The sequence below is a fragment of the Ischnura elegans genome, chromosome 5, assembly GCF_921293095.1.
Source record: "Ischnura elegans chromosome 5, ioIscEleg1.1, whole genome shotgun sequence".
NCBI classification, from domain to species: Eukaryota; Metazoa; Arthropoda; class Insecta; order Odonata; family Coenagrionidae; genus Ischnura; species Ischnura elegans.
Window position 1 is genome coordinate 83,943,127 of NC_060250.1, and position 144,179 is coordinate 84,087,305.

The 144,179-nt window shown below is 37.8% G+C and overlaps 4 protein-coding genes across 6 annotated transcripts in view; 1 reads left to right on the forward strand and 3 right to left on the reverse strand.

Moving 5' to 3' along the window:
• Positions 1-2,084: 2,084 nt before the first annotated feature.
• On the reverse strand, positions 2,085-75,493 carry LOC124159140. 2 transcript variants are annotated; one of them, XR_006864907.1, is made up of 5 exons: positions 75,282-75,492; positions 14,508-14,695; positions 12,987-13,281; positions 8,861-8,940; positions 2,085-2,911 (listed from the first exon to the last, which is right to left on the reverse strand). XR_006864907.1 is itself a non-coding variant. In XM_046534722.1 (4 exons), the coding sequence occupies exons 1-4, from the start codon at positions 75,301-75,303 to the stop codon at positions 2,907-2,909; spliced, it is 510 nt and encodes a 169-aa protein (XP_046390678.1). In that variant the 5' UTR covers positions 75,304-75,493; the 3' UTR covers positions 2,085-2,906. The 2 variants fall into 2 exon arrangements, 1 of the variants encoding a protein (XP_046390678.1); XM_046534722.1 differs by lacking the exon at positions 8,861-8,940 and having other exon boundaries at positions 75,282-75,493.
• A 15,676-nt stretch (positions 75,494-91,169) lies between these two features.
• Positions 91,170-106,314, reverse strand: LOC124159142 (integrin-linked protein kinase). The gene is made up of 9 exons (XM_046534723.1): positions 105,956-106,314; positions 101,616-101,781; positions 100,585-100,777; positions 99,564-99,644; positions 98,943-99,138; positions 97,933-98,212; positions 96,740-96,839; positions 95,787-95,917; positions 91,170-94,298 (listed from the first exon to the last, which is right to left on the reverse strand). The coding sequence occupies exons 1-9, from the start codon at positions 106,042-106,044 to the stop codon at positions 94,152-94,154; spliced, it is 1,383 nt and encodes a 460-aa protein (XP_046390679.1). The 5' UTR covers positions 106,045-106,314; the 3' UTR covers positions 91,170-94,151.
• A 444-nt stretch (positions 106,315-106,758) lies between these two features.
• Positions 106,759-122,206, forward strand: LOC124159143 (glutamyl-tRNA(Gln) amidotransferase subunit B, mitochondrial). 2 transcript variants are annotated; one of them, XM_046534724.1, is made up of 13 exons: positions 106,759-106,869; positions 107,152-107,364; positions 107,440-107,587; positions 107,700-107,813; positions 110,668-110,840; positions 111,098-111,246; positions 111,638-111,876; positions 115,823-116,053; positions 116,534-116,670; positions 117,215-117,338; positions 117,497-117,586; positions 118,473-118,606; positions 121,752-122,206. In XM_046534724.1, the coding sequence occupies exons 2-12, from the start codon at positions 107,237-107,239 to the stop codon at positions 118,602-118,604; spliced, it is 1,665 nt and encodes a 554-aa protein (XP_046390680.1). In that variant the 5' UTR covers positions 106,759-106,869; positions 107,152-107,236; the 3' UTR covers positions 118,605-118,606; positions 121,752-122,206. The 2 variants fall into 2 exon arrangements, with proteins under 2 accessions (XP_046390680.1, XP_046390681.1); XM_046534725.1 differs by having other exon boundaries at positions 121,772-122,206.
• A 1,652-nt stretch (positions 122,207-123,858) lies between these two features.
• Positions 123,859-144,179, reverse strand: part of LOC124159737 (cyclin-dependent kinase 11B) — a 38,689-nt gene continuing 18,368 nt past the window's right edge. The window contains exons 5-15 of the mRNA XM_046535647.1: positions 143,514-143,665; positions 141,628-141,760; positions 137,624-137,784; positions 137,331-137,566; positions 136,044-136,188; positions 135,334-135,478; positions 133,940-134,169; positions 132,909-133,025; positions 131,620-131,768; positions 128,296-128,485; positions 123,859-124,425 (exon numbers count right to left, since the gene is read on the reverse strand). Of these exons, the coding sequence (XP_046391603.1) occupies positions 124,309-124,425; positions 128,296-128,485; positions 131,620-131,768; positions 132,909-133,025; positions 133,940-134,169; positions 135,334-135,478; positions 136,044-136,188; positions 137,331-137,566; positions 137,624-137,784; positions 141,628-141,760; positions 143,514-143,665 (1,775 nt within the window). The 3' untranslated portion in view covers positions 123,859-124,308. The remainder of the gene's footprint in view (positions 124,426-128,295; positions 128,486-131,619; positions 131,769-132,908; positions 133,026-133,939; positions 134,170-135,333; positions 135,479-136,043; positions 136,189-137,330; positions 137,567-137,623; positions 137,785-141,627; positions 141,761-143,513; positions 143,666-144,179) is intronic.

Sequence of the window (144,179 nt, forward strand, 5' to 3'; positions counted from 1 at the left end):
TAGAATAGTGTAAGGATTAATAACATATCCCTCAGAAAGCCGTAAAACTCACCATTTTGAACCATTTATCTTAAAATTCCACAATGCTTATCCCGGCGGGTATTCCATACCCCCACACATCCCAGTATTTGTTGCACCCCCCAGCCTTAATTCCTAGCTGCGCCCCTGCCACCAATTGGTGCTGCGGATAGTGATGTACCGCAGCAATCAGGCTAGTGCAATCCAAAGCAGTAGTTTACAACACAGCCACCATCCGGGGGTAGATATAGTAGGGGGTCACAAGGGATGATCCTCCCAAATTTTATCAAAAATTTTTCATTTGTATTAGTTTAATAGTTTTTGTATCCTTGAATGTCTAAAATGGTTCAATTGAATCTGTTGCGCAGAATAAAAATGCAAGGCTCCAAAATGCGTAAAAATGGGTATTTTGAAAAATTTTACACAAGAGAAAATTCCTCTTGGGGGGTATTCCATACTCCGCGGATTCAAGTCTTGACCCCTCCCCCTCAAATTTTAAATTTAACTACTCTGTTAATTTTGCTAAATTAACATATATTATCATTTTACTAAATTTTACTATCATTGATATCTAAATATATTATCATTAGCACTTTTATTTGATGCTGAATCTGCTCCTGCCACCATCACCTTGGGATTGCCAACTGTACCTAGTGAGTCAGTAGGGCGGACTGTAATTTGTCCTTTTACCAGTACTCTGCAGCTCTTCTCTTGCCATAATGTGAATTTCAAACATTGGCCCCAGCGTTACTTTGTAGGGTCATCCATCAATTATGTGAGGCAAATTTGGTGATTTGTTAACTAGCCCCTTCTCTCCCCTTGGTGATATGTCATGAGGTTTTTCACAACTCCATCCCTCCTGATTTCACATAAGATTTTTCCATGCCCAGATTGTAAGTGAAAATAGATTTATCTCTGCCGGATTGTGTTGGATTTATTGAAAAACAATTTATTTAAAAAAATTTATTTGAGATTAACTGGGTAGACCACCTCACAAACCAATTCTTTTTTTTATTCTTTGCTGTTACTCATTACTTCTTTCTGTGTTGAATTGATATTTTTTTAAAGTAATATTGAAAAGATCATGATCAGACCTATCAAGAGTATCTTCCACACTTTGAGGACATCGATATTTTGACAGTAGAAAGAGGAGATCATGTCAAGCTCTTAGAATTTCTGTCTTCCTTCCTGTTAACCATTGAATTGGGTACCACATGTCATTCTCCTTAGGCAAGTAATCCTCTAAGTGAGCACTTTCCTTCACATCGGAGTTGGACTTACCCTCCGAGTCAGAAGTGTTAATCATACCTTCCCAGAGCTACCTTTTCAAACATTAGATTACAACTCTAACTGTAAAAGAAACAAAATTATTTGGTATCATATGAGACCGTTTATTTCACTTTTCATAGTACAACGAGAATGATAAATTTGACAGGCATAAAACAATAAAAAACATGTTATATTTTCACTTCACAAAATACTGTTGCTTTGACGGAAATATTTTTGTACATGCAAGATGTCTTAAGTATAATTTCTTGTGTGAGGAACCATTAGGCAGTGGCAGGTGTGCAAAATTTTAAAGCAATTTCTGTCGCACTGCAATTCACTTTACTACTTTTAAGAATATAGAAATACTATTCATTATTCTCAGAAATTTTCTAATTCCACATCACTGTCTTGTTACCTATGTTGTACAAGTACATAGATAGATGTACATCTTCCAAATAATTTTTATCAAAAGCTTCCTAGAGATCTGCTCAAATATAATACCTATATAGATACGTCAATAATCATATTTAGCAAAATAAGAACTACTGACTACAAAATTGAATAAATGCAAAAATATGCTTATTAAAATTCTTTCCAATTGACGCAAAAATCTAGCCAGAGGACAGCAAGTAGGCACAGTTGATTTCCATGAGTCAAAAATCAACATCAATATACGTAATATTTAAGTATATTTAGCACACATAGTGTAGATGTATTTTAAGAGAGAATATCGGACAGCATTTATACAGTGCTGTCTAGATTGAATGAATTTTTGTTCTTCTTTTTTCACTTTTAAATCAAATTTTTAAACATCAATGCAAAATTTTTCCATGCTGAGGTGTAGACTTTCTGCCGAAAAGGCACAATAAGTATCCTGAAAATATTGGTGAAGGCTTTTGAGCTGCAATTGAGTGTGCTCACATGTGAGTTTTGTTTGCTTTTGCCATAGGCAGTCTACAATGCAACTGTGGTTCTGATTGGACTTTATTATCGGAGTCATTCCAGCATTCTTAGAAGGAGTGTAGGAATAATTTAGATTTACTTACTTTTGTCTTAAGAATAGAGGGTGTGGATGGGGTATATCAATGTTTATCATTTTTTTTTTTCTATTTCGATGATTTTTTTATTCATATGTAAAGCAGTTAACCAGTTGTGATAAAATAGTTTTTAATGGCTATTCATGTCATTGCAACAAAATATATTTCCTAGTTAATGAGCACAGTAGATATTTAATTTATCCAATATCATCAGTAAGGGTGAGAAGTGGCAAAAACGCCTTCTTTTACAAAGAAATTATTTTAAATAATTTCCAAACAGATGTATCCATCTTTCTAGCATCAGAAGAAAACAGATTGGCAAATCCAAAAAAATATGCCATTTTCACACTCTGGTATTAAATTCTGGTTAAAACCTGCCCAGACCAATGAATAGGATTTCATTGAGGACAGCATGACAAATGTAGGTACATGATGCATTGATTTGGTGGTGAACATGAAGCTGATATAGAACTTATGATAGAGTTAGAGAGCAGACTACTGGTCTATGGATAGGGGAATGGCCAGATGAATTCTTGCATTGATGGACTTCTTTTGCACAGCCAGTTTTGCATTCTGATGGGTTTAGACTGTAAAATAAAGAAAAGAAATTTATTAATTTTTGAAGCAGGCCAGTGGTTTTTTATATAAATCCTGGTATCCAATGGAGATTACAGCCTTTTTCAGTCCAAAAATTTGGTGATTAGTCACATTTAACATGCACTTTACAATAATTTAGTACACTTAACATGCAGTGATAATAAAATAAAATTAAGTCAATCGGGTCTCACTTTTCCAACCAACATTTTTGCTATATTTTGCTGGTGATTCGTCCAAAATTATGCTATTATTTATCTCTACAGCTAGAAATATATATTTGAATTGGTTTGGCTGGAATGAAACATGCAGCATTTTGTACAGTAATAAGTTCATTGGTCTTCTTAATGAAAGAGGTTACGTTGGTTGTGTCCATTGGCTACTGTTGGGATCCAGGTGCCGGCCGAGACAGTCGACTGAGGCGGCTGACTAACGCAGAGCCTGTGCATCATCGCCTGCCATTCGTATAAAAGGCCGTGGCCCGGCATTACGGGGAGCAGTCTACAACTCAACGTCTTCCCTCGATGTAACTCAGCGACAATAAATTGTTAAACCTGGAGTTGGTGTTTTTTTTTAATTAAGAGAATGCTACAGCTACACATAGCTCATATTGGTGACCATGAAGATGAAGGTACAACTGAGACAAAGACTTAGCAGCCATTTTCGCAACCACTTCTTTCAGAGTTTACACAATTCAGGCTCAACTAGCTCTTTTATATCTGTTAAACTGCTCAGGGCATTTCAGCTTCAGACACAGCAATCTTATTTTTCCTGTTACATATAAAAAGCCCTGGGTTTAGCTGTGTAGTGTGTTTGACTAGTTTTCCATCTCTTTCTTTGGAGCAAATTGTTCTTACCAGAAAAGTAGTAATCCTATGCAAAACTATGGACATAATTTTTTCCAAGTGCATTGGTTAAAAGAAAGGGTGTTTGGCTCAGACTAAGGTTGGGTGGTTGACGATATACATTATCTGTGTAGTGCTCATGTTTGGAAGACAGGATTAAGAATGCATGGGGACCATGGGGACATGGGAACCATGAATGATCTAAGTGCCAGAGCCCCTGATGAAGGCCCCAAAAACCATGCAAACCACAAATCTTTAGTGGGTATTACTTTTCATTCCAATAGAAGACTGAAAAAACAAGGCTCCTCATTGGGTACCTGGTTGTAATTCTCAATTTCTGTCTCTTATGTCTCTTTGGTTGAAACCTTGCGGTCTACTGAAACTAAGAGGCAACCCAAACCTCATCTCCAGTTCATCTACATGCTTCTAGTTTGTACTTAACGTCAAATAATTTCTGGATCCACTTCTCTATTCCCTATTTATATTTCGACATTTTAGAGGATACTTGATATGATTAGTCTGTTGCTCTTTACTCTGTCTACCTTTACCAAACAAATTGATGCCTGTCATTCGAAAGAGAATCAATCTTTTGCTACTCTAATTTTTAAGACGTGATTACCTAGTATTTCAACCAATCAATTACAAATTTTACCTTGCATCTCATTGTGCTTGTCACGATTGCCTACATAAATAATATTTTGCCTTGGAGGTGCCTAATGGATTGTGCATTTCTGAAATGACTAAAAGGTGATGGTAAACATCAACTAGCAATGAAAATAAATGTGCGCCCTCTAATCTACCATATGTGTGATTATGATGCATGAGCCCAGTGGTACCTAATTAAAAATTGTATCAATTCATACTTTTGTGACTATGAAGTTATCAAAATTTGTGGCCTTATTTTCCAATAAAAACAGACAATAATACTTTCACTATGAATATAGGCAATACTACAGTATTTAAAGAACCACTTACAACATCAAATTATCCTCAGGAGATGGTTGACAACTTTAGCAGCCTGGTTTAACCTTTCTTCTTTCAGATAAAAAACTTCATAATACATTTCCAAATATTTCTAGACAGTATATCTTTCCCTGTGACTTCAATTCCCTTTCATTCCATTCTGACTCTTTACACTTCATCATTCCTCTTCCTCTCTATTCACCAAATCCATTTTCTTCCACACCCTCATCTCAAATACCTAATTTTTTTCTTTTATTCCTTCTTAAGAGTCTCATTTCCACAGTATGGAGCTCAACATTCTGGATGAGAGTCTTCACCATCCTTTACTTCGAACTTACATTACAATCCCTTGGTCAGCTCTTTCCTATTCATGAATATGTACCTCCTTTGCCAATGCCATTCTCTCCCTGATGCCTTTACTGCTCTGTCCATTATCCTTTAATATGATGCCCAAACAGTTGACCTGCTCAAGTTCGTGACCACATACTTTTGTCTTGAGTCTTATTATATCCCTTGCTTGTGATCCTTTACAAAACCGCGGACCTTTGATCTCTGTGTGATTGATATCAATGCCATATTCCTCGTACTGTTTCCCTAATGCATCAACCAGGGCCTGCAATGCTTTTGCTAACTGGCTAATCATCATCTAACCATAGGTCAACTGATTTAAATATCAATTACCTCCCACACTTTAACTCATGCCTTTAATTCATTCAATGCCTCCCTCATCATTTCCTCTGCATGCATGTTAACCCTCTTAGTTTGGTGGGCTGATGCATTTATATGCATACCATCGTTAAAATTGCCTTAACTGATTACAATTCAAATTAATCATAATTTTAAAGTTTAAAAATTCCAATGAGTTAACAACAAAACTTTTCATAATGTTTTTTTTCTTAAGTTTTCCGTTTTACTAATTTAACCCTCAGCATTTCTCTCTAGTATCCCACAAAGAAGGTTAGCACTAAGAGGTTTAAATGAAATAGTGAAAGTGGACAAATCTGTTGATAGTGTAATTTAAATTAAAGATAATTTCCATCAGTATGCCATAATTGAAGCATTTATTTCTTATCATTGAGGTAAATTTGTATTTGCTCAAATTTCTGTGCAGATGCCAATGAATTAAAAAAAATTATTTTTCATTGTTGAGGTGAATTTGGATTGGCTTCACATCAATGTGTACTCTTCATATTGGTCAAATATCCATGTAAGAGATGCAAAAGCCCCACATGGCAAATTATTTGGTGCCAATATGCTTCCAGAGAACGGGTGACAAAGCAACCATATCATACTGTCCATTTGATTGATTGTCATGTTTGTTCCGGTATCCGAGGAATATTTTCACCAACAGCCTGCAGACAGAAACACATGTCTAATAGGAAGAATGCCACACTACTCATGGTTTTATGAAAATTTTAAGTTTTTCCACTGTAGAAAATGCTGCTTGTTCACTGTTAAGAGTATTTTTCACGTAATTAAAATTTAATTGGAAAGTGGATGTATGTTTTAGAGACAAATCATATAATTTATGCCAGTACGTATTATTTTATCTAGCATTGATTCCATCTTCAAAACTCTCCATTGAATTGCCACATTTGCAATTGGCCATTGGGGTATACGATCAATAATATAGGGACAAATTTCCCAACATTTGGTCGAGCCAGAGGAATTTTAGATAAATTAGAAGAAAATAATGTAGAGGGGAGGCTTAGTGTAGGGGCAAATGTCTGACTCAACTGAATGACTCCAGTGAAGGTTCCAGGAAGGATCTTACAAGAGTACTCGGTTTGTTTGGAGTTCAATGTTAATATGGCTGCCCACATTTCCAAAATCGAGTATATTCCCATCTTAGGCCCATGTGATCATCCGATATATGTATACAATACTTCACTCAACTATACACGAAGGAGGTGCACTGCAGAATCTGCAAATTAGAGTAGTTGCTGAATGAGTTTGGCCTTTCTTTCTCTAAGCGACCAAGAGGGAATATAAATATGTATGGATATTCACATACTGGATTACTGGATGTTCACAAGGACCAGAGATGTGAACTGACTTGGTTTCCGAAACATTGGTAGCAAAGTGAACACATGTTTACATCGCTAATCCTAATATTGACCTAGTGGGAAATCCAAGTAGCCTCCAAAGATGCATCATACTGGGAAAACAATAGAAAACATTTCAGGAAGAGTTCACTTGAGACAGTTTCTTAAAATATCTTTGATAATTTGAACCTCTCCACTTCCCATCCTTGAAGAAATCTTCTAGAATGATACTATAGCAATCATTACTTAAACTGCCCCTTTCATTTCTAACCATGGCGAAACAGCAGAAGTAAGTTGTCAATTCCATTTTTATTCACTAATAACATGCTTAGGTGCATCCAATAAATATCCTGGAAATGAGCTAAAATTTGAAGGTTTGATACTGATTCTTTTACTCTTTAAAACTTATGCTTTGTTCCTATTACGGAGGCAGTTGAGTGTTGGAGGATGACAGATAGGTACTCCAACTACTGTTCAAAATGGTATTTGTCTGGCTAACCAAGCTACCTTTTTAGAAATATGGATGTAATGAACAGAATTTTTTTAAATAAAATGTTTGGGCCAATGCATGGAAGCTTTAGAGGTGTAGATGCACAGGAATAGATGCTTTTTCAAAGCTGGTAGGCACACAACCAGAAATCTGCTTAGGGGGTGCTTGGGTGGTATGTGGGTTGCCTATACTGGTAATATGTATTATGATCAACTTCCACGCATTAGAAAAACATAAATTTCATTAAATAAGCTATGAATTTCTTTACATTACGCTGAAATTTGTAGTAACTGTTGTTTCTTCCGAAACAGCAATGTCTATCATGACTTGGTCCTCACGGGAATTTGTTTCCAAAATTCTGCCTCATCAAAAAAAAATAAAATAACTTTTGGGCTCTGATGGCTGAGCCAATTTTTATCAAATTTCATATCTGAGACACTGATCTCAGTCCACATCTTTTAATAGTTGAGAGAAGTCAGAGGATATGTGCCCCTGAGCCAGAGGTGGTTTCAGCATCAAATTTTGGGGGGAGGGTCATGACCCAGATTTGTGGAGTATCCTATAACCGTCCTTTGCACACAAGTATATTAGAGAGAGGAGTTCTCCCGTGCAAAATTTTTTGTAGGGAGTGCTATGCCGTATGATAAATACAACTCTTTCTACGTTAAACTTTCTCACGTTTAGTACTGGTAGCCATGCATTTGCATATACACTCTCTTTACTCCGTTTTCAAGGATACAAAAACTATTAAACTAAATAAAATTATACATTTTTGATAAGCTTTGAATGGAGTCATGATCCCTATGACCCTGCCCTGGGCTAGATTCTCCCAAGCTAGAGTCTCCCAAGGGGATGCATGGCAGGCAGTCTCTAGAAGGGAATACATTTTGGGAGAGGCTGAAGCCCCCCATAGGACCTCCCTGGCTATGTGCCTGATAACTGATGCATCCTCAAAGATTTTTACCTCCAAGCCTTCATCAGAATGTCCTGGTTTGCAGAATTCTGACCGCATTTAGCACTTACGGCCATTTTCTCTATAAAACGTAACTCTGGTCTTGACACTAACCAACATTCGATGAGTGTTATGAAATCATCGCATGAGGGTCTGTGGTTGACACTCGCCTTCTGAATGCTAAATTTTCAGTCTCTTAAAGTAATTCTCTTGCATTTGTGGGAGGAATTCCTGATTTCATTGCCCAACACTTAGTGGATACATCACTACTCTAAAAAAAGTGGTATTTCAGGAAATACCAGGATTTAAGGCAACGTAAGTTGCCTAAACTAGATACTGTTTCACCATGGCTAAGAAAGAAAGCATGACACACATCTATACAATAAATAACAATCACTTGAAATATATATCTCTCCAAAGTTGCTTATGATATGAGTAAAATGAAAGAAGTTAAGATAATTAGTAATGATGGTGATGAAGCTGAAAAAGTGAGATATCAACTATACCAATAATTTCCTATTAACCTCCATATTGTTTTCACACTTGTTGGTAAATAAATATTGAAAAGGAATGCATTATTGCCATTTAAAGGTGGATATGAGTATTAAATTAAATATAGAAATAAAAATGAAGTGCAAAATCCAGACCCGTTAAATACAAGATGGGCTGCCTGAGCTGACACCCGTAGGTGTAACACTTCACCCTCGATGTCCTTCAGGCTATTCCACTAAAACCAGCGACAAGGAGAAAGGAGCAGCAAAAATTAATAGTGCTTATTAAGGCAAAAATAATACATACAATAAAGAAATGAAAAACTTAATTAAGTAAGCTGATCAAATAAAATTGTATCTAGTTGGATATCATATGAAAAGAAAATACAAAAATCACTTTCACAAGTACTCACACACTAGATAATTCATTCAATACCTCATTCATTGGGAACCAGGGGTTACTCTTATATGTTTGAGTGTAGAGTACCTATGATACTAAGTTCATTTTCATTATGGTATGGTGAAAACTTATTACCAAGTAAAGAATATATGTATGAAGGTACTTGATAGTTTACAATTTATTTAATTCATCAAAAAATAAATGTGTGATGGAGAATGCGTGACAGGTATGTGATGTTTGAGGATTTTCCCAGCCAGCATAGGTTGACAGCTATCCAAAAAATACCAGATACTATCTTGTGATACCACAATACACCCCCGTAAGATGGAGTTACTATCCCAGAAGGAAGGATTCGGTGAGGATCTAACTGAAGTGGTAAGATGAATATTCAGTTAAATACAGATCTCGATAGATATATGGAGAAGATGGAATTGTTAAGGATATGGTACCCAAATTGCCAAAAAAAGCGCTAACAAAAAAAAACAGGTTAAACTGTGTGATACTGGTTAATTATGTGACTTCTTCTCTACTTATTAGAATGATTTTATTTGTAATACATTGGCATCGCAACTGCTCAACTTTTATGCCTCATGCATTAACTCCGATATTTAAATTTTAAGTAATATACAATATTAGCACCTATAAGTCTCAATTGTTGAATGTTTTGCTTTAAAAATGTCAGCTCAATCCGAAGCAAGCATCAGACATGAAGGAAAATACTAGCCTCATTTAAATCATTCGTCTCTCACTGAAAGAAATGTTAGATAATCCATCAGACATTTTTCTGTAAGAGGCACTACATTATCGATGTTTATAAACTGCATTATGATAGAAATATTACGAATCTGCTATGATCTGAAATTTTAAGCATGAAATAGATATTACCTACTCCCTTTGCCAATCTCAGTAAATTCTTATGATAGGTTCTCAAAATTCTGTCTCCCTTATGCTGGCTGGGTTTTTACTGAAAACTTCGTACATATTGAAGTAACTTTTGGTTCCAATAATCTATTAATCTTATTGCAAAATAAAAAGAATGGCATCACTAATTTTAAGGTGGTTCCTTTTGGTGATGTGGGCGTGGCTCCATATCATCTTGGATAATGCTATGATACTTTATATTTAAGAAAATACCCTGAAACCTCAATACTGCCTAAATATTGCACATTTAAAAGGAAACAAAACACAATTTCATGATAAAAGCATTTTCAATTGAAAGCATAGGATGAGGATTGCATGCAGGTTTTTGATGGAAAAAGAGACCTTTTCCATTCTTCCTATAATTGCAATCTTTCTGATAATTTTTAATGTTCAAAATTATAAAGCTCAAAAAATTCCATGTCATGAAAGTATTGATTTTATGTATCAAAATTGTGAGAAAGAATATTTTAAAGTGGTGAAGTACACTCCTTTGCCTTTTACGCTACCCTTTATGTAGGTAATAGTTAAAAAATTGCTGTGGGAATTATCCACTAAATTTTTGTCATTTTCAGGCAATTCTTAAATTCTTTGCTGCCCAAAGATATTTTAATCCAAAAAATATACTAAATATGTTATTAAGAGCTGGTCTTTTACAAAACAAATAATTCATTGGCAAAATTTCTCATTCAAAACACATAATTAACACAAAGTATCTCTTGAAGAATACGCTGTTTTTTTCCAGCTGTATGCCTGATAAAACTAATGCAGTTGAAGCTTGGCACATTGGTAAGAATTAATTAAATTTACAGAAGTAGGAATGCATACAATGATATATGCATATAATGATACATTAAGAGTTAGGCCTGTATTCTTAGTCGACCCTGTAGGGCCAAGCAACCCTGGATACATCATCAGCCCCTACATAAACCGATCTCGCCCTCCATATGGCCGATTTTGGAACAAAATGACCCCTACTTAATGTAGGGTACCCGAACCAGCCCTACACCCTACAAAAACATGGCAGCCAAATTTCGCCTGCTGATCACTTCCATTAAAGAATCTACGTTACAATGGATATTAAGGGAGATAAGCTCACACGAACTATTTTTAAATGTTCAGTAACAGAGCAGAAAGGTATGCCACCACATTATACCCATCAAGTGGAATAAATAATAAAATTCGCTGAACTATAATAAGAACAATATAGTGGTAAACATCACTTTGTTTCTGCCGATATATATTAATATTTTTCACCTTTGAAACTTGGTACGCTTTTGAGAAACCAAAATCGTTTACGTACCACCATAGAAAACATATTTTCGTGCTGCTCTTTACCATATAATGAACTTAACTATGGAAGGTAAAATAGAATGACGAACCTTGATGATGAAACGTAAGTTCTCACGTAAATGATCATTTTGCCCCATACTTATCACTATCTTGTACATATCGCTTTTTAAATAATTTAAAGACAATATGATTCTCCTTTTGGCTCGATATGAGAGTATTTGTAGCGATAATTAATGTACCGACATGACCTGGCGGACAACACCGATTATTTATTTACCTTGAGCCGTTGCCATAACAATACACCCGAAAATTATCGGACGGGTTTCCTTAGTTTCATAGTTAGATCTTATTACGCAACCAAAGTGGAAAAGTGGCGCTGTGCCATCATCTACGTCATTTCTGAGAACTTGACGACGGAATTACCCTCCACCACTTATGCAGGGTCGAGTGTTGACTGAGAAACGCAATGTGGGGCCTCTTGTTATGTAGGAATGTATATGTAGGGTTTACTAAGAATACGGGCCTCAGCAACCCAATCAGCCTTTATAAATCTACAGTGCTTCTAGTCAATACGTAAAATACGCAAAACACCTAATATTTTAAGCTTATTCGAGGTCCAAATACTTTTTTCCTTTTATAAAATTTACCTCAGCAATCTGATGTGGATTTTAGCTACATCTGTAGATACTTTGCTTCTATATCTCATTGTGAGGAGGTGCGTAGGAATCAATGTCAATGCTAAGATCATATTGCATACTTTTATTTTGAAAAATTTCTTCAAATTTTTTGGAGTATTACCTTACATCATTTCAGATGATGCAGGTTATCTACTTGAGTGATCTACCAGCTATGCTTCCATACATATTCAAAAAGGCTCAGTAGTTTGAAGTGCCATTAGACTACCTAATTTCAAGAGCTCATTTGCTTGTCATTCCACCCGAATTAATTTGAGAACCAAATTGATGTTAAGTACAACTTACAAGGAGACGTCGCCAAAGTGATGTTCAGGATCTGGATACGGATGTTATTTTCTGAAACTATATAGGTAAGGTAGAAAAAGTGTCACGGCTTTCTTCCACATAGGCCCGGGTTCGATAGATATTCGCTTGTAAAGACTTTGCGCAACATGACATCCCTTGAGTAATCGCCGAGGTAAGGCACAATTTGGAGTTTCGTTTTAACTCCATAAATTGATATTAAATTTTAAAAAAATCACGAAGTAACTCAATAAAACGAATGGGGATAAAATGTAACAGTGATTTCAAAAATAGAAGAGAGAAAAACACGGCCGTAGTTAAGAGGTAGCGATTACTCAAGGGATGTCATGCTGCGCGAAATCTTTACAAGCGAATATCTATCGAACCCGGGCCTATGTGGAAGAAAGCCGAGACACTTTTTCTACCTTATCTATATAGTTTCAGAAAATAACATCCGCATGCAGATCCCGAACATCACTTTGGCGATGTCTCCTGTTTTATGCATGATATTATGTGTGAAAGACTTTGAGTGGAGTCTTTCCATAATAAATTGCCCATAACTTATGCATTTGGAAATTTTTTGGGTCTTAACTGTTACCATTACATCAATGCTAAATATGGGAACTCAGGGATAACAGTCTTAAAACTATAGTTTATATTTCATTTCCAAATTTTTATGTTGTTCCCAACTCACATTTTAAGGCTCCAGTCGCTTTCTCTAAAGCTTCCTCTTTGGTCTTGGTTATCTTCTTCCCAGATTCAACTAGGGCCTCTTTCGCCTCGTTCCTCTTATCATCCAAAAACTTGTCGGCCTCCTGTAGTTTGCTGTCCACTGCCTTTGAGACAGCATCCACTGTGCCCTCCACCTTATCCTGACCAGCTGCTATGGTACTGTCCACTTTCTTGCCAGCAGCAGCAGCTTGCTCATCAAGTTCTTTCTCTGCTGCCTTCAAACTCTCCTCCAGTTCCCTCTCTGCTGTTGATTTCACCTGTGTTTGTAAGAGTTGTGGATTAGCATCATACAGGATAAACTAATTCAAGGGAAATTTCTAAAATTGTCATATGAATCACCCAATTCATAACATCCAAAATGGATTTGAATGAATGCTCCATTTTTTTCAGGCCACTTTTCCCAGAATAGGCAGCTCTATACCAATTGCAATATTTTGGAAATCTTTTGATAGTTGTTTTACTACAAATTTAATAGTCTCAAGTATTCAAGGGAGAGCGTTTTGATATACAGTCAGAAAACTGCAGTGTTTTCTTTCAACATTAGCCAATTCCATTGCATCATATTTCATGCAATTTGAAATCTAGATTTGATCTAATCATAATTACCTAAATGCTTAACCGTACTAGGTATTATTTCATGCAGATATTTATCTAATAATCTTGATGCTATTAAGTAGCTATTATGCTTAAGTGGGAAAAAAGCATTGTAATTTATCGATATTCCTCCTGAAGATGCTACTGATTGGTGAAAGTAACTCATTAACATTTTCTGAAAGAAAAATTAACTCTAAATATTATTCATTTAAATCATTCTTCACATAGGGCAGTAACGCCAGTTTATAGTGAAAATTTTAGCAGAAACAAGAAATGAGAAAAAAATACGATATCAATATAAAATACTACTAAGAAGACACCTGAAGAGAGAGGAAAACCTTTAATCAGCTGACAGATTGTAGCTTGTACGGTGAAATTTTCACATGATAAGTAAAAGGAATTGATGGAGGGAGAAGGTGAATTTAGAATGCAGCCTTAAGTCAATTTAATAATATCTAAAACCTAGTAATGCCCTTTGATCTTAAGTATAAGCCCATAAATCATTGCAGTTGGCCTCTTTATGGTCTTTGGCGTAACCATGGTGAGTTTGATGGTTAAGAATGCACTTTAACATTTTCAGAGGGTGTATGAAACTATTCAAGATCGGCTACAAAATAAAATAAATTATTCAATAAAAACAGTACCTACTAAGCGAATAATGAGAGGCACTTGCTTATCGATTCCTTGGTTAAAATCTGGTGGGTGGCAGAGATTTTACAAAGATGCAAAATATTTACCTCCAACCCACGCTCAAGTGCTTTATGGAGGGCATTTCAAATAGAGTACTCCATTCATTGGATAGGAAGCTGAGCCATTGTCCACTTGGTACGCAATTTTTTTTTACAAATTAATCAGTTCATTACAATAATTGAATTTCTAGGTGTCTTACGTCATTGGCAGCACCAGTGAGGGCTCCAATAACCTCTTTTCCGGCTTCCTCGAGAGTTTCACCAGTCTTCTTCGCTTGGCTCTCCAAAAGCTCTCCAGTTTTTTTGGACTTGTCGTCAACCAGCGTTTCCACTTCCTTCTTCTTCTTGTCAAGCAGAGATTCTGCCTTTGAGCCAAGGCCCTTCAGTGCTGCAAACAATCAGGAAAAATGAAGTGGTTATAATCGGCAATTATCTTCATCCAAATTACTTAAATAAGAAATTGCTAGACATCACAAGGATCATGAAATGGTCCACCATTTTCTATCTACTTTGAATCTCAAGAATCTGTGTTATGTGTTGCTTTCTGTTGTGTATTTAGGTTACTTAAGGGTAATGAGAGTCTTCCTCAGAATGTTTGGAAAATTCTGTTTTCTAGTAGAGAAGTGTCAAATTAGTGAGCCAATTTTGAATATGTTTTTAATTGTTTCAAAGAGCTTGAATTATTTATATCCTTTTAAATGTTGTTAATTGACACGATTATGACGCCAGGATTGGCCAAGAAGTGGTTATCTGCAGTCAATAATCGCACTCAATAGTTGTTTCACATTTTTTACTGGAAAATTTATTTTTTTAAATAATTTTTATTAAGACTCCTGAAGCACACCCTGCTTTAAAAACATTTATCTAATATGTATTAGAGACTTTGAAGTGAATTCACCTTTTATAAATACCATTTTTCTATAACTCATCAATCATCCTTTTTTCCTAGAAGAAATATTTGCACTATGTTCCCCTGTTTTCCTGAAAAAATACGTTGATGTTTGGTATGGTGAAGGGCATTTCAAAATATATTTTAATTGCTTCATATGTGAGTGCGAGAGTGCTCAAAAAAGTTTATTAGTTCAAGAAATTTTTTCTACTTAATTGAACATTGATTAGTTGTTAGATTAGCATAACAGTTTTAAATTGGAACGGAATTAAGTGAAAATGTAGCAGAATTTTCATGAGAATTCTAGGTTTTCATGATGCGCGCGCAAAATTTTGTTCACCCTCCACGTCCATATTATTTTGATTGTTAATCTGATATCATTAATTCGCTTATATCGCTTTTAAAAATTAACTTAAGTAACAATTTTACACGTATGGCCATAAAAATATTTATGCTATAGCATATATGTTTAAAATTATTTTTAGTCCTGAAACAGTACTTAAACCGTCATAATTACGAGAAAAATCGCGAATTCATGAGTGAAAAACGCAAAATTTGTTGCTAGATTGGTCTTCAAAAATGTACCTCAGTCCCCGTAGCCTTGTGGCGGGACAAAAATGTTTGCACACAGCTTCTCAAAGTTTCTCTGTTCGCTCTGAACTTATTTTTCTCATTTCATGATCCCACAAAATTTTACCTGACTATTCTTCTTCATACGCCAATTTCTGGCAGATTCTGTGCCATTAAAGCCTTGAGACAAGGTTATTTTTTCGATCATATTAACATTAAATGCGTCGCTACGGAAAAATATTGGTCACATGATCTTAACTATGATTTTATGCTTTCCCGGCGAATAATGTGGGTAAACTTTTCTCGGGATTCCCTCCGGGTTAATCATTTTATTTATTTATTATTTTATAAATCAATATTCACCCCTGATGATGAGTGCCGAGACGGTACTTGAAACGTTGGCCGTTATAAAAACATTAACCCGGTGGAAATCCCGAGAAAAGTTTACCCACATGATCTTAACTATTTGACGAGGAGCAAAGAGGGTGCAAAAAAGCTTCTCGAACTTCCCGCTGGAAGATGTATTTTTAATAACTTTGATGCGACACAATTATTTTAATCGAGTCAACGATGGCCATTTTATCAATAAATCAAGTTTTACAAAATAGCTCTGAAACGATTAAAAAAACGATTCATTGACTCTCTAATTTGGCACTTCTCAACTCGAAAAAAATAGTTTCGCCGGCCTTTTTGAAACGACTTAGAACATGCCTTCCTTACTCTGTCAGGGCTCGTGTGTGAATCCTCAAAGAGTTGGGAGAACTCGTCCTATTGATGAAAATCAAGGCGCTATTCAAAACGTCCGCGTTATTGCGAACTTGTGCGACAAACATTTTTGCATTTTATTCAAGGCGAAAATCTTAAGGAAATAATTTGCCAGCAGTGGGGTGTTTGCCGTGGACCTATATAATACACTCCACAGGAGACGCACTACGCATACGCTAAACTAAACAAAAATGTTATGAATGAGCTCCTCAGGTAAAAATAAACAGTGGTAACGTTAGTGTAAGCGCTCTGTTTATATTTCCTCCGAGGGCGTAGCATCCAGTTCCACTCCACGGTCACGAATCGTGGGGTTCCCCGCAGCTCATTAGCCCTACTCCCCACTGAGGGTTACGTGAGTCACTCGGCAAACAAAGAGTGACTATCGCCGTTCTCGCACTTTTATTTACTTTGAACCGTCTCGCACGAGTGCACCGTCCTTGTTCCAGAGATGTCGCAATCGTTTGGCAAGGTCGACGACCCCCATTCCAAACAATTGAAGAGTGGCCGCGGCCCACTTTCACCCTCTGAGCTGTGCTGCGATCCGGAGGCTGTTCTTTCAACACTCTTTCTCTGGATGCCTCAGGTACTACTGTAATGTATTAATCTGTTTTTTTTTGTTTTATAAAAATTACGTTACCACTATTTTCGAATAATTTGATTGGCGGCTAGCTTCCTCTTTCTTTTACCACACAGTTCCTGTCTGTTGTCTCATCGCAGTCCTACTTATGCGACCCCATTGCTGGCCTATAAGTTGATAATGGAATAGTTTTTTGTTCCGTTTTGTATAGTATTAAATTACCACCGACAGGGGTCGGGTGACAGTAGGAGTCAGGACATGGTTATAAATCGGAGGAACCCTAGGTTTTCGGAGATCTTAGTGCTCGTCATACGACTATGAACTCCTTTGTCGACGTCCTAAAACCACCAAAACAAAACAAATTTTTTGTGACCTGTTTGAGTTTGATTATTTGCCTTTTGCATGAAAATTAATTTACTAGGTTTAATGGAGAAGTTTTTTTTAATAAATACTAGTGCTTGGCGGAGGAATAGGATACTGATACTAGTAGGGGATCGGGTTGGAGTTCTGTCTTCAGTGCTGGCTTCTCAACCTGTGGGTCCAGTTTCTAATACGTCGGTGGCGGAGGTTTTTCAGAGACCTCCGTATTTCTTATTGCGTGGTTTGTGTACGGAACTTCAAGTAGAGCAATTCGTCCGTCGAATAGGATGTTAAGCCGTGATCACATAGTCGTTAAGAGCTGGCCAACGTCGACGCCGGCTTCCTCTCCACCCTGCATTCCCTACCCTTCTCTCGTTTAGTGACGAACAAATGTCGTTAAAAATCGATTTTTCGATCGATCTTTTTTAATCGAAATGAAAAACTCGACTTTTCAACAAAAAACGAAACTTGAGCCAAATTCTCGATTAATAGAAAAAATCGAAGGTCATTTTTGAAAAAAATACAATATGAAGAAAAACATGTTTTTTTATTCATTCGAAAAACGCTCCAAATACGCGTTTGAGTATTAGAAAAAAATCCCAAAAAAACTGCAAAGAGATTACAGGCTTGAATTATTACTGGTGAAAATGTACAAATGCACGCACATTAAAGTTTGAGGATCACCACTTGGAGCCCTTCGGCTTCGCTAAGATTTTTAAGAAAGATTAACCGACTGAGATGATCGAGGGCATGCCTTTCCAATTTTACCGGGCTTAGAAAAAGTCTTTCACATGGAAAGGACGAAGTAATCATAGGATGGTAGTGACGCTGCTGAAATCAAACGATATGGTCAATATCGATATTGAAAAATCGAGTTTGAATGGAAACTCAGAAATCATGGCTCGATCTCGATTTCCTCGATCTTAGCCAATGAAAACTCCATAATCGAAATCGATTTTTCCATCACTTCACATTGTATGCTGAACTATCAAAGTGGATGTGGTCGTGAAAAAGTCCGCTGCAATGGTGACGCTGCAGAGATAAAACAAAATGGTCTAGATCGAAGTTGAAAAATCGATTTTGGGTGGAAACCAGTGGTGTCATGGTGCCGAAATGCGCCGGAACGGCGCGGCGTTCCGACACTGGTTGACATAAGACATAATAATACGAACAATCAATCATGAACCAACAATAAATCAAACCAAGTTCGCCCTGAGAAAATGGCTTGGTGGTGTTACTGGCGAACACACCTGAATGAGATTAAGTTAAATACTTCTTCATGGCAAACTTCATCATTTGTTGTATTTATAAGACACAATGCTCAAATTACACTTTTATAAATTTTGCTGCCTAAAAATTTCTAATTCGTAACCAAAATTTTAAAAATGTACCTAATAAAACGTAAATAATAACTGGCAATAAAAACACACTTCTAAAAAAAGTTAAGGAAAGTGCGTTCCGGGGCTACTTTGCCATGACGTCACTGGTGGAAACTCGATTTTACAGCTTCGATCTTGACCACCCTATCCATCACTACCTTCATGGCACAAATGACTTCGGATGTCGGTCGCCTCTTCCAAATATCATAGCATACTTATATTATTAACAAGTAGTAAATTAAAAGGAAAATTCCATGAATTAGTTCCCCTGCCGCGCCGTCAAGACCCGTATCTTTTCCGCTTCCTCCTGCCTTAAACCCACGCCATGTGTGTGCGTGTGTGGCTTAAATCCACGCTCCCACAGATTCCTCCCGAGTGTTGTCCTTGGGCCTCCGTAACAAATTCCATCTCCGAGCGGAGAAGGCGCGAGTTATGACCTCAAAGAAGGGGATAGGAGCGGATGAGTTTTATGGCTTATGAGGCACCCTCAAGGTTCCAAACCTTTTGACGCAGTTTCTCCATTTGGAGTTTTTTAAAGAGTTCCCCCGAAACAGCAGAATAATGGTGGAGCACAACCTTTATGTTTATTGAAATAAATAAAAGATTGTAACAATTTTCCACAAAAATTTTTACTGCGTACAACGCGTTTCGGCTCACAGAGCCATCATCTGGTACAAGATTATGCTGGCTATTGTACTGGGTCTTGTAGCAGATGATGGCTCTGAGAGCTGAAACGCTTTTTACGCAGTAAAAGAAATGTGGAAAAGAACTACAATCTTTTATTTATTTAAATGTGTCTAACTTCCACCAATTGAAGCCTGAATCTGTTGAACTTACCCTTTATTATCTCTCACATGAATGATTTTCCCCCGTTTCTCTATAAGTCAGAGCTAGTACTGTTCCTTATTGCTGAGTACTCCACCATTTGGAGCTCAATAGCGGAAGGGTTTCAGTGCACCATTGACTATTACATGACGCTGTCGCGAATTCTTTGCACATTAGGTCAACGGAACGTAACCTACAAAGTGTATGAAGCGTTTATAGATTCTAGGCACGACTACCAAGAATAGCCACGGTGACAACTTTATGGAGTCACCCGCTATGCACAAAGGCGAAAATTCCACGGAGGGAAAAAAAACATTCCGTGATTCGAATCCCGGATCCCTCGGCTTCCGACCGAGTGCTTTAGCCAATGTAGCCACCGAAGAGTCAATCATATGGGCAGAAATTGGTGGAATTAACCGCACAAGAAGGTCCTGAACTGCTGAGGGTATTATGGGACTAGCAGTCCAAGTCCTGCGACGCTGCGACATAGCCAGAGGGCGAAGCCCGAACTTGGAGCACTTGAGATATTCGCTCTTGACTGATTCTAGCCACTGATGACTAGACACGGTGACAACTTAACGGAGTCATCCGGAATGCGCAATTGTGCGAAATTTCACAGATTAATTTTCCACTTGACGCATCGGTAGCTTGCTAGGTAACTTGTTAAAGCACTCGGCCGGAAATAAAGGGATCCGATTTCGAATCCTGGTCAAGGTTAATGATATTTTATTGGTGGAAATACATAAAAAGCTTTAATATTTCTAGAAAAACTAAAAATTATGTCCTACTTCAAGTTCTTGGTGCTACTGAAATGGTGTTACTCATCTGTCTTGCATCAATTCTATGGAATGGAAATAATAAGTAATTACTTATGACGGACATTTTCGTCGGTGTCATCGGACGTTTATGCGAAAACCTTCGCCAAGAACTACAAGAAAGGATCGTGTGTTATAATAAATTGAGCATTTTCTGGTGTAATGTGCCTTTTAAATGGAATTGAACGCGGAAAACTAAATGAAAGCACTGCACTTTCCACAGATTTAATTACGCTTTATTTGTTTGTAATTTCGGCTTAAATGCCCTTCTGTATTTGATCCTCTTTGTTGAGGTAAATATTTTTACGAATTGCTAGTCACGCGAATTTTATGGGTGTGTCTTTCATTGGTACTAAGGAATCAAAACACGATAGCACGATAAAAAAATAGCGCAGCTAACAAAAGCCCCTTTTCATGGTTTACTGATGTTTCTTCATATTCCTCTCTCCTAATTTTTTTTGATGACGGATAAATAGTTTTCTATTCGTTTTTCTTGAAAAATAACAACAAAATTTCAGTAAGGAGGTTGAAAATATACTTCATTTAAAATTTCTGTTACTCTCAGCTGCGCTGTTGATTGATAGTCGTAAACTGAGCCCAAAAGTAAATGTCAAATGCTATTTAAATACATTGCTGTGACCTAAAAAAGAAGAAACGAAGCAGGTGATTTCCTCTGTAATGTCTGGGATAATTCCAAGGAATGCAAAAAAGGATTTTAAGAAGAAGATAGAAAATAGATAACATAAGAAATCAAATAAAACTATGTATTAGCTTCTCAGTTCCATAGGGTTCATGGGAAGGAAGAAATAATAACTGGAAGTCTATTAGGCTTCGGTGGGTAATTAATTACAAAAATTAATTCCTTGATATCTCAGGAAAATATACATCTGTGCTGTTTATAACACATGACCTGAATGGAGACTCCTTCAGAGTACGATACTATTTCGTTAGAGGACGATAAAAAGGAGCTATAGTAAACAGCTTTTTATGCAATCTCCCGCCTCGTGCGAACGTAACTGACGAGCGGCATAACATCGCGCTAACGATATTTATTTTCGTTTAACATTATAGCCTTCTCTTCCACGATGATGAGGGTTCATGGTTGTAAATTTTTTCCTGATAAAAACAAACTACAACTTTCTAACTGGAGGATCCATAAAATTTAGGCATCTGAAGCTTATTTTTGGAGTCCTGACGATGACTCAGCGGCGTATATAGCCTCTCAAGCTTGACAAAAATCAGTTACCAATAGAATAAAATGTGAAATTTGAGGACTGCAAGCGGAAATCGTATGCTCCATCCCTGAAAGTTGTGAATACATGCGATACTCGTGTCGCCAAACCGCTTTGTTTTTTATCCCCGTGGATGTGTGTTGGTAGAAAATGCAAAACTAATTTATATAATAATAACATATTCATTACCCCTTTATCAATTTAAATGCTAATTAATTTTCCTTAACAGCTTTGGTTTAATTACATGATTCACCCTTAAAAAGTAGGAAATAAAAATAAAATAAAAGGATTTTTGGAAACTCGCTTTTTCCAAAAGGAGTATAATGTGCACTAAAGAGTAAAAAATATACTTTTCATTAGATATTAAGAACCAGAGAAAGTGAAGTTGTTTGTCGTTTAAATTGATGAATTTCTAAAATTTAATTCAATTTCCATTTCGTAAAATTTCTACACGCTCACATTGGTCTGACATGAATGCTAATCCTGTATTCCCGTCGAGATATCTAGGGAATTTAAAGAGAGATCGATTGTTTAGATGATGTTGTGAACGGTCAATGCGGAATGATGCTTTGAATGGCGCGCATCACGATAGCTACTGTTTCTTTCGTCGAAAAAAAATTAAGACGAAGGCGGGCGGGCATTCTGTCACGCATGGGGTTAGCGTCCTTGGCCCTCGAACGCGGAATGAGGAGGAACTTATAAAAGGGAAGAGGGGAAATACCTCTCCTCCTTCGCGTGCAGACTGTTCATTCTTTCATATTTCCTTTTAGTAGTTTTAGAACCTAACTCCTCTCGTGTTTACTCCCGTCGTCTTGGTCACGATCGTCTTTTGAGATGGGTGATGACGGAGCAACGAAAATAAACTATCGCGGGGATTCCGCGCTCAAGAACCACTGCCCCACATAAAATAGAATGTCTCAGAGACGTCTCAGCATAGTCTGGAATATCTCGAACATTGCGAATGTCTCTGTGAGGTGATAGTGAGGTGTTCAGAAAATAATTATTTGTATAGTTAAACCGTCGTCAACACCTTCCATACCTATTTTTGATTAATAATATACTTTTTTATATATTGCAATACATGATTTATTGTAGTTATATATTAATTTCAAAGGCAAAATTATTGTATTCTGGCCATGGACGAAGACCTCTCAGATACTTTCCTGAGATGTCTCACATTCATTTCGATTGTCTCTTGAGACACCTCTTGCCTCATGTGACATCTCAGAAACAATTTTTTTGGACATCGTGACATTTTATGTCTCAGTGATGCATCCGAGAGGTATTTCCGCTTAGTGGGATAATATCTGAGGTGTCAATTATTGCCCATTTTACAATAAGCAAAATCAAATGAACTCAGTTAGGTCATGATTAGCCGTTTTTCGTTAACTGTCTCAACGCGGCGTTTTATTAAGTATTTTCATAGACTAATTCATAATATTAACTTTAGCAATGGCTTCCCAAAACTAATCGATTAGCTTCAGCCACAGTGATTATTGTCAAATTTTCAATCGAACAGTGATACTCACATTTATAAATAGTGTTTTAGTTGGTTGGAAATTTATAATGACTGCTTATGGGGAATGAATTTATACTACAGTATAATACAATCGGTTATTCACTATCATTTATTGCACCAGTTTATCATTTCAAAGAAATTATTTCCGGATTAAGTTGTTGGAAAGTATGAGTGTGTACGAATCCAAAATTTCGTGTTTTTAATTTAAACTAATTTATAAATAAAAATCGACGCGAAGTTAGAGTAAAACAAAGACATACATAATCAAGATCGCTTTATTAATTGCCAACTTAAGAATAAATATGCTATCCATTCATTCAGCTAATGCATTGAGATTCTTGAGTAAAGAAAGGCGTAGCTTTGTACTCTAGCGTTGAATTATCGCGACTCGTTTTAGACACGCAGCTGTCTTTTTTTCCATCATTATCGTCCTTGCTTTCATGACCCAACTTCGTGCATGAGGTCACGCAAACAGGGAATGCGTCTTACCTATGACTTTCCGATATGTTACCCTGTTCGAGTTCCTCACGCCACTTACGTTCTTTCTAGGAAATCAGACGCGCCCCTATTCCTCTTACTTAACCGGGCGAAGCATTCGTGTCAATTCGATCTCAGAACGATGTATTCCATGGATGTGAGAATTGATTATTTTGCAGAAGGAATTCTCACTGACCGACTTCTGGAAACAATTGAAATCCTAGTAGTGAAGTCAGCGACATAGTTTTCAATACCCTGCGTCTGCTTAGGAAAAAGCTACAATTTTACAGTACATTTCTAGCGATACCAGCAGAATATATATTCAATAAAAATATTGCATAAGTAATATTATAAGGATTTTCTTCAATTATGGACAATTTTTAGAAAAAAATTCCTTTTGTATTCAAGTTTCGAAATTTGTGCCTACTGAATATTTCGTATTCTTTCACTCTGAAAAAATAACTCCGGGGATGATCCCAGAATTTCATTTCTATTTTTCGCGGAAAAAAATATTTATGTCATGAATATTGTTTTTTTCCTTCCTGATGCGATTGAGAAGTTCGTGAAATGAATCGGAAGATTGGTAAGTAATGTAATTGGCATTCTACATTCACCGATTACGTAAGGTTTGACCTTTCAAATCCCTAGTTTGCTCGCATCACGCAATCGGATAACAATGCGAAGCACGGAGAGGATATTGCTTTCATTGATCGCGTGGATTCCCGCTGTCACAAACTGACTTACCGAATTTCCGAATTACCCCATAGTCTTAGTAGGCAGTCAAATTACCGTACCAACGTATATGTTTTTCGTAATCGGAAGCGGAAGGAATCGGAAGTCTGGATTCTCCAGAAACGGGAAAATGATGAATTAGTTAACCCATTTCAACCCACCGTAAACACATTGATAATTCCTATGTTCCATATATTATATATGTATAGTATATTCCATAATTCTTATTCCATTCTAAGCATATGAGGCTCTTGAAAAAACCTGCACTCTTTTTTGCTGTCCAACTGTCACAAATATGTTGTGCTTGAAGCTTGTAATAACTTAATCCACCTATTATTTTACTTTTTAAGCCGGTAGAAACAAGCCCACTATCGGAGAGAGACGGGTGCGAAACGCAAATTCAATATGAGCCACTACTGTCTATAAATCACATGCAAGTTTCATGAATTTAAACAGGAAACGGCATTGTATAGACTATGTTTACATTTCTTCATGAAAAAATATACTTTCCCTGACGGTTTATCCTTTCTCTCAATGTGACTCGCAGAAATAAAACAACATTAGATTTTACCTCGTTACCACTCATTGTCTGAGTAGCTATATTGCTACGGTTCATTCTGAAGAAACAAGTTGATGTTTCACCAAATTATTTCACTGGATTACTAAATAAGACCTTTGGAGTTACGCACCTAACTATCTTCACAATCGAAAGCAGAAAGTCTTCTGGGATGAAAAGTGTTTACCAGTGGACATGTGAGTTTAGAAAAAGATACTTGACATATATTATACAAGATAATTGACAAGTGGGAAAAGAAATGAAGGAATTTTACGGGAAGTAAAAGACAAGAGAACCTCCCTCGAAATAAAGACAGAAAGGAATATTTGATTTTTGACTCATAATATTGGATCAGAAAAGATTCTTGGGTTCTCTATCGGGTAATTGGATGCATGTCTCCTGAAATTTCGGAGAACGACTTGTTTTTCATCTTCAGGTCCGATGCTACAGAACCGATTGATTTAAGATTTCGTTTTCTCCGGGTACAATAAGGAACCATAATGCATGCGATAGTTCAGCTCTAGGATAGCTTGACTCGGACTTGGTATAATATAGGCTCTGCTTTTATACTTAATAACTTATTATAGTTATCGATACATGCTATCTGCATGCATTTCTTGGCGTATTATAACTCATGCATGAATCACTTATCACGCTAACTTTTCGTTTTGTATTACTAACTAATAGTATTATTTGAATGGTAGCATTTTCGTGTCCTCATCACTCTTCTAGTTTCTGGTCTGACCGTATCTCGTTGACCCGTGTGCTTGGCCTGTTTCCGGCAAGCGAGAGCGGGTCTTATTAAGGCAAGGATGAGTGCGGCATGCCTGGTTTGGAATCACCCCGTGCCACGTACCCGGGTGGTCGCTTGCACATTACCTCGAATATGTTGATAGAAATAATGGCATATGCGGGCGTTTCCCCAAATTCCCAACGCCACTACGTTGGGTTGGAGTCCCCCGCCAGAGAAGCGTCGAGGGACGCAAGGCGTTCCCAAGTTTTAATGAGGTGCCTCGGAAGGGGGAGATGGAATATGTGGGCAACGCGCGCCCACCACTTCTCCTTACGCACGAGCAGCGGCGTGCGATTCGGATGCTTTGGGAGAGACGTCATCGCTCCTCCGCCGTGGCATAAGCGTGCTGACCCAAGGCATTCCGTCACGGAGGAGGATCAAGTGACACTGGCGTGCTTAACTCACTCACGAGGGACAATCCCCGCGTTCATTCAAGCGAGCGCCATAGCTCACGAGGAGGGTTGTGGGAGAGAGAGAGAGTGATTTTTGGTCGGTGTGCACGCGGGTGTGATACTGAATACGAGTCCAAGCCGTAACGCCACCGCAAAATGAAAATAAGGTATACATCTTCCAAATTATGCAGCAAGGGGTGATCAATCACCAGCATGCAAGAGGATTCCCACGTGTACACCACACGGTCACAAAAATGTTACGCATAGTAACAAATTATTCTCACTCCTAAAATAAATACCTTAAATTGAATTCTAGTTTCGTTCTTCGCAATTCTTGGCACTAAATTTTTAATAACAGTGTTACAATTGTTCTCTGTATTATACAGGGTGTTTCCGGAGGAATCTGCAATTCTTCGGTATAAAGTAGGGGATACAATTTTAAGCTTTTTTGTCCAGAAGCATGGGGTTTCAACTTCTTAGTTACTGAGTCATGGCGATGCAAATTTTATTGCACTTTGATGTTGCCATGGAAACGGTTTGCCTTGGGTATCGAGTCTTTTCGACATATTATTTAATACTCTGGATTTTTTAAGACATTTATTAATTAAGGTCGGACGTGAAGCTTGAATATTTATGTCGAATATTCCTGAAGTGACAGGTGCTATAGCCTCCCATCACATTGTTAACGTTCTGCGTTACTAGACCGTTTAAGTATTTCTATGTAACCGACGGATGTGTGAATCTCACTGCTAAGAGTGAAAATTCATTACATGCACGCTAAACCTCTAACCTATGGACCAATTTTATTCAAATAATCCTGGGAAAATTCCGGTTATTCTAGTCCTTGCCACCCTCGGCGCATTTTTTACGAACGAACCATGAAAATTAAATATTAAGCGAGATGAAATTACGACTGGACTAAGAGACAGGTCGTAACATTTTTTTAGGATTTCACGGTCACATCCCGGGTGTATCATAGAGTTAATAGAGGAAGGAAACGACCAGCGCGTGATGCTGAGAAGATAAGCACTTTTGGGTTTGGAGTCACACATGGCGCTCCAATTTGAACCCAGTCGGTCCAACGATTTCATCAGCGGCAGAGTGTTTCCGCTCCGCGGAGGAAAATAGCTGAAACCCCTCGGAAACACTCATCTACGCTGACGTCATCGCCAGACAGATGAATGCCTAAACCCTGAGACACAGCGCGCGCTGAATTAGCGGGCTCGCCTCCCAAAGCGTTTCGGGCGCGCTGGCTCGGAATGCATCTGTCAGGTGCGGATGCGTCCTTAGTTTGCCTACGACGGGAGGAGAAACAAAAGATATTCGTTTAGGTCATCGGCCGCTTGGTGTCTGTCGATCTTGCCATTTTTCCAGGAACGGTATTGCTCGCGACGGCATATCTCGGTGACGCACGGATACGAACCACGGTCGTAGTTTGCCCACCTAAAAGAAGAGTGACGTAATCTCTCTCCTAAAATTATCCCTGTCGCCTTCGGTAACATAACGTGTATCCCGTGGCAGATCTATGGGGGGGGGGGGTTCTAAACCCCCACTCCCATTGGTGAAGCACACTGGATAAAATCGAAATTTTTGGAGGTTGCCACTTTGTACATGAGTATTTAGTTATATTTTATATATGTTATGAGCAAAATTTTAAAAAACAACATTTTTCTAGAAGATTTTATCATTTTGTAATACTATGTTTTATAATAATATTTGTAATTATGTTATACATTTCTAACACCTCCGGCATTTCTTGCCGGTGGCACTAATAGGGTTAAGATATTTTATTCTTAAGAAACTGCGTGCCAACTCGCGGCATATATATGTGGTCATTCTGGAAAACATTTTAGCTTGATTTGTTTATATTATATTGGAAAAGTTTATTAATTTATTATTTTTAAATGGAAAAGCTAAGGATACTTTAAGCATTTATGATTGGTAAAAATTGCCTTATAACTTTGCCAAAATGTAGTTTGTCGCCGTTTGCTACCAATATTTTCTGTCCATTTACCGTATCAAATTAAATAATTTCTCTGAGAAAATTCGATAATATTAAGACTGCCATTCAATTAGAGCCCCCGTCAATTAATGGAAAATAAATATGTAGTAATAACCATTCACGTCAATATAAAAAAGCATGACCACTCGCTTCTAAGAATACTAATTAATTTATTACCGCATTTATCAATGCATGTACTAATGTATCACAGTTAGTAAATGTATTAGCATTATGCATAAAAACAAGCATAGCAACAAAGGTGGACGATGCGAAGGAATGGGGTAGTTTCCTTCATCAAAGAAAACGAAAGGCATTGATTGCGATTCGTTACCCACCATCAGTGTATTCATAATACACAAATTATTTGGTTTTTGAAATACCGGTTTAGACGAATGGCAAGGGTCAAATTTTATCCTCATTTGAAAAAGGCCAGATTGGCGCCCATGCGATTCCACTCCACGTGACGTCACAGGGACCTAGTTTCTACACGAGAGGATAGGAGTTATACATCGTCTGAGGTTACCAATGCATGCATGAGGCACAGAGCTCAGGGAAACATGTCTTAATAATCACCTATTAAAACTGGCTAAGGTCGGAAAGTTTTCTTCGTTTGATAAGGTATTAATAAACCTTTTTTAAGCCAAGCGCTACCATTCAGCAAGGTACTCAGCTACCCGCTGGCAGCCTGCGACGTATCAGCGCTAAGCCTCGCCTCAAGGTCACCTCACCGGGCGGGAGAGGGAACCAGAAATATGACGTACGGAGATATTTCCCGGCATTCATACTTGAGCGTCGCGTTTTCGCGCGCTTGAAAATTTTCACTTTTCATTTAATCGCGAAAAATAGATATTGTCATTTAAAAATCTAAAAGCGCGAAATACGTGCTCCAGGAGTAATAATCTTTCGATTAAGGCAATAAAAAAATAATAGGAAACCACCCTATTATAGAGATTTACCTGAAAGTTTTCAGCCGATGGTCATGCGCAATGCGTCCACAAATATTTGTCATTTTTATTCATTTTTCACCTAATGCACCAGTGGCGTGATGGATTGTTCAAGATAGCGAGTGATATTAGAATGTCGATTATTTTGGAGGTCGTTGACCTGCTTCTTAGCCTCGAAGGAACGTTGATTTTTCAAAGGATAAGATCGGGATACTTAAGCACGAGCCTACTTCAGATAACACATAAAAGAATCTCCCTTTCATGAGCTGTGGGTGACATGATTTAGGCAATGTGGCAGATTTTATGGGACTACTCATGGCCATTTATTTCGACCTAAATTTTTGAGCCGCCTTCATATACAATGGCAGCCATTGTTCAGCATGAGCACCCTCATTGCCAACAAAATTCGATGATTATCGATTAAAGTATGCGATGAAGGATTGTGTGGAATCATTTGGGAACGGCATCACGTTCAACTAATTTTTGTTGTGTACTACCAAAGAAACTAAGTTTTGACATACGAAGTAGATATCTGGTCATCGATAAAAACACTTTGACTTGCATCTGAGCCTGTACAATTGTGTTTTAATGTTATGGAAAATATACTTCATTTTTATTTATAGAACAATATTTTCAAGCAAATCCGGTGAAAAAATTCCGATTAGCTCTAAAATTTACTCGAAAAAGTAAAAAAGCATATTAAAGAATGAGCTTTGGCGATTCGTCGAGATGTTTACGTTACTAGTCGCGCGAGTATATAAATACCCAGGTTTTTTATTATACTCGACCGGTTTGGACGCTTTCTCCATTCTTTAAGGATGATTAATTCCTTTGATAATATTGATTGTTTGAGGCGTAACTTGGTGAAAGCGATTCATAATTACATCAAAAAAGAACTTTGTCATGCCCTCCCTAAGGGAGCCTCCTCCCCCTAACTTCTTTCATACCATATGACCAAGTTTTTCCCCCCTCCCTCTTCTCTGTTGACCAATCCGTTCAACCTAATACCCTTCCTCCCTACCCCTCCTAGCCTGGTATAAAAGGATGTGATGGACCTCTGTAGAGTTCACCTGATGATGACGTCTAACGTTGAAACCATGGTCGTGAATAAATATTAATGTGAAAGCACAAAGTTCTCCTTTGATAATGTTTCAGGAAAGTTCGGAAATCTTTCAAGGACAAAATACTTTAAAACTGTGGGACTATGCGACACTTAATTTCCCTACCTTATAAGCAAGTTACTTGATTATATCCCAGCATAGAACACGTTTTATAGTTTTAACGATTCGGAAATCATATACTGAAATGTATTGGTTAAAAAATAATTATTATATCATTAACTGGGTATTGATATTGCCCTCCGCATTTTTGATACTGCCCTCCCTTCGACCACATATGACTAAATATTATTTATTTCTCTCTCATTTTAAACCACCACTGAATTAACTTTCTCTGGTTCTTCATATCGGCGTTTACGGCAAGAAATAAAAATTAAATAAAAAATATATTTACTAACACGCTTTTTCCGATCCGAAGATGGGAAGTGGCTTAAAAATCAACTACTATATTCCATCGATGAAATAGAAAACAGACGAGGCAAGGTAAGAAAAAGCGTGTAAAAACGGGCAACAGTACATGACTCTACCCGATACGGAAGAAAGCCACCCGGTAAAAGGTCGAACCCGCCACCTTTCGAGCGAGTCTGTCAAGATATGCAACCTAACTTAGTAGGGGCCGGTGAGATTCAAACCTGATATCCGGTGCAACTGGACCATCCGCCTCATCGGCGCCGTATTTCGAGATGCCCCCAAGGTCAGGTATGCAAAATTTCTCTCTGGGTAAAATTGACTTGCATCATCCAATGGGAGAGGACGCGCTGGGCGATTGTGGGGGAGGGGGAGAGAGAGAAGGGCGTGCGGGGTAAAGAATGCGGCCCGCGGCCATGTTCCCGAGACACAAAGCCACCACCACGAAGAGGCACTTGGCTCGAAACGGGTTTTCGCGGCGTCTGCTGAAGTGTTCCTCGCCGCCGGGTCAAAGCTGCTATGACTGTCTGCCAAGGGGAAAGAAGAAGGCCGCTTACCTCACCTTCACGCGGCCTCTAGGCACAATTACCAGCGGCTGAAAGTGGTCCAAAATATATACCGAAGAAACGGCATCGGAGTGAAATTATTGCTAAAAAAATTTCAGCGCATGCGTTTCTGCGGTCGCTAATGATCAATCCACGTTAGAAACAAAAAATACGTAGGTATTATTAGCGAACACTGTGCAAAATGTCTGCATATCGGGTAATATGAGCAATCATTCTTGGACTGTTCAAAGCTGAGTTTCAATACCCCAGGGTGTTTAGGGGCATCAGTACTATGCATTCATTTGTCCTGTAAATTTGGGATCGTCATAATTTGAAAAACTTATTTCCGCGAATACTCTGCAAACAAGTAGCAAACGAGGTCAAAAAAATTAAAATAATTGTACGATTGCGAGCACAATTCAAGATCACCTTCACGTTCCATTACCTCGGGATACGAAAGGATAAATAGCTTTTGGCAATTAATACACTGTGAACAAAGGATTGCAATAAAAGAATTTTGTGACAATTCAGTGAAAAAAGTGATCGTAGGAAAAGTATTTCATTATCATTGTAAAATGTTGTTCCAATATTTTCATCTTGGACTGCTAAATAAAGAATTCAATGTAACTTTCCTATTCTTTTTCATTTCACTTTCATTTTGGAGACAGGATCGCTTTTTTTCGAGGTAAGCGAATCGGGGCATTCTAATCGGGAATATTGGGTATGGGATCGGTGTCGTGTTGACCGAACTCTCCCTGGAGAAGGCTGGCACCCTGCAGAAAGAGTAACACAGCCATCTCAGGTTGATGTCATCGATCGGTTATTGGAAGAGAGTCAACTGATGACTGCAGGAATTCCTAACGCTAGTACAAAATGCTGGTTATCGCATGCTACTGGATAGGTCGTAAAGGTAATGGAATAACTCAATTGCGATATTTTCTTTTGCCGGAGTAGGGAAGAAGTAGTGAAATTTTTTACTTTGCACCGGTGTTCAAGATTAACCACGTATTCTCAGTTCAGAAAACACGTAGTTGTCAATATCAGCTGCTGTAGTGGCTAACTCATTGGTAATCCCATTCCTTTTTTCTATCATTCGGCACGTCCCTTTATCCGTCACTGAAACCGGTACCGTCTTCAAGCCATTCATAACGCACGATTGTAATGCCACACGCTAGGCTTTTTTGAATGACAGTTTTAAAAACGGAGAGCGACGGAATAAGTGATGGAAAGAGGGACGGTGGGAATGATCGTGTGATTCTGAAAACGATAGGTCGAGCGATCATCCTAAAAAATATCGCTGGTGCTATCACTCTTGAGGGACGGAAAAAAGTGAAAATGTGTAATGTATTTTCCAGGCGGAGTAAAATATGCTCACCAATATTTATTTTTTCTTTTTTATTCCATTGAAATAGTTTTGTTTCTGAGGAACCCTGGATTATATCAATGTATTCTTCTGGACAGCCTCTGCGACAGCTTTGCAAGGGCTAACCCAGCTAGCACATTATAAGTCATTGAGATAAGGTGAAAGGAAGAAATAAGGAAGTCGCTTCTCAAGTAAGCTTGTTATGGCTTTCTTACGGCCAGGGCGACAAACATCCAGAGTAATGGCAAAATGGATGCCAAACTTTCAGCACTTCCGTAGATGCTGTTATTATCCCATCGTTACAGAGTGTTAATTAAGGCCTTTATGCATTAAAACAATGTTTTTATTATTGGCGCTTCTATATTATGAGGAGAAATAACATCATACCGCCATAATTTGAAAATCATTCACATTTATGAACTGATAGCTTAACGAAGGTCGTAAGAAAAACACAATTTCACAAGAATACCAACGTAGAATAATATAGAAATGCCGGAAGGAACATCTAATATACGTATTGTAGGCATCGGGTTATCAAACCATAATTTAAAATTCACAAATGTTAAAATGTATGGACCTTGAATAAATTCAGTTTTTCATGCACATGCCAAACAAGTTTTTTTACATAATTGGATATTTAATTAGTAACTACGCTTCTTGTTCTCAACAACTGCCGTGGTGCAGTGGTTAGCGTGTAGAACTTCAGCTCCGAGGGTCGTACGTCCGGATCCACCCTGATGTTATTTTTTTTTCTTTCCGCCGCATGGATAGAGTACTTGTGCTATGCTTTATATCTTTAATAGCCGGTTGCTTGCAGTTATTAATTTTTTTCTATTTACGGGAAGATCTGTTATCAGTTGTTCAGCCCTTATAAAAACTCGCTTAATTTCCCCAATAGCCTTTAAATTCATGTCAAGATGAGCCGCGTTGCATGTGTAGTACGCTGTTCAGCCGCCTTTGGCGCTCCAACAGAAGTGACTTACATTGCCTGAGGATATTTGACGGCATTCCTTACCTAAACGCCCCTAACGACTTACCCTTGCCTTATATAAATCCCTTAGCTTACGATAAGCTGCTTATCAATTTTTTCCGTAAGAAAACCATAAGAAACGGTTAACTCACTTACTTTGTGCTATCTGGGAAGATGATGAACTATGAATAAATCCACTTTGCGATTGTAACGACACGCTTGGCTTTAAATTGAATGACAGTTTTTAATACGTAAGGTGACGGAATTAGCGATGGAGAAGGGGACGGTGGGAATGACCTCGTGATTGAGAAAATTATGGGCCGACCGATCACTATTTCGGCCCCTGAAAACTTATCGCTGGAGCCATCACTGTATTATGGTGCTATGGTATTTGGGGGAGACGACAGACAGCTAAGGCCATTTGCGTCATGAGGAAAGGGTAGGTAAGGAAGGGTGGAGAAAAACCCGGCGTCGGCATTAGCCTGCTCTTACAGAACGGCGAAAAGGGGACCAGGGCTTAACGTCCCATCCGACGGACGGAGTGCTGCATTTGCAGTGCCCTTCACAAAGCACCCAAGTAGGGATCGGGTAGCCACTGAAAAATATTTGCCTCCGCCGGGATTTGATATTTTATATATTATGTTCGGTATGGTATATGGTATTTGGAGGAGGCGACCGACAGCTGAGGTCATTTGCGCCATGAGGGAAGGGTTTAGAAGGAAGGGTGGAGAGAAACCCGGCGTCGGCATTAGCCTACTCTTAACGAAAGGCGCCAAGGGGACCACGGCTTACCGTCCCATCCGATGGACGGAGTGTTGCGCTTGAAATGTCCTCCACACAACACTCAAGCAGGGATCGGGCAGTCTCCGAAAATTCTCTGCCACCGTCGAGATTTGAACTCGAGCCCGCCGGGTGGGAAGCCAACACTCTAGCCACCACAACAACCCGATCCCCTGCCGGGATTTGAACCCGCACCATCGGGATGGGAAGCCAGCACTCTAAGAGCCATGCCAACCCAATCCCCATCACTCTAAGAGGGTCGGAAAAAACGATCGCGTATGTTTCGGCCTGCCGTATTTTGTTGAGAGGCTTCTGTTTGGTTAAGGGAGAACGTCGCCCCCATCGGGGAGTTATGCTTTGATCACCCACTCTACACGGAGGGCGTCGCGTTGGGACTTAACCAGCTCGAGGAATCCACACCTCCCCCATTTCTCAGACGGTAGGAAATTGTTCTCTCTTACTCACTTTTTTTTTTAATCCTCTTAGAAAAATACACGTTTTACGGCGAGGGCGCCGAGTGATTAAGGACAGGAATCCCGCTCGCATACGTGCCGCCTATTCCAACTTGAGGATCTCTGAGAAAAATCCTGCTTAAGACGAGGAGGGTTGATTTTTTCCAACAGGTTAATTTGCAAGGTCACCTTTCTAGGCAAATATGTACATCTTAAATATTCGTCGCGTACGGTAAATGCTTGAGTGTGGGAGAGAGAAAGTAGTGAGATTCTCAAGGGGTAATGCGGTCATTTTATGTATAAGTTGCATGTTGTGAACTAATATATGTAAGTACAAGGTAAAAAACAAGAGTAGCTTTGGTAATTGAACCACTACAGCGACGAAGGTACACGTAACTGCTCAAAATATTTTTTACTCACAACAACGGAAATCAACAGGTTAACAGATTGTAACTAAGAATTATTTCGTGCCCGTTGAGTATGAATACAATGCTATGATCTATTTACATCATTGAATAATTATTTTTTTGTATTTTTAGATTCCTTATTTATCGTAGTAAAAGTAAAAAAATCCTGTAACCGGTGAATTTCTACGGAGATGTTTCGTTTTAGGAGATTGCCATTAAGGACGACAGGGTGGAAATGCTTATTCTAAGAGATCGCGTGTCCTCGAAAATTCATAAAGATACAAGCTTCACATTCTAAGGTTAAGTGAATATGTATCGATTAGGAGTCGATATTTAAACGCACACGTGAAAAACCTGCCGCGCGAAATGCCTACATGTATTAATAAATGACGTGCTTTTAAATTCCTTATAGAAGCTGTAATCATCAAAACGGTGGACACGCCAATGACTGCCCCTGAAAATAATGCAAACGCATTCTATGTATTCAAATAGCTAAGCAAAAACTGCAAATAGTTCGTGCCAGTCTTAGCATTTTTGTTGCTCTCTTAAACGGAAGTGGTCTTGAGACCATAGTGAAAATATATTTCCTCGCCATTCAGATAGGATTATAATGCAGTTTTCCAATTCTAATACAGTACCATGTATTCTCATATGAAAAATGATACTAGAGGTTTTTAAAGGCGTGAATACCACAAAAGCACTAGTCAATTCAGAAAAGATTTTAGAAAAAACATCGTCAAAGATTATACAGCAACCGATTTGATTATTTCCCCATGAATACGTATGATAATTATGATTAAAATCTATACAATATCTCTTAATAGAGAAAATATCGATGCGGCAGACGAAGTAGTCAAAGATACCCAAAATAAAAGGAATTCCAGTTAAGTGGACTTCAGCCTTTTTGAAAATTAATGGCATCAATTTATATCTTTAATAGAAGTGTTCTTAGTATAATTGTGCATGGATACGGACGTGGCATGAATTTTGAGTTACCGGAACAGCTGGTGATGTAATAGATAAGTCCACACCATCATAACTCCTTCACGATAAAATGCCCAAGTTTGTTTAGATTCCGTAACTTTAGACGATACAAATCCCTCTACTCTGGTTTCCCGCTACTCAATTCAGACGACGAGAATGAAGCCGTATTAAAGAGCACTCACTACGAGACTCTACTAGGGCTGGAGTTGTTTCGTAGGCTTTCGTTCCCCTGAACCCTGGTTTTAGGGGAGGTATGTGTATCTCGTTTCTCAATGTACTGACATTTCCGTCCACAATATATTTCGGAACAGCTCTGCCAACGAAATCTGGGGTAAAAAAATACTCAGGGATCGAAGATTACGTCCAATCATCAAGAGACTGGAAAAGTACAAAGCGTGCTCTCTTAAATCTGGTTCTAAAAAACTTTCCGACTTTTCAGGAAATAAGGGAATGTAAAATTTTGTCAGGCTCTGTTCGTTTTCACTGTCACTTTGCATTGCTGAAGTATTGGAATTTTCCAAAATATTCTCGAATGCGTATTTAAAATTCTCCCCGTATCCTGCAGATGGGGATTTTTCTCGTCCTAAGAGGAACGGGTTCCACTATTCGCCCTGTCTGGCTCTCAGCCATTGTAGCAGTTTACTTGCGCTGCTTCCCGCGCCCACGGGACTCACCCCACATTACTAAGGCATTGATGTATGCTTAACTTATGTATGATTACACAAGTTGCGGATTTCAGCTTTATACACGTTTCTCAATAATCAAGCGAAAATTTACCTTAATACTATCTCAACTCCGAAGTACAATTTACTTTTCCCAGTATTTTATAAGGGACGTCAGAAATTTTTCAATCAAAAATAAATCATGCAGTATTGACAAATTATTTTTAAGGCTATTAATAAATTATTTTAAAAAGAGTGCCAACTAAATATAGAATAATAGCTTAATATGAATATGAACAATAATGAATAATATCCGAGATAGAGGTCCCCTATCAGGAAATAAGTAAAAAATTAATTCTCCGAATAAAACCAATTGGCACCATCGGGGCCTATAATCCTCCTTATAGCACCTACCAGTTTTGTGTAATGCCTATGCCCCCTGAAGTTCCCGAGCAACCAATGAATTCCTTGATTCCTTCAAGTCATCCTGGATAAACCTATTTTCATTAGATCCTCATCTGTTATAGCTGTAGGAGAATAAGGGAATGAAAAATAGTTGTGTAGATAGTGCCACGAAAGAGAGAATAAAACAAATAGCGGCGCGCCGCCTCGATTACCCGCATTACGTGGGTCCCCAGTCCTAGATGGCGCCGGCGCCCCGCCCTTTGCGGGCTCTGGCGCCCTCATGACGGCTAACTAATAGTATGCGGGAGGGAGGGAGCAGAAAAGGAATCGACGCGGTTCCCGCCCGAGGTAGTGGCAATTCTTCTTCGTCGTGACTCATTTGCTCTGCATTATTTTCCATTTCAGCAAATTTGAGTTTTCCGTGGCGTTTATTTCTTATCAGGAAAACCTTTGTTTGATACTAACCTTGCAAAGATTCACGTACGTCAAATATTAATATTTAAAAAATATATCCTTTCTCGATGGGCGTATTTGTGATGCAATAAGGGGTTATCACAAAGGAATGGTATCGTATTGAACAATGCTTGAATGGAAACAGAATTACTTATAGTCTATGATTTTTAGTTTTCGAAGTTGTCATTTGAAAGTTTTTTTACATAATCAATAAAGTTCAATATGCGTGCCCTTATTCGTTCGGCAAGAGAGAAACCTGACGTCGACATTCGCCTACTTCTAGCTGAGGAGATCACGGCTTCATGCCCCATCCATAATGTTGCGTGGTGAGATGCATGATTGGTAAGAGGGAAAACCACCTGCACACATTTTTACGAGTTCTTTTTAAGTATTGCTTGTTTTAATAACCATGAAGTGTACTTGTTACGTAACATAAGCTGCTTTGTGAGCATTTTTTATCCCGTGACAAGAACCCAATAAGGTCCCTGGAGGTTATTTTGTACACGTAAATAAGCGCTCATGCGGTGAAGAAGAGGAATACAGTACGCAGACGAAAAAGGGGTTGCTGAAGTTCGCGAGAGGGAAAGAAAAGACCAGTTGAGTCATCATCATCCTTTCGAGTCGTGAATGAGACACTCTTAAAGTACTGCCGCCGCCACGTGGTTTCGCGTCGTCGCGAGCGTGCTGCCCCGCCGGAAGTGACGGCAGACGCATTGTCAAGTTCAGCGCTTCCGGTAGTATGTTACCTCCCTATATGGATACACACCTACAGTCATGAGGATTGTCCTCTTTCCGCCGTTGCATTGCTGACTCCGTGGAAGACATCCCACCTTTCTCTTGTGAAGTGAGGAAGTAGAGGGTTCCCATTCAATTGTGCATCTCAAGCACGATTGTTTTCATCTTCCTGTCGTATACCAATTCATATTGTCCCGTCCCGTTACCTGGAAATATATCTACCGAATATCGGTGCGACAATGTATTTTTTCGCCAGGAGAATATCGGCGCGACAATCGCCAGAAAAGCATTTTAGGGAATTCATTTGGATCTTGGATTCATTTGAAGTTGGTCAACTTGTGAACGTATTACCCGATCATTACGGTTTTTCCTCGCTCGCCTAGGGTAAACTACATTATAGTGAAACTTGACTATCGGATAAAAATTATGCCCGCAAAAAACGTAAGCTGTGTAAACGGAAGCTTAAAAATATTTTTGTTCGATTTCAAGATATTCCACTGCCTCGCGCTGTTCAGGGGTAGCCTTAGATAATAGTATCTATTAGTTAATCGGAAATATTGGCCGGTTCTGTATGTGTATTGACCGGTTGAGTGGGTATAAAATGCAAAATTTAGCTGGCTAAAGAACTGACTTCTACTCTTTGGTCCTGGACTGTTTTGATTTGTGAATTCGTTCCTAACAAGAATATACTTCCCAACTTAGATGTACAGAGATAAATTTGGGGAAAATAACCGCATCCAGATGGCAGCATATGAAGATAAACCCGTGGGTAATGGACACGGTCTTAGAATATGGTAATGGATATCCATCGCTGATAATGGATGAATGCCGATTGTGAGTTAACTTCCCACGTTCCTCCATCCGCCGTAACAATTCTTCTCTAAAAATCTCATCCATTTGAATTTGCACTTTGCACTGTGGTATTAATAGGACCCATACGATGCCTATGATCTTAGCTGTCGATCAAATACACTAGTACTGCGATATCGTCAAAATTGTTGCGATGAAATCCAATCGGATAACCCCAAAAAGAAAGTTTGATTTCATTCCATGAAAGCTAATGACTGTGATATTGAAGCGGTGAGTCACAGTTCGACACTGCGCATTCGTGACCTTTGATACGCGACTGAAGCTACTTGCTGATGATGATAAATCCAAATTTAGCTCGCGATTATGCGCACGTCTTTCAAAACCATGGCCATATTTGGAATGATTTGTCCAGCGATGTAATTTGTTTCATTTGATAGATAGTTAAACAAATATTTATTTTTCAGGAAAAAATCCATAAGAACAGAAATAATACATTACAGTTGGCAGGCACAATAATTACAAAATTGATATTAACAAAAAAGAAAAAATTTTCAGTTGTTGAAATGTCTATGAATAATGCTTTCCCATTTCATAATAATTTCACATGTGAAAGCACAAAGTTCTTCTTTTTTAATTTAATTAAAAAAAGGCAAATGGAGTCATACACAAATGCGGATTTGACACAACAAAAAAACTCTTGTTTTCTTAATGTAATAAATGGCACAGCAAAAAAGGAACTATAATAACAAGAACACAAATTTGAAAAGAATAAGAGTAAATTATGCTATTCAAGAGAAAGTAAATAATAATCATATTTTTTTTTAATTTTTGACAGATATGCAATTTTAAGCTTGTAGACCAATGTATTTTTTAATATCTCCCATACAATTACCCAGTTCAGAGAAAATTTTTATGCGGAATTTAGAAAAGATGTTTCATATCTCGTTATACGAATGGGAAATATTTGTTCTGTAATATCCGAAATAGTTTTTTTCTTGGGAACAAACCCTCTTTTCGTCTGGTCACCAACGGAATTTTTCCGGTGTCATCTGGATCGTTTCTTGACCATAAATAAAATTATTCTTCACATCTACCGATGAGTTGGGAAAGTAGTGTAATGCATCGGTGCCATTCGTCTCCTAATGCAAAGTCGATTTTCGAGTGGTCATTCAGAAAGGGATGTTTGATACAAAAAATATATCGCAACAAGTCGTTATCGCCGAAATATAACATGTTTGATTGATAGCCCCCAGTCACTCCATTGGAGTTCTTCAAATCATTCCCCTTCTCTCGTCCTTCCATTTCCATGGGCATATGATGACCAGAATTTTCTTGGAATAAGTGTCCTCAATGGAAATAAAGGATAATAGAGTAAAAGGAGGCTCTACGCAAATTTCAATGTATATTTATGAACTTACGTCGATATAGTTATGGAAAATTTTCTAAGAATAAATTTCCTCTTTGAAAGCAATGGATATTTAAGTAAGAGGAGGCTTTAAGTGAATTTCCGTATACATTCATGAATATATGAAGATGCAGTTTTGGAAATAGGTGTTGTATTTTTTCACCGTTTAAATTTGTAAGAAATTCCTTCTTTCTTAATGTAGTTAATAGTGAATGGTTCATTATGGATGTTTTCCAAACGTTCCGTGTGAAGGCGGGGAGATTCATATCGACTGGTTTAGAAAAAAACCTGGACCAGGAATCGAATAGCGGACCTTTGGCTTTCTGGGCCCCTTCTCAACAAGGCCACTTCGCTATTCTGATTCTCGAATTCCTTTAAAAGTTAGACCGACGGTTGAGCTATGGACTAGTAAAATAAATCATTCAATTCCAGTCGGATGCGTTTCACGGTAAACGCCCGACACTGTTAATTTCAAGAGGGAATTATCGCTTAGAGACTTATTAAACCTGAAGGAACGACTTCTATATATTCCGTCGGTTATCTATTCATTCTAATACTACTTAAATGATGCCCAAAGATATCATACAGTCCACTTAATTTTATTACACAAACTATACTACACGTGGTTCAATTGGCTTGCAATTATCAGTCGGTACCTGATGGCGATTGCAAGCCAATCGAAGCACGTGTTGTTGAGTTTATGAAATAAAATTAAGTGTGCTGTACGATATCTTTGTTTATCATTTAATATGCTATTCCACAGTATCTACTCTCCGGAAAAAGTTGACTTTACATTTTCTGGTGTTCACTCGACATTGATAGGCCTTGTTGAAAGTCGTGTTCAAATTCACCTCTCCGGTTTTACAGAATCCCAACGCGTTCAGATTCGCAGTAATTTTACTTTCGAATTTTCTGTTCTTTCGTCAATGATGCCATAATGTAGTCGTCAGAAAATTGTAAGCCTTCGAGGGATCTAAGCGATATCTAAAATGAACGAACGTGCTTACGCAATGATGCCATCTTTGCGATCGAAGATCCGGGTACGAATTGGCTTCGACTGGAACGATTTTTTGTGTGAGCGCGTATTGCGATCAACGGCAAATCTCTATTAAGAGAAACTGCGAGGTAACGCATCATTTTATTGTGTGCCACGACTTAAAAGGGTATGGACGCTCTCGGGGCGCCATCGCGATCCTTAACAGGAGAACTGGATTCGGAATGGCCGATGCCCTCGCAAACTGGAATTGGAAACACTTCCCGTTCCGAGAGACGAACTCGTAGGCTGGAGTCATTACAGTTTTTTTTAAGAGTTAAACCACGGCCGTCTCCTGAGTCGCATACAAATTACGAAAGTTCGCTCCAATCAGATTCGTCTCTCGCGAGATATCATGCGTGTAGGTAGTAGTATCCTTCAGCCTCGTTCACAACAATTTGACTTACTTGTCATAACTATGGAAATGAAAACACTTAAAAGAGCGAATTTGAAAAAGGGTGTGATTGCGCAAAATTATTGATGATACTCGTTCGAAGCTCTCGTTTAATTGAGCTCATTGGTTAATTGTTTCACATTTTCGTCCTACCTCAATCAATTTCCTTTAAAATCCCCAGAGTATTTAATAATATGTCGAAAAAGCTGAATACCTAAGAAAAGCCGTTTCCATAGTAACTGCAAAGTGCACTCAAAAAATGTTTTCGTTGTCATAGCTCATTAACTAATAAGTTGCGATCCCATGTTGATGGACTAAAATGCTTGAAATTGTCTCCCACACCACTTCCTGAAGTATTTACAGGTTCCTCCTGAACCACGCAATAAACTTATCAGTAATTCATTTTTATCCCTTTTAAAAACAACACTGTAAAACAGTATCTGCACATATCTTCAAAATTGTTTAAGTTACACTTGAATCCCTTTGCTTCTAGGGTCATCAAAATTAAGGATATATAAACTAGACCTCTGCTAACGTTTTCCTGTGTCTCAATTTTGATAACTGTTATGATTCTCCTTGACGATGGGAGAAAATAATGAAATTCGTATGTTAGCACAAAAAAATTCTCTTTGACTACGTGAAAAAACAAAAGTGGAGTCATGTAATGGTGAACCGTGGCGTTCAGTCGTATGCGTCGTCGCTCCTCATTTCTCTTCGTAAATACCTATCCAGGACAACTGTGTTTGCAGTTTGTGTTAATTTTATTTGTAAAGTAATGGTAAGTGTAGTCCCTCTTGGTTTTTTCTTTGTAATTATCCTGGACAATTGTGCTTATGATTAATGGGTTAACTTGGTTTCTAAATTAAAAATGAACGTTTCATAACCTTACCTTTTAATTCTTTTCTCAGGTGTATTTCCTAAATGTTTCATACAGGCAAATGCTGACCTGGGTATACTTGGCATTAAAATTTCAACACGAAAACAATAGTGTTATGCGACTTATTTATCACCATAAAATAAAGGTCTGCAGGGAGGTATGCTTCTTCTTAATACGCCCAATCGAGATTCCCTCTATCTCTCGCCTGAATGCAAGAGAATCCCTCGCCTTTCCTCGGACCCTCCGTCACGTTGAATAATGGCGAAAGTCTAAGCGAGCCGGGACTGTGAGCCAATTTTAATTTTAGGAGATTCCCTACCGCCTCTCCGTTCGTTTATTCTATCTCCCTCTCGCGGTCCACTCACGAAGGGATGGGAACCGAGTGGATATCCAAGTCTAACTCGTTCACCTCTCGGACAGGATTTTGCATTCAAAGCTGATTCGAAGCGTGAGAAGATGTTTGAGAACCAACTCCCTAGCCCTGAGCTGAAGGAAAGGTGTCACAAGCCTTGCGGAATATCGTAAAACGAAGTAGAATCTAAACTTCAACTTCAGAAGCACTAATTGTAAGTAGAAACTCATATTATGAATTAATCTGATTATTTTAAATCGATTCCACCATTTTGTAAATATAATAATCGTCTTGATAAGGCGTACTATTAATCGATGAAAACAATTATTGCTATGGTATCTCAAACAAAGGATAAGGAAAATAATATGAACAAATCTTTTTATATCTTTTAGAACCTTTCACGTATGTGAAGGAAACAAGAAACGCAACAATACGATTTACTCTTTTTTATGGTGGAGCAAACCAATGTTTTATGATTCCTCGTAATTTCCTTGGAAGTTAAGCCAAAAATAATACGTAAATAAACGGCGAGTAAACTCATGATGAATGAGCACGCCTGACCAGAAGTAACGAATAAGACCAGCTTCTAACCTTGAATTTCATTGAACTTCATTGAGATTCAGTATTTGCCACCTCGCAAAGCATGTGATGAATCTCTCAGCTCTTGAAAGACTAACAGCTGCACGAAGTAACATGAAAAACAATGGTGAGTAATTGGATATAATTACAGCAGGAAGGTCTAAGAAGTTTGTCAAAGAATCCGAAGGCCAGGACAAGTTTCCTGGAGCCTTCACAGATCTCTTCCAGCATATCGTAGAATAATTATTAATGGGTTAACGTTGCACCGACGTCAGGATACCGACGTCATCTTTCATGATATCGGTGTTATTGACAAATTTTAGAAGCTAAGATCCTTTTTCAAGGTGTTGGCTTACTTGCGAACAATTGAAAGTCACTAATTGGTAAATAAAGGAACTCAAAATCCATCATAAAAGCTAACTGACGAAGAAAATATTGCAATTACTTAGCTAATTCCGTTGAATTAAATCCAATTGACGGCAGGTTCAAGCCGTTTTTATAACAAAAAAGATTAAATTAACACACCTAGTACTACTACGTAGTTTTGATCTGCTTCGTTCTAATGATTTAATTGCCGTTATTTATTACCATACACCGATTTAATTCCTTAGGGCTTATTCGCGTTGTCACAGACTTTCAATAAAGTGTCAGTGCTGTTACGTTACGCTCAATTTTTTCCAACGGCTATTTATGCGAGGTGTTTCGTGTTTCTAAACTCGCTTCCGAAAGTTTCAGTCAGGCAGATTACGAGTCACGTGCAATTTAGGTGCCAATTTCCGTTGTCTGTGCCTTTGAAGTCGGACATGCGAGTTCTAAACACTTTCCAAATCAAGGTTCTAATGAATGCTTTTAAGGATTTCGAGGGCGGTTGGTGCGAGCGTTTCAAAGCTTACAGCGAAAGTATGATTTGTGAAAAAGGCAGAGCATCGATAAAAGCTATTACCTTTAATTTAGACTGTGGAAAAATGTGAACTTTGTTTCTTTTGGCTGAAGGTCAGTTCTTTTTCTTTTTCTTCGAACATTTTTCTATGCCAGATACAAAAGCACCACTGCCAATATTTTATTTGTTCAACGCGTATAAACAAAACGCCAGTATACGTTCCACTGTTAGATTGGAAAATAAGCTTTGTGATATTCCACACAGTATTGATTAAAGCCTCAACCGTTTTCGACATGAAGAAAGATTTGATGCTTTCCCGGCGAATGATGTGAGTAAACTTCTCTCGGGTTTCCCACCGGATTAAAGGCTTCATACTGGCCGACTTTTCGAGCTCCGACTCGGCACTCATCATCAGGGCTACTGGATGCTGTGATGCGGGAATGGGCCTGCTTATATGCTGCCCTCTTCCGGTCAGGTTCCTCGGATTGGCGGGAAACTACCAGCCAATCCCGAGGAACCTGACCGGAGGAAGGCAGCATATAAGCAGGCCCATTCCCGCATCACAGCATCCAGTAGCCCTGATGATGAGCGCCGAGTCGGAGCTCGAAACGTCGGCCAGTATGAAGCCTTTAACCCGGTGGGAAACCCGAGAGAAGTTTACGTTTTCGACATTTTCAGGTCATTACCAAGAGGTAATAGAACTGCTCTGTCGAGTTTTTAACCTGTAGAGTTTTAAGGAAATACTGTGTGGAATATAACAAATTTTATTTTTTAATCTATCTTGTCACCATTCCATGGAGTGAACTTGCAAACCGTTGCTTTGATAAGTTCCAATGTCAAAGGATTGGAATAGCTTAATTATTGAAACTGCCTGACGTAAATAAAGAAATCAACTTATAATATTCATTTCATGATTTTAGAGGGTAAGTATTTGCATGGATTAAGTATACTTACTTACTCTATTTATTGGTGGAGTAAGAGTTTACTCACTAGAGTACTTCACAAGGAGGAATTACTTACTCTATGGTATTAGTGGAACTTAGATTGCAAAGGCTTGCTATTTTTACTCGAGTAATTTAGATTTCAGAATATTCTATAGGTTTCTATTAATTTGATTATAAATTCATTGAGTTTTATTAAGGTTAATTTGTGAATCGTGTCGAATGAAAAAAATACTAGGCATTTATATGAATAAAAATATTTTAACGACTGGTCAACCAAAAAAGCGACGAGGTAGTTCAAAGCGATCTTAGAAATTAAGCTTGTGTTCCCATGCTTTCAGCGGAACATCATTAAATTTTTTTCCACTTGACTGCGCATAATTCACCGGTAAAAAATCGGATTTCCGTAAAATGTTTGTCCACGTGAATTTCCGGTTACAAAAATGGTGTAAGGAATCATTCTACTCAAAATCAGCTCAAATTTGAACGAATTAACTCGTTGAACGCATTTACTTGTAAAACGTTCCCTTCGGAAATGAGTAAGTAGCGAGAATATCCTCACCAATTGAATTAACTCTTCGGCTCTTACTTCTAACATTAATTCTGCTATTGTCTTGCTACTAACGAGCAGATATTGTTAAATATTGGGACTTACGTTGATTTAATATGTTATGTATAATGTATTGCGTATATTTTAAACGAAATTTCTTATTTTAAATCTTAAATTGCTTTTGCAAACTTTTTACAAAATTCTGAAGCACAGGTGAGTTCAAAGTAATAGATTAAATTCGTTGTTATTAAATTGTTATTAATTATTAAATTTCTCGGAAGGTAATTTTGAAGACAAAGCGGATCCGAAAAAATATTATCATTAAAGAAGTGAGTGAATGTGGTATCCGGTCGTATTTACACATTTTCTAAGAGTAGGGAGAAGCAAGCGTTAGAGTGGTGAGTGGTGAGGAACATTAGCAAGAGGAGAAGCGTAGGACCAAGGGAAGAGATTAATCCTCATTGCGGAAGCTGGCTGACTTCGGACCTTGTTCTTCGTGTCCTTTTCATTATAGGGATTGCGTGGGCGAAATGCATAAGAGCCGTGATTCATGCTCACTCGCGATAACTCAAGGACGAGCGAGAGGTTGCCTGCTCCAAGTTCTCCTCGCGTTTACTTCTTCATCTCATCGCAATGGGAGGCTTTCGAGAGGGCGCGTCACTCTCAAAAGCTTCCTTTGGTATTTTTTCATGATTAGCTGACCACCCAGCGTTGCTCGGGAAAGATAGTACCTAGAGAAGTGTGAAATTCTGAACTCGGAATTCATGGTCGCATAGCAGGATTTTTAGTCACGCTGAATAGTAAACAATGGAAAAAAACGATTTCCGTATAATGGGCACGGGGCTATGTGTTCGTACGTGTGTGGACCAAAATGTCTTGTGAACTCATACCCCAGCAAAAAGGTTTTCACCGAGAGGGTAAATAAATATGAGTGAATTTATTAGAGCTAAGTTTTCCCTGTGAGCGAGTTAATATGTGTGCCTACCCGGCAGGATATTCAACAGCCGAAGTTGTATGACGTGACGTAACAAATGGTAAGGAAAAAATGACGCATCGGTCGCAACGGAAAGTAGCACTGCGGGGTTTGGGAGCATCAGATGCACTTTTGTACTGACTTTGGTTGCGATCCGTTCAGCCGTATGGAAATGCATAGCAGACAGACAAACAGAGATCCTATTTCATAAACATAGAATTACATATTACTTGCTAAAAACTTATGTTATCGCCTTAGACATTTAAGGGAGTATAAAGTACGTATTAAAGCGTAGCAAGGTCAACTTGGTGGGAATATTTGGTGCCCATTTTAAATTAAAAATTAGGTGTATGGTGTACGTCAGTGGCGTTACTAGGTTTTGGCTTTGGGTGGGGATGGATCAGATTGAATAGCACACAGCATCAGGCAAAAGCACATGATGTTAAGAAACATGAATTTAGTTTAGAAAAAATTCTTTGTTTCTCATAAAAAAGTTATTTTTTACTCTAGTTTTCAAAAGGAATTATTTGAAATTTCTACCAAAATAAGTCTTCAAAAATTGAATAGGAATAATTTTAAACTTTACATACGGGCTCAGTTTAGCCAATTGAGGCTGCTGCTCTCTCGTTCGTATGTAAGGAGGACGAGAATCGTGGCTCGGCATCTTCGACCTAAAGACGCTGGCAGCAGTGTCAGCCAAACTGTTGTCTTAAACCAACAACCGACGTGGTAGCACCGGAAGAATTGAGACATTGGAACCTCGACACCGTGGAAACCTACGTGGTCACAATTTTAAACTTTCTCTTTTCCATGATGATGCTTTAAATTTAAACGTAAGGTGGCAAAGAATAAATAGTGGTTCCATATTACCGACCAGGGATCCTTAGCCAAATTCTTTAAAAAAACATTGCGGAAGAAAGATCAAGCATAAAAGACATTTTGATGAATGTTTTTGCCATAAATTAACACATGAAGATTCCTATTTAACCAGTACCATTCAATGTTAATCACTTAATAAAAAATATTGAGGTGGCAGAAAGCGAGAGGGAAAATTTAGGGTGTGCGGCTGCCACACGAAATACGCTTATGCTTCTCGGTGTTCTGTAATAATGGCTGAAATATAATTTATTATCTCAAAACCTTCATATGGCTTCGCAGATGCCTTGTCCGCCCTGCATCACACATTCCGAGTATAGTGATTAAATGCCATAAATCGTCAATCATCGCCAAAAGATAATATGTGAACTTCGATTTCTGTGTTTTACGAGCAAATTTTTTTATCCCGAAGAGGTAACAGTTTTAAGTAATCATCGAGTTTAAACGTCCGTTTAGTTAAGTGGCTATCGCCAATTTGATTTTTAACAGCCTTAATCAGGCTTATTTACCAATAATGTGGACAATCCGGAATAAAATTCGTATAAATAAATACTTTGATCTTAAAAATTGACATATTCAATGTTTCCGTGTGAAAACCATCATTTAAATCTTTCCACAAGGATTTTAAGGATGAATATGTTTCATATGAAACTGATTTCCTGGAATAATTACCTAATTTAACACTTTCTTCGAAGACCTTACGAGACGGAAATTCTCACATTCCACAAAGAACGATTAGCAGACCTGGCCATTCGGCGTGGCGTGAAGAATCGACATCGGATCGAAAATTTCTAAACCAGTTTGATTGAGAGATGATTGATTTTCCAAACATAGTTTGAGAAGAGCATAAAACATGATTGGGAGCTTGAGCAGATCTTGAGGTTGCTGTAGAGAGAGTGGAGGTCGTATTCCGTAACCAAAAATCGTGTCGAAACCTGTCGCGATGATAATTGCTCCTTTTTATGGAATTAAAATGAGAAACGCTTTCCTTTTTACGCAAATGCATCGATGGAAGTACGAGGAATCACATGGTCACCTGTTTTTCGAACCAAATATGCACAACATCTATTCCTCAACATTTATTCGCTGAGGCCACTCATCACTACTAGGAGTACAGCTATCCTGTTTCCGTCCCTTGCGGTACAAATCACATCTTTTATTTTTTTCCAACTTATTTTATGGTTACCTCTTACCAGCGTCCATGCTGGTTGGCATTTCATGATAAGAAATTAGATCATAGTCTGAGAAAAACTCCAGTGGTGCGGCAAAAAGATGAATATCATGGTTGAACGAGCGGAGCCGAGTAAGGGCAGCGGGGTCCTCCTAGCTGGGCGGCATTTGATTTGATTTTATAGCTCCTTGATTTATATCTGCCACTGTTACTACTCGATTTAATATCACATTATACCTTGCTGTATGGTAGTTAGAGGAGACGACCGATAGCTAGGGTCATTTGCGCCATGAGGGAAAGGTGGAGAAAGAAGGGTTGAGTGAAGCCCGGCGTCGGCAACAGCGTACTTCTGGCTAAAGGCGCCAAGGGGACCACGGCTTGATGTCCTATCGAACGGACGGAGTGTGAACCCGGACCATCTGGGTGGGAAGCTCCCATACCAACCCAATCCCCACCTTGCGGCATTTTTCCATAAAATACCTTAATGCGACTGCTTTGCCACTGATATAAAGTAATAGGAAATTAAAATGGAAAGTTGGCGTGAAGCCTGCTTTTTGGTTTGTTGATTAGTAAGCATTTTTGTATTATTTCCACCTCATAATCCTATGGACCTAAGGGTCTGGATTCATAACTGGGCTTTCATGTACCAAAATGCGAGCAACGGATTTTCTCATTATCAATTTCTCATGCCTCGTGTCCCAGGGAAAGGAAATACCTCCTTACTCTGGATGTATGTAATTCGCCTGTCCATAGACTGTGCATAGTTCCGGGTGAGTTTTACCCTCATCAAGCCAAATTAATCTTCGAATCTAATATCGAATCAGTGAGATAAATTCAGAATACTACTTATACTTACAAGGTTTATTGTTTTAGTGGGTCTTATAAGAAGAAATTAATGTTTATATATTAGGATGGGGGTGAAAGCATGAACTTGGGAAACTAGTAGATAAAGCAATGCAAGAGCCGGTATGTATGGCTAATTTCATAATAGTCCCAAAAATACGTGCAGCAGACCCTAGCTGTACCATATATACATCCATTACGGTGGACGAGACGTATAAAGCAATGCTCGGTCTGTTGAATTTGCTCTGTGTGGAAGCGAATCGGCTTAAAGAGCAGCAGCATATGTAAATGTGTTTTTCTCAGAGCACGAATACGTATCAGATGAAATCGACGAAATTGACTCCTTCCAGCGTACATCTTCGAGAACAATGGGATTCTGAAGGATGAAGGGATCCTTGGTCTGCGTCTACCTTTTACAAATCCCCCCTTAGCCTCGTTTCATCCTCAACCATCAAAGCGGCTGGCGCCGTAAACAAGGGAAACACCCGCCGACAAATGGGGTCTTGCAATCAAAATTTCCATATTCAGCCGCCATTTTTGAACCGTGATACCCCATTTGCTAGAAGGAGAGTCTCACGATAATGGCGTACCATGGGCCACTTGAGGTGTAGTGATGTCTTTTTCCACTGCAACAAGACCTACAGTTTTGTTTTTGCGTGTTCAGTATGCGTGCGGTGGAACGTCTGATATCGGCCGTCGAAAATCTGCTCTATCGAATATCCTTGATTTTTTTGCAGAAAAAATGTTTATACATACCTGGATTAAATAGTGGAGCTCTTACGACTGATAGTGGTTAAAAATATATAAATATCTCCAAACCGCCGTAAAAATTCGTGGAACCCACGAAATTTTGCTCTACGATGTTTCGGTATAGTATGCAATCACGTCGTACACATGTGGGTTGAAAACGGCGTAACGCTCAGGATAAAAAATCATAGAACCATTTTGGTTGCTGTGAAGTTATGAATATTACAGTGAAGTCATTCAAGTCTGGACCAAAGTTTCTTTTCCATTGAAAGCCAGAGCTCTTGCTGTAACGAAAGAATTCAACCAGAGCTAGTGAATCAAAATCGGTTAATCCATGAAGATGCCAATATGTAACAAACATACCTACGCGGAGGCGATGAAGATACACCGTTTTTTTTTTTGGGAATTTGCGTGTCAAAAAATGGCATTCTCCTTGTTCAGGTGGATTTTCATTCGGCATAATATATTAGGAATTCTTTGTTTTGGCTTGCATTAATGCTTTGTACGACTAGATAAAAACAAACTATTGTCATATGATCTATATCATCATAGATCATTGTCAATCCATAAGCCAGATATAATTTACTTTTTACCTCCTTTGTCCTCTTTAGAATTCAATACCTATAATAATATGAACTTTGTATGAATTGTCTATTAGATTTCTATTTACCTCCAAAAATTGTTAAATTGATAACTCTATTACATCCCGTTCTAATCCATCCATATTGTCATAGCTCGGCTCCATTGATATCGCGATTCACTGCTAGAGATGATTGGGAAAGTACTTGGATGATTTAAAAAAATTGGCGTTTATTTAATTAAAATGTGAGTGTAAACAGTTGTTCTTTCCATTTGCTTTTCCGATAAAACCGTTTATTTTGAAAGCATAAATTAGTAACCCATAAAAAGAATACTATGATTACATAATTCTATGTGGAATTCCCAGTACCCGATTAGTTATTTATTTGTATTCTCAACAGTTTTTAAAATTTATCGGGATATTCTCTACTCAACAAGTTTTAAATGTCTATAGTTGCGTGCGACATGCATGGGATGGAAACGTATCTACACGTTCAGCGGTAGCAAAAAGGTTAGGGGAAGAAAACAGAAATAATACTGGTTCACAGAACAATAGTAGGGCGCAAAATAACTTCGTAAAGGCTAAATTCAAGGGTAATCAGTCTGTAAAAAAAGGATTTTGAATGAAATTCGATTTAAAAATTCCCCCAAAAAAATGCTACCTATTTCATGACGAATTTAAATGACGTCTTTTGCTACGAAAAATGTTACTGGTTTCTACGGATAAGCGGATATTAAGGTTTTCCAATGAGCGTTGATCATTGAAGTTTTGACTGCGCAGTGCATTCGTTCAGCATAGTATGGGATTCGCTTCACGTACCACATCTACCGGTCTGCCGTTAAAAAAAATCTTCCACGACGATCGTTCGTGAGACGAATGAATAACCGAGCGGAGAATACTGCTTGCAAGAAACTCCTCGACATTTAATAGATCAATCCAATACCTCGGGAACGGTTTATTGAAAGACGCTGCATGGCGAGTTTTTCAAGGGCTACCGAAGGAATGTGGGAGAGGTAGGTACATCACGCGGTGGAATGAATTATCGTGAGTAAGATCGAGAATCGCCCTCGGTGATCGCGTCACCGTTGTCACGTCATCGGAGAGCCCAGAGGCTAATTATTCGCAATCCATTTCCCAGTCACAGCAGCACATTCAAACCCCAAGGGACGAAGGACGTTACCACGGTCACCTCTAGCAAATATTCACTGTCCAGGGTTCTATAATAATCTAATGTCTTGAAACGCAATAACTTTCCTTGAGAACGAGGCCTTCTAAGATACTCTCCAGCGACCCAAATAACTCAAAGTATTCACATTTTATTTCCTAATCATAGACCGCGCGTTCAAACCCCAAGTCACGAAGGACGTTACCACTTCTGCGGTCACCTCTAGCAAATATTCACTGTCCAGGGTATTATAATCGTCTTGAAATGCTATCCTTGTTAACGAGGCCGTCAGATACCCTCCAGCGACCTGAACAGCTCAAGATATTCACTACATATCTATAGTGTATATCCAATGTATTATGTAACCTGAATGCTTACTAGTGGTCTAGAAATTTGTGCAGCCGCTAAGTAGTAATCAACTTTTTATGCTATTCCACCGTACTTATTACCAAGCACTGTTCCACGATAAATATGTATTTCTCTCGGATACTTAAACACTATATCAGCTGTTACAGGTAAGGGTGTAATGGAGAGAGAATATTCTTTGAAATTGAAAATAGTATTTTTTGTACATAACTTTCATTGCTTTTCAGCAAATGATCAAAGAATGATGTCTCCTAAAGCCTTATTATTGCCTTTGAAAAATAGCTGGCATACGATACATTTGGTTGCTATGAAGTGATGAATATTCCAGTAAATTATCTCGATTACTGACGAGAATATCTTTTCTATTGGAAGCTAAAGCACAATCTGTTACGTAACATTTCATCCAGAATATGTGAATCAAAATCGGTACGTCAGTGAAGAATGTGTAGCAAACTTACATACTTTGGGGCTTAAAAAACACTACATTCTTCTCTGGGGAGTCGCGTGGGAATAAATCACCATCGCACTCACTATGTCTTCATATGCGTTGCAAATGTTCCATGTTTTTTATTAATTTTTCATTTGCTTCCTTATAGATGTTCTTCACCTGCGAATAAAAGTGCCATGTCATCTATCTCAAGATCAAGTCCAGCTTCAAAGTTTTTCCGCATGGATCGGAGGGGACTTGGAGTGATAGTCAGAAAATCTTCATTCTACTCTTCTCCGTACATCTAAATTGTACCAGGATCAGAATTCTACTAGCCAATAGCGTCTCAGGTTATTTTCAATAGACTCGTGGGATCAAATTTCACCCTCACTATTTGATCGGAAACCATCACGTGTCACGTTGTTCTCGAGTAGCTAAATTTTTCGTCCACGATCTTTCCTGGTGGCTACTTCCCACCTTTCCCATTCCCGCGGAGGGTCGAAACGTGACCTCGAGGTCGAAAGTAATCGAATCCACCGAGGAGATAGCGTGCGTACAGCCGTGAGCCATTGATTGTGCTTCCCTCTCGCCTTAGCTTAGTGGTCACCGTCGGCTGCACTTCCCACAGCACGGGTCTTTATGGCAGATGTGCGATGAGAGACAAAAAGTTTTCGCGCGGGATTTTCGTGGCAGATATTTCGTGGAAGTTGCCCTCAGGGCTTGTCCGTAGGTCGTCCGAAGTCGTTCCCCCGCCGGCGCGGGGTCGAGCGACCATGACCCAAATACAGGGCCCGCATCGATTCGGGTTTTCTTGGGAAAACAGTTCTGCCTGCGAGTTTAACCTCTCCCCCCTTATTCCCCCTCCCCCTGCACCTTGTTTCCCCTATCTCTCTCTCCTGAATTCAGCTCCGAAGTTCATGCTTCCCCGTCCGATTCCCCTCTTGCCTTGTGATTTCACTTTCGGAACCACTAGAGGACGCTTTACTCCCTCGTATTTTGTCCTTTTTTGCAGCGAATCACTCGCTTTAAACTTAAAGTAAGCACCCTGACATTTTCAGGATATGATGTATATATCTTTGTCAGCATTCAACTGTATCTCAAATATCTCTCAAATCGGAATAGCTTAGGCGAAGAGAACATTCCACCAAAACAAAGAATTACTCGCAGCGGAAAATTTTAACAAAGAAGTTTGGAAACAGTTTATGAAAACTTACATTTGGAGTATGCTTCTCTACGAAAGTGAGACATGGACTATGACGGCTGCGGAGAGATCAAGGTTAGAGGCTTTCGAAATGTGGTGTCACAGAAAAATGATGAGAATAAAATGGATCGACCGAGTAAGTAATGAGGAAGTCCTAAGAAGAGTAGGAGAGAAGAGAAGCCTCACGAAAACCTTGATAAGAAGTTGGAACAACCTTATAGGCCACATCTTGTAACATGATGGCCTGATGAAGATAGTCGTCGAGGGACTACTGGATGGCAAAAACGGAAAGACCTCGAACAATATATATGGACGAGGATGGATGTGAAAGAGAAGAATACGTAGGCGTGAAAAGATCTGCTGATGGAGAACTGAGTGGGGAGGCGCGCTAAACATCTCTATGGATTGTTGACCAGTGATGATAAAGCACCCTAAGATTTCCAGGGTGTTCTGAGTAGATTCTTTTACACGAATTTCCTTAAGTTCCTCCGCCAGCTAGTCTGTTTCATCGATGGAATTTTATAGTTGATTTTAACCCACCTCTCATTGTCTGATCGGCTTGAAAATTTTACAAACTTGCTTGATTCTGATTCCAATATAATATTCAATAGTCAGCTATTTGAAATTTTGTCCACTGTGCACTAATTTCAATTTGGAAAAAGTGCTTTAAAACTTATCAATAGATGGTGTAAATTATCTATTTTTGGCATTATTTCTTTGGAAGCTTTGGTTTAATCGATGATATTATTCACCACTAAATACTAGAAAATAAAAATTGAAAATTTTTTTAAAATCACGATTTTTCCAAAAACAGTATAAAATGCTGTAAATAATAAACAATAAGCTTTATACATCACTTGGAGAATAAAGTGTGGCGCTGATTAAGTTTGATATTTATACTGCGTGTCACTCCTTACGTACCTGTCAGACACTTCTACAATAATTTTTACCTACTCCATCAGTACCCAGAGAAAATTTTTCAAGATACAGTAAAATGTAGGCAAGAGTCCACTCTGAAATTATGGCGGTAGCGTAAGGCTAGTTTTTCGTCGCGAAAAAGACTTATTCAGTGAGAGCGATCGGTCCTCTTTCTTACATTTCTTACTCCCCCTGCTCTGTTGGCCGTTTTCAGGCTTAAGATATTTAATTAACGAGTAATAATATTCCTTATTAATGGGACCTGGATTAACAGTAAAGAACAGATAGAGCGCTTGGCTCCTCATCCTAGCTTCATATCCCGGTTGAAGCCTTCGGACCCTCAAAAAAAAAAAGGTCTCCAGGTGCGAGGTGACCCTGGGAATAGAATTTGCCCTACTTATTTGAACGGGTGATATCGGCACATCCGTGACTTATTTCGGTTAAATTTCTGGTTGAATCAGTGAAATAGCTAATAATGATCGATGTTATAATGTGTAATTTGTTTACTGCAGCCTTCCAATTTTCCCATTTCCGTGCCTGTTCCTTTACTTCCAAAGGTTGATATCTTCTCTCTTTCTTCTTAATTTCCTCAAATATTTGTGTCTCTCCTTTCTTTGCATTTATTTTCTTTCGGTACTAATGGTGCTTTGGTCGTCGTAATAATGACGGAAAGTATATATTTAAACGCAAATTCGACGACTAATCTGTAAAATACGTAATATGGTTTCACTATGTACCAAAAAAAATACCGATTATGAAACAAATATTCTCTTATGAATCTATACTCATTGTGGAAATTTAAAATGCCATTAAGATATCAGTTACGATCCTTTTACGTTATGTAAAACACAGTTACACTTTTTCTATATTGACGCATTCAATTTCACCGCTCGTGGCAACCGTTATGGAAGGGTAATTTTCCCGCGAGCGAAAACCACGAGTCTATATTGAATTTCTTATTCATATTTCCAATGGGTGCACCTTTCTGTCATGGTTGAGTGTGAGAGAGGACATTGATATTTTCTTCTTTTGGTCCACGTGATATCTTTCGAGAATTGAAAACGCTTCCTTAATATTCAGCGCTCCACTTATTCACAACGTGTGACAAATTTCTTGTGGAGCCTTAACCGAATGTGGACGTCAAAACGATAGATAGTGGGTGGATTGCAAGATCAAGATATTTATTATTAAAGAAACGAACTATTTTTCATTAGTAATCCAATAGATATTAATGTAAAGAGAAACACCTTGGTGCTCACAGTTGTATATCGCAATAAAATGAGGCACTTCATCCACAGCTACATACTGACCCGCCAACCACCTCAATGGGCATGTGGCTGGGAGTGTTAGGACACCAGCCGTTTACACATAAAAAGGAAGTACTCAGGGGAAAGAACGACTAGCATTTATTAAAGTACTTTATGGTTCGGGGGAAAAACGAATTCCCACATCTATCCGTTCGGCAAAATATCTCTCTTAATTCATCGCTTCTGTTGGACCTGGAAATATAATGGGGTTCTAATGTGTGGTTGTCCGTGTCGTTCTATAAAATATCCATTCTCAATAGCTCAAGCAATTTAAGCCCAGCACGCAGCGTAAGTGCAGTCAGTGTATTTCTACGATAAAATCCGATTCTCGGCGATTACAAATTTTAGTTTAACTTCGAGATAATCACGGAATAAAGGCTTCATATCATATGCACATTTTTGTACGGCAGTATTAAAAGAAGCTTCTTAGAAATTTTTTTGTCTCTTTTGGGAGATCGATTCGGCCATAAATCGATCAAGGGTCGTCATCGATTCGACCCAATAACCCATGGGGGCGAAACTTGTATCTTTTAGTGACAAAATCAATTCTTTCGCATAAGGACGATTGAATCTCGATTCAACACATGAAGCTTTCGGGTCACGGCATGTTTCAAGTAAGTCACCAGGTCGTTATGAATAAATGACGATTTAGCTATTTTAGCTACTAGGCCTGAAAATAGAGCAAACTTAAGACAGCATGCGTGATATCATTCTCCATTTCTTCAAAAACTGCTGTCCCGCTTTTTTCATTAATAGAGTGATGAGATTATATGATAAACATATAATATCTGAGCTATCTACGTTGAATATCGTTATATACCATTTCCTTTTCATCGCGTTATGCATAAGGAATTAGTGCGCGCTAAACTTGAGGATGAACTACATTAAGTTTTTTTTATTGTAGCTGCTATCATAGTTGTATACTACCGTAATTAAGGAACTTTTGCACATTAACAAATCTAACAAAATTACTATCAAAAATATTTCAAAGATACTGTCACTTACTGTATCTCCTAAGTCTAAATTAGATACTAGTATGTTTTAAATTTTTAGAATGAATTATTATCCCCAATAAAACACGATATATTTACGAAAACACGACTTCGAAATCTTCATTGTTATGTAAAATTATCGAAAACTGTTAATATTCAATTGAATTTCACTATAATAAAATGCTCGATACGCTGATAATCGATTTATATATTCACAATCGAAACTGTTATCGGAAATAAGTAAATATATAGATCGATTTTTCAAATTTCATCTGTCATCACTGGATTAACGATGAGCGATTTCTTTAATAAAATTGTCGAGCTATCATATTTTAAAACCTGAGTGATTTATAGGGTTTGGGATTTCGGAACTAATATGGAATCATTGTTTAAATATTTTACTGGACCTTAAAATAGTAGGTACATACATCTTCAGTTTTAACCATGCTTCACTGCTAATGGACACAGTTTTCACCGCGTTTCCTGAACGGTTCTCTGTCGTAATGATAAATCGCTACTAAGGATGGGGGAGGCGACAGAGTGGCGCCGAAAGAACAGACGTGAAGGTCTGGGCATCGATCGTATTCTATGGCGTGTCATGCGTCCCGTATTGCGGAAAAATCATCCCTTTCGTGATAACTCGCTCAGTTTGAAATAGAACCCATAGTTTAAAAGAATTGCGGAATAGAATTTAGGCTCAATAAATGCTAAGGCATTATGGACGAACTTCAACTTTGAGTACCGGCTATTCCTTATCCTTTCCTTATGTTTTTTCTGCTTAATTTTTAAATGGATGGACGCTAGAAAGAACGCGAAAATGCATTTTGTAACCGCACTAACTTGCACGATTTTATGAACAGAAAATTATTTGGTTCATGCATTGGTGCATGATCTGTGGTTCATCAAAATCATACCTGTATTCTCACGTTAATTTGTGTTTTTAATACGACGTGTAATTAATCCTTAACACAATAGGGAAGTGCACTAGTGTTTCAAATGCACCAAACACATTTTTTTAATTAGAGTTCAGAATAACATAATGTCGTAAAACCACAGTTTAAATCCTAATAGTGAATACTTGATTCGAGATGACCGTCTGAAATATGGAAAAATTCAAAGGCCGCGAAAACGGGTGTCCATGTTGAATATTGGCCGTGACGTCACAAGGCAGTAGCAGAAGGCAGCTTCTACACCGTTTAGTTCTACCACTATTATTGCATAGAAAAATTACAGAATTTGAGGGTAAACGTTTTTTGCTGTCATAAAATATCTTCAGATTATATATGTGGCTGCTTCTCTTTTGAGTAAACGACTTCATCATTGCGTAATATATTAATATTCATTTACGTGTCAACTTCAAGTTTGGAAAGAGTAGTACGAATAGTACATTGAATCTTTAATAAATGCATGATGGCATTTATTTTTCACTGGGTATATTTTGGCACAATGCCGTTTATCATGCCAAAACTTTTTTTTGTAAGAACCGAGTCAAACTAATAAACCTATTTCAGACGTTTGCTGCAAGACTTATTCGTTGCGTATGTATTCACGCCGGCCGGAACGTTCGCCCTTCGCTACTAGAATCATGGGATGTTAGCCTTATTTCCGAGCTGGCTGGTTGTTGCAATGGTTCGCTGTCCAGGATGGGTTCAAGAAAAGATAATCTTGGTTGGGAGAAGGAAAATTCCAACGATTTATAAATGGTATACCAAACTTTGATGTATTTATGGTTACTGAATTTTTGAATAAGGAGGACAGGTTCAACGCTCCATAGAAATGCGAGACGTTAAGGCTAACAAGGGGAGACCGCGTACCTTGCTGCATCTTTTTCAATTAGGGCGTTAGTTAGGCTGTAATTAATTAATTTTCATGCGTTACTTTTTACAAGTTAAAATATATAAATTTAAAATATCCTCGATTTCCCAATGGGACGGTTGGGATAGTGGTAGAGTGCACGAGTCATAGGAAAGATGATACCCAAAGGACCGAGGTTCAAGTCTACGTCATGGCATTATTTTTTGTTGCCTTCATTGTGATCATACGGCGTCTAGTTTATCATTAATTATAATTGCAGCAATCATTGACATGAGACAATTTTTTTATCGTCATTATGGCGTTTAGGTATTTTAGCAGTGTCATTACAAACGCCGAGATACGATGACTACAAGGGTTGGTGTGCGCTAAAATGTTAATTTTTTCTTTGCTTATACTGACCAACGTCCACATTAAAAATGAAAACCACTCTTGCAAGAGCACATACCATTAAAGGCTCGCGGCAAGCAACAATATGCGTACAGGGATAATTAATAAGAACACAAAGCGAATATAAAATGCCATATATCTCGAACACTTGCAATTCACATTACTCCAAAGGGAGTTTACTTACTCAGTACATACCTCAGTACCTTGTACTCAGTACCTACCAGTTTACCTCAGTAGAAGTGCTAAAAGAACCATTCTGAAATATAATTTCAACTAACAAATAGGATGAAATAAAAGTTGATAACCCTGGACCGGGCGCGCTGGCGTATAAAATACGTCAATCTTTGAAAACCAAGGATTTCGACATTGTACGTACATTCTGGGCTATAATGGTCTCGTGTATTCTTACAATGTACTTTGACTGCCTATATTGCGAGTTTTCAAAGTTCGAGGTATTGTAGCTAATTTTTTAGATCAGCAAGATGAACCCGTCACCAGTGGAGTACAAATTACGCCGCGCGACCTGCCGTGTACCTTTATATCTGTATCACCTATAAATGTACTAATTTCAACAAATAAAGATTAACACTAACAAAAATCGTTTGTTATCATACATGCACATATCATGGGCAAAGTACGCATTTTGCCCGGTCGTGTAAAAAAACAGTCGCGCCATAATTCTTTAACCAAACTACTTTCAGTTTATAAATTACGTAGGTCTACGCGGAAGATGCTATATTTTGACTCAACACACTTTCTGATGTGACTGAGGTACCTATTAAGTAAATTATTATAATATAAATATCAATTTGATCTTACAATACCTTCAAATGATGTTCAAAACAGAATATCATCGATAGGTAAGAGTCAGGAGCAGCCTTGAACCATTTATTCCGTATAGCTTGTGCTTAAGGCACGGGAATGAATATCTTCTCCAGGCTTTTGTTTCGACGTCGAGATGAAATTTGGAACAAAAAATCATTTATAATTCTATTTTGAATTCATGTTTTCGGTACTAGACGACATTCTTAGGAAGCAAACTCCACCGATTCCCGGAAACTCTCGCCGCGCTAAAGAAGGCGACGGAATACAGCGATACTCCACTGGTGACTACTGCCTTGTGACGTCACATCTCAATCAAGATGGAGGCACTGTGTTTCAGCGCAACATGAAATTTTCCGACTTTCAAAACGTTTTAAAGTGCATACCCCAGATGCAGAAAATAAAAGTGACTATACTAATGTTTCTTTTTTAGGCTAAACTTTCAAATTCAGCAATAAAAAAAAATTAGTGCACTTCCCTATTCTTTTTTTGTAATTTTACCATCCATTTTTTGCCGATATGAGCAACATCGCCCTTGACTCTGTGACGTTCAACGAAAATAACTTGGGACTTTCCCGCGCGTTTGAATTGTCCCAGTCAGTTTTAGCTCTTTATTTCCAAGAAAAAGAGCAGGTAATGGTCTGAAATCGAGCAAATATTGATGCTCGAGGGAATCTCGTTGGAAATATGGTAAACGAATGGAGTTAGTTTCAACGTAAATTCAGCACTACAAATACGTTCAATCCCTTGATAATGGATTGAATATGCTGGAATCAGGTGTTCAAAGGAAAGGTTCTTGAATAGTTCGAAGTGGTTCAATAAATATATTTCCTCTCACGCCTTTTCATCTATTGATCCAGAAAAAAAATCAAATATCTGACGGTAATCATCTCTTTGATGATCTTGAATTCTCTGGTAAGAAATACTATTTGTCCCTCACGACATCGGGATAAAACTCCTGGTTTGAGGTCAATTTGCACAATTTCTAGAATACAGACCTCCTTTTCCAAAAAAATTAGGAGAACTTTTTTGAGTGAACCCATTGCAGTTCTATAAGAAACGACTGATTCTTGCACCGCGGCACTTGATGTGACGCTAAAAATGTGACTTGAAGGGACATTATCAGCGTACATGCGTCAAAAATGGCGCCGTTAATTCAACCTTAAAAAAATATTACAATTGTCCGAGGCTGAATTCACATCTCCTAGCATTTTGTTTGAATTCCGTTATTGCTTTTGTGAAAACGTGGAAAAAAAGGTGCATCTTGTAACCAAATCCTCCAAAATTCTCTGATATAACTCTTTGGCCACTTGGAAATGTTTCATTAGTTTATAGCAGTGCAAGTGGAAGAGGAAAGTGGCAAAGGAAGACCTCGGATGAGATACATGGGTAAGTCAATTATTTTCCGCAATGTAGTTTTAAAAGTTGGTAACATTTTATGTATATAATAGTTCAGTACTGCCTACGAATTTTAAATAAAATTCGTAGGCAGTATCATGTATAACGGTGACTAATTTGCAGACGATGTGTCACTTCGTCAATAGCTACTCGTCTGTAAAGAATCATTTCACGTGAACGCTCAATGTTTTCTTCATTTGTGGCGGTAAACAGTCGTCCGGCTCCTTTATCGTACGCAACACTTGTTCGACCACTTTGGAATGTTTCAATTCATTTTTAGACACTTTGTTATGGCAAAACACTGTTCCCGTACTTTACTGAAAGTCTTCGATGAATTTCGGCCCCTATACACCTTCCGTCCACAAAAAACGGATCACTGAACGTTAATCTTTTTTGGTGCAAATGGATAACGGAGCAGCCATGATAGACAGCGATAGCGAAACTAACCTAACAGCTTGAAACTTGCAAATACATAACAACAAATGAACAAAGCATGCGTCATCAACGTAAAACGACGGTACTACCAAAATAAACAAAGATATAGCTAAATTACGGATAACAATTGACTTGCCCTCGCATATGGAGAAGGTGATGAAGGATGCAGAACAGTAGAATCATTTTTACGTGCTAAAAATTATCTGATTGAGTGAAGAGCCGTGTCGACGTAATATTCGGATTATTACCTTCTGATGATGATGTATAACTTCATGCTCCCTATTTTGCACTGATAATGATCTATTTCCAGTTGATAAAATGGAGTAGCTGCGAATGACTTACGTGGTTTTGGTAAGTGTTCCTTGCTGTTTTGCCTCTTTTGTGTGTTAACTACATTTTCCTTAAGAAATGCAGTTGAGTTGTGCCTGAGGGCGTTGGGTTATGGCTGAGAGGTGTGTATTGATTTCGCCTGCCGCACCGACCAAATGGAGTTTCTTCTTGGAGATGAGGCAAAAGGGTGAGGTGCCAAAAATGAATCACATTCTGGCGACATTCAACATATGAAATATCACCTCAGTTTAGTTTTTTCTGAGCATTCATTGACTCAGTGTTGGTTTTTCGCTGGCATGACGCTATTGCTGATTTTTCACTAACCTATTATCCATTGAAATACAGGTATTCCCATAAAAATATAGAGAACAAGTTAGAGTAATAACTCATTCTCAGCTTTCGCTAAAATTTGTTTTTAAAAGCATTTTGTCGACTCATATTGTTAGTGGCTCAAAAGACTTAATTCGCATCGTAAAGTCGTAAAGGAGACTAGCAACTACAAGATCAAGGTATCTTTCCATTTCAGTGACCTATCTTGTCAATTTATGCACTGAGTTCTATGCCATTAACTGGATAAAATACAGTTATCAGATCATTTACCGTAGAAACGGAGCAAATGTTAAATAATCACTTCATTGTTGCGGGTTATATGGTGTAACAAAAAACTTATTGTTTGTCATCTTGCATTTGTCTTTAAATCACTGGGGTATCGAAAAATGGTCAAAAACTTATTGAGGTTTGAATAAGCCCATATTCATTGAGATTCAATTAGTTTTGGTTAAAAAATATGATCAATCTGACCGAATAATGTAATGTTGATTTTGCTATTTTTGTCGACATTTTTAAACTTGAGTCAAATCCTACCAAAGATATAAATCAATTACACGTATCGATCTAAATCGATTTTACAAATGGTCACTCTCACCGAAAAATATAATGGTGCTTTTTTTTTTAATTTCTAAACCTTTGGTAAACATTCTGACCAAAGATCATTAATCGATTAAGTTAAAAAGCCACACATGAAATATCAATACCGGGTATATCAAGTCGCTAAGAGAAAAAAAGTGGTGCCAAAGTGGTCAACCCATTTGATAACACCCGTTTACCGACATTCCCAAATATTCTTTCCTTCCGCAAGTTATTTTTAGTCTTCTTCCCTGAGTTCCAGGAATTTTTTTCTTCCTCGGTACACCTTCTCAGTTTCGGTTGCGGTATTATCTGACCAGTTTCATTTCAGCATTCCCCAGCTAGCGACGACGTGAGCCCTTCAGACGCGGCGCGTAGCGCTCAAGTTTTTGTTTTTTTCGACGGAACGAGTTTTTGTTTCGCGTGCCTCCCGCCATGAAGTGTCACGGGTGGCGAATCTCTCCGTGTATTCTCGGTCCAGCGCGCGCCGTCTGCGGTCGCGGAGACGGTATTCAGCAGACGGGTGAGGCAGACATGAGAGTGGGCGGGGCCCCTTGGATCGGGCCCGCAAAGACAAAGGCGGGGTAAAGCCGAAAAGACGAAATCGCGTGTGTGTCCCTAGTACCGACGGGATCTCACTCCTCCATCATGGCTCACTATCGCTTGCTGGGGGCTATGTCCCTCGAACCTTTGGTCACTCTGCCTGTTCTTACAATTTGTGTTGAACCCCATGACGCAACACCGTATCTTCCCCTGTTGTGGTGATAATAATTCACGACTTAGCAAAATTACATGATTTGGCCAAAATTGAAAGTGCTCCGATGGGTCAGGAACGCTTATAATTCAGGATATTTCAGGAGGGAATCTGCAATACTTCAAGAGTTGGTAAAGGAGACAATTTTAAGTATTTTTTGTCCATAAGCAAGGGATCGCAAACCGTTATTTACTGAGCCATGGCGACGCAAAAATTTTTTTTTAATTTAATTTGCAGTTTCCATGAAAGCGGTGTTTCTTAGGTATCGTGCCTTTTCGGCATTTTATTTTATACTCTTGATTATTCAGGACATTGAATGATTTAGATTGGACAAAATTGCGCGATTATACCTGTCTGAAAGAATCTCACATGGTTGAGATGCGTATTGTTAAAAGTCACTCAAATCTCTTGTTTAATTAAGCTCGAAGATAGCAAAGTGTATTTTTAAAATGTATGCGTTGTTATAACTTTGTAACTAAGGAGTGCGACTCCATGTTTATGGCCCAAAAATGCTTAAAATAGTCTCCCCTACCAACTCCTGAAGTATTGCATATTCCTCCTCAAACAACCTCTATACAAGAGGGATTTTCGGCTTCTCCGCATGCGAGCAAGATTGAAATGGTAGAATCCGAGATCACGCAATGGATCTGATTGGCTGACGACGATACCATATCCTTTCATTTATTTAGTACGATTGGAAACTTTATGTTTTTACTCACTTCGATTTGGAAGAAATATTTTAGGAGTAATTTCCATTTTGCTATAAAATACAATTAAAATATTTTTTACCCATTTCGTATTAAATTACGTATTCCTCCGGTAAATATTAGGCCGAGGAACCCTAAAATAATATCGGTGCAGTGGTGGTAAATGGATTGGTGCGAGATTTTGGTTAAGGTTTATAGGTATCACGAAATGAATGTTTCATGTAAAGTCATATCACGTTATTTACATGAAAATCCCACTCATACCCTCTCAAATTAGCTGGTGTAAGTCTTAAATTCAAAATATAACAATTTAATTACTCACATTTAATGTTCGCTAATTTTAATTTTTAAACTCTATGGATTTCATCTATGAAGACAAAACATTTTCATAATCAATATTCGCGAAAATCGGTCGTTTTGAATCGTGTAGTCGCATACTTACTTCCTTATATGCATAAATTATTTTGATACAGACTCTCCTTCTCGTCAAAAAACTGCGAATTGATTCACAACAAATATTTTGCCTATCTCTTATCGCATTAATTATTCCTCCGGTAATTATTCGACTAAGGACCGCTAAAATTATTTCGGGACAGTGGTGGTAAGAGGATTGGCGCGAGTTTTTAGTTGCGTAACGTCGTGTGTTTTATAGTACTACGATCAGAATCGTTTGACACGCCTTGACCTACATACGCCCAGACGACTCTTTATGTGGGCATCTCTCTTCAACGAGTTTCTCTCCATCTATCTCTCCGTCTTCTAAGGAGGAAGAGATTCGTGGAAAACACTCCGCGGCAAGATCGATCGACAAGGAACCCCTTACCTCCACCCACCACACCCTATCTCATTCCCGTACACTCGAAGGGTACTCCCTCCAACCCTCACCGACTGACTACTTCAACGCAGAAACGAAACGCAAAATGAAGGGGTGCTTGATAGAACTCCTCTGTCAGAAATTGTCCTTCTTGCCTTGCAACGACATTGCTTACAGATTCAATGAAAAGAGGGATAGCAATTTTTTTCAAACATTTATTTAATAATGTGACTTATTTAATAAAGTGTTTCGACCGTCAGGTCAATTTCAAGTACAGCGTGAAATTGTTGAAACCAGTAGCTATATTTATACAGTTCGCCCGAGGAAGGGGGAGGTTGAGGAAGGGGGTGAGGGTAGATGCGTCATTGGGTAGTGCAATTAGGAAATGGGATGGCAAAGAGTGGGGAGTGGCCCACGAATATTTTTTCTTGATCAAAGAAATGCATGCATCTTGAACAATTTCCTACTTTTTAAGCGTGTCCAGTTTCTTCCCTTTTTCTCCACGTTGGGATCTACGGGTCAACATCGCAAGAATGTTTCTCTTCGAGGAGATGTTTCGCCACGAGAGATGTGGTGTATCCTTCTTCCAAGGGGACTGCATAGAGGAGGCCCAATTCCATCTCATAGAAGGCTGATTTCTGTTTCCGCTTCGTTCGCATTTTAATCGGCTTTCAAAAATATCCGCGGCGAGGTGATAAGTGCTATGCGATCCACTTTTTTCCAATATTTTGCAGTAAAATGTTTTTAATTGCGAGGAACAGCATTGAAAATTTATAAATTTTATAGATCACATCATCATGTATATAAATTTTGGTATAACACCCCTAATTACACCTTATTTCCTCGTGAAACCCGGATCAATTTGTCCGTCAACGACACGAGTGGCGACTTTTGCTAACCCATATGAAAGCGCGGTTGGTGACAACACATTTAGAGGCCGACTTGAGGATCCTCTTTTGTAATTTTCGTGCCTTTTTCCCAGAATTTTCTGTGTTCCTTCATCCGGGTGGTAAAGTTCCGGCCTATTGGACCGATGTACATTTTCTCGCAATCCTTCCATTTTATTTTTATGTACGCCAGTCTGTTGAAAGGGATGAATCTTAAGGTGCGTTTACATTATGTAACATGTATCATAAACAAGTTACATATAACATGTTTTACGAAAAAGTTGCAAATCCGTGTAACAAGTTACATGTAACATTTTGTTACAAACCAAAATTCATGTTTTATAACAAGTTTTTGGTTTCCCGCACGAAGTGGGAAAATGTGTAACATGTTACAGAAAAGAGGTGAGGCGCATGGTGGGGATAGTCAGTTGACGGATGGGCTGCGACAGAATCTGAAACATGTTACTTGTGCATATTTGGCATCGCTAGACTCTTGTTATAAAACATATGTTACAAGTACCTTGTTACATGTAACACGTTTATATAACATGTTACTAAGTGTAAACGCACCTTTATGTTTCGTATACCAAAGTAGCTTTTCTAAGGTCACTCCGTAAAGGTACAACAGTAATACTCTATAGTACTAACGAATTATTACTTTGTGTATTCTCTCTCTTCTTCAATTCCTGCTCTTCCCTGTATTGTTGTATAGCCTTAAAATGACGTTGTATTATCGTAACCGGTAGGCTTAAAATTGTGCGATGAGAACCGCAAGTTGGCTGCTATTAGCAGTAACTCAAAGAAAAGTGCAAGCATAAGTTTGCTCTAGTGTTTCTATGCGAAGGATTCTTGAGTAATGATGTGGGATTAATTTCTATCGACAGGAAGGAAGTAGTTTGCACGAATAGCGTCTCGCTTCGATTGCTCCGAGAACATATGTCGCTCTATTCGCTTGGTCGCCTACCCTTCTGCAATCCTTTACGCATCGCTGAAAAGCGTACGAACATACCAATGCCGCGATTCCAAACACGTTCATTCCAAAGTGTTTCATTTTGTGTATGGGTCTGTTACCACGTGCACGAAAGTAGGGAAGCTACATTCTCAAATGTTATCCGAACTCACTCCCTCAATGTTTCAATCGCTGTTTGGATGGGTGAATGACGGCATTGCCATCAAGTAAATATTACTAGGTTACTGTTGAGAACACTCTATCTTAATCCGTATTAGCTTGAATTCTCTACATTCAGGCTAGCTCCTTCATTTCGGTCAACTGTGTCCATTTTGGAATTTCTGACAATCACAAAATCTTTTACTGATTGTTTTTCCTTTTTTATTCACCAGAATGCGCGTTTGATTTGGGCGTTGAATAGAGCCTGAAAAGATAAAACTGAGCTATGTAATAGCTTACGCATTATTGCATCGGTTTTTAAAATTCATCGCTCAAATGATGAAATTTTCACCATGCATCAGCTTGAGTACCGAATTGAAGTCGTGTAAAATAGCCTCTTAAAATGATGTGCTCCGTCGTTTTCAACTTCTACCACTTTGCAATAGATTTTAGCGGAAAACAGTTAGACATGTCGAGTACAATCGGTAAACATCCAAATGTGACAAAATTTTTGAATTTTCATTCGGGTGTCACGCCTAGAATTATTCAACGCCCGCGCCTCCTACAAAACCGCGGTTGCGAACAACGAGTTTCTTTCTGAGCAAACTTGGGGAAGCGGATGTGAAAAATTATACATATTCATGAGATTTTAAGTCTTTTAAAGTAAATGCACACGGGGCGGGGTATATTCCCTCAAGCGACTGATATGTTTCCTCCTGAAATATATAGTGTACTAATTAGAAGAGCATTGTACGTTTTTTCACCAGCCTTTATTGTCGTTTAGAAAAAACAAGCAAGGATTTTTTTATTTGTTAAGTACTAGTAAAAATGAGTGAAGATATTAATTTTCTGAAATATTTAAGCGCATTAGCTATCATCGTGGAATTATACTAGCCTTTAAGATACACCACCATGATTGTTTTGTTGTCATTATGAAAATTTCTCTATAGTTAAGCTTATTAAAGTCAATGGGCATCATTCTTTTTTTTCATTTTTTACTATAGTAGTTATTTTTTATTATCGTTGAATACGTACAAAATCTTTGCATCTTGCTCCATCTTTCATCTTATTATTCGCATTTGGCTATAAATGAAGAATTCTCGATGTTAAGTCCAAATTTTTACAATTTTTGAAAACCTAATTTGCTTCAGCCGCTTGGACACGAAAATATTCCGCACGCGTAGAATTTATTGCAATTGAAGACTTTGAGTCCGGATTTAAAATCTGAGACATCGTACAAATTGAAGATTAAAGTAACATCCAACTACACCAGCGACCTCTTTAATATTTGTCGATTCGATTTGAATGCACGAAAACATACCTTTGTTTTGAATATGACTAAGGATAATAAGTCCGAACAAAAAACAGTCACGATATCCAAAAGTATGATTGGAATAAGAGAGAAAGCTTAAGAGATTCGGCGGTCAAATCGAAGTGACGCAGTTCTTTCGTTGGAAGAGGAAGCGGGCCCGTGGATACAGGTGCCGCGACACATGCAACCGTTCAAATTACCGACACACAGCATTTAAATCAAGGAGCTCTTCACGAGGAGATTAGAGAAGTATTCACCTTTTTCTTAAGAAATAAAGTTGATAAAGCAAGAATTATATAATTATCTTTATAATTTTTGGTATATCGCAACTCAGCCGCGTGTGAAGCGGTGGAATTCACTTGTCAGTGGTCTTGTGTTGGGATCAACCTCAAGAGATTTTGCTAGAACCGCGATAACTCGGGTAGAAATCGATGATGTATGACATAGATGTAAATTTTAAAGGAAATCAACTGGAAAACGGGGAATACATTACTTAAATATCGCGGTAACAGACTGGATACACGCAGCGACAGACTTAAATTACTTATGCATCGCAGTCCACGTAAGTGGTCGTGGTTTATTAATGTTTTACGAGGCATTTGGCGTAAACACGAGGATAATTTTCATTATTTTTTCGCATAATAAATATAATTGCTTTGACACAGCTGAGAACTTGGAGTCAGTCCATATAAATAGGTCTTTGCCTGCGGACGAAGAAGTCGATTCCCTCGAGACAGCTTGTTTATGAAACGAGAAAGAAACAAGATGAATGTAGAAACTAATCGATTACCCTTATGTAATTTTTATTCGTCTTAGTTAAGTTTCTATTTTCACCATCAGTTTGTGTCCAATATAAGTGAGATATCGAGAATTTCAGATGTCATTTGATTGAGAAATTTAGTGTTGTGATATTCTCGCCCATAAAATTCCGATTCGTCGTTGATCACAAGTTCTTACGAAAAAATGGTATATGATAGAGTATGTTGATCTTATATCATTAAAATATTATCTACTGTAGAAGCCAAAAATTCCGGCTATACATCACTCTGAAGATGACGTTATTTCATTGAAACCCGTGTAGGATGAAAATTCATTTCGTGTAAAACTGCATATCATTGTTATTTTAGTACAATATATTAGATGAAATAGGAAGAAAAAATGCAACGTTGTACAACCTACACCTTAAATATCGGGCTCCTGAGGAAAAGACGCTGCCCTGGATTCGAAGTAGAGACCCTTCAGATCTCAGACCTACCCACAAGGCCACCGCGCCACCCATTCATTTTCATTAGCGCTCGCTAAATGAGAAAATTGGCCCCTGGTTGTTCGTGGTAACTCCCACATCGCGGAGTGTAGAAGCGAACGCCTCGCCCCCGTCCACAACAATGGCTTGGTTACGTTGTGAGGGACACGCCCGAGGGGGTCGGTCGCCCGAGTCCAAGGTCTATGTGTAACAGCCACGCTTGTTCCTCGATGGTTTTTTGGCACGAATATTACATTAGAGGATTCTCAACTCCGCCGCTATAATCGTTGTCACTCCGTGCGTATTAAAATCAGATTTCAAAATTGCCACTCGCGGCTTTACCAGACATCGATGTCCACTTTTTAAGAGGAAATGCACGGCAGTAATACGTAATGGAACTAATAAATCATATAAACCACACGTTTAACGCATGCGAGACGATTTTCAACTAAAAATGACCACTTCTACTACGGTTATTGGCGAAAGTCACACTGAATGAGATACGATACGTCTTCGCGAGAAAAAGATACCGAAAAACGGCAAATGATATAACAGAGTTCCCTTGGATTTTTTGACATCGGCATTGTGATGGCATAAAGCAGCGGTTCCCAACCGATGGTTCGCGTGCCCCTTGGTCATCAGTAATGGCGGACGCCAAGAACCATGTATATCTTAACCAGGAAGTATGCATGCATATTACACGGGATATTTAAAATAAAATTTCTATTTATACAATTATTTATAACTAAAAGTGCCACCTACCCGTAGTGAAATTACGTAAAAAAATGTGCACGTTACATTTTTGTGGGGACAATAGTAGTTATATGCAAATAGGGGCCCGGGAGGAAAAAATGGTTGGGCAGTGGCTCTAGTATGACATCTCGCCAATAATATCTACTCTTTCCCTTGGACCGAAATGGCCCATTGAATCACCTGATTCACCTTCCCTCGATGTAGCCCCACCTTGCACCTCTTATAGTTGTCGCTTTTCTCCAAAACTCTTCCCTCTGTTGATAACTTACCCATACCCCTTCCCAGGCACGTGACCCCTCACCCCTCCGCGCCCCCTGGATGAAGCCAAGGGAGGACCCGACCGTGGCGACGCAGCATATGCGCGGGAGTTGCGTACTACGAGGGCAACGCCTACTTGTGCGTCGCACGCGAGATCGCGCCCATACAATACGACACACTTTGGGCTGAAATCGAAAAAGGCTGGAAAAACCCTCAAAAATAGTTTTTCATGCTAGTTGAAACTTTGCACAGTTTTTTCTAAACATTAGTGCAACTTTGGACGCATACAGTTTTTTGCAGGTTACTTTTATAATAACAAAATAAATGGCCTCAAATTTGAACAAATTTCCCAAAAATTACCCACTTTGAATTTATTTTGGAATTCAGCATGCTAAAACTAATGGCACACCTTGCGTAGTAATTCGATAGTAACAAAAATTCACAATGTCATTACACGTTTTGTTATTGTTAATTCTCATCAACTTTCACGAATTAGTTGTTGTATTTGTGACCGATATTAGCGTCGTCAGGGAGTAAATGTTGTCCACAGTCAAACTGACGCGGAAGTAAACCCGATAAAAATGCATGGATAAAATCATTACCGCGGAAAACTTCGTTATAATATTTTCGGAAACGTTCTGATGAGAAAATCAGCGAGGCGCAACATCAGTAACGTTTTCGCTGGGAATTCCCCCCTACAAAGGGTATCCTCTGGCAACCAAGCACTGCGCGTATACACGTCGGGAGAGATGCCGAGTTGAGAGAAGTGTCCAGTGAAGCGTGACTTTTGCCGACGCTGCAGAAAAGGAAGCGCATTCCTTCGCAATGACTGTGACTCGTGGAAGACACGGTGAAACAATGAAGTACGTATTACGAAGAAGATGGGCACCTACGTTACACCCGATAGTTTTTGATCGATAATTGAGGACAGACGTTATATACAGGGTGTTTCAGGAGGAATCTGCAATACTTCAGGATGTGGTAGGGGAGACAACTTTAAACATTTCTTTGTCCATAAGCATGGGGTCGCAACTCCTTATTCACTGAGCTATGGAAACGCAAAATGGTTTTGTATCCACTTAATAGCTACCATGAAAACTGTTTTTCTCGGGCGTCCAGGGTTTTCGAAATTTGATCTAATACTTAGAATTTTGAAGGATAGTAAATAATTAAATTTGGGCGAAGAAAGTACGATTATAATTGCCTGAAACATTAATCATTGAGCTTAATTGAATGATGTTTTCAACGCGAACAGTGGCATAACTAGGAATATGCCTTGGGGGAGGGGAATGGGATGGCGACCCCCCCCCCCCCCCGCAGGCAAAATCTGGTGAAATTTTTGAAAAATTACATGCCCTGAAATACATTTTACGCCATTTTGGCACCAAAAACTAAATTTTAAGCATATTCAGTTACTATAGGTAACTAGTCAATAGTTTCAAATATCTTTTTATTTCTCTGAGGCTTCTGGGGGGATCTGTCCCCTCATCCCCCCATAGTTTACGCCACTGCTACAGAATATTAACTATGCGATAGCGCAATCATATCCACTTTGAACCTACGATATTAATTGTTTCAGACAATTTTAATCGCACAATTTGGTCCAAACTTAATTATAAGTCCTTAAAAAACTGATTATTAAATAAAATTAATACTTAGTACTCTTGAATAAAATTGGATATTAAGTAATCGAAGAGGATGTAAATAAATGGAAAAAAAATAAATAAAAAGGTAAGCGACAGCTAAATGACAGTCACGGAATTACCTCTGAGCGCCGACAGTGGTGACAAATTATCGAAGCGGTCGCAGAGAAATATGCGAACGATGCGAACCATTAATAATTTCTCCTGGAAGGAGGCATGTGGTTCGTATTTGCGTTAGGGAGCCATCGCGACTGTATCAATGTGGAATGGCCAGAACTGGTTTCTTCGTGGTTCTGCCAGAATTGCGTCGTAAGTAAAGATCGTTACGAGCTCCGCCCCTTCCCCCTGCGGATATATCCTACCCATTGGCGTAGCTACGGTGAGGATCTAGGGAAGCTTTTCATCGCAAAAATCTTTATATTTTTATTATTCTCCCTAATAATAACACATATACGAGTATTTCTCAAGTAAAAACTTATATAGACGAAACATCGTGAATAAACATGAAAATCATTGCCAAAAACTTTTGTGGCATGTCCTCATTTGTTCTTATAAACTTCATTGAGCCAAAAAATTATACTCTCTATAAGATAACCGCTGCTTGGGCTCACCATTATACTTAGTACTCATCATCACCTCGACGATCTCAATTTTTTTTACGTGCCAATATAGGGAAGCGTATGCACCGCCTCAAATTTGAGAAATGTGACATCAAGAAGCATTAACTGGGCAACATGCCAATTTTATGACACGATCGAGAACTATGACTTGACAATCGCAACAACTTTGATAAAATTGAGGGGTGATATAATAAATTGTACAATTAGCCCTTTCATATGACACTGCAGGGTTAACCGCGAAGCTGTCAAACTGCAGCTCGCTCAATTTCGCCCTAACGAAGTCCTGATTACACGATGCATGAACATGTACGAGTTGATGTCTGATTACATGAACGATTTTTGTGGAACGGAACGGAACATACATGAATCAAATTAAAACAGGTTCTATTTCATGTTCGTGTCTTCGCATTAGTTGGGTGGTTACACGGAGCATTTTGGCGTTCACTCTCGCTTTCATGTATTCAGAAACTTTAACTTATACGAGATTTTTGATAAGGAGAAAAACGAGTAATTTGATGACGGAATAGGTAATTGGCGAACGGTTTGGAAGTATTCTTGGAATATTTTTTATATGTACTGAACATTAACTTCTCAAAATACCAAGGAGCAATCAATTTCACAACAAATAAAACTAGTGTACTTCACTAAACAAGGAAAAAAAACCGATCAGCATCCTCGCTCCTGGTAAGGCAGTAAAATGCAATGATATCTATCATAAGGGCTTGAAAAAATCACCACTAATAATCAACGTTGCCCGTGTGACAACAACCTTAACACCGTGACGCCACCACTAACGCACCGACATCGGCACAAACAGCATGATATCACAGATGAACACAGTAACAAAACCAAAAAAGACGTGACGTCACCCACTAACGAGCATGACTTCGTAGTCCAATCGCGAAAAAAATGGTGGACATTGTAAATGCGTCTCCTCGTAAGTTATTTTCAACTTCTATTGAGAAACTGCTCATAATATCACCGATGAACATAGTAACATAACCGCGACGACGTGACGTCATCCACTAACAAGCATGAATCCCTGGCACCCTCGCGAAAAATTAGTGGAACATTATAAATGCATCTCCTAGCACGATTTTTTAAAAACTGTTATTGAGAGGCTACTCATGTTATCACTGATGAGCATTGTAACACAACCACGACCGACTAGACGTCACCCACTTACAAGCATGACACCCTGGTCCCATCGCGAAAAAATAGTGGAACATAATGAACGCATCTCCTTGCACGATTTTTTAAAAAACTGTTATTAAGAGACTACTCACCTCCGCCGAATCCTCCGAACATGTTTGGCTCTCTCCGTTAACCTTTGATCACCGCTTGCAGCTAATTATCCCGCACCCTTGACACCGCGAAGGGTATGGCAGTTGTAGAGGTAGAAGTGTAGTGGAGATGGACGGAGAGCGAAAGGAAGGTAGCGATAACACGTCCCGCAGTGCACCAAACGCGACTTGCCTCTGACTTCGTAGTGCGTGCTCCGTAGGGCTAGCGTCGTTTCTCTCTCCTCATTTCCCCCTCAAAACACTTCCCCTCCAGTCGCCCCGCACCACTCTATGCACCAAATCCCCCGCGTCCCCCACCTCCTACTTCCCCCTCCCTCCTCTGATTACCCCACCTTCTTTTTCCCCTCATTCGGTCCTATACGCGATGCTCCTCGCGAAGGACGGGCCCTTCTTCGCGCATGCGCGGTTCGCTGCCTCTCCGCGTGATACGAATAATGAATGCAGAGAATATTTTTGTTGGAGTCCCAATTTTGCATTTAGGATGTATACGCCGCTGAAGTACCTACTATTTTCAACATTTAGAATTAACAAGTTCAACCGATTCAGGCTTGATATTGTGGAATTTCGACGTATTGAGATAAAAGGTAGTTGCACTATTCCGCAATTATTTAATGCGTACGACACGTTAAAATTGAGGGGTGATACAATAAATTGTACAATTATGCCTATTATGAAGGTATTGTAGAGTTACCCGCGAAGTTGTGTCACTGCAGGTCGCTCGATTTCGCCTTGAAGGATTGTTTACACGATACATTATCACCTGGTACGAGAGAGCCAGCATCTGGTATGAGACTGGTCTCGTACTGTCTCTGTGAGCAGAAACGCATCGCACGCATTAATAACTGTGGAAAATTTCAACTGCCTTTTATTTAATTGTTTAGAATTAATCTTCGCATGCGATTAGATATTGGCCTGGTGGTAATCTTTTGGATGTAAAAAGTGTACATGCAAATGATTTTCGGTGTAAAATTGAAGGGAAAAGTATCAAAAAATCTTGGGTATGTGTCAAAATATATCTTCTATTATAATTTAATGCATAAGCAATGTAATCCCGATTGAATGGAGGTGATATTTGTTTTATATTACCTAGCTGAGGCGAACCCAGCCATTTTAAGTACCAAATTCTTCATCTATAGTTTTCATAGATTGCGAAGCATATATTTTAATCAGGTATTCTTACGCCATTCCCGCATCAATAAATTTTCATCAATCCTATATGAGCGGATTGATAATTTATTGGGATCATGTCACAGAACATTACAGTGAAGATATTTACGTGTGAGTCAAGGGACGTCTGCTCTATCATTAAACCTTTATCTGTATGATCTTAGGTTTTCCCGGCGTATCAGAAACGTCGGGAGAAATGGAGAACATCAACCGGTGGAAACCCCGAGAAACTTCTAAACCTTTATCTCTTTGTAAGAAGTGGTCTTTTCCGAATATTTTTAATTAGATAGTTATATTTAGTGATATTTCTGCTGAAAAATATTATAAATACTGGCCTAAATATCTGAAAAAGTGTACAAAAAATAGCAGTGACTGTAAATAGCCTTTTGCTAGTAAAATCTTCTCAGGTTTTCCACCGGGTGAGTTGTTTGTAGGCCGACGTTTTGTTATCTACCTATGCCGTCGTCCTCTGGGCATTGGCAGACGGCAGAAATTGGGACGATGGTATATGTAGCTATCGAAACGACGGCCTACAAACAATTCACCAGGTGGAAAACCCGAGACAAGATTTCACCTGTAACATACGCCGGGAAAGAACTGAAGCGTATATTAGCCATTTGCTTTTCACCAGCATCGCCTAATCAGTAGCAAACACCGTCTTCCATACTGCTGTTCTTTCCTCTCACAGTTCACGTAGTTTTCTGGATTCTCAAATAATCAACCTCACACACTCTTTCCCTTGATGTGCGGTAATTTGGCTCAAGTGCGCGTAGTTATGGCAAAGTATGTATCATGGTACCGCCACTGGATATCCGCCAACTACAGACAAGGTGACTGAGAGTGCATTGTCCTCAGTACTAAGGGCTCAGGGTCTGAAACGTACTTCCGGTTAACTGATTACGTGACAAAGCGATTCTATTTGTAAGCCACAGGTGTTATCTTAATCATCAATTTAAAAATTTCAAGTTAATTTGGTCAGTTTTTATATCCCCACCTGACTGTACTAGTCGGAACTAATTATCTGAAAAGGTAGACAAACAATAGCAGTGACTGTTGGTGCGAAGGCTTCCGCGGTGCGCTGGCAATGTAGACTGCATTTTCCGGGTTTCACCGCGTCGTGGTTGCGTTGGTGACAACAGTTTCGACCTGAAGACGCCTGCTGAAATGCAGGAGAAACTGTTGTCACCAACGCAACCACGACGCGGTGAAACCCGGAAAATGCAGCCTACATCAATAGCAGTCACTGTAATTAGCCATTTGTTGGTTAACTCTTCTCGGGTTTTCTACAGTGTGAGTTCTTTGTAGGCCGACGTTTCGTTAGCTACCTCTGCCGATGTACTTCCGGTTAACTGATTACGTGACAAAGAGATTCTATTTGTAAGCCACAGGTGTTATCTTAAAAAATTAATTTAAAAATTAAAATCAAATTAAAAATTTCAAGTTGGTCAGTTTTATTTTTCTATCTGTAGGTACTAGTCGGAATTGAGGCCCTGCTTGTTTTATCCGAATATTTTTCAAATTCAATCGCGCTTTCTTCCCTTATTCATCGCAAAACATATTTTAACATTTTAGGCAATTGAAAAGTCATTACAATAATAAATAAAGCGTGGGTCCTTGAGCGAAACCCTTAAGTTGTATTAATTTCTATTTTCTTTCTTATTTTTTATCGTAGCACATATGTTGTAACCTTAGCTCTTCAGAATGCCTACTCATCTCAAACCAAAATTAAAAGTGATGTCATTGCAAAGAAACTTGAAATTATCTCTCATTAGGTGAGTAGTCTCTTAATTACAGTTGAAAAAACCTGAAAGGAGACGCATTTATAACGTTACACTATTTTTCTTGATGTGACCAGGGAGTCATGCTTTGAAGTGGGTGACGTCACGTCGGTCGTGGTCGAGTTAATAACTGCATCGGTGATATCATGCAGATAATTTATTTGAACATTTGGAAAACAGAGTCTCATATGAATTGAAATGGTAGTACGCTTTGAGTGGGGTAAGTCAGGATGAAATTCTAATATTCAATTGTAACTGATTGATCTCAAGAAATAAATAAATATTATTACGCCGTCCCATTTTCAAGGATCAATACATGATAGAGATAATAAATTAGAAATGAAGATATAAATTTATTAGCCTGCAGAGACTTAGGTATTTTTATTGAAAATAGAGTCGTAAATATGTGGCATATTAATTAATTTGTGGATTAATATGTGGATAATGGGATATATCCTCGCAATTTTTCATGTTTATTTATTTTATAATCGCCATAAAACATCAATAATATTATATAAAATATATCATTGGTATTTTCTGCATTGATATGTGATGGCTGATAATGAGTGATCGATTTTTGTGAGTAAAATTAACTTATTATCTTCCTTTTCTTACATTTTTGTATTATTTTCTATGTGTCTTGGCTGTATTTCAAATCACTCGTCTCAACTGAATAATTAGTATCCCGTGAAGCATAGCTATATTATGTTGTAATTTATTGTATGTTTCAAAGACATGCTGTCCTTGAAAAATGAATTTGTATTCAATTAATAAAATTATAAGCATCGTATGCATACGCCCAAGGACCACTAAATTGTACAAAGATTTGTGCACGCAAGCGGAAATGGAGAAATGGCAAAACTTCCCTAACCCGACGTAAATTCCAGGCCACGCTTCCAGCCCTCTGCACCCACCCCTGCATTGGGTTCGATACTCAAGCTTGTCGCGTAGCGTAGACTTTTTTCTCTCCCATTTCCTAGCTCTGTATTCTGCGCACCTTTGCGACCTTTTGAGGAGACGTCGCGATTGGCTGCCACTTCAGCTTCTCACTAAAGGCATAGATAAGTAAGTTTGTATTGATAAAAATCTGGATAATTTGCACATCATTTTTAGGCTTTGGTGGGTTCACTAGCGACTATATATTAACTAATTTTCTTACAAATGAACGTGAAAGAGTGCCTGAAAATTTAAAACTATAGTTACTGGAATAGCAATATTTCCCATTGAAGACCAGTAAATGACCATTTAATGAGAAGCTTATTGACTTCGGTTTAAGAATTTTAAGAATATTCCATGCCTCTGGGTCATAAAGAATATCAATGATTAATTTGTATCACAATGGCCATATTAGCATAATTCATCAAATCCAATCAATGATACGTGGTACAGACTCTGTGAAATTTGGTATTGACCCATGAATCTTAAACTCTGCCAACATTAATTAACTATTTAAAAATTAAAATAAACACCCTCACCGTGAGATGGAATTTAACAGCTTTAATGATTTTTATTTTCACTAAAATCATCATAAAAATCTATGGATATTTATATGAGAGGAATAAACCAAAGTGAATGAATGCCATTTCTAATCCTAAGTTACGTTTCATGAATTCTTTATAATCCCACCTAAAATGCCTTACATTTCTCAGGATCCAGAAGTAAAGAGGCTAATGGCCATTATTTCTTTTCCATTTTCAACAGCAATTTGTTATCTGCGGTTTTCAATATATATTTCTTTTCTCTTGCCATTAGTACCAATTTTTCCTGTTTAGGTTCAGAAAGTTGCTTCCTTAAAAAGTACAACTGAAGTTCATGAAAAATGACGCCAAGTATAAAAATTGAAGAAACCGTCATTTATTCTCGATTGGTATACGAGACAAGATTTTCTGAACATACAGAATTTTCAAAAATCTTCAGGTGGTTCGTGCTTCTCTCCAACGAACTGTAATTTTTGGTCCACCTTGAAATTGAAAACAAAATTACATCGATTCTGGGGCCGTATTCTGTATTTCGTCGGTATGGCACCGATCGGTTTCCCTTTCAAGCCCACCGACTGGACTTCATTCCTCATATTTATTAACCAATATTTTATATTTATGTCAAGGTAATCAATAGATGATGACACAGTGAATTATAGTGGCCTTTTCGAAGGGGGAGAAATAGATAGCATTGCGGCAAACCTCATTGTTTACTCGGTGATGAGGTGAAAACAAAATGAAACGTACAATGCGCACCGGGGAATTCATGAAACCCACTTGTCGGTGGCCGTACCGACAACTTTTTGGTGTCGGTACGGCTACCGACGATCTGCCGTTTTCACGTCGGTGCCGCACCGATCGGGTTCGTACAGAATCGCACGGCTGTTTGCCGGGAGTCGGTGTGACGTCCCACCCGACGAATCGGTGCCGCAACGATCGGTTTGGAGATGCAGAATACGGCCCCTGGGTAGAGATAAGCACTTATTTTGTGTCATTATGGTCGTTGTGGTGTGAAGAATGACTTATGGATTTATTCCATAGGTTTAAGAGTTGGTGTGAAATAGTAATATTGTTGCGTATGGTTGCGTACTATCATTTTCTATATAACATTCTTACATTGCATTACATCACACATACCTTCAACTACAGGGCGTTTCAGGAGGAGTTAGGGTAGACAATTTTAGGCATTTTTTCACATTTATCACGTTTTATTTTATACCCAGAATTTTAATGTCGTTAAATTACTAAGCCTGAACGAAAATGTGCGACAAAAATCGTCTGAAACAATTAATCTCAAAATGAGAGAGATTGCACAATCATATTGTCGATAATCGCTCATAGCTCTCGTTTAATTAATCTCAAAGACTAATTGTTTCAGACAATATAATTCCACATTTTCGTCCAACCTTATTATTGAACCAGGGTATAAAATATAATGTCGAAAAGGCTTGATATCCAAGAAAAACCGTTTTCACGGTAACCGCAAGGTGTAACCAATAAAAGCTTACGTTGCCACAGTTGCAACCCCATGTTTATGGACAAAAAATGTTTAAAATTTTCTCCTATTCCATTTTCTGGAGTATTGCACATTCCTCCTGAATCACCTTGTATTTCAAGGAGACACGACATTTTGGATGATTATAAGCTGAGGGAGCTTCAAAGGTCAAGATCGATGAATCGACAAAGGAATGCAGGGAGTCGGATTGAGATGTGAAATGTTTGCTGCCGGCCAAAATATTTTCCATCGTTCCAGTCCAACTTCGGGGTCCCGTGACAGATTGATATATTTCTCATCGATTTAACCCTTTCTTACCCAGAGCTGCTTCTGGGAGAAATTAAATTTCAAGACTTTTTATTTTTTTAATGTTCAAATTTTCTACTGAAACATTATTATTATGGCATCTACATATTTCGCCATTAAACATTACCGCACAAAATAACTGTAGTTTAAATCTTTTCTGAATAGAGCTGAAAATTTACACATTTTTGATGTAACTTACAAGTAGAGGCAACATTGGGTTATAAATGGGCTAAAGAGAGGAACAACAAGTAACGCTCTAAATATTTATTAGATGCTTTGAAATTTAATCGGAGAACTCGATCTCTGAACTTTCGCCCCAATGACTTTATTAATGAGTACATAGTTATTGAAATAATTGAATGTTTCTGTGGTAAATTTTGTTGACGCAAGAAAAACCTGCATTTCCCTAACGTTCTCAAATACTAAAGTCTGAATCACACGATCATTTTTTTTCGTCGCGAAAGTGATCACTGTCGTGATCACTGCGCAAAATGATCGTCGCCGGCAATTGTTTTTCGCGATCGCGATGAGGATTCCCATCGCTATTTTTCATCACTCGTGCGTCATGCTTTTCCGTCACTAAAACCCCATATCAGCCAATCGGAACGCATTCCCCTATGGAGCGATTGCAGCGCAACGTTTGACAATTGTGGGAACGACATAAATAAACAAACACGCTATATATTTCCGTGATGTGGGTCCTATGAGAACGAGCTGTGATATTGGAAATGATGCGAAAAGCGACGGCGGGAGTGACCGTGTGATTCAGAAAAATGATCACTAGAGCGATTGCTTTTCGCGACGGGAAAAGTGATCTCGATAGTGATCACTTTCGCGACGAAAAAAAATGATCGTGTGATTCAGGCTTTACGCCCACCACCTTTTCCTCCGATTTTTCCAGTCATCATCTTCTCCTCTTTTACTCTCCTCCTTATTCCGTTCACTTTCTTCTTCAGGTTTTCCCATCTCCTCCCCCACCAATCTCCTTTTACTTTCCCCCATTCCAGTAAAAAATATATGAATTGAATGCACTACACGCCATTTGTACCTTGAAGATGATGTAGTAGGTTTAACTGAAACCTAGGTCGTGATAAATTTTATAATCGCGGAAATTTTCAAGTATTTATTTCATTATGGAATAGTTGCTCTCCATCACGCTTGAATATTCGGATTTTAGTACATAATTATTTTTTTTTTTTTTTTGGCGAAGCAGAGAGTGAAATTGCCATCATAGAGGAAAATTTGCTGTACTGTCTGTAAAAGAAAGCAAGACACCCGAGTTTGCGGTGCTCTCGCGTCTAAACGAAGCAGTTCAATGCAACAAAAAGCATACGAGAGAGAATTAATTTCTACGTTGAATCGTGTACTTTTAAAGCTCTTCGACTCCAAAGTAAATTTTTTCTCATTGAAAGTAACCGTTTTTTGCGCTTAACATCAAGTTGCCCAACTTCGAGCGCTTGGTATTCCCGTAGTTTTCGTTCCGGTAACTTGCAATTTTGATAAAAGAAAGCCAGGTCTAGTATTCACAGTTTTCAGAAAGGAAAGTTTTCATACCACTAAAATTGACTGATTTGTTGTAAACAACGCTAATCTCTGCTAACTTCGAAACCATGGGTCAATTGACAACTGATTGGTACTGATGTATGCTCTACAATGAATGCAATGCTGGTACATATAAAATTTACATTAGCTATCACTTATAATGTCGATATTGCTTATTATTATTATTGATGTCTCTATACACGTACCGGAAGCTCCGTAGTAGTAATGCTTTTTCCTTACTTGCTTGTTTTGACGTTTGGCCTCATTCTTGTTTACGACCTTGGGCGACCCGTCGTCGAATTTTTTTTTTAAACTTCGCATTCGCCGCTAAAACAAAATTGCTACCAATAAAAATATCGTCAAATGAACCAACAAAAAATGGTGATACGACTGAAAAAGGGGTTTCCTATAGGCCAAATACACTTCGGTACGATATCGGGTCGTAGCGAAGAAAGAATCGTGTCGGATTTGATCTAACGTCGCCAAAATACATATGATAAAACATCATGCCCTAACCTATCTCCGAGCACGTTCTCGTAATGGAAATTAAATATCTCCTTCTGCCGAGAGGTAGGGTTGCGTGTTGGATTCAACCCATAAGAGGCCAATTACGCAATAAAATGCTTAGCCTCGTCAAGGTCGATGGATTTACGTAAATGATGGAAGAGGGACAAAAATATAAACTTCAAAGGAAAAATTTTATCTTTCTCCCCTAATAAAAATAATAATTAGATAATTTCGCCCTGAGGGCATGCGCATTAGAGTACGCGTAAGCCGAACAATACTTTTATTTATTCTATGGTCAATGTAATTATGGCCTATTTTAACTGTTAAGGGAATGGTACTCTGATAGTGAGCACTCAGATCGCAAGCACAGAAGCTATGTAATTCCCCCCTGAAAGCGACCGTTATGAAACGGTCATTTTGAGCACTGTCTCTTCTCGGAGCGATGTTTTCAACCGCTTCTGGCCTTAGCGCCCGGCGCTGATTGGTGGGAGCTCGATTATCATTTGGAAGCGGCCAATGGCGTGTTGCTAGATGATTCAAAAGCCCCTACGAATCACCCACTCAACTTTTTCCGTTCAGGGAGGCTGAGAATACGTTACGCAGAGGTCCACTTATGTAGTGAGTGAAATACCCCAAAATATTTTATCTCATTGATGACTCCTCACAAAATCTTCAATTATTAAAATACATATAACCTCTACCTCTCATTCCTCGCTACAAAGACATGGCCGTAAAATTAAAGGGTGGATAAAAATATTATCCAAAGACAGCTTAAATATGCGTTCATTTGCTCTTTTTTCAGTAGCCTTCTCTTTGACTTTTTTTTCGGGGAATAATTGTGAGCCATTTTCATATGCTATATCACATGGAAATGCTTTAGGCCCAAGATACATAACCAATCTTTTAAACAGGGATATGCCGAGTTTTTATACCTGTATACAAAGTTGGTGTATTGTATTCGAGCTCAATCCGTGTAGATTTTCTCTGGTCTTCGTACAAGGGTGACTGAGAGCCGTAGACGTGGATATTTCGAAACGAAGTAAAATTTTCTTCACATTCATTATACACATTTTACCATATGTGAACGGTATACAAATGCAATCTTTAGGTGAAAGTGAATATTTTTTCAATTCAACAACGGGTCGAATCCGATTAAAATCAATGTTAAGACTTTGAAAAACGTTGTAGCTCACATTTTTTTTTATCATTTTCGGAGGAAATTCACCTTCCACGGTTTTCGAGAGTCAATTTCAATATTGTTTTTGCATGTAATGTGTTTTGATCTTTGAAGAAGTATTTCCCATCTATTTGGGACTGGAGTTTTCCATGATTTAATTTGAAAATCCTCATCATCATCACTGGTCAACAATCCTAAGATTGGTTTGATGCAGTTCCCCATACCCAATTCTCAACCACTCAGTTCTCCAATCAGCTTATATGTTCACACCTACGTATTTCTTCTCTTTCACATCCTTCTTTACCTGTTCCATTTATTTCAGTCGAGGTCTTCCTTTTCCGTACTTGCCATCCTCTTGTCCCTCGAGGATTGTCTTCATCACGCCATCATGTCTCAATACGCATCCGATCAGGTTGTTCCGCCTTCTTTTAATGGTTTTCATGAGGCTTCTCTTCTCTCCCTTTCTTCCCAGGAATTCCTCATTTCTTACTCGCTAGATCCATTTGATCCTCATCATTCTTCTGCAGCACCATATTTCGAAGGCATCTACTCTTGATTTCTCCGCTTCTGTCATAGTCCATACCTCACTTCCATAGAGAAGCATACTCCAAATGTAAGTTCTTATAATTTCTTACCTTACTTCTATGTTTAAATTTACCTCTGTAGGTAGATCTCTCCTTGCCAATTTATGTGAACGTGGAGAATTTCAGAAATGGGTGCATGTTGAACAGAGGGGGGGTCGCGCTTTGGTCGCCTGTCAATTAAGATATAAGATAAGTAGTCTAGAATTTGATTCCTTCTCAAATCTCAATGTTTAGCCGAATATCACCCAAGCAAAAATAACTATTTTTGGGTAATTTTGCTATTATTTCTCCGATATGGTTTATATAGCGTGATGTCCACAACACTTGAACTAATGTTACGCGTTCAAAGCGTCGAATGGTGAAAACAGGAGCTTGTAATCTGCAGGTATAAAAGCGTGACATAGTTATTCCTAAACCTGAAATACATTTTCTGGCGTGATTCACAACCCCTCCCCCCCTCTTCCGATACCTCAGTTCAGTTGGAAGACATTGCATACCCACCAGGCGCAGTGGAAAGCCGTCACCGCCGTCACCTTTCCCACTTCCTGGTGTGCAGGGGCCGATTTAGCATCAAATTTGGGGGTGGGGATTCATGACGTGGGTTCGGAAAGTATGTAATACCCCCCACAGGGAGAGAGGGCGTATTTCCTTGTAAATATTGTTTAAATATAATTTTTACGCATTTCGGAGCCTAAACTTTCGTTTTTATTCTTAGCAGCAGATGAAGTTGAACAATTTTAGACATTAAAGAAGTTTAAAAATGGATAAGAAATAAATAACCAACTTGAAGTTTAAAATAATTTTAAAATATTAATGTTTCATACAACATAAAATATGAAAATAATTCATTGCAAAAGGTTTACAGTGACGGTAATCACGTACAAGAATAAAAAAACGATTAAACTTATAGTAATTTTAATATAATAATCAAAAGTTAAAAAGTTTAAATATAATAAATATTAAGTTTGATAAAAAGTGGGTGGGGGTCATGGCCCCTGTAACCCTCCTCTAAATCCGCCAATGCTGGTGTGCCGGTATTTGGAGGAGACAACCGATAGCCTAGGTCATTTGCGCTATAGTGAAGGGTAGGGGAGGTTGAGAGAAACCCAGCGTTGGCATTAGCCTAACGAAAGGCACCAATGGGACCACGGCTCGACGCTCCAGCCGACGGACAGAGTGCTTACCAGATAATATGCCCTTAAATACCGCTCTCAAGAAGGGACGAGGAGACCTAAAAAGTCTCCTACACCCCAGGGGCTTGAACTCCGTACCTTTAGGGTAGGAAACCAACACTCCAGCCGCCAAAATAACACGATTCCTTGATCCTTTCCCCAAAAATAATTATCCTAAGGATGAGTATGCTTTTCTTGAAGAAATGCAGGCTTAACAATATTTTTATACGGCCGATTCATATAAGTAATAATATACGCTGCATTGGATGAAAATTAATTCAAATGAATAGCCAACACTTGTTTCAAGAAATCTAGGCGTTATACATTTTTATACTGCAGGATAGGTATGTTTTCCTCCTTCATACATTCTCTCGACGCCATAAGCGTAAAATTTCATATAAATTTATACGAAAGAAATGGATAGGAACGCATAGCAGTTAAACGACAGGGAAAACGGTGATGTGATAAATAGAATAAGCCAGAAAAATCAGAGTTTAAAAATGCAGCCTGACTGGGACTCGAACCCAGAACCTTCCTATCATCATCATCACTGGTCAACAATCCTAGGATTGGTTTGACGCAGCTCTCCACTCAGTTCTCCTATCAGCTAATCTTTTCACACCTACTTATTTCTTCTCTTTCACATCCTTCTTCACTTGTTCCATATATTTTGTCCGAGGTCTTCCTTTTCCATTCTTGCCTTCCATTTGTCCTTCGACGATTGTCTTCATCAGGCCATCATGTCTCAAGATGTGGCCTATAAGGTTGTTCCGTCTTCTTATTAAAAACCTTAATAAGAACCTTCCAATAAGGCATAAATTTCAATTAAAAATACGCCGAATCGTAAAGTGCCACGAGGGATGAAATCAAAAGGAATCAATGCTTGAAAAACTGGCCCAGTTGGAGATAAAATCAATTTATATTATTGGAATATATTCCGATCGGTGAAACACCCGCGAAGTGTAAGAATTAGAAATTAAAACTTGGAAATCGGGTTCCAAATGATATAAAACAGTGTGTGGATAAAAATATATTTGAACTGTTGAAGACTCCAAAAAATTATAAAATGAAACGTGCGTTATACGCTAACATAAGAAATATAATTCAGAGAACTAAAAAATCAGTTTTAATTAATTGCTTATCGAATTGTAAAAACATCTTTAAAATGAAAAACGAAACTGGAAAAATTGAAAAAACTGGGAAGATTGGTAAACTGGTGCAGATGGGTACAAGATCGTTCTAGAGAAAAAAATGTGTGCAATCGTAAAACATTCCCAAAATGAAGAATGGAATGCGCGGAAAAAAATGCAGGTAAACCAGAGGGGTATAACATCGATTGAAATGAAAAATGTCTGATGATAAAACGAAACGGATGAATATCTTTATTAATCCTATATTTCATTTTACGGATTCTTAATAATCCCTCCTAAAATGCCTTATATTTTCTCGTGATGCAGAAGTAAAGAGGCTATTAATCATCTGTTATTTTCCATTTATCAAAAATAACACGGAGCAATTTTAAACTTATTTTTGTCGACTTCAATTTATAGGGTACATGTATCAGGCATGCTTATTTAAAAAATGTAGTTAGTTTTCCTCTACCACGTCAAGTTATTTCACTATCATTGTTTAACTGTGACCACACTCTGCTAGATTGATCGTCGATCATAGGAGGCATCATTGCTCTCCAATTGCTTGACATTAACATTAGCCAACTGGCTCCGGGTGCCTGACGGCATCAGTGGCGGATACAGATGGGGGTGCAGGGGGTGCGCGCCCCCCTTGCTGGGCCACCCTTATTGCCAAACATAGATGAAACACAATTGAAACTTGTTTATATCATAATATGGCACTGCATTGAATATGTATATAATCACGTCAATTAAAAATTTCTGAGGCGCTGAATGTGACTTGATTATGTTTTATTACGATAAAATGAAGTTAAGTCTAGATATCTTTTGCGCCCCCCCCCCCACGAGTTTTCTCTGTATCAGCTACTGGACGGCATAGGAGACTAGCGACAGATGCATAGCAGTGTAGATAAGAAGGAGAAACTATAGCGAGACACAGGCATGCAGCCCGAAATTTGCTTCGAAAGGGAGTTTTGGTGTTGAGCGGGTTGCATAAACGGATATTTATTCTTTTTCAATAGGTATACGTGCATCTGTACCTTTGTATAAATTAAATCATTATGTATGGACAGTATACAAGGTAAAATTGTACTTTAAATTCCTTCATTTGCAAAATTTGAATGACATATGAGACAAGAAGAGGGTATGTTGTGGCTTAAAAAATTGGCGCTATAGATAAAAACTGATGTGATTTTCTCATCAAAAGTTAGTCAAAAACAAGTCACAGCTCTAAGACAACAAAATGACATTTCCCCAACAATTTTTTACCTGATGTCACCAATATATGATTCTTTTCTGATTTCATTTATATTAATTTTTCCTGTTAAGGTTCAGAAAGTAGCTTCCTTAAGAATTGTAACTTAAGTTCATGAAAAATGATGCCAAATAGAAAAATTGAAGACACCTTCATCTATTTGTGTTTGATATGTGAGACATGATTTTGACATGAGAAATGACAAATTTCGAATGATGAATCATCACAAAATTAAAAAATTGGAAAGAAAACACAATTGGAAATCTGGCCCTGATAAAAATAAACTCCTCCATGGTGGGTAGCGGTAGAATTCCAATTTGGATGGAAAATATGTCGAAAGTTGTAACACTAAAAAAAATAGCACGATTGGGATTGGGATCAATGGACAGAGTGATGGCGTTCAGCCGGTTTTGGTGGAATTGCTATTTCAATACAAAAAGCTTTGAATCGTTGCTACCTCTTTGTTGTCATTTTTAATTGTTTTCTTTTATGTTACCGAGATTTAAAAAAAATTGCAAGAGGCAAATTTACGGCATCGCGTTAGTGTGGTAATAAAATTTGCAATATTTGGCATGAATGGTACACTATTGTCGTGATTACGTGACGTTTCCGCAACATTTTTTATGTGATCCTCACGTAATTATGACGACGTGTGCTTAATATTACGTGCACCTAAACATGTCAACGAATTACGATGTATTTCGGTAAATTTCGCATAAATTCAAGGCAAACTGTTAATTTGTTCAGAACTCGATGGCCGATTTGTGGATGGACAGAACCACCAACTATTTTAGGTATAGGTCCCTCGAACTCAAATGGTCTTAAAAAATGCTTGGCGTTTCGTAATTTATCGTGGACATTGTAGAAGTAACAGAAAATGGTCATCATATCATAATGTATCATCTCCATGACTTCACTGGCCATTTGGCATTGCTAGTGAAGGATAGTACCCAGAGAAGTGGGAAACTTGGAAGTCATGGTCACATGGTAGGATTTCTAGGTAAAGGGACAAAGCAGGCATGATGATGGTTCACATATGTAACAGTAAACAATGGCAAAATCGATTTCCGTATACCGAATATGGGGTCACCTTACACGCCACTCCACAACATTGATTGCATTGATTGCTGTGAGTCCGTACGTGCGTAGCCCAAAAAACGTCGTGTGAACACATAACCCAGCTAAAAAATTGCACCGGGAGGATTAATATTTAAGTGTAGGATTCTTTGAGTTACACTTGAGATTGTCAAGAGGTGTGCCTACCCAGCAGGATGTCCTACCACGGAAGTTGTATGATGTGACTTAGCAAACTCTAATGAGAAAACCATGGAGAAAACGATGCAAAGGACACGTCGGACACAACCAGAAATATCACTACGGGGCTTTGGAAGTACGTATAAGATGCACTTACATCCTGACTTTGGTAGCAATCCGTGCTGCTGTAAGGAAATGCATAGCGGACAGACAAACAGACATCCTCTCTTATGTATACAAAATATAAGACAGATGAGGGCTCCCATAAGGCATATGCTTTGCTCTAAGCATGAAAACTTCATCATTAATAAACGATCAAAATCCAAGCTGAATTTTTCGGTTGAAAACTGATGCAAGTCGAAAGGCCACCAAAAAGCTCTTTCCTTAGATAAAATTAAAATTTTTAGCTAAAGAAGTAAATTTACCTAAATTATTGCATATTGTTATGAAGACTTTTAAATGAGTAAATACAGGATTAATCAGATCGGTTTAATTTTTATGAGGGTTTATGTTGTTTATGCTATTGTTATTTATTTATATGGGTTTGTGGTGTGATCTTCCACATAAATTAACCAAAATGGATAAGAAAACATCACAAATGACATCATCCACGCAATATTCCTAAGTACATGGTGCAAAGAAGGCTGTTTGCATATTACTGCCTTAATTTTTTAAATGTGTTTTATGGAAGCAACATGTTCAGTGCCCATCAAAGCCCCATTCAGAACAGCCTAATGCACATCAATACACATCACGCAATTCAGAATGCACTCCATAATTTCACTCAAGAATTTCTCTAAATGTAAATTATATAAACATTAAAGCATGGTACATTCAATGGGTGATGAATTATTCTCATTCATGCTGCAAAATAGAAAGAATTCCTGGAATGAGATATTCTTGTGAAATTATTTACTTGCATCCTAATATAATGGTTTGAATGCATTTCTCTACGAGTTCATACATCAATCACTGGAAAGCTATTTAAATGTTTCCTTCATTAATGAAGAATGAACAAATAAAAGTTGACTTCAAAGTCTCTGATTTATTGTAAAATGAGTTGATTACAAAAAAACATGATGAATGTCAGCATGAAATTAATAATGTATCAAAGAGTGTGTGAAGTTGAGATAAAATACAAATGATAATGAATCGTCTTCTTTTGAAATACAAAACAAGTTAATTTACGTCACAAGTAAAAGGCTTATGCAAGCAAAAACACTAAAATTATGAATGAAAAAAATCACACACATCCAATAGAATACAGGCACAATTTCATTTAAGGCATCAAGGCAAAGTGTAAAAATTATAAAAATACACATCATCTTTTATCCTTTTACGGAGCAATAGCTTTAAAAAAAAGAATACTTTTAGTCATTAATACAAACACACAAAAAATGGCAAGGACACCACCAATAAATACTTTGTGCGTAACAAGTATGTGAAGAGAAAGAAGTTATGATGGATTTTATTAAGTTCACAATAGTCACTGAAGTGGTGTGACTAGGCACTTTGTCTCCTGATCACACAAGGCAGCGGAGAACATCATTCCGCAACCATAATTCTTCAACCAGGTTTTGATTATTCCTCAGGCAGTTGTTGCAACTGCCCTGATTCAAATGGCACTAAGTGTTTCATTACCTCATTTCTTCATGCCAAATATAAAAACATATCTAGTAGAAAACATATAAATATAAGCATCTGAATTACTTTTTGGTTACCAGAGCTGAAATACCCTGCACACGGTATCGCTTCTAGAAGATAGTTCTGAGAATTCGATGTAGCAAGGAGTAGTTCCTGTATTTAGCCATAAACAATACTCTTGATGTTGGGAAACAACTTATGGTATAATATAAATGGGTAGACCACTCTGTAAAGTGTTGAAGTCTAATTAAAGTTTGGCTTAATACAAAACATTTTCATGTTACTGACTTGAGGACCTTTCAATATATTCACTAAGCAGAAACTAGCATCCATCAATAGTGTACAGAGTTTTCACCATCAGTTTATTAATAATAGTTGTCGATGGTCCTTCTTGATTACACAAACCAAGTTTCACTAATGATAAACAAGTTCTTCTCACATGCTGTACATGTCTTCCCCAGATATTACCTTAACCTGCCAAAAACAAATTTTGATTTCCCTTACTTCTTCCTTTAACAATATTTTCCACATTTTATAGATGCCAAAAAATTTAGCAAAACACTAATATTCATCTCATACAAACAGGAACAGTTTTCAAGCTTTTTTTTTAACATTAAGTATGCTTAAAATATGCACAAAGAGCAGCCTGATGCTTGCACAGAAATAGGCCGTACCAACTGAATTACTGCATTTACATCAGATAACACATAACAAGACAGTATGTACATGAAGAAGCACTTGGTTATAAACAGTCATACATGTAACATAAATTAGTGCTGCTATTAAAATTAATTATTAAAGGCTAAAATGCAAATTAATCCTTGCCATTAAAATCTAAGTTGTCACATTTTGCTGAACTAAAATGAGTGTGGCATGGTTAAAAAGCAATAATAAATAAATAAAGGACACTATAAATTCAACATTCCATTGAAAATACGTAATTTTTGGCTAACTCATCAGATTTGCTTTTTAACTGATAAAAATGTGAGTTGAGACAAATTGACCAATAATTTTGTTAATTTGACATTTTAAAAATTGATTACATATTTTAAACATATTTCAAAATAGCAGGCACAACAAGGAGAAAAAAAGAGAAATATTTAAAGATATTTAAAAAAATCATTCTGCTGATACTTCAAGAATAACTTTCAAGAAAGCAGTTAGCTAGCTTATAAACATGTTTACTCTGAATATAACAAATATATTTGTATGCATTTGTATATGATATCTCTATAGTATAAAAAGGCACGTATGGTTAAATAAACTCTTGATATTAAGGCAGTATCAACATGTGTTAAAAGACTACTCTAAGAATGGATAGATATCCACCCCAATACATCCAAATGCAAGCAACTAAAAGAAATGTTTCAAACTTTTTGCTGCTACAAAAATAAAGGTCAATTTTGACATCTTACTTGTGTCCTAATTAGTTAAGAATTTGGTGTGAATACATACGCTTCCCATTAAAATCCATAAATGGGATGTTGTATAGCATATTCACTCCAGTAGAAAAGATTAACGGGAATATTAACAGTATAGAAACAGCTCCCTCAGAGGGCACTAAACAGGTAACGTAAGAGAGACATACTTAATAGCAGAAGGGTTAGGAGTACTAAGAACTTTCACAAGATGAGACCACATTTCTTAGCAAATAGATGTATCAGAAAACTTATACGAATGTATATATATGCCCTTGGCAAGTTTCCACGATTTCCCTCAATATTTTTTAAAAATAATTTACCCCCAACCTGTTCATTAATCACTTAGCACCCTTATATATTTCCCCTTTATATATTTCTCAGAAATATAACAGGAAGCCATATTAAAAATGGATTTTAGATCCTATCCCTTGAAAATTGACGTAATAAATTCCATTGATGACTATTTTTAGCTCATTTAGAAAACAAATCTTACTCTCGTTAAAGCCATCAAAATATACATATATTTCCTACTTACAACCCGTACTTAAATAGGGACCCCACGAACCAACTCTGCACTACTTTTCTAAGTGCATGATTACCAATCCCAAACAAGTCAACAACTGAAACTGATAAAATATAGGCAAAATTTATGTTCATGTAGAGAAATGAATATCTCTAAAACAGTTCTGACTGAATGGCCAAAGGGTAATTAAAATTTATCCATGTAAGGCTAAAAATGGCACTAGGCACCGCTGAAGGTAATAATGTTATAACAGTATTAGTACGCTACATTTTAGTAGGTAATATTTCCATGTTATGATCCTCTTGCAATGTTGATGTGGCCACAGGACTCATCAAAGCCACAAAAGAGGAAGATGGAGTTGAAAGCAGATCTAACTCTTTCCATAATCTTCTAAGAGCAACGAAAAACAACAGGTTCTCTTATCTTCTCATTTTCTCCAAGATCGGAAGCACCATGTCAAAGGTTGGTCTTTTTCCTGGGTCCTCGTTCATGCATATCTTGATAAGCTTTGCTAAGTGAGGTGACACTCCTGGTGGAATAGTGACTCGCAGGCCTTCTAAGGCAATCTGCACATTGGGATAACAAGAGAAAATATATCACATCACAAAATTTTAACAATTATTATATACTTTCCTAATCTTAATTAGAATTTGATCAAATTTCTTTTACGAATTTCATGACTTGGACTTTTGCCCCAGGCACTTGAAGTGCCCAATTTTCTTGCAAATGAAAATAATTTTCATGATGTTTTGCGAATGCAGAGGTTTGGACATGTGTTTCATTCAAAAGTCATATCGCTTAGAATGTGTTTTTGCCTAATGGAATGTGGCAAATTGCTAACATGTTTATGCACTCGCTTTGACAAGAGCACTATTGATGGGTTTTGTGAGTTTGATAGGAAGTAAATTCTGCCATGCTAAGATAGACTGGATTCGTAATTGTCATTTTCAAACAGAAGCACCGATCGAAAGATCTGAACACAAGCAAGAAAGATTCCCAAGGAGGTGGACCATCCAAACTACAAATTTTGCAACACTCTTTACAGAAATCAAGAAAATCAAACTGTATAGAGAGCAGTTGATAAAATATTCACGGGAAATCAGCCGAGTAAGATGCCGAGTAAGATGCCGGGTGAAGATTTTATCAACAGCATTCGCCAGGAAAGCACCAAATCCTTCTGTATAGAGAGCAGTTAAACTTTGACACGAAAAAGGCATTTATTTAGGCCAATATACCATTTCAAGAAATAGAAAACCATTCATTAAGGCTTTCTCAAATACTGGTGATCAGTTCCAGGTTGGCCATTATTATTTGAGAAAAGTTATGCACAAAAAGGGGACAATGGTAGCCAAGTGGGTTAAAAAGGCCAAGCCAATAAATCTGTGCTGTTATTAAGTAGATTTATTTCTAAACCCCCAAATATCTTATTATAGTTTGTCAATTCAGTTTTTATGAAATTACGGTACACAGGCTCCCTATTCGAAGACTTATCACTTGCATGACTTTTTTTCTATTAATTCAGAGTGTAGTACAACTCAGCTTTCAATGCACCAAAATGCTCAAAATGCCTTTCTAAATTGTGGAGAAAGTCATAATCCTTTTTATCATGTAAAGTTCTTTCAATCTGCTAAGAAAAACTTCATTATAGAAAGCTGATTCTCAGTACCCATACGTTGAATATTAATAATATTTTCCATTATTTTTAAAATACAACAGCAAGAAAATGACTAACTTTATTAATGAGAGTATTTTTCTTTAAGTGGATCAGTGAGTTGAAAATGGAGGAAACAACAACTTTCTTAATATTCATGACTTGATTTAGATGTAAAAAATCAGGCAATTGTGCTATGTATTTGAAGCCCTGCAGAACTTTACAGAAAGATTGAAATCACTCAAACAATAGCTCTGGGGCCCAATTCAATGGGAAAAGATTCACCATAAATTTAGGAGAGACCTAATCACAAACTACATGTTAACTTCAGATAGGATTACATCTTATTATACCAGGAAATACTTAAAAATTACAGGAGAATCAAATTATGTCAAGGAAATACCTTCATTCCCACTTCCATTGGGGTCAGGTCAGCAAAAGGCACTTCTCTGGTGGCCAACTCCCACATCAAGATGGCAAAACTCCACATGTCGGAAGCTTCCCAGTTACGATCCGAGGACTTCTTTTGCAAAGCTGGAAAAAATATATTTTTTTTAGCAAAGGGTCAAAGAAGAACATAAGGCATGTTCTATTTCAAATCACTCATTTTCAAGCGATATTGTGCATTAATATCCACCAATTTAGTCAGTCTACTCCTCAACCCTTCAGATACACATTTTAGGAGTTTTAAATAATGATATGTCTACGTAGAAAAATATGGTCATTTGATGCTACACTTTAAAGCTATCACTGAGCACCAACTTCAAATGAACCCATTATTTTAGCATTCTACATCAGACAAAAGACAATGAGATCATATGATAGCTAACTGAAAAATATATATTTAAGTAAATGAAAGATCGTAGCACTTTTCCACAAGAATTTTTAATGCGTACAATGCGTTTCGGCTCACTGAGCCATCATCTGGTACAAGACCAAGACAAGACCAGATGTCTTGTACCAGATGATGGCTCAGTGAGCCGAAACGCGTTGTACGCATTAAAAATTCTTGTGGAAAAGTGCTACGATCTTTCATTTACTTAAATATGTCTAACTTCCACCAATTGAAGCCTGAATCTGTTGAACTTATTGAAAAATATATATCTGCCAAAATCATGCTTAGAATCCAAATAAAAATATACCTAATTGAAATATTTTTTGTCATAAACCATCTTTTATACATAAGGATAGAAAAGGAAATCATTCAAACAACAGGTTTTACATAAATAAATTCATCTTATCCTCGAAACCATGAAATTTTAAGCATCCACAAAAGCAACACAGTGCAGACAACAAGTCAGCCACTGAAATCACGATAAAATGATTAAAAGGGTGATATAATGAAGCAAACATTACCTTCAGGAGCCATCCAAGCTGGATAATATATTCTTCCCTTTTCTTGGAAGGAAAACTTAGCATCAGCCATGTTTATCCGGGCAGTGAAATCTTCATCAATCTAAATATAAATATATAGAGAATTAGCAGTAACCGAAATCATAGCAGCATGATAATCATAAATTGCCCAAACATTACACAGGTGTACACTTTTCTTAAGTATTACTTATTTGTTATTAATACCTAATGTCCACTTCAGTGATGTTTAGCAATAAACAATAATTAACTTCCAAACAGGATTTTTTCTGAATATGTACTTGGTTGTAGGTCAGATTGGTCGAAAGTTGGAAATGACACTTAGATGACATTGTAAAATCATCAACAAGCCAAAATCTAGCCTAAAATATTTCTAAGCCCACCGATGTAAATTCTGCAAAGTACACATACTTTTTAAGCATGATCCATTAATATAAATATTTATTACGAAGGCAATTATCATTAAAAGAAGTAAAATTTACAATGGTTCATTTAGTGATGGGATAAGGATTTAAGTTCAATCAAACCTATTTCCCATTAAATTCATGGATTCGAAATTTTATAAAAACAAGGGATTACAGATCTGACCCATCCCTGCATTCCATGCATTCAAGATTTATTTTATGATATTTGGAGGAGGCAACCGATAGCTTATGACATTTGCACCATTAGGGAAGGGTAGGGAAGGAAGAGTGGAGAAAAAGAAACCTGGCATTAGCATCGGCATGTTCTTAACGAAGGGAACCAAGAGATAACCACAAGTTGATATCCCATCTGATGGACAGAGTGATTTACTTGAATGCACTCAAGTGGGGATCAGCAGTCTCTGAAAAATCTCTACCACCGCTGGGGTTTGAACCTGGATCCTTATGATAAGAAGCTCTCTCAAGCCACCAAACCAACCCAATCCTTGTGATGATTTAGACAAGAGTAAATTCACCATGACGTATACAAGAATTGCCATGAGAAAAAATTCCCCTGGACCGGGAATCAAACCACGGACCTATAGTTTTCCAGGCCAATGCGCAGACCACTACGCTATCCAGGTTCTTTAATTCCCAAGCCCAGACAACTACGCTATCCAGGTTCGATTCCCGGTCCAGGGGAATTTTTTCTCATGGCAGTTCTTGTATATTTCACCGCCGTTCACGCGGTAGGGTTAGAAATATTACACTCACCATGACGTGTTTGGAGTTCAGGTGGTACTGGGGTATAATTCTCTCAAGGGTATGGAGAAAGGCCATGCCACGAGCAACGTCAGTGGCAAAGCGGAGCGCAGTAGCCGTGTCGACCACTGGAGGCCTGGGCGGCTGGCTGGGATCTCCCGTATTTATGTTCACGGCATCGTGCAGCAGTGAGTATAGAGATCCATGGGGCAAGTACTGGCTGATAACCACCAAACGGGGCGGGCTGTTGCAGCAGCCAACGACTGGCAGGACATTTGGGTGGGAGAATATCCTAAGAAGAACAAAATCGTCAATCATTAATAAACAATAACATCTAGAAACAAACTTTAATAGGTCTTACAACTTAATTTCAGTTTAATTGAAGAGGAAGTAAGAAGAAAAGAATATTTGTTCCCATGAAACTTGGCTTTTAAGGCTGCCACTTAATTGAAGAGGAAGTAAGAAGAAAAGAATATTTGTTCCCATGAAACTTGGCTTTTAAGGCTGCCACATACGTATTAAAATAGGTGCCAACAAAAAAATGTGTACATTTCCATTATGATAGTCTGTTAACCTCAAACAATCACCAAGCATAGGTTTTGTAGGGAAGTAAATTGTTTTATCTTTTCATGAAATAATCGATAAAAAAATGAAATTGAAAACCCAGCAACAAAAATTTTGCAACATGGCGTAATTCTAGTCATTCATTCCGACAATTCCGTGAATTTAGATAGAGATGTTTGGCTAGTAAAATATGTACAATCTGTGCTTCGAATTAATACTCCTCCAGAAGGAAAATTTAATCTATCACTGGCCTGGCATAACCCTGGCCCTATTAATGAGGAGCACTCACATTAAATTAGTGCTTTTCATTCATCACAAATTCAATGCTCTAACAATACCTGCAATTGGGGCTCGTTAAAACTAGGATGTATAACCCACTAATCATTAACCACAATAACTCAAAAATATATTTTCATACACATCATACATATCATTGTACATCGTGAAAGTAGCCATACCTGAGTTTCGGGAATTCTTCATTGAAATCCCTGGAAATTCTGGATGTACAATCTCTGACGGCAAGTATTTTGGCCACAATGTCATTCTTCTGCCAACGTCCACGCCATGTCTCCCCAGATGGTGTGCTTGCTATGCGTGTGTGCAGGGAGAGGTCATTGATATTTATTCCACGGTGCCTTGATAGAGTGGCATCTCCTATGATAGAAATAGAGTAAAAACAACATAATCAATGAATGTGAAACAAGATGTTGTACGAGAAAACAAAATTATTAATCAGTAATCTGACACACAGAGATATAAATGTATAATTAGATAAGCAGTTACAGTGAAAATTGAGTACCTTTGTCACCATACCACAAACACAAATTAAGTGAGAACGGCTGCCTCGTAAGCAATTTAAATGCTTAGTGAGAAATTTTTTCACGTTTTGAATTAATTATTTAGCAGTGCACATTTTTCCAACTGCATGCTATCGATAAAACAACTAAAATGGAGATTAAATTCAGCTTTCAAATTAAAACAATACAGTTGATGAGACTTGGCTGAGTTAGTATTAAGATGAATCTATGTAAATAGTGATAGATTTAAAAGAGAGAAGGCTAAATAGGAAGATGACTTACTGCTTCTTGTTTTTAGTCCAAGCCAGCTCTGATCCTTGAAAGTGATCTTCTTCAAATCCTGACCAGTCTCTATGGCAAGTTCTGAAAAGACAAATATATTTATATACGTATTTCAAATGAAAAAGACAAAGTTATTACATACTATAGTTGCTCCAGCTCTATTTTAAGAGAATATTGTGATGCAAACTCAATCTTTCTAACAATAGAATTTAATATATTTTTGCCTATCAGCAAAGCTAAACAGTCTTTAATTAATTTATAAGAAAATTCTTAAATGCATCAGCTTCTTTCAAGGTCATTTTTTCCACACACAAGCTTTGAATGACTAAAAGATCACTCTTCAGCCTCAATGTGGATAAGGAATGGATGGCTCCCTACTAAGGAAATGAACTTTCCTCAACTTCTGATCATGAGGATAATACACACATGATTTTTTTCTTCTAGAATAACTTTTATATGCGTTTAATAATGAAGCATAAATATCTCTTCCCTTGAAATAGCAAATGGCATTATATCTTTCTTCGATATTTTTCCAAAAACATTACTTAGGCTCCTTGTAACCACATTTTTTTTGTATAGCATTTTATTTTACTTGTACAGGTAAACATGTAAATTATAAATACATGCATGTAAAATCAAAGGAAATGGTTCTATTATTTCACTATCACAACATCTAATAACAAAAAATAGCAACAGACTAGTAATCAGGACTGCAAACTTGATAAAACTATTTTTAATGAAATATTAACTAGAAACATTTTCTGCAATTAGGCATTCCCGAGTTACTTGGCAAAACTGATTAATACAAAGCATTGATTTCATAGAATTAAAAAAGGAGTGAATACAAAGTTTATGCAATAACTCCTTGTCATACCCTCAAATGAAAGCAGCAATTCTCATGGCCATTTCCTATTTAAAGTATGGTTTAGGTATTGCTCAAATGCTCAAGCTAAGATCTTACATGATAGTTTATCCTTTTGAATCATCGCCACTACCAATGTTAGGTTTAAAGAATACTCACCATGAACCCTCTTTGCCATAGAGCCTTTGGTCTTGTCAATCGGAGTATCTCCATCTTTGTTGGCGAGTGATATCAGAGCCCCAGAGGAGACCAATGCCTCAGCAATGCTCGAGTGGCCCCAGAAGCAGGCATAGTGCAAAGGAGTGTTCCCATGCTCATTTGTTAAATTGGGGTCCGCCTTGTGCCGAAGGAGCTGTTTAAAATGAAAATGTAATATGTAAACAATGGCCTCTTTCACCAACTTTGCACTGCAACCTGTCTCTGACCTCCAGTAGGCTCTTCTTCCATTGTTTGCAGTTTTTTCTGGACTCAAGCGTGTACATATTTTATACCCAATTTTGGACCATGCGAATGCAAAAATTTGGACCAAATTTCAGGTTAAGTTCAGAATCTGCATCCAGCACTGCATGCGTAAAGGTAATGAATATATACTGACAATATGATGACGTTATAAAGATTAAATGCAGTGCAAACGAGAGATTTTATCTTGCATTATTCCTTCATTTACCATGAAAGTTAAAAAAAAAAATAAAACTAAAAAATCAGTTTACAAATCTGATATGCTTCGAGACAAATTAAAAGTGGTCATTCTGAGGTGAAGGAAAGAGATTTGTTTTAAAGCTCATTATAAATTTCTAAGAACAGTTCAAGGAATCAATCGGTATGGAGAGGAAATTTTCTCAAACAGTTTTTGACTCAATCAACATCAGACAGAAAAGAGCAAACAGCTGATGGTGGCATTCTAAAACAAATAAAGACTGATAGAACGTTTTGAACCTGAGAATCATGAATTCAAATCTACCGGAGGAACAAATTGAATTACTCTTAAATCCACACATCAACAACTTTTATAAAAATTCCTTACATATAGTTGATTTATCTCCATTCTCAACATCTTGGCATACTTCTTAACTCTGTCGTTCGAAAAACCCAAGAATAGCTAGAAATTTTTCAACTATGATACCACCACAGTTTCACTAGCATAGTATCGCTGCTTAAGTTTCACTCAGACAGTGGCCAACAATACTTACAAAGTGGACGATATCTGCATGGCCATGAGCAGATGCAAGATGAAGAGGAGTGTCGTCTCCCATGTTTGTGGCCCCAACCCTAGCTCCACGCTGCACCAGCAACTCCACAATCTTTGAGTGCCCCCTTTTGGCTGCCCAGTGCAGGGGGCTGAAGCCATGGTCATCTCTGAAAGAATAGGTGGAACCATTAATAACCTATTTGCACAAGTTTTATTTTAAAACTTGATATGAGACAAATGAAGAAAGATAAGATTTTTCCAATAGGAATAAATGAATGGAATAAGCATTGCAAATATTAATTGATAGACAAATTATGGAGTACCTCTGGTCAATTATGTCCTGTTCAAATATAAGCTGAGACTTAAGCCAAAAATGTTTGGCTTCTGCCTGAGCCATGGAACAGAAAGACTAAATCATATTTCATCAAAGGTATGACAATATGAATCAATGGCACAAAAAACACCAGGAGAAGTAACTTTTCATTTTAGATGGGGTGAAAGAGAGAGTTGATTTTGACATAAAGAGGGTAAGCAAGCCAATCATGTATGATTATAGCCACAAAATTTTTAAATCTAATTTATCTTCACCATAAGGGGCAGTATGCAGGGGCGCCGACTTATAAAAAATATTGGGGGGGCCTATATCGGAGGTCTTGAGCAGGGAAGAGGTTAGATTCAAAGTGTGTCGCAGCACCGAAACACTATCATGATTCACACCATTTGTTTTCAATTAACCTGCTTAACGTTATAATTATTTGCTAATAACACATTGTTGAATTTATTTTAAAAGGTAACTATCGTCAAACATGGGAAATAAAAATTACCAATATATTTTTGTGATTTCACAAAGCATAATATTACTTAATTATTTTCTTGAATTATTGAGGGGGTTCGGCCCCCCAAAACGAATCTTTGAGGGGGCTCGGGCCCCCTCAGGCCCCATGGAGTCGGCACCACTGGTAATACGAAAGGACTTCACCTACGTTTTTCTAAATTACTTTTATCAGTTGTGAAATAACTATGTGAGTGTATAACAATGGATACAAAAATATGTTAATGGAAAACATGACTTTGTGTTTTCCCAGTGAATGATATTCAGGAACACTCTTTGATTTACAGCGTGTCAAGGCCTCCAACATTTTTGGCACTGTCGTCACGGAAATGATTTTTCCCAGATGACAGTATCAGAGTCAGAAGGCATAATGGTGGATGCAATGGAGACATTTATTCAATAGAAAACCTGATAGTAGTTCCTGAATATCATAACTGATGTAGTTCCAATTAAAAATGACCCACAAAATTTTTTCAGAAGGCAGAAAACTTCATCAGAAGTCAATCTGTACTAATACTGACAATGAGAAATGATTAATTAGGTTATGAAAAATTAGGTTAGATAAAAGAGTCTGACCATTGGGCAGAATGTTTGGCTTTTGCCTGAGCCATGGAACAGAAAACTAATGTCAGTTTGCTCAGGGGTCCTCCAACAGTAGGAAATACTTAGAAAAACCGGGGTTTATGGGCCTTAAGCCTAAGTAAATTTTTAGGGACAGTTTTTAAGTCTCCATCTGGCCTGCCTGTCATAAAGATAGATAAATTTTTGCGAAGTTGATGAAAGGACTACTTACATTAAATTCAAAGACTTGTTTGTTTTTATGAGTATCAAGACCAATCTGCAATCGGTGAGATGGTTAAAACATTTTGGCCAATGTGTGGATGCATCATCCTCAAGGATAAAGGAACTAGCCCCAACATTTCTTCAGCAAAGACGACTATGCACAATTTATTCATAAAAATGTATGTCACTGTAAAAGACCTTTCCCAGTGAAAGCAAGAAAAGATTGTTCCTGGAAATCACCTAATCTTACCACATGCAAACATCATGTATAATAAATTTTGGCAAGATAGTTAATTTTAAAAAAGACCTTTGACTAGGCACACAAATTCTGTGAAGGAGAAAAGATGCTGCCACTTCCCATATTTTCAAAGAGGATAATTTCATTAGCCAAAATGGCAATGTTGAAAGAGACAGTTTGCATATGCATTTAGGTTTTGATTGCCCAATGATTTTAATTTGGTATAACTATAAAGAGAATCAAAAGGTCTGCACCATTACAACCATATAATTAGGCATTAGGTATACAAGAAGTTATAACTTTTATTTTGTCAAATCACAGAAAAATATCACCAGATGCTAAGCAATTGGATATACGAAAAGGATCAAGTTCCAAAAAAATGGAAATTAAATTTTTTCACCACCTTTTCATACAATCTTATAAACTTCTCACCATTTGACAAAGCAAAAAACATTGTAAATTTCTCATAAGTAGCTAACATTTATCTAAACCAGTTTTGTCGCTGGTCGGGATTAAAGTTATTGATGTGAAACCTAGTTTTTATTCGATTCAACCAGAAGCAATTTCAAATAGTCAACACTCAAACTTATCATTTTACCGTCTGACAATATTCCCCACCAAATTTTCAGCTTAGAAAAGCTAATAAATCGCCGGCATTTTCGAGGTAAATAAAACATGTGCGATTAAAATTACCGATTTCCCAGTCACTTTAAAAAAAATTCTATAGCAGAATACCGCGGCAGTATACAACACCATGGATATAAAGTCTTAATTTTCTCAAAAAATTAGACCCTTATTTTCTCTTTCCATACCTCACAGTAAAAACAGGAGGGTATAGATAACTTCGGAAACAGCACAGATTTTCTCGTTTCACTCGCAGACGGGGGAAACAATAATTTCGGAGAATAAATAAAAACCAGGATTGCGAAAAAAGATAAAACATAAGGCAAAACTTTCGATTTTAATAACACTGGATAGAAACTCAAGTTTTTTAACTGTTGCTTATTTTGACATATAACTATTTGACGAAATTGTGAAACCCACAAACGCCCACGCAATCAAGCGAATTTAAATCCGCGTCCAAATACGATAGCAGCGACATTATCCTTGAAACTGCCACCAGCTGGTGTATTTTGGTCTCCCTAAAAAGAACCCCTGCCGTCGTAGACGCTGCAATTGGTGCCAAAAATATAAAACAACAAAAATGATCAAATTGTAAGGAATCCTTCAAATATTTAATCCGAAGAAACGAGACCTAAATGTAATTATGCACCTTCTTGCGAAACTCGGATTTATTGAGGGTTTTCTCGGAGGGGTAACTTTCGCCACGAAATAAACATTTCACAGAGCTCAAAATTAATATTTTAATAGATGCCCTTAGGTTGTAGCCAACGAATAAAGAAGAAATCACCAAAAAAATCTCCCAGTTGGCCTTAGCCTTATATGGATTCGACGATCAGCGAGAAGGCTCTCCCCCTTTCCGCTAACCAAACTGTTACGTCATGCCCCCGTTCTCCCACATGCATCTGCCGACGAAAAAAATATTACATCCTTCGCAAATGCCTTTTGCTCGCCTTCCTCGGAAGGCATGAAGACCACTCCCACTAACGGAAGAGCATTGCGGTCTGTCGCGATGTCACCCGACGGCTATTTCGTGGTAGGAATGACGTAGGGGGGTGAAAAAAACATCAAGACGATCAGAAGCTAACGCCACCACAAGAAATGGGCGTAACTGATCTTGTAACTATTTTGACAATTGCTCGAGAATCAAAACATTCACAATACTCGCAAGCTGGAAATATACTAAATCCACGAGTACTAGCAAAAACAGCATTGCACATTATTCTGTCCAACAGGAGTTTCTGAAGTTGGCCGAAAAATATTTTTTTCAGCACTTTTATGAACACAAATATTAGATATGTCACTGACATAAGTGGTACATATTGAAAACCTGCGCATGGAGCCCTCATTAGCCTCGAAATTTCCAGTATTAAAGTCCCTCTAACCTGAATGTTTTAATAAATTGACTTTAAGAGTTCGGACGACCGAAACAACCGCGAATGAATTATTGATAGAAATTATGATTTTATTTACAACTGCTTTTTCGAAGTAAGAAATTTGTTACAGATTCCAGCAAAATGCAAAACCCGTACTATACCCAAATACTTGAGAATTATGCGATAAGAACTTGATCAAATACAGGAGTCGAAAAGTACTAACCGCGACCAATAAAATAACAGATCAGTAAGTTTGTGACTTATTTGGGTCCCAAGAAAATAAAGTAAGAGTCGAACATACACCTTAAAATTTCTAATGGATATTTAATTGAAGCAACTGCAGTTTCCAATTTTCCAACAAAGAAAGAGTAGCTAGACATAATTCGCATGCATTATAAATCTGAGCCATAGGGGTTAGTTATAAAGTGACCATCCATTCATTACACTTACAACCTAAATAAACCATTGACAATAACGAGAAAATGACACACCCTTGATTCAAATCGTGCTCTGGATCATCCAACCACATCCGGACTTGCATGGCACTCCCTTCTCTGCACCACTGAAATATATCCTCCATTCTTGATCAGTCGAATGCAGGAACAACGTAAATAAATACTAATAACCCTTCACACCCAGTACGTTCTAAGCACCAATCCTGAAACACTTGTGTTAGGCTCAACCACGATCATCCAAGCACTTGAACTGCAATAACTTTTTATCACTTGCTATTATCCGACGTATTAATATCCAATTACCGAATCACACACACGATTTAACTGGAAAACAAGTAACTTATTGATACCCAAACTTACCCACCCACTCAGCCATTACACCCATTTATTTTTAGCGATAATAATAATTCGTTTGTTTTGATATAACGCAAATCGCCGCTTGAGTTCGCTAGCTTCGCCATGATGGCTGCGATACCGCGCAATTTAAAAATATATTATTACTTGAACTTAGAAATTAGTGGTTAAAATTCTCAAGTTATGATAAAAAGCAGGCGGCAGAAATAAGTGGCAGGATTACATTACTTTATAATTATGTGATATTTAATCGGTAATACAGTATCATCGGTTGTGCTATTTTTGTATATTCGAACAAGGTGATGCCGGATAATATGCCAAATCTAGGGTCTAAATGATTTCATTGAAACTAATTCAATTAAATTCAAGGCAAAAAATTCTACCATGAGGAGGCAGCAACACATTATCCCGAATTATAAAAAAAACTCATTTTGGGTATCACCAGCCATCTTTTGACGAAATTCAGAAACACCTGCACAACAAGGGAAGTGAGTGGCGAAATCCGCCCTTTAAATCATCATGTGCGAAGTACAATCGGAGAAAAATGTGTTAGAGGTTTTATTCTCCTAGTGTCTATGATATTATGGATGACTAGGGTTAGTGGTGAAGAATATTCGTTTATATCTTTATAATAAACTTACTCATATAGGTGCATTTTATCAACGTTTTAGTACTTATCACGAAAAGGAAAAAAACGAATCAATTACCCCTATGAAAAAATTGTATAAACCTGTTTCAAATTTTTATACAATCGTATACATTACCATGGCAATGTATGAGAATGTATAAAAATTTAAAACAGGTTTATACAATTTTTTCATAGTGGATAGACTCCAAGATTTCTTTTTTCTTTAATTTGCTGTGTTATCAATTTTTAGGTGGGAAGCTGGCGCAGCGATGTGAATCCCCTTAAAAAAATACCTGGAGCGTTACATATTGTGAGTAAGAAGTAAATAACGACCAATGTTCTCCAAAGCCGTGCTTTCGCATCTGGCCGTCATCAAATCTTACCTCAATGTGGGCAACGAATTTAGTCGGCGATGCTACTCAGCGGCAGCCTCGAAGTGGAAGGCAAAACTGTGTTCTTTGAAGTAATTGTCTCAATGCTTTTTATGCGTTCTGTCCTAATGAACACGAGTATAATAATTATTTTCATTTTTCCTCAGAGAGGGATGGGAGGGTGTGGTAGGATTAGAAGTACACGCCCAAATTATGTCTTGCTCTAAGCTTTTTTCTGGTGCTGGCACGACATTCAGCTCTCCAGTAAATAGCAATGTTTCACTGTTTGATGCTGCAATTCCAGGAACTCTACCGGTAAGGTTTCAGTCATTTCCCGTTTGATGCTATAAATAATGTACCCGGAATCAAGTCCCTAATTGATTTTCTATTTCTGATGATAATCTAACCTGACAATTTATATTTTTAGGTTCTTAATCGGCGATGTGTGGAAGCTGGAATATTGACAGCGTTAGCATTATCATGTAGACTGAATCCTGTCTCTCATTTTGATAGGAAACATTATTTCTATGCTGATCTTCCAGTGAGTATTTGCGAAATTACTTGGTAAATATGGCACTAAACTATAAGAGTTTGTAAGCTTTTCCCTTTATTTTCCTTTTTACTCCATGTCAACTGAACCTCGGCTTACAACCCACCCAACTCGGATTTTCATGAAATTGTGTACTCATGGTTGACTAGCTTATATAATTACTGGTTTTAAATTTCAGGTCTCTTTCATTTATTTGGTTCAAATACGGTTGTAAATGGTATATTGGTCTTATTGAAACTATAAATGTAGTTCTGGTCAGTGGTGCAGCGAGGGGGGTTTAGGGGATAAACCCCCCCGCCCCAAGAGCTCAGAGAAATTTTCAAGTTTAAACCAATATACTTAATGGATTAGTATTACTTATAGAATAATGTTAGGATTAATCAAATATCTCTCATAAAGCGGTAAAACTAGTCATTTTGAACCATTAGTCTTAAAATTTTCTGGAGAAGGGCCCCCCACTACTCCCACTTGCCCTGCCGGGTATTCAATACCCCCACACCCCTAAGTATTAGTTTCCCCTAAAACTCCACTAGCCTTAATTCCTAGCTGCCATTAAGTGAGTTGCTTGTAGACTAGCGTTTTGATAGCTACCTCTGTCATTGTACTCAGGGTATGACAATCCTTGATCGAGATTCAAATGGAAACAAAAAACTTCAACTGTGACACGGGCTATGCTTTAAGCGCTGCCTGGAATCCAACACAAAAAAAATCAAGGAGAAAAGCCAGAAAATTAGCACGAGCCAATCAGAAGAAACTTGACAACTTTTAGTGATGTTGTTATGGTTGGGCTCTCTTGACCCGTCTGCTGTTTGGCACATCCACCTGAGCAATTTAAGTTCTGTTATACTGCCTCTTATAAATTTCTTTCACCTCATCCCTAACCAAACCACATAGTATGGGTAAATATTTCCACTAAGGGCAACCGTGTGTTCTTATTCCAACCAGTACAGCTCTAGGAATAATTTTTTTACCATTGACCTTTCCAGTACCACTAGGTTGTTAACACAGAGGAGATCTACTGAACAGTAATAGTTATATGCTAAAAAATGTTTGAAATTCAAGAAGTACATGATTCAGTTTCATAACCTATCGATTGATTGTCTGGCAAGTTCAGAGCCAATTATTTTATCATTAGTTGTCATGTAAAATTCACGCAGTATAGTTTAGAGGTGCACTTCTTTTCAGTGGCCCTCCTGTAAAAGTTCTATGTAGCATGTAGTTGATGGTGAGTTGATGCAGATTGACCTATTGGTTTTATGAAATTTTGAGTGCTTCCACTCATTTTCAAGAGAAATACTAACATATGTTACATGCTACCCCTGCAGGTAGGTAGCTGTTTGAGGTTGTCTACCGCACTCTTTTCTATTTAAAATCATGCATTTCACGTCACTCACTCAGAGATAAAACCAGGAGGTTGGTTTGGAATGATGAGGATAGAGCTCAACCTGGAATAAGATGCTGGAATTTTTTTTCCCTCTTCTAGTATTGGGTCAGTTTTTCTCGTAAACTCAATTTTGCTTAAGATAATAATTTGGTAATAAATGTTTCTGTGATTAGAACTAGCATTTATTGTCCCATATATGGTTAAGGTGTTGTTACTTGCCATACTTATGTGGTCAATTATGGGGCTATAGCCCCTGAAAATCTCCGTAAATGGCTGCACCATCCAAGATGGTGAAGCATCAGAGTTTTTTAACGTTTCGAATGTTTTGCCTAGCAAATTGATGGGAAATTCTGGTTTTTGAAACTTCACCAAGGAAAGCTTTTGATTGGCTCTAACCCTATGAAATTTCAAGCCTGCACTTTATTAGGAAGTGGTGGATAAAAATTCTTTAAATTTGTCGTGTGGCAGGTTGCATCATTTCGTAGACCCTCATCCCCCTGTTAAAGTCTCGGGAAAATTTTGGTTTGAAACTTTGATTTTGACAGGTTTTTGAAGAACCATAGGAGAGTACAGAGAAATAGATGGCCCATCGTACAAGTCGTACATCTATCTAGTATTCAAGTAATTAATGATGCTTGATGTAGGTTCAATAGTTTTCGAGCCATTCCAGTGCCGAATTGTAGCTAACTATTGGAATTTAAGCCATTTTAAATTTTGGGGCGGTGGAGGGTGGAGAAAGTTGTGAATTTTCCTCTGGATCAATTTAGTCATTTATGAGTGTGGCAGTAAATCTCTGGCGGTAAAAACTCTGTAAATGCCCTTTCTTACAAATAATTTATACAAAAACAGCAAGTAATGCTCCTACATACCAATGTTTCTTCCAGAACCTTACTATTACTGATTTTATATCACTTGTTTCTATCTCTGTTGCCTGTTTAAATTATGGATGTGTCCGCATTTTTATCTCAGATTTTATGAAAGTGACCCTGGTGACATTTTTAACTTACTTCATATTGAATTATATTTAATATTTTCTTTGATTATATTCATATTTTGTATATTGGATTCACCATTTGGGTACAATACATATTTAATCCTCCTGTGGACCTTCATTCTTTCAGTCTAATTTTTTTTTGAAAGAATCTTTTGCAGCTTTCCAACATAACTTGTAAGACAAAATTGGCAGCCTAGCATTGAGCAAAAAATTAGTATGTGAGAAGTTATGGATGATTTATATGGCCATTAATTGGTGTGAATAATGCCTTAGGATATCCATCAGGGTGATTTCACGACTCATGTGGAGAATATTTTTCTATCTAAGTTTTTCATTTTCTTGTATGGCATCCATAATTCTCTTCTACTAAAGAATTAATTGCACAATTAACCAAATCAAATTTTGCATATGTCATTGAGAAAATTGAGTATGTTAATTGCTATCCTAAAAAATTCTGTTTGACTCAGGCTGGATATCAGATTACACAACAAAGAAAACCATTGGCTCAAAGTGGTGTACTGCCTTTTGAAGTTTATGCAACAAGCCGGAAGGAGAAACTTTATAGGAAAAAATCCAATGTAATCCAGTTGCAACTTGAGCAAGACAGTGGGAAAAGCTTGCATGATGATTTGAACATGAGGTTTGTTCATATTTGATAGAATTGTCATACCATTGTGATGGTAACATGACTTGAACTAGTTGCCCTGAAATGGTTTTAATAATTAGCTGTAAATAATGTTGAATCTTGGTGTAAATAGTGGTGGGCGAAGTGAAGAAATATTAATAATTTCATGGCATAATGGACTGTTAATTTAGTAAATATTTGTAATTATGAGTGCAATATCAGTTTCATGTAATCTAGCTCGTAGACTCATTACTGTGACTTGTTGTTGGCAGGAGTCTGGTGGATTTGAACAGAGCTGGTGTAGGCCTGATGGAAATTGTGTTTGCTCCTGATCTGTGCTGTGGTGAAGAAGCAGCTTCTTTAGTGAAAGAATTATCTTTAATATTATCACGCTTGGGAACTTGTACTTGCCGGATGGAGGGTGAGTAAAATTATTAGCCTTTTTAATACTGATATTATGTACTTTGCATTCACAGTTACATCTTTACTATTGTGTAAACTTGAGTTCAATTTCCATCAGTTCATAACTAAAAAGTTAATTTATGTTAACCCTCCTACTGCCATGGTCCAACTTATTTGCCCAACTATTAACAATAATAATTTTGATATATTCTCTCTGGAGTGTCGGGCAGCAAAAGAAACGTTACATTCCAGAGAAAGGATATCTAAGATCAAAATAAAGCTTTGAAATGTGAAATCGAATCTGGTTGACTATAGTTCCTTGATATTTTTCAATACTTTGAAAGGAATTTATTTTTTGATTTGATCTCTTCTTTCTCCCACGATTTCACTTCCTCTCAACTGCATTGAAGAGGGAGCCTTGAGGGTGGATGCCAACGTGTCCGTTAGACCAACTGGTTCCAGCCAGCTGGGCGCACGGAGCGAACTCAAGAATCTGGGAAGCATCCGTGCTGTGGCACAAGCTGTGGATTATGAGATGAAGAGGCAGGTTGAGGAGCTGGAGCGAGGAGGAAAGGTTGGCGGGGACACACGATCCTGGGATGCCGAGCTGCGAATGACTGTGCCGATGAGAGACAAGGAGATTCAGCAGGTTGGCACACTACCCTGGTACTACCACACTCTCTCTCACTCTGTTTTTCAACCAAGGATGGGTCTGTTCCACTTTTTTGCTGATTCCAATTCCTGTTCAGTTCCTGCCATTGCTTCTCTGTCCTTATTCTCATTTCTAGCATAATTTCATTTCTTAATTTTCATTTGGCTAGTATGAAAACTGCCTTAAATAACACATCTCATGATTCCATATTTTTCATCCAGTTGGACTCAAAAATTGTGGACAGCATGTATTGAATAATGCTGTTTTAGGTCCTTTTTTTTTGGGATATTAGTCACGGCTTTTGGGCGTTCCTCTGCATTGTGTTGTTGTCCATAGGTGACGACAGTTTTCTCCAGCCATCCTGCTGCCGTCTTCAGGTCAGAAGTCGCCAGCCGGATGGCTGGAAAATCTGTCATAACCTATGAACAACACAACGCAGAGGAATGCCCGAAAGCCGTGACTCATATGGAGAAATGCCGTGGAAAACTTAGATCCTACAATTTTTGGGAGTTATGCCTTCTCTAGGCTGCTTTGGGGTTCTTTCTAGCCAATGATGCCATATTTATGTTTGTTACTTTTTGCGGTCCCTTGAAGGTATGCAAGGTCTCTCAGCAACAATGTTCCTGATGTCCTATGGGCGTAGACAAGTGACTTTTAGATATTCATCAATTATTTTTTTAAATTGTTTTTAATGGTGGAGAAATAAAAACTTTCATTGAAGAGACACCTGAATGATTAACATTTTTCAATTTTTGCCAGAAATTAAGGGGACAGAGAGTGAGGTGATAAACTTCATTTGCCCTTTGTTTCTAGCATAACAGCCGGCCTAGTACTGAAGTTTTCTAACATCTAATATATTTCTATGATGCTTTTTTAGTAGTCAGTGTGGAATTTTAATGAAATTTGATTAACTTTAGCTGGAGTTGAGGCTGGATGGTAGGTATTTTGTTATGGCATCCTAAGGATTTAGAACATTGATTGGTGAGAGAAAAGTTATGTTACGAAATTTGCATGTATAACAACTTCAGAGTTGTCAGTGCTGATTTTCGGGTTCCTCAGCCGCGTTGGTTGTTTTTGGATGACAACAGTTTCGGGAGTTTTGTTATCCAAAACAACCAACGCGGCTGAGGAACCCAAAAATCAGCACTGACCATGAGCAACGCCGCGGAAGCCTACGCCAGAATTTAACTTCAGAGTTGGGTACAAGTTCCTTTTAAAAATAGCACTAAGTTGTTTCAAGCAGAATATGGCGTTAGAAGAACTTAATGATAAAGTTTGAAACAGCTTCTCCTTGTTTTGAACCTTGCATTGGTTGTCCATAAAGTGATTTCTGCCTGCTGTAGCCATTTGTAGGACTGTTAGTGTGGAGACTGACGTAGGACTAACCCAGCAAAGTGGGTACACCATTAATTTCAGCATTAAAATTATTCTACCATTTTCTTCTACAACGAAGTACTGCAATGACTTGAAAGAATGAAATTCAGTTTAATCGGTGGATTTAATCTACCCAGAGATATATTTGTTACCAGCCAGAGGATGTAACAAAATGAAAAATGAACTAAATCTTGAAAGTAAGGATCTATTTATGGGTCATTCTCCCAAAAAGGTACATTTTCTGCAGGCAAAATGAAAAACATATCATTTTTGTTTATATAAGAACCAAAATAGTGTAATTACTGTTTGCCATTCATACAAGCTAATGACGTATGTGGCGGAGATCATTAGAAATATTTACACTGTTTTTTTTTTTATTTTTCTTTGTTGTCTACTGACATGATATATACCTATATGCCCACGGACATGGAAGAAGAGGAATATCATGTGTTTATTCATGTAAAAAAGTTTCTTTTATTTTTTGTGCCATTGCACGTTCTGTAACTAGTCATAGTGCATCATCATGTCCGCTACCATCCGTCATGTCCATGAACTGAAGAGTTCAATGACGATTTCCCTAAGTTAAGTTATAGTTGGGACTGAAAATAGGTTAGGACACTGTTCTTACTACATTGAACTTGTATCTTATATCCGTATAAGTTCTATATCAGTTGTAATTTGTAAAAGGTGTAGAGTTACTTCTTTTTACTTGTCCACGGTCATGATGGATGATCTTGGCTCTTTCAACGAACTGAACTTTTTCTTCCACATTAAATCATTCACTAAACCAAATAGAAACTTAAACAATCCAATATGGCTAACAATCCCATTCTCTACACACTCTCCACATACATTCAGGGATGCCACCATCTCCTATGAATAATTCCCCCTTTTTCCTGTGTGTCCACGGGCATTGCTTTTTTGGGTGGGACAAATGTTTTTTTATTATATACAGTGAGTCCTCGTTTAACGTCACTTACCGTTCCTGAAAAATGTGACGGTAAACGAAATGACGCTAATCGAAACATAATATCCCATAAGAAGCAATGTTAAAAGTGAATATCGGCTCCTAGACCTCACAATTCCTACGCGAAAAAATTTTAGCGTATCATATCTGGGGCATTTTTTACGATGGGAATGCCAAACTATGGCATAAATACGAGTTCCTGTCTTCATCGACGACAATAGCAGCTCAGTGACGTAAATCCTTCTCCATTTTTGTATCTTCCCGCATTTGCCTTTCAGCTTCGCTATGGTGGTCGCCCGGGCGAGTGTCGCCTGGGCATCATTATCGCTGAAACATCTTCGCAGTTAGAGGAACCAAAATTATTGTGAACAAGGCAAAAAAAGTTACGACAAAAACTCCCGAGTTCTACACGGAAAAATGCCTCGAAATCACTTTTTAGGTTCCTGAAAACCATTATGTCAAGTAAAACCTTGCGCACCTACCTAAGAATTCATTTTGCAGAAAATTTGCTAAAACCGTAATTGCAATTAACAATAAACACACCGTTTTACACAACGTTTAGACTGACTGTATTACCGCCCGCAAAACGAACAACCTGTTACGCCCGCCACTTCGCATTTTTTCTCGCGCAAAATTTAAAAGACTTGACGTTATCGCGAAGCGAAGGTGCGACAAACGAATGGCAATCTCAAAATTTTCGTGACGTTATTGCGGAATGACGTTAAACGGGGTGACGTAGAACGAGGACTCACTGTAATAACAATTATGAAACAAAAGCATTCCAAAAAGGCTATTTTGAAATGTCTATATTGTTGTAACTGGGCATGAAATTTGGGGAATTCAATTTTTCTTTCTTTTACAATTTGTCACTAAAAGTAATAATAGAGTCCATAAAAAAATAAGCCAGTTTAGTTTTGTTCTAATGTTAATGATTTTTTTATGGCAGCTCACGAACATAATTTTGTACGATCGTGGGAGGATGACCCGTGACCACTGCAGGCCAATTTTTAAAAACTTTCATATCCTCACCATCTACAGCCTCTTTGTGTTTCGCAGCATTATGCACATTAAAGATAACTTAGATACCTACCCCATTCGATCCACCATCCACTCTCATGACACTAGGGCTAAAAATAGCCTAAATACTAATTACTGTAGGCTGTTTAAGACCAACAACCAGTCTGACAATTTGGGAGTAAAATTATTTAATAAATTACCCAGCAAAGCCAGATCAGTGAGCATCACTAGACTGAAAAATGTGCTGGAAAAGTGGCTGTGCAATTATCCACTGTACTCAATTCATGAGTATTTTGGGCTGGACTTTTCTTCTCTTTTATTTTAAATGTAAATTTAAATGTAATCTTTGTAATGTATTTGTTTCTAATGTTTTAATCCAATGTACATGTTTTGTATGTTTCGTTGTATTGAATGTTTTCATAAATGTGTTGTATACAGCATCCGCGAGGGCCAATCCTCGCCGTGGATGAATAAAGATAAAGATAAAGATGACCATTATGCTTTATCAAAAATGAGACCGCTTTAATGTACATATGTATGTACTTACTCACTAACTGAAATGCAGAATTTCTCTCCTTTTTACAGGATTATCGTTTCATGCCTGACCCCAACTTACCACCCTTGCGTATTTTGAATGTAGAGGAATCAGGATCAGAATCAAATCTTCAAATTCCTGCCTACTTCCGTTCTCCAAATTGGCCCCCTCCTGTGGATGCTAAAGTATTAAGAGATCGAATACCAGAACTTCCTTCAGAAACACGAATGAGGCTGAGAGAAACATATGGCCTTTCAGTGGAAGCATCAAATGTGTTGGTGGTGAGTAGAAATTACGTGTTTATGCAAATCGTGCAAAAAATCCACCGGCCAAAGCACTGTGCCAGAAATTGAGTGATCCGGGTTTGAATCCTGGTCAGGGCGAATAATTTTTTCTCTGTGGATTTTTCGCACAATTTGTGCATTGTGGGTGACTCCATAAAGTTATCACCCTGGCTAGTCCTGGTATACTTAAATTATATTATGCAACTTAATTGTGTACTGTACTTCAGATAATAAATTGATACTTGATATTTGCATTATGTACTTTTGAAATATTTTGTAATTTTCACTAAATATTATGCAGTATTACATCTATACCTGTATTGCTTGGTAAATTGAAGGGGGTTTTTGGTTTTTTCTCATCTTGTAGAATAATTGCTGTTTGTCTCAGAATATTCTGGTTACCATCGTTGTATAAAATCCCTTGTTCTATTTTTGCTAAATTTCAATAATTTTTCTTTTACCATTTTCACTGAACAGAATGAAGAGGTGCTGCTTTCATTCTTCTTCAAAGTCTTGGAAGGCAAGAAAGGGAGGGATCCAAAATTGATTGCTAACATTCTAATCAATGAATTGATGACTGCCATTAATAAGGCGGACCTCAATTTAGAACAATGGTCAGTATGTTTTTAAAATACATCTCCAAAGAAAACTATGTTTTTATTCTTTTCTATTTCTCTCTTTGAAGAATGTTCAATTTTATTCATTACGTGGCAATTAAGTCGTTGAATCCCTACTCCAATGGGCCAAAATAAGAGAATTTGCCTGTGTATTTTGTATTTATTCTAACTTTGTTATGCATTTTCTATATTGCCGTTGTCTATTTTCCTTGCTGGATCATCTGAAGAGCATTGACTTGTACTCAATAATAATTTCGGTGAGCACAATGAAAAATCTAAAACAAATTTTTCATGTGTCAAAAACTTCTCCAATTTTTATTTCATAGTACCTAATAAATTGAAATTTTTTATCTTCATCTAGCTTGAAATTGAAAGTGCAAGACTCATTTTTTCCTTTCATACAAATGTGTGCAAAATCTGTAAGGCAATTTAGTACACAGTCTTCGTGAAGTCTTCTCAGGATTTCCACCCTATTGATGAGTCGGACGCATTTTAAATTACATGCTTTTTTTTCTGTTTTCATGTGCTGCCAATTACACAGTGATATTTCCACTTCATCCCTTGGAGAGGTTATTGATCTCTTTCACGCGAAGTCTATTAATAATCAAATAGTCAGGAAGCTAGTGCAATATGTGTTGGAAGGTGATGAACGCTCTCCTCTTAAGGTAATATCCTTTTTTTGGATAACAATAAATGCCTGTCCTGCTCAAATTGATTCCATTTAGTTACCTAACTCATTTAATTTTCTTTTCTTTTTTTATATCTGTTTTCATCCGCTAAATACTGCTGTATATGCTTCATCCTTTTGGCTAATTCCTGGAAGATTGTGCGAGCAAACAATTGGGGACAAATCACTAATCCTAAAGAGATCCAAAATATTTGTAACTGTGTCTTGGAGAAAAATCCTGATTTGGTGAGTTTGAAAAGGGAGTAATCCATTACAAAACATTGCAAAAGTAATACAGTTGGTCTAAGATCTACTTCAATGGAGGGGACACCCTTACACAATGTTCAAAAGGGGCATATATTTTAATTTATGATCATTCTCTTTACAATTTCAGCTTGGGTTTCTGTTTCAATCATCTTTTACCCCCTTTCCATTTAAAATTGGTTGTTTTGAAGTGAAATGGGGTGGAAACAGGGTCGGATTTACCCAAAGTTACACTATAGGCACCTCTCCATTGAGCACCCCTCATCACTTGAGCCCCACCCCCTCCCCTATTTTTATGATAAAGCATAGCCACTGGCATGAGGTAACAGAAGGTGCCCCTCAGACTGCGATGCCCCTTGGCACATGCCTATTTTGCCTTATAGTAAATCCGGCCCTGGGTGGAAAGGTGAGAATAGGGAAGGTTAGAAAAGGTAGCGTTAGGGAATATTTACAGATACTTGCTTGGAAAGAGATAATCCATTAAAGGGTCGATCGAACTGCAGATAATTAAGAATCTGCTCTTTTATTTCTTTGAAATAATTGTATCTTTTCCCATATAATCTATTTTTTCTAGTATTCTTTTAAAATATCATGTAGAGTAAAAAAACTGGAGGTCATAATCTCGTAATTTTAGTGTAGAAGTTGCCATAATCCTTGTAAACTGTCAAGGGTAAGCAGTAGATTGTATGTTATTCTCCATAGGGACATAAGGGTTGAGAATCAGTGCTGAAAACTATGGAGTTGAGAATAATTAGATTGTGCAGCCTGTTTATCAAACTTTTTTGCTCATGTTTTATGATTATATTTGGGTTGTCTGTGTAAATTACTTGTATGGTTATTGTATAATAGAGATATTTTTACTCAATAGGTCAAGCAGTATAAGGCAGGAAAAACAAAAGTCTTTGCTGCTCTTTTGGGGGAGGTTTCCAAATCCAGTCAGCAAAGGGCAGACATGGCATCAGCAGCAAAAATCTTAAAAGAAGCCTTGAAGAAAATTTGAAGGTATTCATAACTTATTTTGCTTGAAAATTTTTATCACTGTTGAATAAAGTTTCTCCTCTGATGGAAATGGAATAATATTCTTGCTAAAGTTAAGATAGCTTGCAATTTTTTACGATTAATTGCAGTCATGTTAACTGAAAATGAAAGGAAAATTATTTACGCTATGCAATAATCATTGATGACTGTTGAAAGTTTTTATATTTTTTTTTATTAGGCATTGTACATTAAAAAATATTTAGCTCAAAGAAGAAATTGCCTCCGTATAAGGAGCTAACGTGGTCATTTTTAAGAGGGCATCCCTGAAACTTTTTTCAAAGTGTCTGTGTTGGGTCATTGCCAAATTAGGCATTCAATAAATACCATGGTGAACACGTTTGGCATTTTGTTAGCATGTGTTAAAGATTCCATAAATGCTTAACAGTCTGGGTGAAGTTTCCTTAGGCTTCGTCAAACGTTCTTCAATATGGCTTTTGTAGCATTCCATGGGCATTCACTGAGCAATGCAAATGCTTAGAGCTGGGAGGTAGGGGTTTAAGTAGAATTCTTTGGGCATTTCATGGATTTTTGGGGGTTTCCGAGGGGGCATCCATTAATGACATGATGCTTTTTGGGGGGAGGGAGGTCAAGCAGATTCCCACCCAATCTTATGTGGGGGAGAGGGTGGATCCTGGAAAGTATCACTTAATTTTTACCATGCTTTATTATACTCGCTTTCTTGTTTGTCCTTCCGGGAAAAATCTTGCAACTCAAATTTTGACCACTTCCTGAATGACTAGAGAGCTGAAATTTTCAGTATAGCTCATAACTGGATGACAATGCAATATTTCAGCACCTCTACCACGATTGGAATCATACCTCGAGAAATATTCAAAATTAAAAATTAAATATGGATTTCTAAAAATGACCACTTAAATCCAATGGAGACGCTGCAATCACAGTCGGTGAAATAAAGTATCTATTTGTAAAGCATAGAGTACCTCTATATTTTTTCCGTTGTTTATCTTCAACAAGAGCCTGCAATTTACCTTTCCTTTTATGACTTGCTCTGAAAATTGGACTTTGCTACGGTGAATTTTCAACTTTGCACTTAACTTCTCCCGTTCTAATGATTTTTGAAAAATGGCTGTGGAATTAATACTCTTCAAGTATGAAAACGTATGATAGATGAGGACATGAGACTAAAATTTCTTTTGATCTTAACCACCACCACCGTGAGTTATCGTTACTGAATATGCTACCAAGATGAGCAATCGATTCTTATGCAATCAAGCTGTTTGACTATCTTAATGCAGGTTCTTTTACAGCTGCTGAAATGAGTATAACTATTATAGTGAGTGATGTAATTACCTACTATTTTCTGACCTAATTGGATATGACTCTTTGGAAATGAAACCATAGGCATTCCTTATGCTCAAGTAATCCATCATATTCTCACAATGAATTACAATCAACTTAGCATTTCAAAATGTACTCCAAAAAAATACTCTTGAACATAAACGCACTAAAACACCATGCATGTTAACTGATGGTCAAATGATGCAATTGTTAAGCACATTTGGTCACAGCTCTGTAAGGATATCAGAAAGCCCAAATACATGCCTAAATAAGAAATATTCCGATAGGAGCACCTTTATTTCATGTCTTAAACCATTCATTTTGGGGCAATCACGAACTACAATGAGGGAATAATTTATACATCAACTCAGGTCGCCAACAGTTGAAGTCACACGCGCTCACTCAATTAACTTTTCTTTTGCAATTGTATTATTAATACTAAAACATCTGTACTTCCCTTCTAAATATTTTTATTTGCACTCATTCTATCAGTCATGAACGTATTTATTCAATAGCAAATTCCATTTAAGGTCCAATGCACTTCATATCAGTAATTGTAATTATGTATGTATTAGGTAATTTTGTTTGTTCAAGAAAGTGATGTTCTTAAGTGAATTTATTGCCTAAAAATGTATGGTAATCAACTATCAAGGAGTTAGGGCATCTTTATTGCTTGCTTCATTAATTACAGTTGAGGACCTCAAATCCAGAATCCAGAAATCCGGAAAACCAGAAATCCGGAACGGCTCGCGGCTTACTTTGCTACATAAGCATCTAAATGTATGTGTCATGAGTGACCGCATGCACACCCTTTGCTATGTAAAAATACGAATGATGAAACAAGTCATCAGCTTCACTCTCCTTGATTATATGACTTAGAGAAATGGAGAATTCACCTGTCCTACTTTAAATCAAAGAGGAGTTAATAGAAATGGGAAATACCTTAGGGAAGGCCCTGAAGACCAGAAATCCAGAAAAACCGGTAATCCAGAAACCCTTTGGTCCCAGGCTTTCCGGATTTGAGGTCCTCAACTGTAATTATGGAGAAAGCGAGGTTTTTTTGGGATAAACAAAAAATTCTAATTTTCTAATTGCCACTTGTGTGCAAATGGCCTAAAGGAGAGGGAACTAGGGGAATCAAATTTTTTATAAAGTTCAATTGCATTGGTTTTGAATTGAAAATTCATTTTTTAAGTCAATAACTACTGATTTTTAAACTGAAAAAATGAGGTTTTTTTACTGTTTATTGCAATATTACCTCACGAATATTTGAAACTGATTCAGTGCTTCACAAAATAAATAGATTGAAATCAAAACTTCCTCATAATCAAGGCCCTTTTGAAGCACATTTTGACTGAACTACTGTCCTAAATCAACATAATGTTCTCAGAGTGTGAGGAAGGTTGAATTTATGCTTGATAACGAAGATACTTATACTCTACTTGGGCTGGCTCACATTCATTCAATTCTTACATGAAAGTCATCATCATACTCATCTACCAATATTTCTCACTTACCCCTCCCTCTTCTCCTGATCGTCTCTTACTGCATCCGCTTTCATCATCATTGCCAATGTGCTGGAAGTTGTCTTGCAACTTTGATAATCCTTCGAGCGAACTCAACCAAATTCACTCACAAATACTTTAACAAGTAACTTTTCTTTTTTTTTTTAGATCAAATACATAATAATAACTAAATTGTATACCTATTTATATACATAACTTATGATCTTCAGTGGATTTAAAGATTTCATTTTTAATTACACATAAATTTTTCTCTAAATATCTGTTTCCCTTCTCCTTGATTTTAGGTAATTTTTTTCTTAATTAGGACTATACTGGAGAAGATACTCTGCTGCAATGTTTTTAACTTCTTTCGGTGTCATCCTGAAAAAGGGTCTGTACATAGAAATTTAAATCCAGGTTTGCAAGATTATCAGAGGTTGGCTTCTTTAATGCATTATCCGGAAATGTGCCGTCTTTCTCCTATTGGTAATTGTGTGGAGAGTTGTATGTAGTAGTCTTTGTTGTCCAAGACTTCTCCTTTTAGATTGTTATCTTTTTATTTCCACCATCATGTATCTATATTAGATACGGTTTTTCCATGTGGAGAAGAAATGTGATTTGAAAGTGAAAAGTGAAATGAATTTTTTGGGGTTTGTCCTATTTGTATGATTTTTATGAGATGGGCTACAAGCTGTAAAATACTAAATTTATCATTCTCAACTGTGTTAGTATTATAGTAAAATAAAATTTTACTACGAAACAGTTTGCATTACATTTATAGCGGAATTAAAAATGTACATTTTACAGTGGTACTGATTGGAAAACCATGAAAATTCCCTATTTTGTCTGAAAATTTGGTCTGTTTAATAAATTTGTGCCCAAAATACCCCTTCTTGCATCTTGGTGGTGATGACACAATTTGTTGATAAGTAAGACATAAATAGACATAAACAACAATAAAAATTGTAGCAGCTGTATTATTATGAGTGACCCCCACCATTTCTGCATTATACGTGATAGTTTTTAGCTGGCTCCTTCCCTGTTAAATTTATAGTGTTGATTATGCATAACCCTTGAGCCTCTCTGAAAGCTAAAAACCATAAAGGTATAAAAAATACATTAATTTGAAGCCATGAGCATCAATACCAGTATCCAGAAAACCTTAATTGAAAGTTGATGCTCCAGTGTTGGTTGATTTTAGGTATTGACTCTGTTATTCATTGTGAAAAAAGATTTTGGGATGGCTTGATCAAGAGTCACAATCCAACCCAATTTTTAAAAATTGAAGTTACTGAAAAAATTTGGAAAAATTAAATATTGTGACAACAATCAAATGGCATTGATACAGAAACTTGTGAACCCTATTCCAATTTAAACGATTCCAGAGCTATTCAAAGCTTTTCAAATCAATTCCTGCATCCCTACAGGAAGGGAAGTGACAAATTGAGAGGAAAAGGAGAGAATAAAGGCAGCAAGGAATTTCTAAACGTGGTAGAACTATGAATGTGACATGCTAAACCCAAAATAAGATGGGCAAAAATTTAAGCAGTTGGAAGATTTGACTATATATTTTAATACTGGTGCAATAGAGGAAAATGGACCTAGCAGTTAAGATATCGGATAGAATAGCATTACTAGAGGAGGAGTTTAAGAATATGAAAAAGCTGATTTGAGGATCCTTGTGTTCAAGTGTAAATAGAGGTTTGTGAAAAGTTTAATCTTGAGTTTCATGTTACACAACGCATAGGAAAGACTACTCAAAAAGACAAGATCCCACTCACCTCCATGCAGAGAAAAACCCACCCCTTTTGTTGAAGTCCACGAATGAAGTTGTGTCTGGTTCAATATAGAGCAAAAGCCTGTCCACATGATAGGTTCATCTATGACCACTCAATTCCCTTCTAATGCCTACCTTCTCCAGTTCCCTTGGATTTAAGCTTGTTCTCATTACTCCATTACTTCACTACTCACTGCTCTCATTACTACTAATAACTGCCAGCTCACTTTCACCGTGCATAACTATTTAAATTAATAATTACTCACCTTATCCTGCCAATGAAGTTGGAAATATACCTTATAAAGCCAATGAAATTTACTTAAACATTGTTACCTCAGAAAATTTTAGAAAATTACGTTAAAAAATGCTTGAGGGGCTGACCTGAAGGAAAATTTTCTGTTGATTAGATGTTCACATAATCATTACGAGACCACAGAGACTAATAATGTAATCCATAATTCAAAAATGTGTAAACTGAAATAGAAGAGAACCATTGGTAGAGTCGCAGCACCTTTTTTTATCATGTATGTATACTATCAACGACAACTGCAAATTATAGTACAACCAGGCTATTTATATCAGGAATTAACCTTTCCTAATTTTGCCTAGAGAAGAAAAAAGAAAATGCAGTCAAGTAAAGGATAAATTTATAAATTTTATTGCATGTGACTTCGAAACAATATTGATCCAGCATTCATCGAAAATGATGAATAAAAGCTCATTTGATTTTTTTCCAACACTGAAAGTTTTCCAATAAAAAACAAGACATATACTTGCCATAAAGAATCATAATTAACCTTCACGGAGAGAAATCATCTGGGAGTCACAATATCTCTCACTGCACCAACATTAAAATGTTCCAGTGCTTTTTCACAAATGTCGTCTGAGAACCACCTACAACTGCGTTCAGGGGCAAACATTCACACAAGGGAAGTTCTTGTATAAAAATATATTTTAGACATGTCACTAGTAGTTGATTCACGATCCAATCATCAGCACTCTCACACACACTGGACGATACCACACTGAAGCACTACTCATGGGGACTTCTTTCTCAGTTTGAGAGAAAAATATGAAAATGCTCCTTAAAACTTGAGGCTGAACCCTGCTCCGATGGCTGCCCTTCCTTTCTCTATAAGACCCATATGGAATCCTCCACCAACGGTCACGTCATCATCGGTGTCACCCTGTTTCGAATGAAACTTTTAAATACATCGGGGATTATAAGTATTTCAAATAAAATCACAATGGTAAAAGAATTTCACAAAAACATAAATATGTGAAAACCCAAAAATAATCATTTAATTTCACCATCCATGTGAGTTTTTCAATATGAGCTGAAGGACGCATTCAAGGTTAATATTTCTTAGCCTGGTTAGTTAGGTTAACTATAGCCATTCCAGATTGACCTTGATTATGTATTGTGTGCAGTTTCAATACTTTACAGCATAATGAAGTGACATATAAAGCATTAATGAAATAAATATTTACAATTAATATGTCAGGAAGAATATCAGGCTATCTACCATCACCAGGGCCGCCCACTATACAGAGTTGCATATAATTTAGATAATTCTTAAATGGTTCATACTTTTTAAATTCATTTTTCTATTTTTCAAAGCATTTAAAGGCACTAGTGGAGTACTGGATAACTTGAAGTTAATATTTACAGTAATAAGTGAGCAAATGTGAATAAATATGTATAACATGAATCTCCATTTTGTTTGAGACCTAAGCAAAATATTATAAATGATAATATTACCATGTTCAAAAATGGGAATAGAAACAATGTATAAATGGCAATACATAAAATAAATATAAATATTTTATATTGATGTAGATGGGATTTACTAACTTTTTACATTGAAAGCAACAACTTGGGACTCGTAAGGAGGAATTAAGCTATACAACATGAGTCATTATGGAAATTGATGACTTGAATACATAGTGCTCTTTGGGTTAATGCTCTCAATTCATGGAACGAATAAAGAGCACAACTAAGGCAGTGGGTGCACATAATTAAAACCTCAGGTTATAAGAAAAAACATCTGAAAGTGTCCTTGCACTTCACAAATAAATTCTACTTTGTACAGAGTCAATAAAATATGTTATGAAAAGAATGAAATGAAAAATTCGGTTAAGATTTAATTACATCCAAAAATTGTGTCCTTAAGGGCTTCCATTCATTAATCAAAAATGAAAATATGTTAACCAAATAAATTAACAAAAATTTAAAGAAATGCCGGGTCAAAATAGGAGCAAAGAAGTAAAACATTAGTGACTGAAGGAATCATATATTATTAAATAGGAGAGAGGACTACATTAAAGTAAAAATCAGGATGTACAAGAATAGTAAACATGCAGAAAAAAAGAAAGGAAAAAAAAACTTTCAACGATAAAAAACATCAAGCGGATCAAATAAGCAATAAATCCTTTACTGTAATTTCTGCATATGTATATTCCAACTCTTTTTTTTCAGCATTAAGGCATGAGACTGGTATTAGTAGTCATTGAGGGGGAATAAGAGAAACTCAGGGGATCAAATTTAATGGTTTAAGGCATTTTCACATCCATCGTGCGGGCAAATATTTATCTAAAAGAGGATTAAAACCAGCAAACCTTACTCTCAGTACGAATTTCAAGCAAAAATTAATCATTGTAATGTAAATGCCCTTTAAAACACCAACTGTTTCAATTTATGCAGGCAGCACATCAAGAATTATCCAAAAGTAGCTAGGCACCACATGGCAGAACAGCATTACAGAAAAATTTTGTTAACAGCACATACAATGTTAGAAAAACCACAGTATTCTTGTTGAAAACTGAAATACGGAAATTACCTGCTTATGATGATCATGGAGAAGATATACTAAGAATTTCTACAAATTTAGACTAAAAAAACCGCCTTGCTTTGGAAAATACACTATAAGGAACTGTCTTTTAAAATTCAAGTAAATAAAAAAGTTATCAAGCTTTTAACTTCTGCCTTCAATACTTATAAAAATGTTCAAGCTATTATCCTTTGCAAGCCAGCCCCTTGATTGTATATTTAACCTTTAGCCACCTGATTTAAATTCCCAGTGATTATTCTTCACTTCTGGATTTTATTTTATTTTGCCCTTAAGTACGCTTTAAATAAGAGATCGATTGGAACTTTGTTTACAGTAAAGGAGCTTGTTGGAGCTATGCTCTCACAGGCACACTAGGCATTTGAAGGTTTAAGTAAGACTTTGCCACTAAGTTTAATTCAATTTGCAACCAATTTGCAGAGCAAAATGTTAATAGATAAGGAACAACTAATACTAAGAGACCAAGGTGGTCAAAAACTAACAAGCCATGCAGGGGCATATCATTTTGTACAGAGCTATGAAGCCTGAATACATTGACAATTATTTTCAAGATCAAATCGGTGGCATTCCAAATATTTTTATTTCCAAACCGTTTCACTGATTTTTGTCACATATAATGTGCCAGGCTCTGAAATTTAACTCTCCCAAAGTATCATTCCAATTTGTCACAAAGTTTTACCATGCAATTTTTTCATGGATTTCAAGAAATTGAAATTTGCAAAATATTTTTATTTAATTAAATTCTACCGAGTTTTAATACCTCATGTTTTAACTTATTTTTCTGTCAACTATTGCAGCTATTTTTAAAATTATAATTCAGTGATTGGGGTAATGAAATTGAAAACCTTCCTTCTCATATACAGTGAGTCCTCGTTCTATGTCACCCCGTTTAACGTCATTTCGCGATAACGTCAAGAAAATTTTACGACCGTGATTCGTTTATCGTCCCTTCGCTTCGCGATAACGTCACGTATTTTAAATTTCGCGCGAGAGAAAAAAGGCGAAGTGGCAGGCGTTACAGGTTGCTTGTTTTGTGGGCGGTAATACGGTCAGTCTATTCAAAGTGTAAAACGGTGTGCATATTGTTAATTCCGATTACGGTTTTGGCAAATTTTAGCATCAGAGACATTTCCACGACAATGTCCAAGAGAACAATGTTCACAATAATTTTGGTTCCTGTTACTGCGACGATGTTTCAGCGATGATGATGCCCAGGCGACGCCCGCCCGCCTCAATTCGCAATTAAAACCATCTCTTCGATTCCATAATCCCAGTTTGCCCGCCCTCGCTCATTTCCGCCATTTTGATTTCGCTCCTACCGGTCCGAAAAGAAATTCTCGTAGCGAGGGTAGGGCCTATGGACCGCAGCACCGGATCCCCGGTCTGTAGCGTCTGGTAGCATTCATTGGACCGCACTATAGCGAAGCCGAAAAGCAAATGCGGGAAGATACAAAAATGGAGAAGGATTTACATCACTGCTGCTATTGTCATCGATGAAGACAGGAACTCGTATTTATGCCATAGTTTGGCATTCCTATCGTAAAAGATGCCCCAGATATGATACGCCAAAATTTTTTCGCATAGGAATTGTGAGGTCTAGGAACCGATATTCAATTTTTACATTGTTTTTATGGGATATTATGCTTCGATTAACGTCATTTCATTTATCGTCACATTTTTCAGGAACGGTAGGTGACGTTAAACGAGGACTCACTGTACTACATAATTTCATTTCTCCAACAAGCTCTTTTATTGCAAACATAGCTGTTACTGAATAATTATACAGAAAAAATAATGCTATGTGATTGATTGACTAGATCAGAAGCGCAGCTAGGAATTAAGGCTGGGGGGGGGGGGGGGTGTGTTAGGTGCAACCAATACCGGGGTGTGTGGGGGTATGGAATACCCAACAGGATAAGCGGTAGGTGCGAGATAAATAAATTGTGGAATTTTAAGATAAGCGGTTCAAAATGGTGAGTTTTACGGCTTTATGGGGGATATTTTGTTAATCCTTACACTATTCTATTAGTAATATCAATCCAATTTAGTAAAATGGATTAAACTTATAAATTTCTCTGAGCTCTGGGCGGGGTTTTAACCCCAAAACCCCCCCCTCGCTGCATCACTGGGCTAGATACAAGTATGCATGAGTAGAAAAATTGCTTTCCACAAAATTTCATTTAACAGTCCCATTTGAAAGAAATATAAAGGAATTTCACGCACCAACTGCTTGTACTCTCGTCCCCCAGAGGGAGGTTTAGGGCTGGCGGGTGCCTTCCTGTGGCCCAGTTCACTCTTTGCCGGCCAAGTGGGGAACATGGCTGGGTCAATGGGGAGAGGAGCTTCCTTGAAGTATTCATGCCTCAAGGCATCCTCAGCTGTTACCCTCTGTGCTGGATCATAAGTGAGGAACCTGAAAAAGGATTTTTAAATGCATTCATGTAGATAAGTACCATATAACTCAAAATAAAATCCCCCGTTTTATGCTCAAAATCTCTCGTTAAAGAGTAATAGGGGGACGACATGTATATGAGCGACTAATTCGGGAGTCTGAACATCAGAGTCAAGGTGTAGAGCATGGCACACATTATGCATCAATAATTGTCATTTTTGAAGCATATTTAAGATCTTTTCATTATTAATAGGAAACCAGAGTCTATTTCTGTTAAGCTCAGCCTGCAATCCACATACAGTAAAACTTCGATTTTACGCACTTTGATTTTACATCAAGTCTCGTTTTTACGCAGCGACACTCAAGTCCGGCCGGAAAGCATAGGGAATTGCAATGGTGAAACTTCGATTTTACATCTTTTCTTGATTTTACGTAGTTTTTCGATTTTGCACAGCATAACCCCAGCCCCAAAGAGGCCGCTAATCTTGATTTTACGCAGTTGTATTTCGACTTGTTTTGAAAATCCCGACTGAAGCAATATGAAGTTAGGTTATTTATTCGTCTCAATAGGTTGCAAAAATGAATACAGGAACGGTTGAAATGACGTCGCGCTGTTGAGCGAGAAACTAAAAACATCGCGAATCTAATTATTGCTTCCCCCTGCGCCCTCTCAGTAATATTTCAGTCTCCTTTACGAACGCGAATATCGCTCTTAGTTAAAATTTGCCGTTGAAGGATATCGAAACCTAAAACATACGGCAATCGCCGTGTATTCGTAACTATTATTGATTGACAGATGATCGCCGGAGATATTAACATTATCACCTTTCGTTTATTATTCGACTTATTGGTCGACGCTTTTTATAACATATTTATTGCAATTACAGTAGATGGTCGTTAATCAGGAATTATGAACTACGGAATATCTATTCCCAACGGAAGGTTTTCTAGAATTTTGCCAACGCTATGCTTTCCGTCGCCCCAGCGAAATGAGTCGTTAAAAATCCTCCCGTGCCAAATTTTGGCTTCCAAGATGATCCAATAAAGATAGTCGTACTCTTAGTATGGACGTAAGTCGATGGTGATTCAACACGATGGTAAAAGCAGCATGCGTTGTCTTATTCCGCGGGCTAACCCCACATCTGCGGGACGAATGGAGGCGAGGGAAAGTTGATTGCGCGGCGCGCTTATCAGACCTGACTCAACTTGTATCTCATTGTCAGTGGGTTTAAATGAAACATGGTTGGATCTTGAATAGCTATTAGCTTAACTCCGTTAGATGGCAAGCGTTTATTTTTAACGGAACGGGAGTTAATGCCCTCGGAGAATAACTCGCGTCGTCAATCGTCATGTAATCATTGAAGTCAAATTCAAGACGTGAGTGATAAGGCAGTCCCTTTAAATTCAGGAATGGCTTAGCACCATTAAATCGAAATACAAAAAGTGTCCGGTGTTGTTATCAGATATGGGGAGCAAAATATTACGCGAAGATGAGTCACACATCGGCTTGTGAGTCGAAGGTTCCGGCGCTGAATTCGCGGAAGAATGCCGACAGAGAAGCTATCCCCGGTAGATTCAATCTACTAATGCTAAAATTTAATGGGAAAATGATTTTTTAATGCGTAAAAATTATAAAGAGGGAAAATTTTTCCGGACTACTAATCATTTGTTATTCATCACTGGCGGCATGACGGTAGTTTCGCCGTTATTTAAAAAAGTGATCTAAACACCGGAAAAATCTGAATTACCGAATATCCCGGGTCCTGCGTGCTCCGTATTACCTATGGTATGCTATTTGGAAGGAGGTAACGGACAGCTGGGGTCATTAGCGCCATGAAGTAAGGGCTGGGGGATAGGAACCCTATGTTGGCATTAGCCAGGTTGTAATGATAGGCTCAAAAGGGACCAGGACTTAATGTCCCATCTAATGGACAGAGTGGTGCACTGGAAGTGCAATCCACATTACACTCAAGTAGGGATAGGGCCATCTCTGGTAAGTGTCTGCCTCTGCCAGGACTTGAACCCAGGCCCACAGGGTGTAAAGCCTTTGTGATGTATAAGCAAAATTTTGCTCCCTGTCAATGGGGTTAATTTGGGTGACTATCCTCATATATCTCATTTCTTCAATCTCCAATCTTTGTTTGTCTGCAGGTGGTTAAATGGATTTCCTGAACACTGCTTTTCATGAGAATATTTTCGAAAATTAGCTTCTCTGCGAGCATTTAGTATCACCATTCCGAAATTTATCCAGGGTAACAGAAGTAATTTTAGTGCCAGAAATGCTAGCAATTCTACCATGTTATTCAACCAAGGGAAACACTGTTCAGGAATGCAACGTTGTTTCTCTTAAGGTAACACGTCATCTGTGGTGTTGCTTGTGAGTAAATGAGATTATTAGGCTTCAATTTCTAACCTCCATATGAGTAATTGAATCTGGGAAACATATATCTGATGCGATCGAAAAGGATTTCATGGTCTTTTATCGTAAAACCTCACATAGGAGACTTTTTCTTGTTCCGGTTCTGGCTTAAATCAGAACTATACAAAAGTGTAAGACGAAGCATTCTAAAAATAATGAGCAAGTGTTATCCTGAAAACTATACTCCACCTCAATACCAACTCTTGATTTTACACACTTTGATTTTACACAGTGCCCATATTTCGGTCCCTCCAAATGCGTAAAATCAAAGTTTTACTGTATACTGTTTGAATGATAGCAAGAAATTTAACTATGTTCTTTGAGATTATGATGATTCCTTTTTTGTTTGTTGAATATGGCTTTCTAATTGAAAAGTGCTTCTGACACTATTTGAACTACCCAGATAAACCCCAAATCATAAAATTAGCAAAGCCAGTATGTAGTATTTAAATCATCATATCCTATTAAAACTGAACTTTATCTACAGATCTATTGTCTTGATTTCCCAGCACATGTCAATTTTCCCACATGTCCTTTTTGTTTAACACAGAAATAATTAAAGTTCGGTGCAATTCCAATGAAAAACAGATGGTATAAGAAGCTGTATACATGTGCTATGTTATGAGAAAATTTACAATAAGTAAGTTTTCTCTGTCTCTTCACTTGACAACGATAACCAAATTCTGACACAAGCATGACTGAACGAACATTTGAGTAAAATATTATTTTTTCTAACCTGTTCATGAGATCTAGCCCAACATCAGTGAGCATTGTACCAAAACGAGATCGCATCTGACTGACAGGGTACTCTGCAAATGTCATCTTCTGCACAGCAGGTAACTTACTATATCCTGGCCATATCCTTTCATTAGGGGTTCCAAGGTCCTGCAAAGAAATTACATCAATTTTTCAATTTTATAAATCAACACAATGATGAAAACTTTCACCTACTTATGTGTAACTGATTGAATTATAAACACAGGAAAGACATAATTAACCCTCCAGCTGCATCTCTTGCATTTCCTGCAAATAGGAAACTGTTCATTCTCCGCATGTCCCACAATTAATACAGGTTCAAGGTTTTCCTTATCTTGCACTGCATATCCTGTTAATTACTCATTCAATCCTATGACCTTAAACCTTATTGTCACAATTTTCGATGGCATTTTTTTCAAGAAGGATTGCAAATGTGCTCCACCCAATCATGCTTTACCAGCACTAAATTCATTAAGGTCAGCAGAAATTCAAAGGAGGCAATTCAGCCATAGTTTGCTCAAAATACAAGGATTCAAAGAGAGCACAGCTTAATCTCCCATCTGACAGACTGAGTGCTCTACTTAAAGTGGCCTTCCCACACCACTCAAGCAGGGATCAGCTGACCTGGTGAGACTCTGTGATCCCACCACAAGGATATGAAGCTGGGCCCATGGGGTGGGAAGCCAACACAATGGCCAACACACCAAACCAATCCCTTTCTTTAATACATTTTTTTACCAAAAAATACAAATATATGCACACAGCAGGAGGGTAAAGTAAATTAAACTTGTCAATATAAACAGGTTATCTACTTATAAGCCCACTCTTTTACTCAATCCAGCCTCCCTTACTGGACAATCAGTGCTTAATTTCAGCCATAATGCACTGGAACGGCATTCTGGCACCTCAAGAAAAATGGGGTCAAGTAGAAAAATCCATTGTTTCTTTATATTTGATAATACATGATTCCTCATTGTAACTTTTATTACAAGCTTAAAAAATCCGAAGCTTTAGGGAGAGGGAAAGCATATATGTATTGTAAAATCATGTCTGGATTTAATAAGTGGGTGTGCGTTCCAGTACCTAAATTTTTTTAAACTAAGCACTGTAGACAGTAAAAGAGACGATGGTGAAAGACTGGTATTACATATCCATTCATTCATTTTCCACCTCTATAAGGTATAATCCACTAGTAAGATTGTTAAGAAGTCACATATATCTTATGTAGGACAACTTTAAAAACTTGGAATGAAAACATTATAGGCCTACCTTAAATATTTTGTTCAGTTGATCAACTTCAGATTTTCCCGGAAAAAGTGGCTCCATTGACAAAAATTCTCCAAATATACACCCTACTGACCACATATCTACTGGCGTTGAGTATTCCTACAGAAAAAGATAGAATAAGCCATTAGTGAAAATGCATTACACAAAAGCTATGGGCACCAATAATCATAAACTTTCATGTGTTTGAAAAAATAAAGAAAATAGGTTATGGCTCAAAAAAAGAAATACAGTACACTCCAGATTTACCGGGCTAATGATGGGGAGGATGGCACGAATAATAGGAAAACACAAATAACCCAAAATTTCACTTAAATGCCTCTCAGTGTTCTTAATTTACGTAAAACAAACAATATACTATTATTCTCTTATTTTAGAGTGCTTCCCAGACTCAATGAGAGCTTTCTTCATCAGTTCACGATCTTTTTAGCGGCGATAACATGGTTACACTCATATTATTAATGTTCCAAGCAAGGCCTGGTTTCGAAAACCATACATCTGTGGCTGCGTGATCACGGATAAAGAAAAGTAAGTTTGCTTTTAAGGTGTTTGGAATGCTTTAAAACAGCTGATCGACGTCGGAAACTACACCGTCAGGCACCACGCCACATAGTCGCGTCTCGCTCAAGTTGCCCGGGTTGCAACTGCTGCGGGACATGTTTCCGTGATCACGGAGAACGGTCCCGCACTGCAAAGCTTGGAAAACAGAAACATGGTACTCCCGTGAATGCAGCTAGCATGCGACTGCTTCCATTTCACGAATGGAATTCTTACGGAAATAATAAGCCCGGTGTATCCTAGCATTAATGCAGCAATCCCGATGATTTTGCGTCCGGTTTTATTTTTCAAAGTAAAGATTGCAGAAAAAATTGAGCGAGAGTGAAAATCATGCATGGATAATCCGCAACCTGGATAAAGTACAGCCGGATAATCGGGAGTCTGCTGTAATATGAAAATAAAAACAAATTGAAAGTTAAAATTAGTTATTGATGGAAAAATGGTAAAACAAAACTTGCCTTGGTACAGAGGAGTAACTCTGGAGATCGATACCACAGTGTAACAACAATGGGAGTATATGGCTTAAGGGGAGATCCATATTCCCGAGCTAGACCAAAGTCACCTACTTTCAAAATGCCTTTATGACTTAGGAGTAAGTTGGATGTTTTCAAGTCCCGATGAAGAATCCAGTTGTCATGGAGATGAGCCACTGCTCTTAAAAGCTGCTGCATTAAACACTTGACCTCACCTGCAATTTACATGTTTTGAATTTTGTAAAATATGAACGGTATAAAGTGATGTAAAAATCAATGTTTTACGTGCATAATATACATATAAAGTCAGAAAGTATCATATCAACTGGCAATAATTTTGAATTAAAAACTAGCAGATATTTGTACAATTTTAAGTGAATCAAATTAAACTGAAAATATTCACTTTAAATTAAATTTCAATTCAAACATAATACAAACAAAAATGCAGGCTTTGAAAATAAAAATATTGTTAGATGAGTTCCTGGAATTACTTATCAGGGAAAAGATTGTGTCTAAAAGGTTAAGTCTATGGATGACATAACAGACTGAAGAGCAGATGGCTGATTTGATAAGAAAATTAATACTGCTAATTCAACATATTTTCGATCTACCTGAATCATGGAATTCTGATTTTCCAAATAAAAATTTAATTATGAACATCTCATTCAAGTCTATTTGATATATAAAAATTTGTATAGCTCATTGCATTGAGCTCAATGATCACAGTTACAGCGGCTACAAGGAAGGACTTGCACTGAGTACAAGAAATATTTGGAGAAGCCTGTTAATTTTCCACAGAGAGAGTACAGGAAAGATTTGAATGGGAAAAACTACCAAAAATAAGAATTTCACTAGCTTTGAGGCAATTCCCTAATTTTAATCATTATGGAGCATTAAGGAAATATACAGCTAATGATCTGATGAAAATTGCTGAAAACGTCATAACATGGCAAAATAATAAATGGGATCCCACTCAACCAAGAGCCAAATTTAGCACAGCTTGCCATGAATGCTTGAATTAATGACCTATTTCAAAAATCAATAAAATTATTGCTGATACAGATCATGCATAAGCCATATTCACTCTTTTAACAATGGCTTTCTTAACCTATTCCCCACCTTTTCAACAATATAGACGATAGCAATGCAGACTCACTAGAGATGTACAGACAGGTGCAACTTTGCCAACTCATCTTTCCAGAAAAAAACACCACTTCAAAATACAAAAAAGCTAATTGAAAACAATAGAAAAATATATCTCTGACCAAGCAATGAAAGATTAAAGAAATCCCTCTCTGCCAGGTTCAAAATTTGGCTCAGCAAGCCAAGAATGCAGGAACGAAGGGCCCAATTGGAGAAACAATAAAATTTTCACTAACCTGGAATGAAAACTTGCTTCCTCTGCTTCATTGTTTCCATTAATGACTTAAGGTCATGCTCTACATAGTCCATGACAATAAATATTTTGTCCATGTTGCTGCCCACAACTATCTCTCTCACAGTGACTATATTTGGATGCTGGGCCTGAAAATGAAACAACTTATTAATACTTTTAACTATTAAGAGATAGTAAGAAGTATTGTGAACACTCTATCACTAGATATGCTGGCATTATATTAAGTTATTCATATTTATCATGTTTTTTTACAAACATTGATTGTTTGAGGCGTAACTTGGTGAAAGCGATTCATAATTAAATTAAAAAAGAAGAACTTTGTGGTTTCACATTAATATTTACGGTTTCAACGTTAGACGTCATCATCAAGTGATGATGACGTCTAACGTTGAAACCATGGTCGTGAATAAATATTAATGTGAAAGCACAAAGTTCTTCTTTTTTAATTTAATTATGTTTTTTTATGTTACAAAAAAATGTAAGAGCTGTACATATTCATTTATTTGTGCGTTAAAAGAATAAATGTTCAGTTTTCTTTTCTCTAAAATTTCTACGTCATTTAGTACACAGATTCCAGAGTTACAGGAGACTTCTTAATCGATATACATTCTATTAGACAAGGTAAATGAACAAAAATATGTTTTCTCTGCATGGATTGTTAGAATAATGGAGTATAAAGAAAACACATCATACCTTGAGCAGAGTGTTGATTTCACGTAGTGAAGTGATAGGGAATCCTTCTTTTTCTTTCTCCATCTTCAACCTTTTCAGGGCCACAATTTCATCAGTCCTCTTGTCTCTTGCTCGATACACTATACCATACGTTCCTTCTTCAATCCTAAAATCATAATAAAAATTATTTGTGAGCAATCAACATCTTACACACAACAGGCATGCATTGGGCTTCTCAAAATTAAGAGGGATAAAATTTTATCGCATTTTTGCACTTCATTTGGATTGTTTTTGAGGTGGAAGGCTATTTTATCAAAGCTACAATTTTTGGTCACCCTAATATAGGGTGAGAGGACTATAGTGTGGTATCTACGAGAAATTTAAAAAAAGTCTTTATGTCCCTTTTTCTAAGAAATCATGTTTTTAGTAGTACCCCTACTTTAATCCCTCACCACAGGACTGTAACGACTCTGCAGAGCTGCCAGAAGGAGTGGCACTTTTAAGTATGCTCTCACAAAGCGAGACAGCTCTCTCGTATCTGCCATCACTACCAATGACCTGAGGAGTGCAGTAACCTAGTGGGTAGAGCAATTGGTTACTAACTTGAGGGCCCTGGTTTCTACTCCCAAATGAAGCAATCGGAAAATGAAATGCACCTTAAATCTGTGGCCCAAATATAAAATTTCCAGTTTATTTTTTGAATCAACGAAAGATGCCTTTTTCAATACAAATATTGGTTTTCTCTACTTTGGGTATTATAAAATAAATGTAATTTGTAAAAGTGTGTTGAATCTTTTGAACCATAAGAATGTTCAATGGGTATGTAGGCCATGGGTTGGCTACCCCTGATTTACATCATAGCAAGTCCTCGAAGTATGAGCTGGCCCGTGGAAAGAAAATGGTTCCCCTACCCTTTAAGTGCAATGTCACACAGCTGTGGCTTAGTCTGTCGTAAGCTATACCCTAGTGGTGGATTTAGGGAGGGAAATAGGAGTCATGACCCCCCTATAATTTTTTCAAAATTTTTAAATTTTTATTAGGGTAATAGCTTTTTTTATTCTTGTAAAAAAGTAAAGGGAGTGTATATGCAAATGTATGACAAAAAGTCCCAAATGTGAGAGAAGTTTGAGTTGTAGTTGTTGTAGAGCTTAGCACTTTCTACTGTAAAAGAGCCCCTCTCTCCGAGGGGATACTCCCCAGACCCAAGCCATGACGACCCCAAATTTGAAGCTGAATCCACTCCTGCTCTACCCTCACCCATCCAAACTAGCTTTTGGGTTGAATCATTGAGTGAGTGAAAGCACTGACCTGTTGAGGCACTGAAACTCTTCAACATTTCGACAGCCCTGGATGGCTGGGAGGTACGGGGGCAGCTCCACTGCATCCTCGGCCGCTTCCTCCTCCTCCTCGGCAGCCCCTGCCATCGTCTCCTCCTCCGCCTCCTCCTCTTCCTCCTCGTCCCCCTCCTCCCTGAGCACGACGTCCGACTTGGGCGATTCGTCGTTGACGTACGGGATGCCGTCTCGGTCCACCTCCTCCCTCCCCTCCTTGCCCCCCTCCTCCCCCAGCCTCCTCCTCCGCCTCCTGCCCCCTCCGTCCACGTCCATCCCCTCCCCATCTGCCACGCCCCCCTCGCCCGCCCTCCGCTTCCTCGACAGCATGCCTATCCTCAGCAGGTCCCCGTTGGTGTTGCCACTCCTCCTGTCTCGACCCAATAGTTTTGAGCCGGGAGAACCATCTTTTCCCCTCGAGTCATCCGTATCTGGGATGTAAAGCATCAATAATGGTCCATTAAATATGGCACACTCTAAAGACATCATCACTGGCCAATAATCCTAAGATTGGTTTGACGCAGCTCTCCACTCAATTCTCTTATCAGCTAATCTTTTCACACATATTTCTCCTCTTTCACAAAATATAAAGACAGAGAAAATAAACTCTTTTGACAAAAATATCTGTTCCTAAGTTGTTTATGTGAAATTTTTCCATGTCAGAAATGGATAAATATGCATAATTCACTAATAAACTAGTAAAAAATTTATTACTCGGGTTTTAACGATGTTGAGACCTTAAATTAACTTAATTGTTGAAACTCAGGTCCTAAATGACCAGTTAAAAGTGAACTTTCATAATTTAACATCACCATTAACTGTCTCTTTGGTTTCCTGTGTTTTCCACCAATTGTTTCATCTCTATGCACAATGTTTTGAGTGTGTGCTTTATCTCTTTGACTCGCCTCCTTTCTGTATAAATGTTTATGTACTATATATCTACACTTGAAACTCCACCTAGTGATGGAAAAATGTCAGTCAAAATTGATTTTCTAAGCAACAGATTTTTTATTGAGCTGGAAAGTTTGACTTTTCCACAGAAATTGAAATTTGAACCAAGGATCACTGTATTATAAAGATTCTTTATTATAAAAATTGTTTGTACGAAATATGTTCATTTTTCATCCAAAAACCACTCAACATATGCATTCGATAGGTAGAAAAAATTACTAAAAATGTATGCTTGAATTATTAGTATTAAAAATTCACAAAAGCACAAGTTTTGGGATCGACGCTTGAAACCATTTGGCTTCACTAAAATTTTTGAGAAAGATCAACTGATTGAGCTGCTTTCTTGATGATCGAGGGTGTGCCTTTCCAATTTTACCAGCCTTAGAGAAAAGTCTTTTACAAGGGATGGATGACATTATCATAAGCCAGTAGTGATGCTGCTGAGATCAAAAGAACTGGCTGAGATTGAATATGAAAGATCGAGTTTGGATTGAAACACAAAGACCGTGACTTGATAACCATTTCCGCAATCTTTGGCTATTAAAACTTGATTTTCGATTTCAATCAAATTCAATTTTTCCGTGCCACATTTTTCTTGTAGCCACTTGAAATACCCAGCAAAAAATGTTTCCAACCAGTATTGATATTTATTTTCAACCGAATAGATTTATATCTATGATCAGGATGTTCGCCTCAAGTTTAGAAAAATCGACAAAAACAACAAAATTCATCATTACATTTTTCGGTCGAAGTGAACATTATTCTAAAACAAAGTTATCCTCAATTACATAATATTGGCTTATTTAAACCTTAATTTAACAGTTGTGTAACCTATTGTCCATAATTCATTAAATTAAAAGGCAAATCCATGATGACATACAGTAAAACTTCGATTTTACGCACTTCGATTTTACATCAAGTCTCGTTTTTACGCAGCGGCACTCAAGTCCGGCCGGAAAGCATAGGGAATTGCAATGGTGAAACTTCGATTTTACATCTTTTCTTGATTTTACGCAGTTTTTCGATTTTGCGCAGCATAACCCCAGCCCCTAAGAGGTCGCTAATCTTGATTTTACGCAGTTGTCTTTCGGCTTGTTTTGAAAATCCGACAGGAGCAATATGAAGTTAGGTTATTATTTCGTCTCAATGAGTTGCAAAAATGAATACAGGAACGGTTGAAATGACGTCGCGCTGTTGAGCGTGAAACTAAAAACATAGCGAATCTATTGTTGCTTCCCCGTGAGCCCTCTCAGTAATATTTCACGCTCCATTACGAACGCGAATGTCGTTCTTAGTTCAAATTCGCCGTAGAAGGATATCGAAACCTAAAACACACGGCAATCGCCGGGTATGCGTAACTACTTTTGATTAAGACATGATCGCTGGAGATATTAACATTATCACCCTTCGTTTATTATTCGACTTATTGATCGACGCTGTTTATATCCAGAATTATAAGCTACGGAATATCTATCCCCAACGCAAGGCTTTCTAGAATTTTGCCAACGCTATGTTTTCCGTCGCCCCAGCGAAATATAACGGCGAAATGAGTCGTTAAAAATACTCCCGTGCCACAATTTTGGCTTCCAAGGTGATCCAAAAAAGATAGTCGTACTTCTAGTATGGACGTAAGTCGATGGTGATTCAACACGTTGGTAAAAGCAGCATGCATTGTCTCATTCCCAGGCTAACCCCACATCTGCGGGACAAATGGAGGCGAGGGAAAATTGCTTGCGCTGCGCGCTTATCAGATCCGACTCAACTTGTATCTCATTGTCAGAAGGTTTAAATTAACATGGTTGGAACTTGAATAGCTATTAGCTTAACTTCGCTAGGTGGCAAGCGTTTTAACGGAACGGGAGTTAATGCCCTCGGAGAATAACTCGCGTCGTCAATCGTCATGTAATCATTGAAGTCAAATTCAAGACGTGAGTGATAAGGCAGTCCCTTTAAACTCAGGAATGGCTTAGTACCATTAAATCGAAATACAAAAAGTGTCCGGTGTTGTTATCAGATATGGGGAAGCAAAATATTACGTGAAGCTGAGTCACACGGCTTGTGAGTCGAAGGTCCCGGCGCTGAATTCGCGGAAGAATGCCGACAGAGAAGCTATTCCCGGAAGAGTCAATCTACTAATGCTAAAATTTCTTGGGGAAATGCTTTTTTAATGCGTATAAATTATAAAGAAGGAAAATTTTTCAGACTATTAGTCATTTTTTATTCATCACGGGCGGCATGACGGCAGTTGCGCGGTCATTTAAATAGCTCACTTAAAAAAAGTGATCTAAGCACCGGAAAAACCTGAATTTCCGAATATCCCGGGTCCTGTGTGCTCCGTATTATCTATGGTATGCTATTTGGAGGTAACCAACAACTGGGGTCATTAGCGCCATGAAGTAAGGGCTGGGGGGATAGGAACCCTATGTTGGCATTAGCCAGGTTGTAATGATAAGCTCAAAAGGGACCAGGACTTAACTTCCCATCTGATGGACAGAGTGGTGCACTGGAAGTGCCCTTCACATTAGACTCAAGTAGGGATAGGGCCAACTCTGATAAGTCTCTGCTACTACTAGGACTTGAACCCAGGCCTACAGGGTGTAAAGCCTTTTTGATGTATTAGCAAAATTTTGCTCCCTGTTAATGGGGTTTATTTGGATGACTACCTCAGGTATCTCATTTCTTCAATCTCCAATTTTTGTTTGTCTGCAGGTGGTTAAACGGATATCCTGAGAACTGCTTTTAATGAGAATATTTTCGAAAATTAGCTTCTCTGCGACCATTTAGTATCACCATTCCGAAATTTCTCCTGGGTAACAGAAGTAATCTTAGTGCCAGAAAGTGTCATTTCAAACCATTTTGTGCAACCATGGGAAACACTGCTCAGGAATGCAACGTTGTTTCTCTTAAGGTAACACATCATCTGTGGTGTTGCTTTTGAGTAAATATGATTATTAGGCTTCATTTTCCGAGAAATAATGAGCAAGTGTTATCCTGAAAACTATACTCCTCCTCAATACCAACTCTTGATTTTACACACTTTGATTTTACACAGTGCCCATATTTCGGTCTCTCCAACTGCGTAAAATCAAAGTTTTACTGTACAAGAAATTTTTTGTAGCAGTGTAAAATCTGATCATCATAGGCTAATAGTGATGCTGATGACATCAAACAAAATGGTCAAGATCGGAGATGAAAAATAGAGATTGGATCTAAACTTGAAGATCATTTCTCGATCTCAATTTCCTCAGTCTTTCACCGTTAAGACCCGATTTTTGATGTTAATCGAAATCGATTCTTCCACCTCCAACCCAAACACCACTCACCAGCATCCTCGTCCGTATCAGTGCTGCTCTCGCTGTCTCCCCCACTCGAGTCGTCCTCGTCATCCTCGCTGCCCGACTCCCCAGAGCCCTCGCCCCCGACCCCGCCCCCCTGCTGCCACACCCCCTCCTCCACCTTCCCCCCCTCCACCACCATCTTCCCCTCCTCCTCATCCTCCTCGTCTTCCTCCTCCGTCACCAGATTCACCGCCTCTTGCTCCTTCATGTGCGTCGGAGCTGCGAGAGAAGGAGAGAACACATGATCAGTAGGAGACTGGGTGAGACGAATGCGATATGAACAGAAATATCCATGTAGCGGGTGCAGGGTCAACGGATGCTAAAGTCTCCCTCATTGTTTAGAAACCGACAATACATGAAAACAAAATGAAACTACCAAGTGCACGGGCACAGTAATCTTTACATTTAGCCTAAAACAGCAGTTTTTTGTCTTGAAAATACAAAACTTGCTCAGTTATGTAGGCTAGTATTAAGTAACACAAAAAAAGTCTAGCACAAAATATTAACTGAATGAAAAAAATAACGCCACCTCTCAAGCCAGTTGAAAAATAAGGAGCATACTACAAAAATGAGGCCTAGGCATTTGCACATAAAAATAGTAAGGCAATTGTCAACAAACGTAAATGGAGGTGGTTGATAAGAGGGGGTGTGATTCCAAGGGGTACAAGTAATTTTTTCTAAACAGAGTAAGGCACATAAAGTCGGTAAAGAAAACAAACAAGATCCACTAGATATTTAGTAGTGCATTTGATTTTCCATTCAATGACAATACAGAACAGAGACTAACTCGTATCCCTTTGCCACCAAGTTTTTGTACATTTCTTCCTATGTGCCTAACTTTGATAAGAAAATAATCACTTATATCCCTTGAAATTTCACCCCATCATATATGACATTATAGTAGACATGAATATAGTACAGTAATTGTCAATAAATATAAATGGAAGTGGATGATATATGGCATGACCGAAGAAAATTGATAGTTTGAGGCGTGATTTCATGAAACTGCTTCACGTTGAATCAAAAAAACACTGTAGGTTTCACATGGATAACTTTAATCTCGACCAGTTTTTTTGCTGTGCGATATCGTCAGGTGTCAATGGACCTGACAATGTCGCACAGCGATGGAACTGGTCTACAGGAAACATAATAAAACATACACTGTTGTAAGTTCCACAGAAGTTTACTTAACCGACCCAGATTTCGACATAGTGTAATGTCGAAACCTGGGTCGGTTAAATAACCTTGTGTGGAACACACAACAGTGGATCTTTTATTACGCTCCTTCCGTAATAACCACCTACTACACCAACCTAAATTCCATCTTTCTCTCTCTCAGAGATCACTTTTTTACAGACTCCCTACCTCTTTCAATACCATGTCGAGTACTCACCCTTCCCTGGATCTTTCAATGCCCATCAGATCATTCAAGAGGCAGCTTTGAAAAGCCATCTTCTGAATCCCTTTTTTTTTCTTTTTTATATCCTTTTTATAGTTTATATTTGTTAAAGCTGCAGCTTATATGTTGTGTATTCAATGTAAAGGCCATTTTGGCTGTTTTTGAATAATTCAATAAATAAATAAATGTTTCCTATCACCAACAAGGTTTTTTTCCATTCAAAACATGACAAAGGATTCCAAAATAGTAACTCACTCTCGACCCTGTCTGAGCTGCTCCTGTGCTCCTCCTCGCTCTCCTCTTCCTCGTCCTCCTCTTCGTCATCTTCTTCCTCGTCGTCCTCTTCCTCCTCCTCGTCATCTTCATCCTCCTCTTCTTCCTCCTCCTCCTCCTGCGAGTCCCTCACCAGCTTCTCCACACCCCTCCTCTCCCCCACCCCCATCTCCTCCTCCTCTTCCTCCTCCTCCCCGGCCTCCCCTTCCTTCCCCTTCTCCCGAACCCTCTCCCCCTGGCGCACCATCTCCCTCAGCGTCCTCTCCTGCGCCTGCTGCTCCAGGTGGCGCCGCTCCCGCCTCGCCTCCAGCTCACGACGCCACACCTCCTTCTGCCGCACCATTTCGCGATCTATGATGGGAGAGAGAGAGATGCCAGGGGAAGAGAAAGGGCCCCCACGATCAGGATGTGTTGTCGTGGCCCATAATTTTGCCACATTTTGCAGAGATTAAGTGTCATTTAGAGTTGAATTTGGCTTGAAGAGTACACATATAGAAAACCTGTAAACATTATTGATGACTGCATACGTACATCTAGCCTGCTCCCTGATTTATGCCTAATCCATCATTTCAGAACCACACAACCCTTCAAGAAAATGTAAGGAAGATATTTTGCAGAATGAATGGTACAATAGGTTAATTACATCAGAGAAAAACAAGTGACCGTCCATCTAATCAATTCTAATAGATTCCCAGTCACTCCCTGTAACTTTTTACCTTAGATAACTCAAAATACATCTTAGAAATTTATAACAAAAAATATATAATTGCTGCATCATTCTTCTATACATATTCCAAATTTTATCCCGGGCCTCCAATTGGTAAGACGGCAAAATATTAATGAGAATATTGTACTGAGTGCTTTT

Bases quoted from the DNA above. Each gene is read 5' to 3' on its own strand.
- LOC124159142 (XM_046534723.1), bottom strand. From the start codon at position 106,044: ATGGAGGATATATTTCAGTGGTGCAGAGAAGGGAGTGCCATGCAAGTC. The intron at 101,782-105,955 runs GTGTGTCATTTT...CTATTCTTTCAG, and splicing joins GAGCACGATTTGAATCAAGG to AGATGACCATGGCTTCAGCC. The intron at 99,645-100,584 runs GTGAGTATTCTT...TTGTCTTTTCAG, and splicing joins TATGGCAAAGAGGGTTCATG to AACTTGCCATAGAGACTGGT.
- LOC124159140 (XM_046534722.1), bottom strand. From the start codon at position 75,303: ATGTTCGGAGGATTCGGCGGAG. The intron at 14,696-75,281 runs GTGAGTAGTCTC...GATTGTTTGCAG, and splicing joins GTTCGGAGGATTCGGCGGAG to CACTGAAGGGCCTTGGCTCA. The intron at 13,282-14,507 runs GTAAGACACCTA...TTACAAACACAG, and splicing joins TCACTGGTGCTGCCAATGAC to GTGAAATCAACAGCAGAGAG.
- LOC124159143 (XM_046534724.1), top strand. From the start codon at position 107,237: ATGTTCTCCAAAGCCGTGCTTTCGCATCTGGCCGTCATCAAATCTTAC. The intron at 117,339-117,496 runs GTAATATCCTTT...AATTCCTGGAAG, and splicing joins ATGAACGCTCTCCTCTTAAG to ATTGTGCGAGCAAACAATTG. The intron at 117,587-118,472 runs GTGAGTTTGAAA...TTTACTCAATAG, and splicing joins TGGAGAAAAATCCTGATTTG to GTCAAGCAGTATAAGGCAGG.